At 39.9% G+C, this 144179-nt stretch overlaps 3 gene segments (V, D, J or C); all 3 read right to left on the bottom strand.

Annotated features, from left to right (window-relative positions):
* Window positions 1-3565: 3565 nt before the first annotated feature.
* LOC130871320 (Ig lambda-2 chain C region-like) lies at window positions 3566-6480 on the bottom strand. The segment is given in 3 exon segments: window positions 3566-4000; window positions 5197-5383; window positions 6469-6480. Coding segments are annotated over 3 exon segments (516 nt in total).
* A 476-nt stretch (window positions 6481-6956) lies between these two features.
* LOC130871086 (immunoglobulin lambda variable 5-37-like) lies at window positions 6957-72882 on the bottom strand. The segment is given in 4 exon segments: window positions 6957-7402; window positions 8766-8804; window positions 72371-72688; window positions 72805-72882. Coding segments are annotated over 4 exon segments (720 nt in total).
* A 3787-nt stretch (window positions 72883-76669) lies between these two features.
* On the bottom strand, window positions 76670-96926 carry LOC130871321 (immunoglobulin lambda variable 6-57-like). The segment is given in 3 exon segments: window positions 76670-77010; window positions 94822-94874; window positions 96868-96926. Coding segments are annotated over 3 exon segments (453 nt in total).
* Between the last annotated feature and the right edge of the window lie 47253 nt (window positions 96927-144179).

The raw sequence follows: 144179 nt of genomic DNA on the forward strand, positions 1-144179 counted from the left end.
GTTCCTGGAACTAACTCTTGTAGACCAGGCTGGCGTTAGATTCACAGAGATTTGCCTGCCTCTGCCTCCCAAATGCTGGGATTAAAGGTGTGCACTACCACCACCTGGTTACATATTTATTTCCTTTCAAAGAGTTTTTTGTTTGTAAAACAGATTGTGAGGCAGTTTGTGCAATGCATTGTCTAGTTTTGAACAAAGACAAAACCAGGTGAAAAGTGTCATCCAAATGAGTTGTTGGCCTAAAGGGACCCATGGAGATGCTCAAACAATTCAGGACTATGGATATTGGCCAGATCTATCTCTGAGACTTGAGGTATTCAGAATATGGTATCAATATATTGTTAGTACAGGGTTTATAAGGATAAAACAAACAAAAATGAAAACATACAAAGTCACAACTTTTGGGGGATTGAATTAGCTCACTAATTTTACAATAGATATCCTATAGATGCCTTACTATTTCCCACAAGCAAAGAGGTTTTGCAAAAGCAAAACTAGTGGTTAACTCCCAGAATCCATTGTCTTGCAAGAAGAATAGAGACAGTAAAATTTATGATGACAGGAAGTTTTCAAATCTAGAGGTAGCTCTCCACAAACTGACAACAAGTCCTTATTGCTGAAGACAGCATCCATACAAGTCACTGAACACAGAAATCTTGATTTGCTGCAGACATAGAACTTTTATCCCCATGTTCTAGTGTCTTTTACATGGAATAACTACCAAAAGAATAGCATAAGTGCCAACCTAATCATAAAAACTTTTGATTCAGTCTGTCCTGACTATAAAATATGCTAGGGCAATGACTGCACAAGCCTTATAGTAGTAACTAACCCATGTCTATTTTGGCTTAAGGTACTCCAATACTGAACCATACCTGACACTGCTTGACTGATCAAGAATCAGGGACTAGATATCCCGAAGACCTAGGGTGATACCAAATACTATTGGTCTAAAAATGCATCAATAAAATGACTCCTAATCACATTCAGCTATACCACTAGATGGTACTTTATTCAGCCTTCATCAGAGAAGTTTTCCCATGCAGTAGATGGGAACAAATACAAAGACTCATGGCCAGTCATGACACAGACAGAAAGAGTACAAAGCTTGGAAAACACAGCTCTACAGGGGATGTCTCCATCAAATCTAGCAAGCTGCTATCACCAACAACTTAGGAAGATATTGGGCTGTGAGAGTAACAACAGAATCCTAGGATCAGCAGCTCTTCCCCTATACCCACTGGCTGGATGGGAATCAGAGTAACCTGTGGATCTCAGGGTTTTCAACAGTCAAGAATACACTCATGTATCATGACTATTTGAAACTATCTTCTAATTTTCTAAAGATGTAGAAATGGAGCTGTAATTATGGAAAATGAGTAGGGAGATTTCCCAGTAAAACACAAAATAAAATAAGAACATAGGGGTAAAAAATATGAGGGCCAGCAAACACTTTTTTAATATTAACTATAAATATTCATGTTTTCAACGCTCCAAACAAAAGATACAGGTTAGTTGAATTGATTAAGAAACACATCCCATCTTTCTGATGTATATAGATAAAGAAACAAGAAGATATAATACAAGCATGCAAAACACTTTGAGTCTATGATGGTTATGGGTATGTGATGACAAAATTACTGTTTTCTGATGTGAAAGATTATCCATAATTTCTGCTTAGAGTTCATTAGAGTTCACTTTGTGAACATTTCAGTTATTATCGATGCATAACTGTGGTGAAATATATACACATAGAAAAAACCTGTCAAGATCTACTTCAGAATATTACATAAGAGGAGCGTTATGTTGCCAAAGGTCAATTGAAATAGTGTAATAAATTATTTAGTGACTAATTAATGGGTTCATTGACATGCTTCTCTTCCTGATGTTTAGTATTGTCTGTAATAAAGCATGCAACAAAAGGATGATGAGTCTTGTCTCTGGGTAGCAGATGAAACTCAATGAATGAGCTACTGCTATGGTGGCAGTGTTCTAATAGCCTAGAACACTGAGATATCATGATATTCAACTTCACTTCAGTATCTTTCCTACTTGAAGTAATCTGTGACTTTGGGTCACAGAAATTATTTCTGTAAACTAGAATCAGACAAATATTGTAATATATAAGTTTTGAATTTTTTTTGTCTCAGAGGCTGGAGTTTGGATTGTTGTAACCAGAATCAAACCTTACTTTCCCCTTCCCTGTCACGCTGTTCCATTATTGAATATGTCTTCTGATCTTCAAACTATGTCGCTGAGTTGATAGGTTGACCAAGGAGCTCTGGTGCAGACAGCTGCCATGTCCCTTGTGAGAACTAGACAATGTTGTACACTGGACCTGATCATGATGGTCTAACCAAGCTGAATAATACTAAACCAAGGAAGGCAGACTTGTGCTAAGAATTATTCATGACATCCGTCTGATGCCCACACTAGATGAAATTAAACATGAAAGACAGGGTTGTGGAGAAGCATGTTGCCCAGCTGAGACTTCCTGAACACCTGCTCTTGCTGACAATTCTCAAACCACACTCACCTCACTTTGTCTTTGCATGACTTGAGTATACTCACGAATTCAACTTTGAAACATCTTCTATTAGTCAGAGTTCCTGAGTGCTAATTTTGGGGTCATTCATAAATTGACTTTTTATAAAGTTTATACTCACAATGACCATGTCCAAGCTCCAATCCTTAACAACTTTACTCATGCTCTATTCCTAACCTGATTTGACTTTCTTTTTAATTATTTGAAAGCACATATAACATTCTGATCACAGTTTCTCATCCTTTACGCCCTCCCAGATCCTCCTTATCTCCACATCCATTCATCTCTAAGTACTCCCTCCCCTCTTCTCCTCACTTTCTTTACAAAACAATTGGGATTCTAGGATAGTCTTGTTCTCTGTATGGTACCCAGATATTTAGTCATACTTGGAACCTTCAGCCCTGATGAATGGTAAATGTCAAAACCTAGTTCTGAAGTGGAAACATGTCAAAATTTCTCATATCCAGCACTGAATGCCTCTGGCAGCATTTGGGCTGGATATCATGTCTTGTTTCTTTTAGTTCATATACCTATCAAGGCTGACTACAACCATACTGCAACCTTTATGAACACCTCACATGCTCTATCTTTAGCCTGATTTTACTTCTTTGTACAGATTGTAATAAACTTTCAATTTCCTAATACTATCTATTCATTTTGACTTGAGTAATAGAAACTGAGATAGCATATAATAGAACTGCCCCAGACTCCAAATTATAATTTTAAGGAAGATGGTTAGGCACTAGTAGATTTTTAGAAATGGAGGTGACATAGGATTAGGGCTATTAAAGAGTGAAATTAGGGAAATCTATTACACTCACACTGTAAAATTGCATGGTATGATCAAAGGTCCAGAAGAGAGGTGAGAAATTGTGTCTGCATGGAGCAGGTACTCCCTAGGGTGATTATGCAGGGTATCACCCCAGTTACAAACCAAGGGCTTCCAGCAAATTCCCACACTACTGTGAATACCAGTGAAATATACAACTAAAACAAACGAATACAGTAGAATTACAGGTTGAGAATGGATATTTTATTTTGCATTTCAGGAACTGGGAGAAGGGCTATGATAGGCAAGAGCAAGATTTGTGCATTATTCTAATCCCAGTTTCTATGGGTAAGATGAATATTGGAAGGCCTAGGAACACATTGCAGGGGACAAACTCTTCTCCACTTTTATCCCTTTATGAGTGACCTCACAGCTGACTTTGTTTTTCGATTTCCATGCATCTTCTGTCAAAGTCAAGAAGCTGGTAGCCAAGTACTTGTTGCCCTGTTTGGAAGGGTTACTTGTCTCCACACCCTGGGTGATAGTTGTACCATCTGCTTTCCAGGTCACTGCCAAATCACCAGGGTAAAAGTCATTGATCATACACACCAGTGTGGCCTTGCTGGTCTTGAGCTCCTCAGGAGAAGGTGGAAACAAGGTGACTGAAGGTTGAGACGTGGGCTGACCTGCAGGGTGAAGAAAGAGAAAGTCAGAAGAAATCTTGGTTTCCCAATAGAAATCCTAGAGGTACTGTTAGCATGTCCCAAGTTTAGTGACTATATTTGAATGGAATACAGAAAGTAGGGTATACATTTCTTTCATATACTTCCTGTGTACCTAAGAATTATGTACTTCACATTTGTGCCACACTTCACTGGATTATGACCTTCAACACAGACACCTAACCTTTATGTCCCTGCCTTTGTATCCTCTCTGATTTTTATAGATGTCTACCATCCATCTCTCCCACTCTGAGGACAGTTCTGATGGAAAACCTCTGCTCAGACTAAACTTTATAGTTAGGTATTTATTTTCATCCAAATCATGGCCCATGGGTCTATGATTTCTGCTCAGCAAAGTATGTATCTGCTTGAACTGTTTCTAATTCTGCAGAATGAGACAAGATTCCCCTTTCTGGATGTGGTGTTTTATTTGTATGCATCAGGACCAGATCTACATGAATACAGTTGCTCTGTTATCTAAGCAGTGTCTTAGAGAGACCCAGGAACACAACTTCTTAGTCACATCTTCAGTCTCTCTTCTCTTGACTTTCTGTGTCCTGAGATTCCTTCCCTTTCTTCATACTAAAATTCCTGAGTTCTAGATAGGTTACTGCTCTGTTCTTTCCTGGAAGATTTGGAATCCTTTCTATCTCCTGCCTGTCTTATAAACTGGATCTTGAGTTCTCATGGCTAGTTTAACTGAACTCTGACAAGTTATTTACCAGCCTCATTGTTGAGTGTTCTACAGTCTTCTAATTCATCTCTTTGTCTCTCTCTCTGTCTCTCTCTTTCTCTGCCTCTATTCTCTGTTCTTCCTTCTCAATAAGATAACAATTTACTTTACTCCTCACAAATTCTACCAGAAAGACACACACTCATAGATAGTGGTACGTTGAAGTACTTATCAGAGCAGTGGATACTGCAACAGAATGACAGACAGACCTTGAGAATTTATCCTTTTTGGCCCCCTGCCTATGAGATTAGACATGTAAGGTCACAGGGAACCATTTGAGGTGAGGCATAGAATCCGAGAAGCAAGAGATTATGTACCTAGAGAGAAGCTGAAGCATGAGGTAGAATAGAGAATGAGAAATAGTCCAATACAAATATCACCGCAAACCTTGAAGATTACAATAACAGAGGAAAAAAGGGTCACTTACCTAGGACAGTCAATTTGGTGCCTCCGCCGAACACCCAACACTGTGATATAGGCTCATGCAAAAACCCTCCATGTACCTTATCCTCCACTTTCAGCTGAGATGTATGTAGTCCTTGATGATTCTGGGCATGTGATGATCTTTCTGGAAGATCTTTCTTCCCAGGATCCCATTTGTCTTCTGAGATATCCTTGCCGGAAAGTCATCCATAAAATTTCCACACCCATTTTAAAAGAAGCTCTTTACAGGGTAAGAATTAATAGAGAGGATCCCTTGGTGACAGCTCAAGGAAGCAAGCATGAAGTCTATGCAAAGTCTTGGGACCATTAACTCAGTCTCTGCACCTTCTGCTTGGCAAAGAATGAAGAGAGGGGTCTGGGGCCCTGCAGAATACAATAATAATGCATTACTAAACACTGTAGGGTCATGTCATGTAGTCATTTAATGACGACTTAACATGAAGAAATAATCAATAACTTCTTTTGAAGCTTGATATGATATCTGTACTTTCTCTTTGTAAACCCAGAAATATTATCATAGCTGACAAGATACAACTTCTGGAATGTGCTTTCATAACATGATATATAGGAAGAGTCTTATCAAAATCCAGGTGCAAGGATTGTTACAGGCTACTTGGTGGGAATATAGGAACATTACTATTACTGAGTTTCCTAACTTTTGTGTTCAAATTTGTCAATGAAATCTTGAAACAAAAGGATGAGGAAGTGAGTCTCTGAACAATATCTGGGTCTGGATGAGTGTTGGCACTGTCTCCATCAAGGAATACTTCTCTGAGAGTACCCAGGATCCCTACTTCCAACTATTGGGCACAGACTTTATCATGCCATAGCAATGAAAAGCTGCCATGTGGCACAAATTCCATGAGTTCTTCCTAGTTCAGAAATGGGGATTTGGTGACCTGTGATTAAGCTTTATGTTGTCATCTGTCACTCTGCTTCATTGTTGAAGAATATTTTTAGCTATGAAGACTGTCATGTTGGATCCACCAGAGTTCTGGATATAGTCAGGGTTTATACAGATTATGAGCTATAGAGTCCCCATGTCCTGAACACACTAAATATTTACTGATATAGACAGAGGCTGGACCACTGAAAGCTGACAGCCAATTTCAAAGACTGTGGTAGATACTAAACTGAAGTACATACTGGTGTGCTTATGCACACGAGAGGATTTGGGCCAGTAAAGACCTAAGTCTACCCAAGGAACTGACATAAGTTTAAATCTTAGGTCTCACTCTATCTTCCTTGACCTCACCTGACATGACATTGAGTAGTTCTAGAATTTGACTCTGAAATCACTTCCTTTGAAACATTATTTGGCACACTTCTGGGATCATTTTGGATCCATTATTTCTCACTGGATGCTGTTATTTTGCTTGAGTGATTATCCCACCTCATGCCCAAATATAGAGGGCCATTAACATCAATGTTTTGAATTATATAATAAAATTTACTAAGTTGATTGTAAGATTTCATACATTTGAGGACTTGCTATATATTAATTGTTTAGCCTGAAACATGATAGTTTACCTGAGCTGTATTCTAAATGAGTGACCCTGCATGGCAGGGATCAGACAACAGTGTAGAGCAAGGGAAATGTCACTTTTAGGGTGATACCCTCTGAATGTTTCCAAGGAAAACTAATTTCTCACTGGGAACCTGATCCCACCTCCCCACATTGCAGGTTCAAAGGATTCAAAATTGAATATATAATGAGAACAAATGGACAAGGCAGTTCCTCTGATTAACTAATGATCTTTTATTGAATATTCAGTGGGTAAAAGAGAAGCCTGGATTCCCTAGTATAGAGAAAAGACCCCATTCTGGGTCCCCTAGCTCCACACTTCCCAGGCTCAGGAGAAGTCTGGGATCCTAGCTACATTGTGCAGGGGACAAACTCTTCTCCACAAGACTCCCTTCATGATTAACTTGGCAGGAAACGCTCTTGTAAGATCTCCACTGGTCCGCTGTCAAACTTAGATAGCTGCTTGCCATGTAGTTTTTACTTTCTTTGATGGATTTTGTAGTCTGCACACCCTGGGTAATAGGCACACCATCTGCCGCCCAAGCCACCGTTACAGTACGCGGGGAGAAGTCGTTGATCAGACACACCAGTGTGGCTTTGTTTGTCTGGAGTTCCTCAGGTGAAGGTGGAAACACTGTAATTTTGGGAGAAGATTTGGGCTGACCTGTGTGAATAAAAGAGGGGAATTGTTTCAAGAGACAAAATAAAAACTATCAAATCTCAGTGACTCTTCATATTTGTCATCTTATTCACCTGCAACTTTCTTATCTGCCCCTTTGAGCCTCGGTGAATAGTCTTCTTAGTAGTCAAATTTTTCCAGGGTACCCTCCTAAGTTACATGAACTAGAATTCTCCTCTCTGTCCCCATTACCCAACTATCAGTAGGTACGACTGTGTTCTCTCCACCCTGTTGTCTATAATCTAATTTGGAATTTGCCCCATATCTGATCACCTTCCCTAGCCCAGCTGTCTCCTCTTTATTCTTGTGGTGGTCAGAGCTCTGTGGTGAAAAAGCTACATTCTACCTTGCTCTGAAGATTGCATTTCAACTAAGTAAGGAGACGTATTCTTTGTCCCCAGCATCTAGAGGCACTGAGCCTCCTGTAATCTTAGACAGCAGGGTCTCCACATTAATCTCCTCAGCATTTTCACTGAGTAGTCTGATCCGTACAAAGAAGATCTGAGGCTACTCTAGGGTTTTAGCGACTCCTGCTTATTTTGACCTGACCACTATATCCATTACCCTGGCCATGTTCTGGAGGTTTTTTCTCCTAGGATGCAAGAGCATAACAGTCACTTGCTCACAGAAACAGTTTCCTTCCCTGATGGTCAGGAAGTATTCTGAAACCCCCAGTTTGTCCCTCATTCCTGACCTCCTAAGTTTTATATGCCATTTAAAAATCTGACAATGGAAACACAAGACATCATAATAGAGGGTTAAGGGACTTTATAGACAGAATCCCAGCTAATCTTGAGAGGACCAGGATTTGGTTACCCCACTAATAGATACTGTCTCTGTCTATAGGACTTCAGTAGCTCAGTAAATGGTCAGATAACTGAAGACAATTACAAACTTACTCCTTCACTATGCTTGTGTGTTTCCCACTTTGTTAATCTAAGACCCTGGAAGCTGCCCTTACATATCTAGAGACAACCCTTCACACCCTAAGAAGATATTATCGGCTCTGACAAAGTTCTAGTGCCCGTTCTTTGACCCAGTCCATAACTCCCAATGATTAATCTCTCTGAGAACAAGAATAGAGCCCTTAACTCTGATCAGACCCCAACTGAAGCCCATGAGATAACAACATATATTTTAGAATCTGAGGCCATCTGCTTCTGATCTGCTGGCCCTTCCTTCAGGTTTCTCCTAATTGCCCATCTCCCCTAGTCACCATGAAGAAGGCTAAGGATTCAGTCCTTAAGTTAGGGGAGTGAAGATGAGAAGTTCTCAGAGAGAAAAAAAACAGATCCTTCTAAGACAACACAGGCTGGGCTGAATAGGAAGGAGAATTAAAGCCACTTACCTACGACAGTGAGCTGGGTTCCACCGCCGAAAACATACCACAGTGACTGAGACTCAAACCAAAACCTGTGGGGCCAGCACCTGGGCCTATTCTCTGGCAGCTGGGCTGGGTCAAAACATTAGCTGGCTCTAATGGGTGGAGCTGTGACCTCACTTGAGGATAGGTGAATGGTAATGCTTCTGTTCTTCTCAGGCAGGCACTCCCATGGAGTTGCTTCCATACCATGTGTACCTGATATTATCAATCATGACAGCAATATAGAAGATCCCAAAGAAATCTTGAGTGGAACATTATTTCAGGTGACTTTGCTGAGTGACATAAAGTCCAGTGATTTTAGCCTTATTTTACAGACTGAGATGCTCTTCCTCACAAATTTGTATAGTCCCAATTAGTCACCTTCTTCTTTGGAACCAAGGACGTAGGACCACTCTTGCTTTATGAAACTTCCCCAGAGAGAATTTCCTTCGATTTTCTACTTACAGAGATATAGCTCATCTGCACTTCATCCTTATGTGGTTTCTCAGAATACAGGATCTGTTCACCATTCTATTTATCTTTACACACACATACACACCTAACTTTGTATATACATACACCCAAGAACCCAAGAATGACCACAAAGCACCCATCTATTTGTTTTTCATTTTGGTACATGAGAAGGCTACTCTGACTGTCACCTTCATAGTTTCCTAGAACTTCTTGCACAAAAGACAAAAATAACCTACTCTCAAACAATTCTATAGTCCAGCAGTGTCTCTTGTGTCTCAAAGTACCCTCTCTTTCCCATCATTTTCCTCTCCTTTGCGTTTGAAACTTCCAACATTCTGACTTTATCTTTCCTTTCCCTTTGATCAGCACACACTGTTTATTCTAAGACCATCATCAGCGTAGTGCCTGCCCTGTCCTCTTCATGTTATTCCTGAATATGACTGTATTGTGCACTATGCAAAGCCACACAGGAATCTGTGATTGTCCTATTCTTTCTTTTTGCTACTAATTCAGGAATATTATTTCTTCATGAATGTTCTATAGAAACCTTAAATTTAATATTCCCCAACCAAATATTTCCCTGAAAATGGATCCTTTGTAATGCCTTTTTTGGCAATTTCTTTCTAGTATAGAGCTGGAAGTCATCCCAGAATATTTTTATCTCATTGAATCAACATAATTTTTGTTAGTCTACACAGTAAAACATGCCACGAAAATACTCAAAACACAATTACTAACACCCAGCTCACATCAAAGACTCATGTTGACAAGAATCTTTAGGTTTTGTTGAAATTTTATCTCTCAGTTTTTAAATTAATAAAAAAACTTCATGAATATGTATGCTTATGGGCTTTCTCTGTGTAAATTTAGTGCCCTTAGAGACCAGAAGAAGGTGTCAGATATTCTGGAGCTAGGATTATTGGCCATTGTTATACACCCAATGTGGCTCCTAGAAACTAAACTTGGGTCTTCTGTCAGAGTAGTACACCCGCTTAATCACTGAGCCATCTCTTCAGCTCTCCAAGATTATTACTTTACAATAGAAGATTATTCAGTGGGTTGAGGCTACCATTTTTTTTTCTTCTTGACCTCTACTGTCGATTCCATCAACATGACAATTGCCACTGGTTAAAGACTGGTACATACATAAGGTATTTTTAAATATATTACTAGCATAAACCAAACCTTATTTTTTAGAAAGAAAAGGAAGCATTCTTCCTTTAATATTGGAAGGAAACTTCCCCAGTCAATAATTCTTTTAAAAATTACATATTTTTATCCATACTTAAGGCATAACATTTGAGTCGGAAACAAGGACAAACTTCAAGTTATTCTTTCATCATTTACAATAGTTCACAGATTCTGGATAGTCAGATCTACTGAAATAGGCTTGGGGATACAAATTCCTGGTAAAATTCTAGTCAATTAACAGAGAAACCTGAAGGAATGAGTTAAGGAGTCATTGAACTAACGTGAGAAGGAAGTGACTGAATGCAAAAACAACTTATAAAGTCTACACACTTCTCTGATATATAAGTGACCATAATTTAGACACCACAAAGGGATCCATTTATGACTCAGTAACATTATAGAAAATGCTCTAGAAATAAACAACATAGAATGTCATATAAACATGCTTTGCATTATGAATAAACTACTTGGCCTTTTAACTTAAAGGTGAGTTATCAGAGTATAATTTTGTTCCTTGATAAAAATGCTGAGCATTGTCAGATAATTTTCTTTTTAAGTTAATTATATACTGCATCAAAATTGCTGTCATCACAAAAAAGTGGACTTCTTGAGAAACAGGGAATTAATTATAAATCAAGCAGTAAGAGCAAGGGAGTATAGGAAAGGCTGGTTGGTACATGGTCCAACATGACAGTGTTGGTCCTGATTAAATGAAGAAGGGTATAGGAGAGAAATGTATGATATGGAGGGACATCTAACATTAAAGACCTTCTGAAACATCATGTGGAAACCTACTTCTAAAGAAGTTTCTTAAAATATACACATATATTAAAGGAATATAGTTATCAGGTATTGTGATGATGGGGATAAGACAGCATCCAAACTAGATATAGTATGCCTCAGTTAAATTCCCTGTACTAGTAATTTACTATATTTTGTTGAATCATTGGTGAAAGACCTCTTATCCCCTCTGCAACATTCCAGGTTTTTGCCAATGTTATTGGTTCCTCTTTACAACCCAATGGTAAACTTTTGTCATTGAAGTCAATGATATCTTATGTCACTGAACACAGGAAAGTTGAGTTGGTGCTTCACCTCTACTGATTAGCACACATTATATTGGAAGGTATGCTGCATGATACCAGGGGAAAAAGATAATCACCAACATAACTTAATTACAAACGTTATGGCATACAACAGCAACCTGCTTGTGAGATATACTGATGCTATAGAGGCCCAGATGCTTGGGTAATACCAACTATCCTGGTTCGACTTAGCACTTACTCAATGAGATGGAATCCATATTTGGAATTACAAAGTGGCCAAGATCCTGAGGTTACATAGGTCATGAGTCTAGGTAAAAATCTACTAGTATTATTTTGTTAAAGGAACAACATTAAAAGGAAGTTTTTACACTTGATAACTACTGGCAAAGAGAAAATGAGTTTTCTCTAAGGGAGTGACAGTGAGTATATTATTTACCCACAAGGCAAGCCCCATACCCAAGATTCACTGCTCAACACAAAATGAACTTCATGTTTTTTGTATGCTTTTTTTTTGTTTTAGTATTTTTGCCTTAATGGTTTATTAGTTTGCTTTTGTTTTTGTATTTTTTTCCTTAGGCAGAAAATAAAATAAAATTGGGTAGGTAAGGATGTGGGGAGGATCTGAGAATATTTGGCGTAGAGGAAAGAATATCATTAAAATATATTTAAATAATGAAAAGAATGAAATTAGAATCATTCAGTGCACTACAATTGTAATTTTGAACAGATTTTCTGATGTTTTTAGAATTTTTGGAAATGTAATTTTAATGAAATGTTATAATTATGTCTCAATAATAATAAAAGAACTTTACTAGGTGTTAACTTTATGCCACATTCTGCTTCTGGGTGACATGATTTTGAAGATTTCCATTAGAGTCCTTACAATGGACATACCACAATGTGATCTTCTGTGGCATTTGTATAATTTCTTGTTTACTGTCATTAATAATAATGTTAAGCTCACCCTTCCTGCTTATATGCATTTGGTTACGCATTATGGTCCCTGCTTAGGAATCATTTGTAGAGTGGAATTGTACCATGAAGATATCAACATGTATTTTAAGACTCACTGCTATTCCTGAAATTGCTGTGCATTTATATTCTCTAGACATTCGTTAAGATTGCAAATTTCTTCCATGAAGTTCTGGTAATTCTTACTTTAAATCTGATCACTTTAGTTCTCCCTCCTCAGGGATCTTGGACTTGGGATATTATAAGTGTTCCTTCCCATCTCCAGACTGTATTCTAGGCATAGTGTCTGTCCATTGACTTGGTCTCTACCTCTATCCTTGGTATGGAAGTTCCTTCTGTTTGTGTGTTGCTTTCATTGGTTAATGAATAAAGAAACTGCCTTGGCATAGCTGATAGGGTAGAACTTAGGTAGGCAGAGAAGACAGAACTGAATACTGGGAGGAAGAAAGCAGAGTCAAAGAGATGCCATGGATCCACAGCTGGAGGTAGATGTGTTGAAACTTTTCTGGTAGACCACCACCTCATGGTGATACACAGATTGATAGAAACGGGTTAAACTAATATGTAAGAGTTAGCCAATAAGAAGTTAGAGCTAATGGCCAAACAGTGTTTTAATTAATACAGTTTCTGTGTGGTTATTTCAGATGTAAGCTAGCCGGGCAGCCGAGACAAACAAGCCACCCCTCCTTGCAACACATCCTCAAATATGACCATACAGTTTGCTATTGGAACCACCTTTTCTAAGACACAATTCAGTTTTGGTGGTCTCCTGTTGTACTGGGTGGTTTTGTGTCAACTTGACACCAGATTGAGTCATCAGAAAGGAAGGAACCTCAGTTGAGAAAATGCCTGTATGTTGGAGGGCGTTTTCTAAATTAGTAATTAATGTGGGAGGACCCAGTCCATTGCGGGTGGAGCCTTCCTTGGAGTGGAGAGCCTAGGTTCTGAAAGAAAGCAGGCTGAGCAAATCATGGGAAACAAACCAGTAAACAGACCCCTCCATGGCCTCTGCATCAGCTCCTGCCTCCAGCATCCTGCACTTTTGAGTTCCTGTCTGACTTACTTCAGTTATGAATAGCAGTGTAGAATATGAAATGAATAAACTCTTTGTTCTCCAATTTTCTCTTTGGTCATGGTGTTTTGTTGCAGCAATAGAACCACAAGACACCTACATTAATCCTTCTGATGCCTTTCTCATACCTCAAAGCAAAGGTCCTAACTTTAGACCTCTTGATCCCCTATCTCTGCCCGATAGTTCAGTTCTCTACTGAGTGCCCCATTCTCCGTATTTCAATTATTGTTGAACTCAAAATATGTGATGCTAGCACTATTTTTTCCTTTATTGCTCCTAAAATGGACAGTGGGTCTTACTCTTCAACTGGAAAAGGTCCCTTTGGTTCAGATACTATATCATCTCTGTATTATATACTCTATATTATCAGGCCTTGACCTCAGTAACTGTTTACGAATACCCTAGTGACTGAAATTCTTAACCTTGGGGCAGGCCGATGCAAGTACTATTTTTTTGTCTGTAGGCTGCCTTTCCCAAAATATAAGACAGTAGTTGTAATGTAACTACATATTAGAGTACACGTCTATTGTGTGTGCTGTCTTATGCTCCATATCTGTTACCTTTCTTCAGAAAGAAAAGAAACATATTAATATAACATTTTTTGGCAATTCTCAGATGGTGAATTCCTGGGAGCAATGGCACTACCAAAAGATACAGTGACTGTTAAGAGCTCTGTGGACCTTGGCACCTGTAACATGCAGCCCAATGAAGATAAATTTCTTCTGTATCATTATTTGGAACCCACAGCTTGACAGAATCCATGGCTAGCAAATATAATGACAGTGCCTAGCTCACAGGAAATAGGTGAAAAAAGATGTACAAGAGGAAGATAGAAGAGAAAGCATGAGGTTGGGTGGTGAGGAGGGGAAAAAGGAGGGGAGAAGAAAAAAGCAAGCAAGAAAGAAGAGAGGAGATGAGAGATGAGGGGGATGAGCGGGAGACAAGGAGAACAGCAACGTCCTGTGCAGCAGCAGACACAACTCCTACTCCTTTGTTGTGAACCTGTCTTTCTGATATGTGGTTTCCCTTTGCTCAGAGGATTCAGATAAATGAAATACTATCACAGGTTGATGAGATTTGAAACCAAGATTACTAATATTACAACATGATAGTAAAAACCAAAGCTATTACAAACAAATCTATAATTAGCAAAAAGGCAACACTAAGCCAGAGTCTACCGATACATTACTCTCAGTCTGCTCCTCCTTCTCATCCTCTCCAAGATTACCACATTACTTCTCTACTGGCATTTCCCTAACAGAAGCTCACATACCTGTTCTCCAAGCTCTGAAGACTGAGTAACTGCTTCCTGCCCCTGCTCCTAGGCCCACATCCTGCTCCAATGTGCTGTCAACTGACTCAAGGCCTCATTTTTGGAAGCCACACTCCCCACTTTCCCATGCTGTGCTTCATCTGTGGCCTAACTGGTGAGCAAGATTTCTGAAGGGGATTCCACTGGCTTGTTGGTTATGGCTGTCCAAGTGCACAGAGGTCCACATGTCTCATGGCCCCACCCTCAGCCTGCCCCTCCAGGCATTGTGGTTAATATTCTCTAGAGGTCTGCTTTGGGGTGTGTGGGGGTGGGTAAAAAACTGTCTTATTGTGCTTTGGAACCAGAGTTGAACTTCTGTCCTGGGCAACAGCCAGACTGGTCTTGTCCCTAGAGACCCGGGTAGAACAAAGCTGATCAGCACAATTTTCTTGTTCTCCATGGGATACTCCAGAGGTCTGAGGCCTCTCTCAGGTGCTCAGAAGTTGCAATATGCTTACACATGAGTCTTGAGAAGACAAGAATCACTGAAAGCTTGAGCTCAGAGTCCTGGATTTCTCAGATCAGGCTCTAAGTGAGTACTCATCATTAAGGTGAAGTATTATCAAGCCTTCCTTGTATAGAATGACTCAATATGTTTAGATACTGTCTGGCCCTCTCATGAGTCAAACAAGAGTCCAGCAGACTGTGACTTTATAAAGCTCAGGGGAGCAATAATAGTGAGATTATGCTGAATCTATTAGCTCCAGACCATTGTGTGATATTTTGCTTGCTTGGAGATCAGAGGGAGAAGCTAGCTACTAGCTGACCATAGAAGCTGGGCAATGGTGGCATGAGCCTTTATTCCCAGCACTCGGTAGGTAGAACCTAGAAGTAATAAGGTGGGCTAGAGAGAAAATCTTGTTCCTTTTGGATAGAGAAAGTACACAGGTAGGAAGCAACTAGTGACTGTTCCCAGTTCTTTCATAGTTCAGGTTTTTAGCCCAATATCTGACTCCCATTTTTTATTAATTAAGATTAACTGGGTTAAGGGTTCACCAGACCTGTTTTCTTGTGTGAAATTGTATGGTGTTATACACAGGAGGATTGTGACTGCCAATGGCAGTTGGTATCTGCTGGTTCTATTCTGTTCTCTAGTGAACCAGGTTTCCTTGTTATCTCTCCTCTGACTTAAGGTTTCTGAGGAACTTTTCAGGAATTCTCTCATAAGTGTCCTTGTTCTGTAGGCTCCAATGGGATTCCAAGGAAAATAAAGGCAGAATGCACTATTGCTCTAGCGGTTGGAGTACAAAGTGAGCTAGAATCCAAGAGGGAGCATGCTCCATAAAATGTGAGCTCTTCCACCATCTAGAATTTTGTTACCAAATCCTCAGTGAGCCAAGATCTGGGATATGCTAGGCATTGCTGCTAGAGGATGGTGATGGGGATGTGTTTTTGTTTGAATTCACATTTGAATCCCTGGAATATGATATAAGATTCAATTGGAATGGTCACTTTTACACTTGCTGTGTGCCTTGGTCTATAAATCTGGGACACTACCTTCTCTTCCTAATATGCAAATTTTAAAATGATACTCTGGTAGATTCTCTAAATCTTGATGCCACAGAATTAAAAGGTGGCAAGATTAGGATTGTCCAATGATGGTACTTTTCCCTCATTCTAGGTGGTGTGGCAGTGCTTGGTACAGGGGAAAGCATAATGCCAAAAATCTGGTAGATAATGGATATTCAATTAAGCATAGCTGAATCTGAATTGATTGAATGGAACTTTCTTTTGCTTTATTTTTCTTTTGGTGACTTTTGGTTTATCCATATTTTTCTTCTCAAATGCCCCAAAATGCTGCCTATATCTGTAGTAATAAGGCTGTTTCTTTGTTTCCCAACTTCCCAGACTTAAAATAATCACATAGAAGCTATATTACTTAACTGACTGCTTGGACAATTACTTAAATGTGTTACTAGCTAGCTCTTACATCTATAATTAACACATTCTATTATTTTATATTTTGCCATGAAGCTAGTGACCTACCGGAAAGGTTCCAGCTGGCAGCTTGTGTCTTTCCCCTCTGGTAGCTTCATGACTTCTCTTGACTCCACCTTCTTTCTCCCAGCATTCAGTTTAGTTTTCCCCACTGAGCATTCCACTGCCCTATCACAAGCCAAGCCAGCTTCTTTATTCATTAACCACTAAAAGCAACACATATACAGAAGGACTTCTCACACCATACATCCAAAGAGAAAAAGTCCCTGTTTTTCTACTCCTAGAATGTCAGTGAGGATTTGCCCTCTTGCTTTTCAAGTGTTTTTTGTACCACTAACAACTTTTGTAGTACAGGAGATTTACCACAGTGCCTCAGGATTAAATGCTAAACTACTGAGCTATCTCATAAACATTTATAGCAATTTTTGACAGAATTAATTAAACCTATTAATAAAATGTATGTGATATATCAACACTCATCTACAAATTACAATTATCAGACCAAGGTTATTGGCAAATCCATCAACATTTACTAATTTTTTGGCTTGGGAAGACTCAAAATCCCCTGTATAGAGTCAGGAACATGGTAAGTACAGTAAACCATAGCCAACTGAGAGCCTGAAGTAAGAGCATCACCTGAGACAAGGATTTCAAAAACCACCATTGGTAGCATAGAAATATTTCACCTCTTAAAAGTTTAAAAAAAGTGCTGGACAACAATGTTCAGCAATTAAGAGTATATACTGCTCTTACAAAAGACCTGGGTTTATTACATGAGACTGCTCAAAGCACCTGTACCTCCAGTCCAGGACATCTGACATCCTATTCAGGTACTCACATGATTAACATACATACACTCAAGCTTACATACACATACCTTAAACACATCTACTCAAGTTTAGAGCTGCAATTCTCTGGGACACTTGCTATATTTTCAGTTTAAATATTTTGTTTTAACAGTTCTGACAAGGATGGCTCAGAAGATAGCAAGGTGAACTTCCTGACCTTTTAGGAGTTTTTCCTCCAATTTTCAGACACATGGAAACTCCTTGTACTCCATGTTGTATTTGCTGAATATCAGTATATTTGTCTTCATAAAATTTAAAGACCAAAAAATAGCCCAGAGTTTCACGCATAAGCATTATGACTTCCAGGAAAAAGCCAACCATGGTTCTCACATTTCCAAATGTCTTTAATAAAGACATGATTATCTTCGTTCTGTATTTTACCTTTCTGAGGTTATTTTGAGTATGACCAACCAAGGAAGTTAGTGACACAATATGAACAATGTGGAAAATATGGGGTGATCAAACTCAGCTGTGTAGATACCATCTTGTCCTTGTCTCATAGTCCATGTAATAGGTGTCAAAATGCTGATATTTGTATTGCTGGGACTGATAAGCTGTTTTTCATGTCTAACCTGTATGTACTGCCAGTTTCTCCAGAACTGAGGCAGTTTGCAAGAACAGAATGGTCCCAAATCTTTCATAGCTCCCAATAATCACAGTAATATTGGAAAAAAAAAGAAAATATAAACAGCTCTCCATAATGATGGTAACCAGGAATTAATGGGTTCATCTTTCTCCCAAATTAGTTTTCTAGGATCTCTAATCTATAAATTGCCACTGCACAAAATGCTTAGTCAGCTTCTGAGAGTCAGGCCTGGTGCTAAGGTCTAGATCACACCAATGAATAGTGTGCATGCGTGCGTGCACATGCGCATGCGCGTGCGCGCGCGCGCGCACACACACACACACACACACACACACACACACACTTGACTTTCTTGGTTCTGATCGGTTATGGGATGTAGGTGTCACCTCTGGTAGTAAAGTGCCCTGTAATGTCCCTATTCTGTTTCTCCCTGTTTTCCAGAGTCCCTCTCTTGCCTATGATATGAGACTCCTCTGATTCTGAGTATGGGATTCTGTGTTTGCTCTAGTGAAAAGGTGGGACTGAAGGTAGCCCATGCCAGTACTCTCATGTGGATGTGACTATCTCATGATGTAGAGTCCAGAATCTTGAGAGTCCCCTCAGAGGCAGTCCACGATCTTGGGAAAAGAAAGGCATGTCCCTAAATGAAGCAACACTAGCTGTTCTGCTCCAAGGTTTTGTGACTGTTATGGTCTTTGTGTTGCCATTTTACCACAGTACACAAGCTACTTTCTCATGGGTAGCCACAGATATATTCAGAAAGGATACTGGGACTTTCCACATCATATAGCTTAAGATTTGGCTGCCTAGACTGTGCTCTTCTAGACTTAAATGGGTTGAGAGCTGAATCCATTCAAACCTGCACAGAAGTATTCAGTCAAGTTGACCTAATTGTCAAGACATTTGTCACTTTTTCTTCTAGGTTAGCTAGGTGTCTCCTGCCTGGGAATATCTGTCCAACTCCAGTGCAACACAGGCATCTCTGGTGCCTGATGAAAAATCCCTAACAATTCTTCACCCACAACTCTGAGAGCCTTTCCAGATACACCACACTCCTCCTTGTAGGCCCACTTTTCCCTTTCCTACTCATATTGCCCAAGTTCAAATATGTGTGTTTGTGTGTGTGTGTGTGTGTGTGTGTGTGAGAGAGAGAGAGAGAGAGAGAGAGAGAGAGAGAGAGAGAGAGAGAGAGAGAGTAATTAGCAGAAGTAATTGGTTCTCTTCTACTGTGCAAGTTTCTGGGATGGAACTCAGGTCATCAGTCTGTCCAGAAAGCATCTTTACCCACTCAGTCATCTTGCTCATCCAAATCACCAAATTTTGTCATATCACCTTTATTTCACCTTTTACGGAAACTTGAGAAAAAATGACAAAGTATCAGGGATATGAGAAGGGTTTTGAATATCTCTGGATTATCTAAAAGTTGGTTGGCTCTGTATATCCTAAGTGTGATGGCTAAACTTGGTTGTCAAATTAACTGTATAAGAAAGGGACCAAAATACATACTTTTAGGTAATCCTGTGGGGAATTTTCTTGATCTGATTATTTGAAACAGCATCCCATTCCCCTAAATCTGTGCCACCCCTATTTATGCCAACCCAGAAAAAAAAATGGAAGAAGGAAACCTTGGGTTTTAACTGCTCGACCACACTCTTGCTGATAAATTTATTCCTCCAATTGTTCATTAATTATGCATTAAAGAAACATCAGTGGGGTGCCAAAATGTGAAAGTTACACAATGAAGTAACCTCAAAGTGGGCACCAAAATTCATCAATGTCACACTAAGGAACTAGAAAGAGAAATTTTTCCTTCTGTTTGTGTGCTGCTGAATAAAGAAATTGCCTTGTCCTAGTTGAAAGGGCAGAACTTAGGTAGGCAGAGAAAACAGAACTGAATGCTGGGATGAAGAAGGGCAGAGTCAGAGAAGCCATGGATCCTCCGCCAGAGATGGATGCCAGTTGGATTCTCCAGTAAGTCACTGCCACATGGTGATATACAGATAGAAATGGAATGAACTAATATGTAAAAGTTAGCCAATAAGAAGTTAGAGCTAATGTCCAAGAAGTATCTTAATTAAGACAGTTTCTGTGTGATTATTTCAGGTGTAAGCTAGCTGGGTGACTGGGCTAAACAAGGGGACCCCTACCCTACAACAATCAGTGCTCCAACATGGTCCCTAAATCCATATAAAACCTGAAAGGGCTTAAAAACAAATTCTAGCATATATATATATATATATATATATATATATATATATATGTATATGTATATGTATATGTATATGTATATGTATATGTATATATATGTATATATACATATATATACATGTGTGTATTGTTATTTTTTGTTGTATATTCATAAGACTGTGTTTAAATTGCAACATTTCTCTGTTCTCTATCTTCCCTCCATACCCTCCCATATAACCCTTTGTTTTTTCTTCAAATTCATGAAACTAATTTTGCAACAACTCTTATTGCATGCATATATGTGTTCTGAAATGCAACCTGTTGAGTTCATATAATGCAACTTATATGTATGTCTTTGGTAATGACCATCTGGCACTGAACAACAAATTGGTACAGTCTTCCCTGGAGAATGTTGTTTCTCCTATTTTTGTCTTTAGTTATCTATAGCTTTTTTATTAATTTTTATTGAGCTCTACATTTTTTCTCTGCTCCCCTCCCTACCTCACCTCTTCCCTTTAACCCTCTCCGAAAGTCCCCATATTCTCAATTTACTCAGGAGATCTTGTCTTTTTCTACTTTCCTTGTAGATTACATCTATGTATGCCTTTCTTAGGATTCTCATTGTTGTCTAGGTTCTCTGGAATTGTAATTTGTGGGCTGGTTTTCTTTGCTTTATGTTTAAAAACCACTTATGAGTGAGTACATGTGATAATTGTCTTTCTGTGTCTGGGTTATCTCACTCAAAATGATGTTTTTTAGCTCTATCCATTTGCCTGCAAAATTCAAGATGTCATTATTTTTTTCTGTTGTGTGGTGCTCCATTGTGGAAATGTACCACATTTTCCTTATCCATTCTTCAGTCGTGGGGTATTTAGGTTGTTTCCATGTTCTAGTTATGACAAACAGTGCTGCTATAAACATAGTTGAGCACATGTCCCCGTGGCATGATTAAGCATCCTTTGGATATATACCCAAAAGTGGTATTACTGGGTCTTTGTTTGATTGCTTTTTGTCTTGTTTTATTGTAAAGAGTTGAAAACTCGTGGACTTTTTTGGTGGGGTTCAACATATTCTTTGGTGTCTTTTTTTATTTTATTTTATTTTATTTTTTTTTTGGATTTTTCAAGACAGGGTTTCTCCGTAGCTTTTGGTTCCTGTCCTGGAACTAGCTCTTGTAGACCAGGCTGGCCTCGAACTCACAGAGATCCGCCTGTCTCTGCCTCCCGAGTGCTGGGATTAAAGGCGTGCGGCACCACTGTTTGGCCTCTTTGGTGTCTTTTTTATTCAGCTTTGGTGCTCCTCTTATTCAGTTTATGTAGTCACGCTGGTGAGATTTTATGGTTGTAATGTCCAGTGTTAGAAGATAGAATCTGACTGCACTGTCCCTGATCTTCTTACTCTTATGATCTTTCCGCCCTTTCTTCCGCAACGATTTCTGAGCCTTACATGTGGAAAATCTTGGAGATACATCAGTTAGGACTGTGCTCCCCAACTCTGCATTTTGATTTGTTTTGGTTTTCTGTAGTGGTCTTTCTGAGTTTCAAAATGAAGTTTCCTTAATGATGCATGAAGACTTTACTTATTTGTAAATATAAAGATAAATGTTTTTAGGTATTATGCTGGTTAGTAAATTAATAGTTGTAGAATCTTCTCCAATAACTAGGATTTTTCTAACACTGAGTATTTGGCTAGGTTTTCAGTACCAGGCATGGTCTCCCTCTGAAATCCAATACAGAGTTCTTGGTTACTGTCAAGATATGAGGGCCACTATAGTATTGTAAGTCTTAACTGTCATACTGGTCTTGATGTGTGTTATATTATAGCTTGGTGAGACTTGTGGTTACCTCTCTCTTTCAGAAGTTTACATGGTGCCTGTGGTACCATAAAACCTAATCCTAAGGGACAGGCCATTCAGATCAGTTCCAGTTCAATGGTCTCCAGGCCCTGTTTCTGAAGGGCATGTGTCTTCAGCAATAAGTTCTTACCTTTCACCTCAATGGGGTAACCAGCAGTAATAGGCTACATGTTTTGGGAATCTCTTGGATAGCTATGGTCAACAACTCAAAACAAAAATGGGGCTCCTTTTGTCTGATATTAAAGGTTTTATTAAGTATATTTTGTTTCTTGGAGGGAACATAGTAAGTCCAGTTAAGAAAAGTTCATTAAAACTAAATTTTTATACATTAAATTATATGCATTGCAGGATTTTTAAGGAAAATAATAATAAGATTATTTATGGCTTTTTCAGCCATCCATATTGTTATTTTAAATCTGTCCCTTTTTCTCCTGCATTTACTTCTCCCCCTTCCCTATGAATTCCCCCTTTCCCATTTCACCAGTCATTATCAGTTGTATACTGCCATTCACCTTTACCTATTACCTTTTTCCCCATTAATTAAAACTTTTCATTTATTTTGCATACTGACCACAGTTTTTCTTCCCTCCACTTCTCCCATTCCCTCTTGCCACCTCCCCTCTAGCCTCCCCCAATTCAATTTTTCCCCATCTCCTGTCTCCATTCAGAAAGAGGCAGGCCTCCCTTGGGTATCAACAAAGAGTGGCACACCAAGTTTAGGCAGAACCAAGCTCCTCTCACTGCTTCAAGGTTGGGCAAAGCAACCCAGCATAGAGAATATGTTCCCAAGAGATAAGTCAGTGCTCCAGGGACAGTTCCTGATCCTACTGCTGAGATTCCCCACAAACTGACTAACATGTACAACTGTCACACCCATGTAGAGGGCCTAGTTCAGAGTCTGTGAACTCCCACAATCTCAGGTTAGCTGTCTCTGTGAGTTCTCCCATTATGACCTTGATCCACTGGCTCATATAATGCTTCCTCTTTCAGTTAAACAGTACTTCTGGAGTTTGGCCCAGTGATTGGCTGTGAATCTTTTTTTTTGCACCTGCTACTACCAGTTACTAGATGAAGGTTCTTAAATGACAATTAGGATATTCACTTATCTAATTGCCGGAGGTCAGTTCAGGCATCCTTTCCACTATTGCTAGAATTCTTAGTTGAAGTCACACTCGTGGAATCCTGGGAATTTCCCTGGTACCAAGTTTCTCCCTTACCCCGGCATGCTCCCGTGCAATTAAGACATCTTTATTACTCTCCCTGTCCATTTTGCCCCCAACTTACACAACCAAATTGCTCATGTTCCCTTCCCCACAGTTCAGGCAGACTTCACTGACTCAAGTACAGTTCACCCCGGTCAGAAGAATAATACCTTTGCTAGGCTCTGTACCAACTCAAGTGAAAAATCCACTGATAGAGAGCAGATCACATCAGTCTGAAGAACAGACTTCAGGGACTCAGGTACAGATCACACCTATTGGAAGAACAAAGACCACAGCAGTCAGGAAAATAAGCCACAGCAGGGAAAAAAAGAGGTTACTTCAGTCAGAAGAATCATGACCTTCTGCTGTACCAAACACCAGCCTAATCATCAGAAGGCCAGCTCCCAACATATACAGAGATATAAACTATTGTCACCTTTACATGCTTAATGAACTGTGGTTGAGGTGGCCTCTTATAATATATTTTTCAGGTTATAATTGAATCATTTCAACTGCCTTTCCATTCACTTATATTCCTAGGTACATTATATTCTGCTCAGTCTGTATAATGTTGCTTATACATATTTCATATACATTTAATGATGAATTAGTATGTATATCACCCCTCATACAGGAAGATAGAACTATATTACTAAGTGACCAGGCAGAAGATAATAATATTGACACTCACTTAACTTGTATGGAATTCTTTAGAGCAAAACAAATGCTTGCAAGTGAACAGTATGAGCCATCAAAGTAGAGATTCAGTTGTTTTCTATTTCTTTCACAGATCAAGAGCCAAAAAAATATTCAAACTTATGAAGTTTGGACAAAAGTATATATTTGTGTCTTTTATTCCTTCTGCTTCAATAATTCTCCCTTTGGTCACAACATTGTGGAGACTTGGGCTCTGTGAAAAATTTGAGATATTGTTGGAGATTTGCCCTCTCATAGCAACTGAGATCAGCCATTCCCGGACATGGAAATAATCTGAAAACCCTGAGGAGACACATGAATTTCTGCACCAGGGGAGGACCATTAGCAGTTTCATTTATTATATTATATTTATAAATACATAAACAGTCTGCTCAAATTTAGTAATCTGAAAGCTCTCAGGTAATGTGTCTCCATCCTTCCAGCACCATCATCTTTTTTTTTTTTAATTTCACATGTATGTCCCATGGGTGGAAACAGGTTTCCTGAACCAAGATAGTCTAATTTACACACACACACACACACACACACACACACACACACACCATACTGTGCATGTGGACTTCAGAGGATATTCTTTGGGAGTAAGTTCTCCCATCAACCATGTGAATTCCAGAAATCATACTCATGTTGTAGACATGGTAGAAGGCACCTTTACCTGCTGAGCCCCTCTAGGATATTTGTTCATTGCTTTTATAAAATGATAGTATAATAGAGACATCACAGTTCCAGAAGGAATGTATTTCTCCAGGGGCCTGAACAATGACTGCACTGTCTTTTATGTATGGCACTTAGGTAACTTCATGCTAAGGAATCATCAAATAAAATACAGGCCATTGGCTACTGACTGACTTGGACTACCACAAATGAATGTGAAGGCCGCACCAAGACTGTGTTGAGGAATTTTATGTAATAAAGAATTCTCTCTTGATCAACAGTTAGTCTATCTATCTATCTATCTATCTATCTATCTATCTATCTATCTATCTATATACAGTCCCAATTACAGGGCCTATTGTAGCATCAGCAGTAAGAGTAAAGATTTGCTTAATTCCATCTCACATGGTCAGTTCAAGGATCATCATCAGCAAACATTTTTTTTCTGAATTTGAGAGAGTATAAAATCTGTAAGAAAGAAAATATAAGTTGTGAGCAAACCTATTTTTTCATATTTTGATAGAAATATCTTGGGATATATATTTTCCAATAATTTTTTTACTCCTTATATCCCAGCATCATCTATGATATCTTTAACAACAGTTAACTACTCATTTTAGAATTCAGAATATATGATATTGAAGAGGGAAAATAGACACAATGAAGAAAATCTGTACTATGGTCCTTGAGGGAAATTAATACCTGGACTCCACTCAAGTAAAACAGTGGCAACAGTTTCTACAGAGATGCTTGTTATAGTAGGTATAGCATGGTTAATCTTGTTGGTTTTATTTAGGGATTATATGGCACATGGGAATGTGTATGACCTTCATATTGACAGGTGTGGTTTGCAGTGGTATTTTTTGTGAAATTTCATCTTTATTTCTCAGATTGGAAACTTCAGTATTTCTGTCTTTTAGAAATGAAATTTTTTTCAAGATGTGGATAATGCATAAGACCGAACTCCCATTTTGTAGCTCACACCTAAGTGTTTCCTGTTGCATTGAATACTGTTCATTCCCAGAATGCTCTCAATTTCATAACCAAGAGTACTGAATGTGTGAGAATGCTTTTAAGCTTTACAATAGGACAATTAATAATTAGAACCAGATTTACAATAGGACAATTAGAACCAGAAGAGGCATTTATATATTTATACTATATTTACCATCACCTTCTGTATGTAGAGATGTCTTCAAGAACCTTGATATTCCATAGAATATCAATGAAGACCAAGGTAATTGGCCTTCATTATTTGGGTTCTTGAATAACTATTTTGAGAGAAAATTGAACTGCAAGGTGGCTTATAAACAGTGAGGACAAGGGAGTGGGAAGAAGGAAAAGTAACCCAAGGCTATCCCTTTTGAGGATATCCTAAATTGAGATACTTGGTACAAGAATATTGACTTCTTATCTTAATAAAATCATTAGACATTTCTGTGAAGGTCCTAAATACAGGGACACAAGTACAAACTGTACTTTCCACTGAGAGTACCTCTAGCAGTTGCCAGATAGTTAAGACTCAATAGATTGTTCTTATTTAACAGAGATCCCTTTGTATTCATTATTCTGAATTTCTCTGTTCAATGTACTGGAGTGTCATGGAGTACCAGGTTTCTAGGGGCAAAGACCAGTTGAGTTCTTGAAGGAAGTAATCCATAGCATTTGCCCAGAGGAGTCTCATACATCACAGCAAGGAAGTGTGGAGACCTGTAACATGTATGGATGTATCATTTATCTTTCTCTTCATTTGTATTCCCTTTTCCTAATGATTCTTCATCTAAACAAGCATCAGGACAGTGTATCTCTGACAGCTCTAAACCTACCCAATCCATTCACTAGAGAGCCTCCTAGAATACTAGAAGGGAAGTCTCATCAGATATAGATGAACTAGGCCTAAATATGTTCATGAGTTTGTCTCTGGTCTTGCTGTGGCTACAGGAAGATGATGCAAGCTGCAGAGAAAGGATTTGTGAGTCACTTCCCCATCTGTTTATATCACTGTGAATTTGCTATTACTATCATCACCATATGATGAAAGACAGTAATAGTCCGCCTCATCCTCAGGCTGAGCTCTACTGATGGTCAAAGTGGCTGTTGTCCCTGAACTGGACCCAGAGAATCGGTCAGGGATCCCTGACGAAAGCTTAGTATCATCGTATATAAGTCGCTTAATGGAGTGGCCTGGCTTTTGCTGAAGCCAATGAGCATATTTTTTTGGCAATTGATCCCCAGAGCAAGTGATTGCAATAGTCTCTCCTACAGCGACTGATAATGAAGGTGGTTGGATCAGCTCATAGGAGGCCACAGAACCTGTTTAAAAAGAGAGAGAGGGAGAGAGAAGGTAGAGATGTTAAAGTATAAAGACTCATTTTGAGAATTTCTACCTAAGTTCAGGGTCTCCTGTGAGTCTGGGGAGGGAGCTGAGAAGTTCACCTGCATAGAGAGAGAGAAGATGTAGAAGAAGAGCGGTGCATGCCATGATGAAGGATGCTTCAGAGCTCTGTGTTCTGAAATCACAGCACAACTGGGCCCCTGCAGTCTTCTCTTATTGCCTCTCTAGTCTGTGGGGCTGTGTGGTACATATGCAAATTTATTCCATCCCTGGGACTCCTCAAGTAGGCTTAATGGGGAGCTTACATTACTAGAATGGAGTCCCTTTTCATAAGGGCATTGCCTAATTCATTTCTTTTTTTAAAAAAAATGTTGCTTGGTAAGTTTGTAATTACCTGCTTTTGTGGGGTCATCACAATTCTTTGTTTTATTTCAGATATTGTGACAACTTCCTACTATGGTGTCCCTGTTTCCATAGTATAATAGTTACTGTCATGAGGGATTCATTCTTGTCCAATTTTGTGTCAGTGTTTAACATGATCTGGATTAAGGCCCACACTGAAACTCTAATTTATTAGACTTACCTGGCAAATACCCTTCAGCCCCTCTCTTTTCTATGAAGGTCCTAAGGGCCACAGTTGTTCAGAGCTCCTCCAGTTGGATTGAAGCTATGCTTGACTCAATGATAGTTCTGTTATTAAATCAATGACATGAAGTACATAAGAATCCACATTAGTCTCCAGCATCTAAAGAGCCTCATCCAAAAACAGACACGGAGTGTCCCCTTCCTGATCTAGAACTACATGTGAGCATAGGTATTATATGGTGACAACATATGTCTCTGTAATAAGCAAGGGAAAATGGAGGAGTGGGGAAGATTTCTAAAAATGCTCGGTGAAAATAAGACACTGCTGGACTGCCTGGAGAGTGGGTGCAAGACACAGACAGCCATCTTGGGTGATGGGCACAGGGCTAGAGAACACATCCTCTCATACTGTGGTCTTGCCAGAGACTACCAGTGCTCTGGGTGTTGCCCAGGGTAGTACCTGCAACCAGGATTCTTCAGTGAATTTCCTAGATGTTTCCCATAACCCTGCCTGTTTTGTTTCAGCTTATAATGTAAGTCTCACTCAATTTAAGTACTACAGCTCAGTACATATAGTGGACTCTTTTGACTTTGTCTTTTGACTTCTAGGATCTAGGTTCCAAAGTGACCTGGCTAGTCTTTCCTGCATCTCTGCCACCCTCTGCTGGTGCAGGTACCTCATAACAGAAACTTCTCCTTTAGTTGACAACACACTCTGTCTCTTTTTTTTTTTTTTTTTTTTTTTTTTTTTTTTTTTTTTTTTTTTTTTTTTTGTCACACAAACCATTTATTTGTAATTACGTGAATATGCCTGACTTTTTTTTTTTTTTTTTATTCTTTTTTAATTAAAATTTCCAACTGCTCCCCGTTTCCCATTTCCCTCCCCTCCTCCCACACATTGCCCCCTCCCCCCTCTCCCCTCCCCTATCCCCACTCCTCTTCTCCTCCCCCCAGTCCATTCCCCCTCCCTCTCGCTACTGAAGAGCAGTCCAAATTCCCTGCCCTACAGGAAGACCAAGGTCCTCCCACTTCCATCCAGGCCCAGGAAGGTGAGCATCAAAACAGGCTAAGCTCCCACAAAGCCAGTTCATGTATTAGGATCGAAACCTAGTGCCATTGTCCTTGGCTTCTCATCAGCCTTCATTGTCCGCCATGTTCAGAGAGTCCAGTTTCAACCCATGCTTATTCAGTCCCAGTCCAGCTGGCCTTGGAGAGCTCCCAATAGATCAGTTCCACTGTCACTGTGGGTGGGTGCACGCCTCGTGGTCCTGATTTCTTTGCTCATGTTCTCCCTCCTTCTGCTCTTCATTTGGACCTTAAGAGCTCAGACGGTTGATCCAAATTGGGTCTCTGTCTCTCTCTCGATCCATCGCCAGATGAAAGTTCCTGTGCCATTCTCCTTGGCCTCTCGTCAGCTCTCATTGTCCGCCACATTCCGAGAGTCCGGTTTTATGCCATGTTTTTTTCAGTAGCAGTCCAGCTGACCTTGGTGAGCTCCCAATAGATCGGCCCCACTGTCTCAGTGGTTGGGTGCACCCCTCATGGTCCTGACTTCCTTGTTCATGTTCTCTCTCCTTCTGCTCCTCATTATAACCTTGGGAGCTCAGTCCGGTGCTCCAGTGTGGGTCTCTGGCTCTATCTCCATCCATCGCTAGATGAAGGTTCTATGGCGATATGCAAGATATTCATCAGTAAGATTATAGGATAGGTTCATTTCAGGTTCCCTATCCTCAGGTGCCCCAATGAACTAACTGGGGACATTGCCCTGGGCATCTGGTAGCCATTCCAAGTTCAAGTCTCTTGTCACCCCTTAGGTGGCTCCCTTACCTAAGGTATGAGTTTCCCTGCTCCCCTATCCAACCTTTCTTTATCCCCATTCACCCCGATTCCCCCAGTTCCCCTCATCCTCTCCTTCACACTTTTCTCTCCCCATCACCCCTCATCCCCATCCCACCCCACCCCCAAGATTCCAATTTTTTGCCCATCAGTCATGACTATTTCCCATAGCTGGGAGGATATCTATATGTTTTCCCTTGGGTTTACCCTCTTGTTTAGCTTCTTTAGGATCACAAATTATAGACTCAGTGGCCCCTATCCATGGCTAGAAACCAATTATGAGTGAGTACATCCCATGTTCTTCTTTTTGGGTCTGGGTTACCTCACTAAGGATCGTATTTTCTATTTCCATCCATTTGCATGCAAAATTCGAGAAGTCATTGTTTTTTACCGCAGAGTAGTACTCTAATGTGTATATATTCCACACTTTCTTCATCCATTCTTCCATTGAAGGGCATCTAGGTTGCTTCCAGGTTCTGGCTATTACAAATAATGCTGCTATGAACATAGTTGGACAAATGCTTTTGTCATATGATAGGGCATCTCTTGGGTATATTCCCAAGAGTGGTATTGCTGGGTCCAGGGGTAGGTTGATCCCAATTTTTCTGAGAAACCGCCACACTGATTTCCAAAGTGGTTGCACAAGTTTGCAGTCCCACCAGCAATGGATGAGGGTACCCCTTTCTCCACAACCTCTCCAGCAAAGGCTATCCTTGGTGTTTTTGATTTTAGCCATTCTGACAGGTGTAAGATGATATCTCAAAGTTGTTTTGATTTGCATTTCTCTGATCGCTAAGGAGGTTGAGCATGACCTTAAGTATCTTTTGGCCATTTTAACTTCTTCTGTTGAGAATTCTCTGTTCAGTTCAGTGCCCCATTTTTTAATTGGGTTAATTATCCTTTTAAAGTCTAGTTTCTTGAGTTCTTTATATATTTTGGAGATCAGACCTTTGTCTGTTGCGGGGTTGGTGAAGATCTTCTCCCAGTCAGTAGGCTGCCTTTTTGTCTTAATGACAGTGTCCTTTGCTTTACAGAAGCTTCTCAGTTTCAGGAGGTCCCATTTATTCAATGTTGTCCTTAATGTCTGTGCTGCTGGGGTTATACATAGGAAGCGATCTCCAGTGCCCATATGTTGTAGGGTACTTCCCATTTTCTCTTCTATCAGGTTCAGTGTGTTCAGATTGATATTGAGGTCTTTGATCCATTTGGACTTGAGTTTTGTGCATGGTGATAGATATGGGTCTATTTTCATTCTTCTACAGGTTGACATCCAATTGTGCCAGCACCATTTGTTGAAGATGCTTTCTTTCTTCCATTGTATACTTTTAGCTCCTTTATCGAAAATCAGTTGTTCATAGGTTTGTGGGTTAAAATCCGGGTCTTCTATACGATTCCATTGGTCGACTTCTCTGTTTTTATGCCAGTACCACGCTGTTTTCATTACTGTAGCTCTGTAATAGAGTTTGAAGTCAGGGATGGTAATGCCTCCAGAAGTTCCTTTATTGTATAAGATTGTTTTGGCTATCCTGGGTTTTTTGTTTCTCCATATAAAGTTGATTATTGTCCTTTCAAGATCTGTGAAGAATTTTGATGGGATTTTAATGGGGATTGCATTGAATCTATAAATTGCCCTTGGTAGAATTGCCATTTTTACTATGTTGATTCTCCCAATCCAAGAGCAAGGGAGATCCTTCCATTTTCTGGTATCCTCTTCAATTTCTTTCTTCAATGCCTTAAAGTTTTTGTCAAATAGATCTTTCACTTCCTTGGTTAGAGTTACCCCAAGATATTTTATGCTGTTTGTGGCTATCGTGAAAGGTGATGATTCTCTTATTTCTCTCTCTGCTTCCAGATCCTTTGTGTATAAGAGGGCGACTGATTTTTTGGAGTTGATCTTGTATCCTGCCACATTACTAAAGGCGTTTATCAGCTGTAGGAGTTCTTTGGAGGAGTTTTTGGGGTCGCTCATGTACACTATCATATCATCTGCAAATAATGCAAGTTTAACTTCTTCCTTTCCAATTTGAATCCCCTTTATCCCCTTATGTTGTCTTATTGCTATTGCTAAAATTTCGAGAACTATATTGAAGAGGTATGGAGAGAGTGGACAGCCTTGGCGTGTTCCTGATTTTAGTGGGATGGCTTTAAGTTTCTCTCCATTTAATTTGATATTAGCTGTCGGCTTGCTGTATATAGCTTTAATTATATTTAGGTATGACCCTTGTATCCCTAATCTCTCCAAGACTTTTATCATAAAGGGATGTTGAATTTTGTCAAATGCTTTTTCAGCATCTAATGAAACGATCATATGGTTTTTTTCTTTCAGTTTATTTATATGATGGATTACATTGATAGATTTGCGTATGTTAAACCAGCCCTGCATCTCTGGTATGAAGCCTACTTGACCATCATGGATGAGGCTGAGTAAGGGGGCAAAGCCTTGGCAAGTGTTCTGTAAAGCAGGAAAACTAAGAGGTGACAGTGAGTGTCCAGGGCATGCTGGAGACACCCTGGTTTGTTTCCACACCTGGATGGTACTCCCTGTTCTCCCTTATCCACCCAAGAATGCAGGGCCTGACAAAAATGAACTATTCTTCAGTGGACAGAACTATATATGGTTTCACAGAAGCACAGGAGACACAACCCATGGAACAGTGGGGGAGGGGTTGTTCATTCCATACCTATTCCCAATCTCTCGTGCCCCTCAAAGAGAGGCCCCTGTCTTTTTCACTCCTCTCTCACAGTATCTTGTTAAATATCAGTTGTCTGTGTTGCCTGTCCTGAATATGCTGTTATTAGGACTCTAGGCCCATGATGACCTTCAATAGGCAGCACATAATAGGATCATAAATTAGTGTGACAATCAATTTTTCCATGAAGAACAATGAACAAATCGATTAAATAAGAACAATAAACAAATCAATTAGATTTAATTGTTCTGTTCAGTGTCTTCCTTAAAATTACTTACCTAGTTTTGTTAAATGTAGATCTTTTACCAAGATGTTATGCATAAGAATAAATGAATGAATGACTCAAACTGATCATCATTATGAAATTGGTATTTAAATATTCTTTGTGCACTTATCTACAAATATCTGTAACACAGAGGAAGTGTCAGTACCAACTACGTTGCAAATACTCTGTAGCCTTGTCAAAAATTTGGGCATGTGAAATCAGGTGTGGCAAGGAGGAGCTTCTTAAGTGACTTCTGGGTTTCTCATCTCAAGTTTGTTACTTCTGGGGCCTCCTGTGAGATTTGGTTGACTGTTTAAAATAAAGTTAGAGCATCCCCTGTGGGCTAATGTTTATAGCTCATTATCATAGTCCCCTTAGTTATTCCTGGCAGCTGATTTTAGTATTTTCTTCTAGCCCAACTCTAATCCTCTGTGACTTCATTGGCCCACAGGACTTTCATTAAGCAGGGCCACAGCTGCCATTCTAAGCTGCAACTCATGGAGGAAATATCTACGCTTCTTCCAATCTTCACTCTATTCTGTCCAAGTTTATCCTTAGTCCTACTTCAATGTTGAGACACTCACCTCAGGTCACAGTCACCACATTAGTACTCAGCCTCCTGGTGGGGCTCCACAATCATGCTAGTTCTATCCAACTGTCAGTCTCAGTTTATTCTTCTAGTCCTCCTTCATTCTTGTGACTTCCTGCTGATTTGAAGAACATATCACCAACAGGGAACTTTAAGACTGCAGAACATTGAGCTGCAGACCAGGAACCCCACAGTTGCCACACTTGGCTAGAATTCAGAGTGGGTAATTGCAAGCAAACCACTCCACACCCATGGAACAAAGATGAGATCAAATATCTATACCAAGAAACACTTCAACCATCATAATTACAGATGCATAGGTTCAAACATAAAAGCACAAACATGGATAATCAAGATAATATGCTTCCTAGAGAATCCAGGATTTCTATACTCTCAGGGCCTAAGAAAAACTTTTAGCTGAAACAAAAGACAAGGAATTCAAAATATCAATTATTACTATGTCCAAAGATCCTAAGAGAACATAAATAAGTTTCTTAATGAAAAATGTGCAAATACAAACAGTTGAATAAATTAATGATACAAACTTGAAACATAAAAGTAAACTTTAATAAAGAAACAAAATTACTAATGAAAATCCAAAATAAACTGGAACTGGAAACTAAAAACTTAACCTATCCAGGAAACCCCTCAGAGATAAGCCTCACAAATAAACCAAAAGACATGGAAGACAGAATTTCAGGTCTTGAAAAAAAGTCAAAGAAATAAATAGCTCAGTAAAGAAAATTATATATGTATGTGTGTGTGTGTTTGTATGGAAAGTATAAAACAAATAGCTATAAATATTGGAAAAGAAAGCTAGTTAAAAGAAAGAGAAAATATTTTTTTCTGACAATATGTTTTGATGTTTTCCCCTTCCCTTAACAGTTTCCATTTCTCCCCAAATTTACATACAAACAAACAAAAGTTCATGTAATCATCTATCTATCTATCTATCTGTCTGTCTGTCTGTCTGTCTGTCTATCTGTCTGTCTGTCGATTTATCTACCTGTCTCTCCAAAACACACACACATGCACACACAAGCCAAAACCAATAAGACAAACATTCAAACCAAAGCAAAAAAAAAAAAGCAAACAAAAAGAAAACAAAGCAAAACAACAAAAACCTGAAGAGAGCATTCTGTGCTAAGATAATGTTCCTGGCAAATAATATGCCCACAAGTGTGGCTGATGCCCCAGTTATACCTGTTAGTGAAAACTGTTTTCCACTAGTATCAAATACCTTCTTGGTTAGGAATGGGATTCCTTGTTCACTTTAATTCCCCAATGCTAGTACCTTGTATGCCTTGGACCATTGCAGACCTTGTGTGAGCTCTCATAGTATCTGTAACTTCATATTGTATCAGTTTCATAGTATTGGGAAGTCACAGTTTCTTTGGAGTCATCCCCCTATGACTGTGGCAATCTTTCTGCACCTTCTTCTACACAGATTCTTGATACTTGGGATGAGCAGTTTGAAGAAAGCATCCCATTTAATGTTGAGTACTTTAGAGGTGCTCACACTCAATGCACAATGCAGTTTTAGGTCTCCATGTTGATTTCTATCTATTAAGTTTCTCTGGTGGCATTTGAGCATGTCACTAATAATTGGGAATAATTGTGTGTCAGTAGGAGTCATTTTATTACCATATTCTTCTATCATAATAATAATATTAAAGTTTCTACTAGGCCTCTGACCTGATTAGGCTAGGACCTTTGGCATATTATCAGTGTCATGGATGGGTTCCAACTTGTACAGTGATCCTTAAGTCCAATCAGAACTGTTGGTTAATGCCATAACAGTATTGTACCAGTCTATTCTGCATACAGGTTACCTTTGTAAGTTGCAGTTTATATCTGGGAGGTATTAATAATTTCCTTTCTTCTCAGGGAGTATGAAGAGTAACTTTTAGCATCCTGACTGTAAGTGATTAGGAGTGAAGATTCTGGTTAGGCACCAGTTCAACTTGTACATGCTAGATGAGATTGGAAAGTGCTGTCACCAACAATATGGCATTACCATCAGTCTTTATAAAACATCTAATAGCTTTGGCATGATTTTCTGATGTTCAAGAATTCCTTTGCCCAAGGAGTCAGGAAAATATGACCCATTATTGACTCAGCAGACTTAATTTTGTGGCATAAAATGTCTAGTTGTGATGTCATTCCTGCATTATATATTGACTCCATTTAGACTCCTTTCATATGTGTATGTATTTTAGGACACTTTTACAATAATAAATTTTCATAGGCTTTTTAAAAAGCTTTTAGTGTTAGTTGTCTTTCTTTATACACCAATCTTATCCTTTTATCCCATGCCCACATCTTTCATCCTCCTACTGTAGGTTTCCATCTTACTCTCCAAAACACTATATTCTAGTTCCTTTTTGAGGTAGGAAATCCTTTCCTTCTCTCTGGTCCCTTACAAGATACCTGACTTCTGGGGATATCCAGTTTGTAGCACACAGATTGGAAGCTTAAATGTTGCCTTCCACATAAAAGATAAAATATAATATTTATCTCTTGGTGTCTGGGTCATACAACATAGGAATATTTTTCTCTATCTCAATCAATTTACCTAAGACTTCATATTTTCATTTTTACATACTAGCTAAACAATATTCTGTAATTGTTGGAAATATAGGTTGTTTCTGACAGATTTGTATTGTAAATACTGTAGCCATGAACCTGAATAAAGAGAATCACTCTACTAGAATATAGAGTCCTATGGGTGCATGCCTAAAAGTATTATATTTGTATCTTGAAGTAGATCATTTCCAGTTTTCTAAGAAGCCAAAATACTTCTACAATGTGTTTCTTTTCTTTTTTTGTATGTTTCTATTTTTAAATTTATTTTATGTTTCGTTTAAAAAAGAAACAAACTATCTTTTTTTCAATTTACATACCAATCCCAGTTCCTTCTCCCTTCCCACCACCCTTTTCCTTCACTCCTTCCTCAAACTCTCTCCCACTCATTCTCCAGAGAGGGTAAGGCAGATTGCTTCAGTAAAGGTCTAATGCCCACCATGCTATATCTCAGCTGAGCAAGGTATCCATCCAAAGAGAATAGGTTCACAAAAAGTCAGTACAAGCAGTAGGGGTAAGTCCCGGTGCCACTACCAGTGGCCACACAATCTGGCCCAATTATAAAACTGTCACCCACATTCAGAGGGACTAGTTTGGACTTATGGTGATTCCTTCCTTGTCCAGCTAGAGTTGATGAGGTCCCAATATCTCAGGTAAAATGTTTCAATGGGTATCCCCATCATGTTGTTGACCTCTTTGCTTATATCCTCAGTTCTTCCATTCTTTAACTGGACTTTGGGTGCTAAGGGCTCCATTGTGTGTCTCTGACTCTGTTTCCATCAGTTGCTGGATAAAGGTTCTATGGTGATATTTAAGAATTTCTTCAATCTGACTACAGAGCAAGGCCAGTGATGTGAGATTTTCCTCTGAATGCTGTGATTACCATTAATGAATAAAGATACTGATTTGGACCTACAGCAGGGCAAAACTTAGCTGGCTGGGGAAAACTAAACTGAATTCTGGAAAATGAGGTTGGAATAAGAGAGAAGCCATGTAGCCCACTGGAAATAGACATGGGGAACTTTACCTGGAAAGCCACAGCCACATGGAGATAGACAGATTAATAGAGATGGGTTAAATTAATATATAAGAGTTAGCCAATTAGAAGCTAGAGCTAAAGAGTCAAGCAGTGATTTAATTAATACAGTATCTATGTGGTTATTTTGGGGTTAAGTAGCAGGGAACTAACTAGCAGCCTCCATACTTCAAATAAGCACCCAACATGGGGCATGAACCCCAGACCCTGGGATTAAGAGTTTCATGCTTTATCAACTGAGCTAGTGGAGCTAAAGTGACATATATATCTTTAAAGTATCTTAATTTAAAAATATGGATCTAAGGGAAAAAGGTTCTTCTTTTGTTTTCACAGAGAATGAGAACCTGTGGATTTCTTCCAGAATAATATGGTTTGATAGACCATGACCCCCTTAGAGGTCACTCTGAACACCCTCAAAAAATTATTTTACCCAACTGCTGACTGAGATGAACCTAGCACACAGGATACACCATGAAAAACCTGATTAACATCACCCCTAATTAGCAAAAAGTGGTCTAGAATACTATACCCCAATTCCCAAATATTGTTTTAAAATGTTTGTTTATATTTAAAGGGGGACATGCCAAAGAGATTTGCATGGGTATGGATCTTTGTTTATTGATACAAGTTTAAGGTCAATTTTGTTATACTGTGTATATATATTTCTGCTCTTGATTAAGGTATTGTGTTTGCGTAGGTCATTTAAAAATGTAATGTAACAGAAAATCATCTACAATAGTCAAGTCTGTAGTCATGTTAGTAAGGTTTTCTACATGTATAGAGATTTATTCAGATGAATACGCATTCTTCAAATCTTTTAAAGACTACAAAATATAGCATTTAAAATGTTTAAAAACATAGGACTTTTCATCAGTGAGACACATCTGCTCCTGGTGGCACAAATTACTTCAAGAGAAAGATGGACATCAAAAAGGATCCTTATGGCATTGGTTAGCCATTTTGGCAACAAACTGCTCTTGCCTGGACTTCTTGATGAGCTGGACATACATGACCCACAGAAAAAAATGACTGCTGAACTTGCCTAAAGTTGAGGCCATCCTTCTGGGTTTCTGCTTCATGAAAGAGTCTGCTAGACATTCTGCAGGACACAGAAGAAAGTGACTGAAATTTCCTTCTCATTGGGAAAGTTTGCTGAATACTATAGGCCTGTAGGCTGAATATGGATGCCCAAATGGTAGAAAAGAAATTTGGGTGGCTGTCCAGGCAGCAAGATGTCTCTGTCATTTCTAGAGTTTTGGAAGTTGCTTACAGTGTTTACAGAAATGTTTACTTAGGTAATATTATATCCTTCTGGAGTCTTTGATGGAGTTAAAGAATTTATAGTTATAATTTTCCTTAGTCATGATAAAGGATAAAATAGATACAAATGCTGTAACTGTAATTCTTGCTTGATACCTGTTTTGTTATATGTAATTTTACTATGTTAAAGTTTAAAACTTTTTATTTAAACAGAAAAGGGGAGGTGATGTGGGATTTCCTTCTGTATGCTGTGATTACCACTAATGAATAAAGAAACTCTTTAGACCTGTAGCAGTGCAGAACTTAGCTAGGTGAAAAAAATTAGACTGAATGCTGGTAGAAAGAAGGGCAGAGTCAGAGAGAAGTCATGGAGTCCATGGTAGACAGAAGATTTTGAACTTTACCCAGTAAGCCACAGCCATGTGGCTATATACAGATTAATAGAGATGGGTTTGACTAATATATAAAAGTGAGCCAAGAAGAAGCTAGAGCTAATTGGCCAGTGGTTTAATTACTACATTATCTGGGTGGTTATTTCGTGGTTAAGTAGTTGGGAACTAACTAGCAGCCTCCATACTATGAGCCAGTTCTGGCATCCTCTCCTCTATTGCTCAGAGTCTTAGTAGGGAGTCATCCTTATGGAAACATGGGTATTTCCTAAGTGCCAAATTTATTACTAGTACCATAATGACTCCCTCAATCAAAATATCTCTTACCTTACTCTCATTTCTGCCCTTCCTCTATCTCAACTATCTCATTCCCTCATTTTTTTCCTCCTTCCTTTTCTTTCCCCTTCCTCTTCTTCTTTCACTCTCACTTCTCACCCCATCCTCATGCTCCCAATTATGTCAGGCACTCTTGTCTATTTCCCCCCTTTCCAGGTGGATTTATATATGTTTTTCTTAGGTTTCACTTTGTTGCTTAGCTTCTCTATGGTCATAGAGTATAAGCTTCTAATCCTTTGCTTTACAACTAGTATCCTCTTATGAGTGATCACACACCATTATCATCTTTCTTGGTCTGAGATAACTCACTCAGGATGTTTTTCTCTAGTCCTATACTTTTGCACACAAATTTCAAGATGTCATAGGTTTCTGTCTCTGAATAATACTCTGATGTGTCAATGCGCAAAATTTTCTTTATCATTCTTCAGTTGAGGGGGATCAAGGCTGTTTCTAGTTTATGGCTATTACAAATAATACTGCTAGGAACATAGTTGAACTAATGTCTTTAAAGAATGACTGAGCACCTTTTGGGTATTTGCCCAAGAGTAGAATTGTTGGATGCTGAGTTAGATTGATTGCCAATTTTTGAAAAACCTGATTTCCAGAGTGGTTGTCCAAGTTTGCATTCCCACCAGCAATGGAGGAAGTGTTCCTCTTACTCTATATCCTCTCTAGTATAAGCAATCATTGATTTTTTTTATTGTAGCCATTCTGAATGGTCTAAGATGGTATCTCAGAGTTGTTTTGATTTGAATTTCCCTGATGGCTAATGGTATTAAACATATTCTTAATTGCCTTTTAGCCACTTGAGATTTTTCAGCTGAGAATTCTCTGATAGTTCTATACACCATTTTTTAATTGTGTTATTTGGAATTTCTTGAATTCCTTATATATTTTAGAGATCAGTCCTCAGTCTCACATGGAATTGATGAAGATATTTTCCCATTAAGTAGGCTTACTTTTAATCTTATTGACTGTATTTTTCACTTTAGAGAAGCTTGGAAGTTTCAGGAGGTTCCATTTATTTATTTTTGTTTTCAGTGTCTGTGCTACTGGGGTTAAATTTAGGGAGTGGTTTTCTGTGCCCATGCATTGAAGGCTACTTCCCACTTTCTATTTGGTCAGACTCAGTGTGAACAGTGTGAAAGAATAGTGAGGTCTTTAATCCATTTGAACTTGAGTTTTATGCATGGGGAATAATATGGATCTATTTTCATTCTTCTATATGTTGACATCCAGTTATGCCAGCACCATTTGTTGAAAATGCATTCTTTCTTCCATTGTATAATTTTAGATTTTTTTTTCAAAAATCAGGTGTTCATAGGTGTGTGGATTAAAATAAGGGTCTTTGTTTCAATGTCATTGGTGAACCTATCTGTTTTTATGCCAATACCATGCAGTTTTTACTACTGTACCTCTGTAATAGAGCTTGACGTCAGGGATTGTGATGTCTGAGGAATTTCATTCATTGTACAGAATTGTTTTGGTTATCCTGGGCTTTTTGTTTTTCAATTTGAAGTTGATTAGTTTTCTTTCAAAGTTTTGAAATAATTGTGTTGGGATTTTGATGGGGTTTGCATTGAATCTATAGATTGCTTTTGGTTGGATTGCTTTATTTATTATGTTGATCCTACCTATCCAAGACTATGGGAGATCTTTCCATTTTCAGTTATCTTCTTCAAATTCTTCTTCAAAGAACTACTGTTTCTGTTGAACAGGTCTTTAACTTCTTTGGTTAGTGTAACCCCAAGATATTCTATGTTATTTGTTGCTATTGTAAAGGGTGATGTTTTTCTGATTTCTCTTCCAGCTGCTTATCATTTGTTTATAGGAAGGGTACTGATTTTTTTGAGTTGATCTTTTATCCTACCACATTACTGAAGGTATTTATCAGCTGTAGGAACTCCCTAGTATAGTTTTTGGGGTCACTTATGTATACTATCATATCATCTGAAAATAGCAAAATATTGACTACTTTCTTTCCAAATTGAATCTGTTTGGTCATCTCCTTTTGTTGTCTTATTGTTCTAGTCAGAAATTTAAAAACTGTGTTGAATAGATATGGAGAGAATGAACAACCTTGTTTGTGTTTTGATTTTAGTGGAATGGCTTTGAGCTTCTTTCCATTTAATTTGATATTGACTGTTCGCTTGCTGTATATTGTTTTTATCATGTTTAGATATGTTCTTTGCATTCCTGATCTCTCTAAGACTTTTATCATGAAGGGGTGTTGGATTTTGTTGAATGATTTTTCAGCACATAATGAGATGATCATATGTTTTTTTACTTTCCGTTTAATTATATAGTAGATTACATTAATATATTTTCATAAAGACAACTTGATCACAGAGGACAATTTTTGATGTGTTCTTGGATTCAGTTTGCCAGTATTTTGTTGACTATTTTTACATGCATGTTTATGAGTGAAATTGATCTGTAATTCTCTTTCTTGCTTGAGTCTTTGTGTGGTTTTGGTATCAGGATATCTGTAGTCTCATAAAAAAGAGTTTGACAATGTTCCTTCTGTTTCTATTCTGTGGAACACTTTGAAGAGTATAGATATTAGCTTTTCTTTGAAGTTCTGGTAGAACTATGCACTTAAGCCATCTTTTTCTGTGTTTTTACTAACTTGGGATGCTTTTGATGACTGCTTCCATTTCCTTGCATGTTATAGGTCTCTTTAAATTGTTCACCTGCTTTTGTTTTAATTTTTGGTATGTGGTACCTATCCAGAAAATTGTCCATTCATTTTATATTTTTTTAATTTTGTGAAATACAGGTTTCTGTAGTATGACCTAATGATTCTATGGTTTTTTTCAGTGTCTGTTGTCATGTCCCCCTTTTCATTACTTATTTTATTAATTTAAATGTTCTCTTTCTGTCTTTTAGTTTGGATAAGGGTTTGTCTATCTTGTTGATTTTCTCTAAGAACCAGCTCTTTGTTTCATTGATTCTTTGTATTTTTTGTTTCTATTTTGTTGATTTCAGCCTTCAATTTTATTATTCCCTGTCTTCTACTCCTCCTGAGTGAGTCTGCTTCTTTTTGTTCTAGAGTTTCAGGTTTGATGTTAAGTCACTAGTGTAAGTTTTCTTTACTTTATGTAGGCACTTAGAGCTATGAAGTTTCCTCTTAACAATGCTTTCCTAGTGTTCCATAGGTTTTGCTATATTGTGCCTTCATTTTCATTGAATACTAGGAAGTCTTTTATTTCTTTCTCTATTTCTTTTTTGACCCAGGAGTGGTTCAACAGAGCACTGTTCATTTTCCATGAGTTTGTAAGCTTTCTGTGATTAGTATTATTGTTAAATTCTAACTTTAAACCATGGTGATCCAATAAGATACAGGAGATTCCTTTTTTTATAATTTATTTATTTATTTATTTATTAAAGATTTCTGACTCCTCCCCACCACCATCTCCCATTTCCATCTCCCTCCCCCAATTAAGTCCCCCTCCCTCATCAGCCCGAAGAGCAATCAGGGTTCCCTGCCCTGTGGGAAGTCCAAGGACCACCCACCTCCATCCCGGTCTAGTAAGGTGAGCATCCAAACTGCCTAGGCTCCCACAAAGCCAGTACGTGCAGTAGGATCAAAAACCCATTGCCATTGTTCTTGAGTTCTCAGTAGTCCTCATTGTCCACTATGTTCAGCGAGTCCAGTTTTATCCCATGCTTTTTCAGACCCGGGCCAGCTGGCCTTGGTGAGTTCCCGATAGAACATCCCCAATGTCTTAGTGTGTGGGTGCACCCCTCGCGGACATTGAGCCTATAATTTGTGATTCTAGAGAAGCTAAATAAGAAGGTGAACCCAAAGAAAAACATACAGGCATCCTCCTGAATATTAAACTTCATCAGGCGGATGAAAGGAGACAGAGACCCACATTGGAGCACCAGACTGAAATCTCAATGTCCAAATCAGGAGCAGAAGGAGAGAGAGCACGAGCAAGATACAGGAGATTACCTTATTTTTTGTATCTGAAGTTTGCTTTGTTACCTAGCATGTGGTCAATTTTAGAGAAGGTTCTATGAAGTGCTGAGAAGAAGGTATACTCTTTTATGTTTTGGTGGAATGTTCTATAGATGTCTTTTTTTAAAAAGTCTCCATTAAGGGGATATTTTTATTTTTTTATTTTTATTTTATTTATTTATTTATTTGGATTTTTTGAGACAGAGTTTCTCTGTAGCTTTTGGTTCCTGTCCTGGAACTAGCTCTTGTAGACCAGTTTATTTTTATTTTTTTAATTAATTAATTTATTAAACATTTCCACCTCCTCCCTTCCTCTTTACTTACACCATATATGAAGTTTTACAAGACTTACATAATGTCCTTTCTATATCACTATTTTTGATTCTGGGGTTTAGTCTTGTCCTCAATATTTTTTCTTAAAATTATGGTTTGACAATAGGGCTAAAAATTAGGCATTTTTAGGAATGGTACAGTCTTTACAGACTGATTCCAGGCTTTTTAAGAAAAAGGTTGGGAATTTGAAGAAGAATACAAACACTTTAACTGACAAAACTCAATCAACTAAGGTACTTTTTAAAATGGTACAGACTGGTATCAAACTTCTCAAAAAAGAGATTGCACATCTGAAGGAGGATACAAATAATTTAAGTAACAAAACTCAGTAAATGAAGATACTTTTCTAAATGGTACAGACTGATAGTAATTTATTTAAAGGAAGATTAACCACTCTGGAAAAGGAAACAGCTGACTTGGCACATAAAACCCAAACAATGACAGTGGGTGCTGAAACATTATTTGAGAGAATTTGCACTATTGAATATATTAATTGGACTCTGTCAAAGGGGTATGACAGATTGACTGACAGAATGTCTCTCCAGGAAGGTAATATGTATGCTATAAAGATTATATCCAAAGATGAGACATTATCTCTACTGAACAACCTTCATACCTTGGAATCCTCAATAAGGGCATTAGAGCAGAACACTGGACAGGAGATCCAGATATTACAGAAGGCAATGGTAAACAGATTTGAATTATATGAGGAAATTATCTAATTTTGTGACCAGGAACAAAAGGGGCAAAGGCAAAATTTAACCTTGACGGTACATAAAAATTTATGGGATAGCTTCCCCAGAGTTCTGCCTGCCTTTCTTGTAATAACATCAGAAAAAATATCTTGTCCCAAGTACCTTAAGGTTGTCAAGGTATGTACATGGGAGCCCATACATATGACTGATCTAAAAGAAATTAAAAAAACAATTGTTGCTTATGGACTACATTTGTCCTTTGTTAGGGAAATGGTCAAAACATGGGTTTTCAGTAGCAAAGCCATACCTCAAGATTGGACTCAATTAATCTCAACAGTCCTAGAAGTGAACCACAATTATTTGGAGGTACTTTTTAAAAGAGGAAGTGAGAATTTTAGAGCAATAAGAAAAAGCAAATGGACTTGAGATTTCCTAGATCAATTTTTTAAAGAGGAAGTGAGAATTTTAGAGCAATAAGAAAAAGCAAATGGACTTGAGATTTCCTAGATCAAATTCTAGGTAAAGGACTTTACTCTGATCCTCAGGATCAAGCTCTTTATGATGACCACATCTTGTCTCTATGAAGCACAGCAGATTTAGGGGTTGGGGCAGGATTCAGGAACCAAGAAAGAGAGTTTAATTATATCTTAGGGTTAAACAGGATCAGAGAGAATCTATTAGTGACATTTTGCAAAGACTATCTAGGGTTATATAAATAGAGGTAACTGACCCAGAAGCTATACATATAATAATTGAATCTTTGGCTTATGAGAATGCCAACATTGAGTAAAAATGGATCCTTGGGCCTCTAAATATCAGATCAGCTCCCATTGATGAATGGGTCTTGCATACAATAAATGTTGAGACACTTGACTATGGTACTGAAGCATGGGTAGGAGAAACAATTTCCAATGGTAAGAGAAGACATTAAAATACCAAATGTTTTAATTGTGGTTGAATGGGACATCTGAGAAGGGACTATGGACAATGGATTTTTAGGGATAATGCCTCCTCTGAGAATGGCAGAAATTAGAAGACTCAGCCTTCAGGTGTAGGAGGTATGGCAAAGGCCGACATTGGGTCAATGAATGTAGTTCAATGAAAGATCGACAAGGCAACCTGATACCATTGGGAAATGACATGGGGACCCCTTTCACAGACCCCCATGATGAGTGTGGTCCAGTCCTTCCCAGTTACTGTGGAGAATGTGTCTCTCCAGGAAAATTAAAAAATCCACTGCCTGTTGTAAAAAGAAATACTGGTCTGAATGATGGATTAAATGTGGAGGGTGAATCAAAAATTCTAGTAGGTCAGAGGAAATGTGTATAGCAGACTTCTATAAATGTTCAAAGACCAAAGCTAAGAGTTTGTATATATGGCAATTTTATTGAAAGTTTATTAGGCATGGGTATGAATATAAGTATCATTACTCCAAAATCTTGCCGTCCAAATTGGCCTCTTCAGGAGGTAGATGATAAATTCCTGGGAATTCGAAACATATCCCAAGTAAAACAAAGCAAAAGGTGGGTTGAATGCATGGGACCAGAAGCCAAATAGGAAGACTAAGGTCATATATAGCCAATATGGCAGTGAATTTGTAGGACCATGACCTATTGCAGCAATAGAATACCCAGATTAATATTCCTGCATCCCCCAAAATTTATGTTTCTGCAGAAAATATTAGATGATATTATAGACAGTGGACACAAGCCATCCAGGCTGTAAAACAACACAAAGCAATTGATAAACTTTCAGAGGTACCAACAGCCCTACCTTTAAAATGGTTTACTGAGAAACCAATATGAGCTAAGTAGTGGCCTCTATCTGAAGAAAAGTTGCAGGTTTTAGAACAGCTGGTATAAGAGCAACTACATGCTCAACATATAGAAGAAGCTACCAGTCCTTGAAATTCTCCTGCATTTGTTGTTAAAAAGAAATCTGGAAAAGGGAGAATGGTGACAGATCTTAGAACAATCAGCAAGGTTATTCAACCTATGGGACTTCTTCAATCTGGAATTCCTTTGCCTTCTCTGTTACCAAATGAATGGCCTCTCATAAATATTGATTTAAAGGATTGTTTCTTCACTATACTTTTACAAGAAAAGGATAGAGAAAAGTTTGCCTTCACAGTGCCTACTTATAATAATTCTCAGCCTACTAGGAGATATCAATGGACCGTCTCCCACAGGGAATGATCAATGCCCTACCCTGTGATAATACTTTGTCAGCCAGCCATTGAAAATAGTACGTAAGCAATTTCTTAAGTCTATAATCTACCATTACATGGATGACATTTTGTTATCTGATTCAAATAAAGATACTTAAGAACGGATGTTTGAAGAAGTAAAGAAAGTCTTGCCTAAATGGGGATTACAAATTGCTACTGAAAAGGTTCAAAGAGGAGATTCTGTTAACAGAATAGGTTTACAGAAAATTATAACACAAAAGGCATAAATTAGGAGAGACTGGTTACTAACATTTAATGACATTCAAAGCTCGTTAGGAGACATTTCCAGTCTATGACACCTTATCTAATATTTCATTTAAACAAAACCTTAGATGGTGATAAAGACTTGAATAGTCCCAGAGAATTAGCTTCTCAAATGGAAAAGAAATTTACGATTGTTGAGGAGAAATTACAGGAGGCACATATGAATAGGGTGAATCCAAATCTTAGCTGTATTCTAGTCATATTGCCTTCCAGAATTTCTCCTATAGGAATTTTAATGCAGAGGGACTATATTATCTTAGAATGGATTTTTTGTCATATAAACCAAGTAAAAAATTAAAAACTTATGTGGAAAATACCTTTGAATTAATTATAAAAGGAAAATTGTGATTTCATCAATTAGCAGGTATAGACCCAGCAGAGATTATAGTGCCTTTTACTGCTGATGAAATAAAAAAAGTTATGGGAAGACAATGACTGCTGCTGTTCATTCTCAATTGTGTGGGTGTGATGATAAGCTAATGTCTATTTCTTAATACTTCATGGATATGTAGTGTCATGGTGTGAACAGATTACCATCTTCACTTTGGTGTTATCTGTCCCTCCTCTGTGTCCTGTATTCCCTTACTTCAGTTGTTGCTGATTACTTAGTAACTTATTGCATGACATCAGACACATCCAAAAATTTAATGATGAGCATTCTCTCTATACATCTATCCCTACCTCTCTTTTCTCTGTCTCACATGCTCTCTCTTCCTCACTTTACTTTCTTCTCCTTGTCCTTGTCAGTTTTTCTGTCCTTCTACCTCCCACTTCCCTCTTATATTTTCCTCTTCCTCTCTCCTTCTCTAATAGAATTCTCCCCTCCTAAAAGCATTTGAAACAGGGGACAATTTCATCAGATTTAAAAAAACAAACAAACAAAAAAAAAACAGTTCAGAGACTTGACTTGAGAGTAGGCAAACTGTAAATCTTTGCAGCTGCCCAGAGGAGGAAAAGGAAGATAGGAAAGACAAGATGGTGTGCTATTAGGAAAGACAAGATGGTGTGCTATTTGAGATAAGCCAGCATGGAGCTCATTTCCATCATGGACTTGGTGATTTAAATGAGAATGTCCCCCATATGTTCCTGCATTTGACCCCTTGGTGAAAGTTAGTTGTGCAGTTTTGGTAAGTTTAGGAAGTGCAGTATTGTGGACTACTATGTTACTTGGGTTGAGTTTTGACCATTCAAAGTCTTGTGCCATACCCATCTTCCTGCTTAACATGTGAGATGTGATTCCCGAGTGTCTGATCCTGTTCCCAGACTGTGACTTCCTCATCCCTCAGGAACCATGATCCCATGATGAATGCTTCCACTAAGAATTTCCTTTCCTATTGGGGTTTTATCCCAACAATAGAAAAGTAACTAATACAGTGAACAATAAAGCCACTTGATAGGGAGGTAAGTTAGGGGAATAGTGAAGAAGCCCTAAGTATAAGAAAAAAGGTAGGCTGTGGACCCTGTTTATCTCGTAATGAAAAAACCAAAAAGAGAGATAAAGAAAGAAGATATACCATTCTATATAAAGACTGAGAAAGGTGGATAAACAGATCAGAGCCTCATAACTATAAGCAGGATCTAATGTCTCAGGTTTGTGATCTAACAAATTCCCCTAACAGCTTTTAGGCCTTGATGTATGATTCTGTTCTGCAAGTTGGGTTTCGGGGGTTTCTCCAGGAAAACAACTCTAATAATTCTTGCTTTCTCACTGAAATACTATACAAAAAAAATGATGCACTTATACTCTCAGAATATGATTTCTTTATAGGAATTTTGTGGAGTTTTGGTTGTTTGTTCTTTTTGTCTTTCAAGTGCTATGTTTTGTGATTTCATTGATTATTTTAAGCATAAAGTGAGATTTTAAAGAAGGCCTCAGTGTGGACAAAGAAAGGGCTCAATTCCAACATAGAAATGTCTCATGTAAGAATTTTGGCAGAGACTTAATCATATGGTGCTTGCATTATCCCTCCTTCAAAATCTCTGGGAAGGCTTATTAAGTAAAGAAGGGGTGTCAGGAGCAATATGGAGTAATTCATAGACATTCAAGGAAAATGTTAAGCCATTGACTGTTTCTTAGGTCCATTTGCTTGAAAAACCTTTTCCCAACTCTTTCCTCTGAGTGGATGTCTGTCTTTGTGGTTGAGGTGTCTTTCTTGTAAACAGAAGAATGTTGGATCCTGTTTTTGTATCCAATCTCTTAGCCTGTGTCTTTTTATAGGTGAACTGAGTCCATTGATATTAAATGATATTAATGGTTGTTGACTCCGGTTGTTATTATTTTTTTGGTAATAGAGTTTGTGTGTTTCCCTTCTTTGAGCTGTGCTGGTGAAGGGTCCCTAGATGTCTGAGTTATTATAGGCAGTCTTGCCAATGTTGGATTCCTTGGGTTGTGATTTTCCTTCTATTACGTTCTGTAAGGCTGGATTTGTGACTATGTATTGTTTAAATTTGTTCTTATCCTGGAATATTTTGTTTTCTCCATTGATAGTGAATGATAGCTTGGCTAGGTGTAATAGTCTGGGCTTGTATCCATGTTCCCTTAGTTTCTGCAGTACCTCTATCCAGGACCTTCTGGTTTTCATGGTTTCCATAGAGAAGTCAAGTTTAAGTCTGATAGGTTTACCTTTATAAGTAACTTGACCTTTTTCCTTTGCAGCTCTTAATATCCTTTCTTTATTCTGTATGTTTTGTGTTTTGATTATTATATGGCGAGGGGATATTTTTTGATCCAGTCTGTTTGGTGTTCTGTATGCTTCTTGAATATTCATAGAAATATCTTTCTTTATGTTGGAAAAGTTTTCTTCCAGAATTTTGTTAAATATATATTCTGGGCCTTTGAGCTGTAATTCTCCTTCCCTTTTATTCTTAGGTTTGGTCTTTTTATTGTGTCCCATATTTCCTGAATGTTCTGTGATGAGAATTTGTTGGATTTGCTGTTTTCTTTGATCAGTGCATTTATTTTCTCTATGGTGTCTTCAGAGTCTGAGATTCTTTCTTCTATCTCTTTTATTCTATTAGTTATGCTTGTTTCTGTAGTTTCTGTTCATTGACCTAGATTTTCCATATCCAGTCGGCCCTCGGTTTGTGTTTTCTTCCTTGCCTCCATTTCAGTTTTCAATTCTTGAACTGTTTCCACTACCTATTTGATTGTTTTTCTTGGTTTTCCAGGGTATCATTTACGTATTTATTCATTTCTTCAAACTTTTTGTTATACATCTCATCCATTTCTATAAGGGCGTTTTTTACAGGCTGTTTAAGGGACTCTATCGCTTTCATAATGTCAATTTTTTCCAATTCTTCTGCATTAGGGTGTTCAAGACCTTCTGTTGTAAGATCACTGGGTTCTGGTGTTTTCATGTTGTTTTTCAGATTGGTGGAGGAATTCTTGCCTTGGCGCCTGCCCATCTCTTCCTTCAAATGCTATCCAATGGATCTTATGGAACAGGATCAGGTTCCCTTGCTGGCCATGGACCTCGCTGACAAAGGCCTACCTTGCTGCAGGCAGGCTATTGAAGCAAAGCAATTCCTGCCCACCCCGTTGCCCTCAGCACCCAGTCCCAGAGCCCAAACAGGCTGAGCTGGCAGATCCGGTGGCCCCACGGAAGGGAGGAAGAAGGGAGGAGGTTCCTGGGTGCAAACTGGGATGGGTTAGGGAGAGAGAGGCCCCAGCAGAGGGGAGCAGCCCCTGCCGAATGATCAGGGACTGAAGGGGGTGGGGGAATGTCCTTGCTCTGTTTCCGGGCTCCTGCCACGGGTTGAGAACACACTCACCACTCTGAAGTGTCCCCTGGAACAGGATCAGGTTCCCTTGCTGTCCAGGAACCTCGCTGACAAAAGGCCTATCTTGCTGCAAGCAGGCTATTGAAGCAAAGCAATTCCCGCCCACCCCGTTGCCCTCAGAACCCTGTCCCAGCACCCTCTACCTTTTTTATTTTAATTAGGACACAAATGAAGAGAATTTGCTTCCCTTAACCTTTCTGTAGTAGAGACATAACATTAGGAAGGCAACAGTGCCTGGTCATAGAATCCCATTATCACAGGACAGAGTGATACCCAGGCTCAGGAAAATGCACATTTTTTTCTTGCTTCTCCATTTGTGTCTCACTGTAATGAGCACCACTATAGTGCAGCATGCAGTAGTCTTCAGCATTGTCTTTAGTCTTGTAACCCTAAAGCCCCAGAACAAGATTGTATTTAAAATAAAAAGTGACAGAAGAGTGCTATTGCCTTTTACTTGTTAGGGTAATCAGAGTCTAGAGGCTTGGCTGGCTACTTCTGGAACCAGTGTGGATAGAGACAATTAATAACTGCTAGAGACCCTCATTCCTCAGCATCAGTATAGCTTGTGGAGAAGACCTTGAAAGAAATAGCTGTTAGATTTAGAAATGATGCAAAAAGAATGAGAAGAGTCATTCCAAAGGCAGACCTTTGTAATCTATATAAAACTTGACAGAGATGGAGGAAAGATGGAGGGATGAGACAGGCATCTAGGTCCTGCTTTAACTCTCCAGATATCCCAGAACACAGATGCTGCTGGTCTCTGGAGTTGTCTGGGTATTGGGGAAATAGTGATTTGCTGCAGTATGAGTCTTTATTGTCACTATCACCACTAAATTACATCTCTTTAGCCCAGGGCACAATTCTACTCTCAGGGAGGGTGGAGCAGCTCTGAGGAAACACCTGCTGTGTTGTAATTTTTAATACTGGGTATGAATTTGGCCCAGGAGATAATTTCAAATTAGTACCTAACTTCAGGACTTGTCATTTTCTGAGATGTATACAGTATCTCCTGATGGACTACAAATACTTTCTTCCAAATATTTTCAGTAATAAGTTTCCATTACCCAATTATAGATTCCTAAAAACAAATTTCAGACTTTTTTGGCTTTTTGATTTATTTTTATTATAAATTATGTGTGCATGTGTAAACTCACAGACAGATAGACAGACAGACAACATACACACACATACATACACACAAAGATAGACACACACAGAGACCAGTGTTGTTGGAATCACAGGAGCTGAAATTAAAGACAGTGATAAACCACTTTACGTAAATCCAAGGGATGCACTTGAATCTACTGTAAGATCTGTCTGTGCTCTTAACCACTGAACTTTCTCCTCCAACCACCCAAAATGCTTTAAAATTATGCAACTCCCCCAAAATAATTTTACTTAGAAGTAGTTTGAACACATAAACTGTGCTACATCAATGAATCTATTGTATTGTGTATATATACTGTAACAACATAGTGACAAATCTTCCCTTCATTCTGAAGCATATTTTTATAAAGCTTAGAACTATTTTAATTGGTAAGTCAATTATTTGGATATCTTTTATTTAGTCATATTCTTATTTTTTTTCTTAAATCGTTCATGTAGGAAAGTTACAAACCACCAACGTTTATTAAATAAATTAAGGGTACAATGAGTCCTCTAGTGTAGGCTCCTGTCTAGGAAAGACAAAGGAGGGTGAGGGATTTAAAGACAGAGGCTGCAGTCATGTCACACCTGCTGCAGGCTGGAAGGTCTTTACAATATTATCTTTAATCTTGCAAAACAACACACAGGGCATTCTTATGGTTACCAAACAGTTTCCACACATCAGGACCCTTTCTCAAAAAAATTGGGGCCCCCTTTGGTGTTGTATATGGATGTTACTTTGTAACATATACATTTTACTTGGTAGTATTTCTATGAAATCACCATTTGCAGAAAAGGAAACATTTTATATGTAGTTCTGGAAATCTGAAGACTATTTAGATGGAAAAAATCTGATTATGTCTTACCTGAATCCCTCTCCACTTTTAATATGCTATCTCTGGAAGCATAATTGTAAACATACCAATGCATTCTAATGCTGTGATACCTACATGAGAAACAGTTCATCTAAAAGTAAAACAGCACAGACTTCACATTTAAAATCATTGAGTATCTTTCCTAAGCCCTCAACTTTTCCTGGAAACTAGATATTTTCCTGGAAAATATCCCCTGCTGCCAGCAATCTTTGGAAAAGATTGAGAGGGCCAATGAACTTATCAAACAACAGCTCACCAAGCTCTATGTAGAACTCAGGATATGTTCGCCTTTTCCTCGTTGCCCTATTCAACTTCTCTTCAACCTCATGCTTTCCTATAGGCCTTAGCCATTTTTAATTTCTTTTACAGGAGGTCATGTCTCCTCAACCACAACTTACTGGTCCAGAAACTCCAGTAGTCAGGTATCTACCTTACCTCTCCTGCCTAAGGTCCCTTCTCTGTTCACATTTTGAGAGAAACTCCATGATCCCATGCCAATGAACCCAACTTTGCTTGAAACCACCACATTATCCCCAGGAAACCAGGTAATCCTAAGCAGTTACCTCCTAAGTCCCTAGAGTTCCCAGCATCCAGGTGTCAGTCAAAAATCTCCTGTAATTCTAGGTCCAGAGCTCTGGCACTCACAAACAAATGCCTACACTAAGAAACATGCAACACACACACACTATATATATGATATATATATATATCATATATATATGTACTATATAGTGTGTGCTTATATGTATATATATGTATGTATGTGTGTATATATAAAAATCAGAGAGTTTTCTATAAGATTGAATTTCCTATGAATGATAGTAATTACACTCAAAAGTCTAACCACATGACTGTCTAAATGAGAGGTGAATAAAGATGACAGGAATAGACCTGCCACAGTGAATGGGGAGAGTCTAGGACACCTCAACCCCCCAAAAAAAACATCAGACACCTAAGCAATACTGAAAGGAAAAGAAACAGTGCTTCACAAGGAAGAGTTCATCAATTGGTTATTTGATAACAAATGCTCAGCCATGAAAACAGTCATGTAATTAACTTTCTTAAGACTGATCATGAGTGTCTGCTGTCCTCTCCTGGACCTGCTCAGCCTGCCCCCTACTTCCCTGGGTCTCTGGCTCATTGGGGCTACCAGGAGTCCCTGTGTAGGTGCTGAGAAGTTCCATCTGGACGGGTGAGTGTGTGCTATCCTGGGGCGGACTGTCCAGGTAGAGAGCACAAACACCCCTCCCCCAGCTCCTGCTGCAGGGCTTTCTTTCCTACACATGTGCCCCACCACCCACCCCCAAGCCTGCCTTGCCTGCAAGGTCCTTTGCTGTGGAACAGCTTCCTGCCCTTTCACTAAGGCTACCAACCCAGAGCAGTGAGTGTCGGACTAGAGGGCAGGCCTCAAGGTCCCCGCCAGGGAACTCGGGCCCCTGCTGCTGGGGCTGCAGTGTCTGCTGTGCTCTCCTGGACCCGCTCTGCCTGCCCCCTACTTCCCTTGGTCCCTGGCTCATTGGGCTACCAGGAGTCCCTGTGTAGGTGCTGAGAAGTTCCATCTGGACGGGTGAGTGTGTGCTATCCTGGGGCGGACTGTCCCGGTAGAGAGCACAAACCCCCCTACACTAAGGCTACCCAACCAGAGCAGTGAGTGCCCGCCTAGCGGGCAGGCCTCAGCAACCCCTGAAAGGGAGCTCAGGCACCTCCAGCTTATACTGCAGTGTCACCTGTGTTCTACTCGACCCCGCCTTACCCCTTGCATTTGCCCTTCTTTCCGCGGGTCATTGGAATACCAGGTGTCCCTGTGTTGGTGTTGAGGAGTTCATCTGGAAGGGAACGGTTCCTGCCCCTACACTGAGGAGATACACCTAGAGAGTTAGTCACAGCAAAGACTGGTCCAAGACACCAGGCCTCTCCTGGCTCCATTTGAAGTAAGAGATGGGCAGGCACCAACGCAAGAATTCCCCCCAACAACTTGAAAGGCACCGTGACATCACCAGAATCCAGGAATCCTGAAATAAGAAGTGTACACCCTAATCCAGAAGAATTAGAAGAATTAGACTCAAAAGTGAAGTATATGAAAATAATAGAGGACCTTAAACAGGAGATGAAAAACTGCCATAATCAATTAGAGATTACAAAGAAAAAGGTAGAGGAAATGAATAAATCTCTCAAAGATACCCAAGAAAACCAAGAGAAACAAGAAAAAGTAATCAAACAGGTAAGTGAAAGGGTTCAAGACTTGAAGAATGAAGTGGAAGTAATAAAGAAAACACAAACCGAGGAAAGGATGGAGATGTAAAATTTGGATAAACGAACAGGAACTACAGAGACAAGTACCACCAACAGATTACAAGAGATAGAAGAAAGAATTTCAGACACTGAAGATACCATAGAGAAAACAAACACTCTGATCAAAGAAAACAGCATAACCAACAAATTCTCATCACAAAACATTCAGGAAATCTGGGACACAATAAAAAGACCAAACCTAAGAATAATAGGGATAGAAGAAGGAGAAGAAGTACAGCTCAATGGTCCAGAAAATATATTTAATAAAATTATAGAAGAAACCTTTCCCAACCTTAAGAAAGATATTCCTTTGAAGGTCCAAACACCAAATCGACTAGATCAAAAAAAAAATCTCCTCGTCATATAATAATCAAAACACAAAACATACAGAATAAAGAAAGAATATTAAGAGCTGCAAAGGAAAAAGGTCAAGTTACCTATAAAGGTAAACCTATCAGACTTACACCTGATTTCTCTACGGAAACCATGAAAGCCAGAAGGTCCTGGATAGATGTACTGCAGAAACTAAGAGACCATGGATGCAAGCCTAGACTACTATACCCAGCCAAGCTTTCGTTCACTATAAATGGAGAAAACAAAATTTTCCAGGATAAAAACAAATTTAAACAATACGTAGCCACAAATCCAGCCTTACAGAAAGTAATAGAAGGAAAATCACAAACCAAGGAGTCCAACAACGCCCACAATAACTCAGACATCTAATGACCCTTCAACAGCACAACTTGAAGAAGGGAAACACACAAACTCTACTACCAAAAGAAAGAAAGAAAGAAAGAAAGAAAGAAAGAAAGAAAGAAAGAAAGAAAGAAAGAAAGAAAGAAAGGAAAAATGACCGGAGTTAACAACCACTGGTCATTAATATCAATTAATATCAATGGACTCGGGAGATCTGATCTCGGCGCCAGGAGAGACAGCAGTGTGGTGAGTTTGTGAGCGGCGGCGGAAGCAGCCCTGGACAGGGAACTCTGAAGTTCCTCATCCCCCACCCTATACTCTCTGGGCTCCCTGCAGGGGCTCTACACCCCGCATACTGCCTCTCTCTTCTTGTCCCACCCCGCTTGCATCCAGAACCCTTCTCCCATCTGCCCCCTTTCCTCTTTGGGCACATAACACCATCCAGCTCAGTCTGTCTGGCGCTGGGGGCAAATCCTCAGGGCAAGTAAGCAGGCGAGACTTCCTTTGTTTCACTGGCCGGCCTGCAGCAAGCAAGGTAGGTGCTTTGTTTACGAACTACCCAACCTGCACGGAGACCTGATCTCGGCACCAAGAGAGACAGCAGTGTGCTTGCATCCAGAACCCTTCTCCCTTCTGTCCCCTTTCCTCTTTGGGCACAAAACACCATCCAGCCCAGTCTGTCTGGCGCTGGGGGCAAATCCTCAGGGCAAGTAGGCAGGCGAGACTTCCTTTGTTTCATTGGCCTGCCTGCAGCAAGCAAGGTAGGCGCTTTGTTTACGAACTACCCAACCTGCACGGAGATCTGATATTGGCACCAGGAGAGCCATCAGTGGGAGAGCTAATCTCGCCTTTGGGCACGGAGATCTGATATTGGTACCAGGGGAGACATCACTGGAGCACCAGGAGAGCTATCACTGCAGAGTGCCATCACTGGGAAGGTACAACAGTAGGCAAGAAGACCTGATCCGGTAAAAGAAGATCCATAGGGGAGCATTCGGAGAAAGAGATGGGCAGGCGCCAATGCAAGAATTCACCCAACAATCTGAAAAACTATATGAAACCACCAGAACCCAGCGACCTCACAACAGGAGGACATGAACACCTTAATCATGAACAAGTAGATAAAACTGACTTTATGAAAGTGATTGACGCCCTTAAACAGCATGTAAAAAATGCCCTTATAGAAATGGATGAGAAGTATAACAGAAAGTTTGAAGAATTGAGTAAATCAGTGAATGATACCCTAGGAAACCAAGGAAAAACAATCAAACAGATAATGAAACAGTTCAAGACTTAAAAACTGAAATGGAGGCAAAGAAGAAAACACAAACAGAAGGCCAGCTGGACAGGGAAATTCTAGGTAAACAATTAGAGACTACAGAAGCAAGCATAACAAACAGAATACAAGAGATAGAAGAAAGAATCTCAGATTCTGAAGATACCATAGAGAAAATAAACACGCTGATCAAAGAAAACAGCAAGGCCAACAAATTCTCATCACAAAACATTCAGGAAATATGGGACACAATAAAAAGACCAAGCCTGGATTTGTGGCTACGTATTGTTTAAATTTGTTTTTATCCTGGAAAACTTTGTTTTCTCCATTTATAGTGAACGAAAGCTTGGCTGGGTATAGTAGTCTGGGCTTGCATCCATGGTCTCGTAGTTTCTGCAGTATATCTATCCAGGACCTTCTGGCTTTCATGGTTTCCATAGAGAAATCAGGTGTAAGTCTGATAGGTTTACCTTTATAGGTAACTTGACCTTTTTCCTTTGCAGCTCTTAATATTCTTTCTTTATTCTGTATGTTTTGTGTTTTGATTATTATATGACGAGGAGTTGTTTTTTTTTGATCCAGTCGATTTGGTGTTCTGTATGCTTCTTGGACCTTCAAAGGAATATCTTTCTTAAGGTTGGGAAAGTTTTCTTCTATAATTTTATTAAATATATTTTCTGGACCATTGAGCTGTACTTCTTCTCCTTCTTCTATCCCTATTATTCTTAGGTTTGGTCTTTTTATTGTGTCCCAGATTTCCTGAATGTTTTGTGATGAGAATTTGTTGGTTATGCTGTTTTCTTTGATGAGAGTGTTTATTTTCTCTATGGTATCTTCAGTGTCTGAGATTCTTTCTTCTATCTCTTGTAATCTGTTGGTGGTACTTGTCTCTGTAGTTCCTGTTCGTTTATTCAAATTTTCCATCTCCATCCTTCCCTCGGTTTGTGTTTTCTTTATTACTTCCACTTCGTTCTTCAAGTCTTGAACCGTTTCCCTTACCTGTTTGATTACTTTTTCTTGTTTCTCTTGGTTTTCTTGGGTATCTTTGAGATATTTATTCATTTCCTCTACCTTTTTGTTTGTAATCTCTAATTGGTTGTGGCAGTTTTTCACCTCCTGTTTAAGGTCCTCTATTATTTTCATAAAATTCACTTTTGAGTCGAATTCTTCTAATTCTTCTGTATTAGGGTTTAGACTTCTCATTTTGGGATTCCTGGATCCTGGTGATGTCACGTTGCCTTTCAAGTTGTTGGGGGAATTCTTGCATTGGCGCCTGCCCATCTTTTCCTTCAAATGGAGCCAGGAGAGGCCTGATGTCTTGGACCAGTCTTTGCTGTGACTAACTCTCTAGGTGTATCTCCTCAGTGTAGGGGCAGGAACCATTCCCTTCCAGGTGAACTCCTCAACACCAAAACATGGATGCGTGGTATTCCAATGACCAGCGTAAAGAAGGCTGAATGCAAGGGGTCGGGCGGGGTCCAGTAGAACACAGGCGACACTGCAGTACAAGCTGGAGGTGCCTGCGCTCCCTTTCGGGGGTTGCTGAGGCCTGCCCGCTGCTCTGGTTGGGTAGCCTTAGTGTAGGGGCATTTGTGCTCTCTACCGGGACCGTCCGCCCCAGGATAGTACACACTCACCCGTCCCGATGAAACTTCTCGGCACCTACACAGGAACTCCTGGATGCCCCAATGAGCCAGGGACTAAGGGAAGTAGGGCGCAGGCAGAGCAGGTCCAGCAGATCACAGCAGAGACTGCAGCCCCAGCAGCAGGGGCCCGCTTTCCCTGGCGGGGACCTTGAGGCCTGCCCTCTAGTCAGGGACTCACTGCTCTGGGTTGGTAGCCTTAGTGAAATGGCAGGAAACTGTTCCACAGCTAAGGACCTTGCAGACAAGGCAGGTTTGGGGGTGGGGGTGGGGGCAGGTGTGTAGGAGAGCAAGCCCTGCAGCAGGAGCTGGGGGAGGGGTGTTTGTGCTCTCTACCTGGACAGTCCGCCCCAGGATAGCACACACTCACCCGTCCCGATGAAACTTCTCGGCACCTACACAGGAACTCCTGGATGCCCCAATGAGCCAGGGACTAAGGGAAGTAGGGCGCAGGCAGAGCAGGTCCAGCAGATCACAGCAGAGACTGCAGCCCCAGCAGCAGGGGCCCGCTTTCCCTGGCGGGGACCTTGAGGCCTGCCCTCTAGTCAGGGACTCACTGCTCTGGGTTGGTAGCCTTAGTGAAATGGCAGGAAACTGTTCCACAGCTAAGGACCTTGCAGACAAGGCAGGTTTGGGGGTGGGGGTGGGGGCAGGTGTGTAGGAGAGCAAGCCCTGCAGCAGGAGCTGGGGGAGGGGTGTTTGTGCTCTCTACCTGGACAGTCCGCCCCAGGATAGCACACACTCACCCGTCCCGATGAAACTTCTCGGCACCTACACAGGAACTCCTGGATGCCCCAATGAGCCAGGGACTAAGGGAAGTAGGGCGCAGGCAGAGCAGGTCCAGCAGATCACAGCAGAGACTGCAGCCCCAGCAGCAAGGGCCCGCTTTCCCTGGCGGGGACCTTGAGGCCTGCCCTCTGGTCAGGGACTCACTGCTCTGGGTTGGTAGCCTTAGTGAAATGGCAGGAAACTGTTCCACAGCTAAGGACCTTGCAGACAAGGCAGGTTTGGGGGTGGGGGTGGGGGCGGGTGTGTAGGAGAGCAAGCCCTGCAGCAGGAGCTGGGGGAGGGGTGTTTGTGCTCTCTACCTGGACAGTCCGCCCCAGGATAGCACACACTCACCTGTCCCGATGAAACTTCTCGGCACCTACACAGGAACTCCTGGATGCCCCAATGAGCCAGGGACTAATGGAAGTAGGGCGCAGGCAGAGCAGGTCCAGCAGATCACAGCAGAGACTGCAGCCCCAGCAGCAGGGGCCCGCTTTCCCTGGCGGGGACCTTGAGGCCTGCCCTCTGGTCAGGGACTCACTGCTCTGGGTTGGTAGCCTTAGTGAAATGGCAGGAAACTGTTCCACAGCTAAGGACCTTGCAGACAAGGCAGGTTTCGCATTTCTGTACTTTTAAAATGGAAACAGAGCACAATGTGGGATATTTCAAAGATAAGAACCCAGTGTGATCCTATCCAATTTGGGCTCCTCTTCCAGGTTCCCTGATTACATGAGGGAGTAGTATAAAAATGCCCCCTACACAAATTATTTGGATACATTGATGCCAAGTGGTGAAGTTGTGGCTAACTTCTCTGTTCAGTCACTAGTGCTAGATGAACAATAAATTTAAGGCTTAGGAACCTTAAATTTCATTCAACATTGTAAGAGACAAATGGTATGTAACTACTACTATGGTTGCTGGAGTTGCCTGACAAGAAACAACATGTTTTCAGAACACCTCCTTTCAAGTTCTAGCCTTGCTCCCTCCTAAGTCTGTTATGACCCCATCAAACCAAACACAAACTCGTGGTTTTGGAAGCAATGCTTGGGCCTCATCTTCAACACAAGCAAACAAAGGACTGTGTTAGTGGCTTTGACATAGTTGGACTTAGGAAAGAGCTGTCCTGCCTTACCATAGTTCCCCATACCTAATCCTCTTCCATTTTCCATTCTTTGTTATTTCTTACCTGGATGTTGTATCTTTTATCATTGGGTAGAGAGACAGAAATATAATTTCTCACTCCCTTCCACTCCCTTCCACTGTTCCTGCTGGAGGTCACGGGTGCCTCCTTGGGCTAGTTCTTGGTGGAGGTAGATGGTAACTCCTCAATGACTATGTCCTTGCCATTTTCGTATTTATTGTCACTATGTTAAGGAGGAGCCATAGAATATATAATATCATATAGTGTTTGTAGACAATTTCATTCAAGTCTACAGTTGTGTTGATGTTTCCTGTAATGTCAGCATCATATTGTGTTCCAGGTTTTATTTTTTAATTTGTGTCCTCCAAGAGCCAAAATACACTGAGAGTTCAATGACTGAAGGTGATGGTACTAGCAGTCTCCTCTATCTCAACCTCCACATATGTCATCTCAGATCTGTCACCAAATGAGACAGCATTCTCTACCACCTCAGACTTGTTTAATGCCTTCATACACTTACCCTGTGGGTAGGAGTGCACAGTTGAGCTGATACATGATGCATAACAGGTGATCTGGACCTAAAGAAACCTTTTCTAATTGTTTTCATATACTTCTTGTCCGTTGTTGCCTTTCTTGGTGCCATGAATGTGGACAGAGCCAGCTCACTCCATCTCCACTTCAAGGGAATAGGAGGGGGAGTTGGACAATGAGTAGATCACTTAATTGGTCTGCTCTTTCAAAGACCTTCTCTATCTATTTGACAAAAGAAATAACAGAGGATATTATTTTGGTCAGGGTGTTCTAAAACCACGTTATTCCTGTAGTTTCCAATTTTTCTTCTACCATTTGGAGCAGGTAATATGTAGTGTTCACTAGGGTGAATACGGACCACCTTGAATCTGTTAGTCTGATTGCCAGTGGTAAGTTTGCATCACTGAGATCCATGTATGAAAATTTCTCCTCCATGTCTTCTAATTTTTCAGGTGGAGAATGGTACCACTACAACACGTTAGAAGTAAAATAAACAAAAAAGCAGATATAGGAGACAAGATTATGGCTATCAATTTTTACATCATGAAAATCAAAGATCTCTCAAGCATCATAATGATGCATCTTGGGGTCAGATGCAAAGAAGCAACCTAACTCTAAATCACTTATAAGAAAACATAAGAAAGATCATAGCTGGAAATAACTGGACACATAAAAGTTGAACAGAGTTCAAAGAAACAAACAGCTGGTCTGTTTCATGGTTTTAATTTCTATGAAGCAATACCATGACCATGGTAACTCTTATAAAGTAAAACATTTAATTGTGATAGTGGCTTACAGTTCAAAGGCTGAGTTCATTATCATCATGACAGGGAGCACGGCAGTTTGCAGGTAGACAGGGTACTAGAAAAGCATATGAGAGTCCTATATCTTGCAGGCAATAGGAAATGGTCTCAATGTCACACTCACTGCAAGGATGTCACACCAAGTCCAACAAAGCCACATCTCCCGATAGTGCCATTCCCTGTGAGCTCATGGGGACCGGTTACTCTCACATCACAACAAAGGATGAACAAATCTGACAAGCCCTTGACATGAGTCACCCAAAGTAAAGGCACAAATTATTGAAATGTGACACATTAAAGAGATGAGTATGATCTCTGGGAACCCTAGGGCTTCAAGGCAACCTTGTACTCCAGAGTTCTGACATTCCTCAAACAGGTTGCTCAATTCACAAAATAGACACCAATATTGATATAAGAGGTTAGCAAACATAACTACCTGCTGCCTTCCTGCTTCTATATCCTATGCGTGATGATAAATTCAGGAATTTACAAAACATGTAAAGAGATTGATAAATGTACAATATTGAAAGAATAATACAGTCTCTCCCAACAAGGAAATCTTTTTTTTCTGAACATTTAATAATTTATAATGCTTATAAATTATAGGTATATCGTCATGTTTCCCTAGAGTTTACTCTCCAAGTATAGTTTATATAAACATAATCTTGCACAAAGTTTTGTACATAAAACAAATAAAAATATGGTGACTTTCTGATTTCTCCACAGACAGATCAATGAAAGTGTCGCCGCCTCGACGGGTTACTCTGTCTAGGGTTTGTAACCCGCCTGGCTGGCCAGTTATTCCAGGGTCACGGAGAGGCACCACCTAAAAGGCAAGGGCTGATGAGAGAAAGGAGGCTATGCTTATGTTGTCAAAGCCTCCGTTTATTAGGGTCATGGTTACAGCTTATATAGCCCCTGGATGGGGAGCTTGGGGGGCTGGGGCATGGGGTCTTGCCACGTGGTCCACAGGGTCTGAGAGGTTACGATGGGTCGGGTCACGATTCCTTGGTCGGGAAGTCACAAGGTGACACACCTAGTTGCCTAGATAGTTTGGAATGTAAGGCAGGTTCTGCTAAGAGATAACTCTCTATTAACAGTTAATTTGGGTGTGAGATAGGGTGTGAGATAGGCTTGCTCAATAAGACTATTCTCAATACAATTGGAAAGTGAAGCCCTCTGTAAAAACTCCTCACGGCGGTGCTTCCTGTAAATTTTGGGGGGACATGGCTCCTGACATATCCCCCTTCCTTTTATAAAAGCAGGCATCTATCAAGTGGAGGGCACCAGGTCAGAGTCTAACCCCGGTGTCAGGTCTAAATGAGAAGGGACTGGGACAAGGAGGGACCCTTCTCCCGGATTGGTCGAGCAATTTACCTCTCCTGGGAACAGAGGGGTGCCTTATGAGTCTTAGGTTGAGTGGGGACCAGGTCTTTTTCCCCCTTACCCGTCCTCGGGTTCCCAGGACCCTGTCTTAGGTTGGGGGATGTCCTGCCATAAGTTGCCCGTCCCTGGAGCTCCTCAAATAAAAGGTATCTAGCAAGACCTAAAGTAAGCAGATCTTTGACCACAGGGCACCCTGTCTTAGGCCATGTGGAGGGTAATCCTCGTGCCTGGCACCATGCCATGTTGAGCCGGTTTTTACAACCTCTGTATGGTGTGCTGTTCAGGCGAGGGTCCACACTAACTCCCGTCATTGGGCCCCTGTATCTATCATTAATGAAAAGACTGTGAGGAGCTCCTCAAATAAAAGATATAATGATATAACTTTTGGCACCAATAGCTCCATCCTCCAGACCAGAAGAAAGGGCGTTTTCCAAACCCAGTATTCACCATTTGTCTGGCCTAAGGTATATCCTCCTTCCTAAATGCCTACTCCACAATAAGATTACGAGTGCTGCCTGCCAAAAATTAGGGCAGTGTAAAGGGATCAAAATCTAAAATTTTTAACATATGCATTAAACTTGAACATTTTACAGCATGTGTCAAACTTTTCCCAACATCTATAAGCAGTTACAAATATCATTAGGTCAATTCCAGTAAGAATACATACATTGACAGACATTTTTGTTATCAAATACCACCAGTTCCAGTCTCTGAGCAACAGTCAAAACCCCAATCTTCCCCCTTCTTAAGTAAAGAGGGGTTAATATTTTAATTAAAATGAGTTTTTGTGTCCCAAAGTTTAAAACAGTCAGATGTTTAGTCTACACCTCAGCTGTAAAGCAAACAGAATGCAGACTGCAGAAGCAGCTCAACATTTGTGCTTCAGGGCAGGTGGGCTTCCTGGGTGAGGTGAGCTGTAGTCAGCTATCTGAAGCACATCCTGGCAATTATCTCAGCAGTCTCCCTGGACTCTCTAAAGGCAGCATGATGTCCTGCAGAGTGGCATAGCAGGTTTTGTTATCAGGCACTCCTCCTTGGGGGCAGAGAAGACTGGATCAAGGATTCCTCTCCAATGTCTCTGGAACTCCTCTGTGGGGTGTCTGCAGCCACGACATCGGGTTTAGCTTTTATATTTTTTTTCTGTGAAAAAAGCATAAACATCTCCTCGACCCCAAATATATATAGGTCGGGTTTTTTTATAATGCATTGCAAGGGCCTTTTTACCTTGCCTTAGTAAAGGTTAGCTTGGTGTCATCATGCTAGATCCGTTTTCATCAGGATCTGTGTGCAACTGTTATAAGTTGCTGTGTGCAACTGTTATAAGTTGCTTTCAAGGAGCCTTGGTACGTTCCATAATTTCTTTTTATTAATTATTAGCCATATGTGCAGTTCTTCCTTGGAAGAGCCATTTGTAAAATTTAGCATAAAATCCTTTAAGGAATTTTTAGCTATAACATTAGCAAAATACAGGTGTGTGAATTGTAGCAATGATCATCTGGGAAAAGATTTTTGTTTTGGCCTTTGAATTGAGCAAAGGCAATTGTCCAAGAATCAATCTTAAAATTATCAATGAATCTATTGTTTAGTATAAGAAACATTGATCATAGTCAATATTCTGTTAAACCATCTCCCAGATTTTATCCTGCCCTTTTGTACTAGACAGGCTACTGTTTTAAATTAAGAGTTTAATATCTTAACTGGCAAAACTGGGAAAGTTTAGGCACAAACAGCATTTTTTTATAAAACTGTTGTAGAACAAGTTTTATATTTAATATACACACTTGCCATAGCTGTATTATAATTAATATACTGTACCTGTTGATTTATATTTTACCTGCTTGATTATCTGTTTGGCAGCTTTCTAAGCTCTCTATTGGAAACTGTTTTTTGTAAGAATTTTACCTAGCAGCTCAAGGTCTCCTATAAGAATATTATAACTAGAGCTTTAACCATTGAATATCTAAAAGCTTATAAGCTATTCTCTTAAGTTTCAAGTCTGTCCCGCAGATAGGAAAATGAAAAAAGGAAGTATTTTAACTAATGAGGTTGGCCTCATTAGACACCACCATGTAGAAGAATAAAAATAAATCCATATCCATCTCCATGTACAAAACTTAAGTTTAAATGAGCCAAAGGCCTCAGCATATAAAAATTTTGTTGAACCTCACAGAGAAAAAATTTTTGAAGTATACTTTGCCACATCTTAAACACAGCCTCAGTGGCACAAACATTTGGAGAAACCATAAATTCTATCTCCTGAATTGAGAAACTTTTGTATAACAAGACTACAGAGTGGGAAAAGATCCTTACTTATCATAAACCCATTTTAAAAATATATGAAGAACTTAGAAAATTAGTTATTAAAAATTTAATCCAATAAAAATATTTGTTACAGACCTAAACTGAAAACTCTCAACAGACGAACTTAAAAATGACTGAGAGACAGTTTAAAAAAATGTTTAAACATAATATCCTTTAGCCATCAGAGAAGTGTAAATTAAAACTCTGAAATTTCATTTTATCCTTGTAAAAATGACCAAGATTAAAAATTATTGCTAACAATTTATGTTTAAGAAAATGTGGGTAAAGAAAAAACTTCATTGCTGGAAGTGCACACTGGCATTGGAAGTGTAAACTGACAGTCACTTTTGGATCATACACAGTATTGAAAGACCTGGATAAATCCAGACTTCCCCAGCAGGAAGAAAAGAATCAAAAATCCAGGGCCAGCCTGTTCAGCGACCCTGCCCTAGGAACCAGCTGAAAACAAAGACAGACTGCAATCCTGATAACAATCCCGAAACAGGGAGTTTTTCCCCTGTGATTATCATCACACTGCTCTAGGAACCTGGGAGTGGTCCCGAGAGGCAGGGAGCTGTCCCCCTGCGACCATCATTGGATTTTTGGAATTTTTATGACCCTCTGGACCATAGGGCTGTGGTCTCTTTTCCAAAAATTTCCTCTACAGGTCACTAGAGGCCAAACTCTTCCCCCACGTGGGTCATGAGCTTCATCCCCAGTGTATCGGGCCCCCATACCATCTCCTTAACCAAAGCCTCGTGCGATTGCAGCAAGGACGGTCTCCTGCAAGTCACTGGGGGGGCCGTGCCCTCCCGAGACCTGAGTGAGAGTCTCCCCAGCATTGGGAGTCCCTCATTATGGCCATTTTTTAAAATTAGGCAATTATCTACCTTAAAACTTATCAATACCCCTGTTGGGCCTAAATACAAAAGTTTTTTTTTGACCATAAAAACATGTGCTCAGCTATGTTTATAGCAGAACTACTTTATCATAGCCAGAATCTAAAAATAACCCAAGTGTATCTCTTTTACACCTAGGATAAATGAGACATCATCCTTTTAAATATCCATGAATACCACAAAATATCTTGGAGTAACTCCAAGCAAGCAGGACAGAAGTTTTGGGTCCTGTTACCTCTGCTTGTGAAGGCAAAAATGTTTTTTTTATTTTATTTTATTTTATTTTATTTTTAACCATTATCACTTGTTAGAGTATAACTCTGGCCCTCAATAAATTTAGTGAGAGGCCTGAGACCTGAGTCTCAGCAGTTTACCCTCAAGCAACACCTGGCAGCAGAAAAGGAACACAAGCTGAGACAATACAACTCCCACCCAAGAGTGGGCGTACAAATGAAAAAACTTGTATGATAAGAACTTTAACTCTTTTAAGAAAAAATTTAAGACATTAGAAAATAAAGATCTCCTACTTTCTTGGGAAAGTAGAAGAAACATAGCAAAAATGACAATTTCACTGAAAGCAGTCTACAGATTCAGTGTAAATGTTCATTAAAAATTATAGCAACATTCCTCACAAAACTCACATATAGATTTACTATAAATGCACATTAAAATTATAGCAACACTTTTCACAGAACTAGAAAGAACAATCCTCAACTTTATAAGAAAGAAATAAAAATTCAGGATATCCTAAACAATTTTTAAAAATCCTCTGAATGTATCACAGTCTTTGATTTTAAAACTTTTTTACAGAACCACAGTACTAAAATTCATCTACCTTAGATATAAATTTATATGCCTACAAACTAAAGATTTTTGACCAAGAATTAAGATTTTAGAATGGAAAAGAAGCACATTTATCTCCTTTTATTGTCCTGAAGCTGTAACTTTCTGAGTCCAGACCTCCTTACAACCAACCTGTCTGGCTGCCTCAGCTCCACATGGTAGGAGGCTAAGACACAGGCTCTCTAGCCCTAGGGGGTCTTCTGTGGAATCAGGGTGGAGCTCAGCAGCTTTCGCTTGTCTAGCTCCGTTTGCCCATTTGTCTAAAATCCTGCCTTTTTCCATAGTGAATTTTAAGTCCCGAATCTGAGAGGAGAGGTCTAGAACTTCATGCTGCAATGCAAAAACTTGTTTGAGACCTCCTATTTGGGCCTTAAGGGCGGCTTTGTGTCAAATAATTTCTGAATCAAAGGCATGCTATCGGGAGCAGTCAGAGCACAGGGCGGTGGCTGCGGAGTCCTTTTTGGAAACTAAGGAAGACGCGGAGAATAGGGTGTATTTCTGGGCCTGTTAAAACTAACCAGGGGCATATTTTATCTATAAAACAAAAAAATGCAACTAAATCTCTTTTTTTTACTCTTACTCCTCTCACCCTGAGTGATGGTTTAAATTCCTTTATGAATTTCTCTTCCTTTGAAAGCGAATGGCCCATGTCTTGTGGGACGACAGCGAACCTGCGCCTACCTTCTCCTGCAGATCTGTCCGAGTTCTACAGCTGCAGAATCTTCTTTTTCTTGTTGTCCCGGGACTGCGCGTCGTCGTCCGGGAAGTTAACCGTGCTCCGAGTCCCTGGTTCGGGCGCCACTGTCGCCGCCTCGACGGGTTACTCTGTCTAGGGTTTGTAACCCGCCTGGCTGGCCAGTTATTCCAGGGTCACGGAGAGGCACCACCTAAAAGGCAAGGGCTGATGAGAGAAAGGAGGCTATGCTTATGTTGTCAAAGCCTCCGTTTATTAGGGTCATGGTTACAGCTTATATAGCCCCTGGATGGGGAGCTTGGGGGGCTGGGGCATGGGGTCTTGCCACGTGGTCCACAGGGTCTGAGAGGTTACGATGGGTCGGGTCACGATTCCTTGGTCGGGAAGTCACAAGGTGACACACCTAGTTGCCTAGATAGTTTGGAATGTAAGGCAGGTTCTGCTAAGAGATAACTCTCTATTAACAGTTAATTTGGGTGTGAGATAGGGTGTGAGATAGGCTTGCTCAATAAGACTATTCTCAATACAATTGGAAAGTGAAGCCCTCTGTAAAAACTCCTCACGGCGGTGCTTCCTGTAAATTTTGGGGGGACACGGCTCCTGACATGAAAGGGCTCTATGACTAAGCAACTTCCTGGAAAAAAATAGAAAAACAGCAAGTTACAAATCTAAGAACAAAGAGTTTAAACATTTTGACAAGGCATACAACTGTTTAATTTGCCTCATTGGCCATACTAGAGAAATGGATGCAGATGGCAACATCTAACATATGTTCTTAGACCTGACTTTTGAGTCACCTCATATTTCTGAACTTCTTAGAAACTGGTAAATTTACAAAATAAATCTTAAACTCTGATAGCCAACCTTTGATGATCTAACTCTTCCAACCTTTCCAGTCTAATTCTGTCATAGATATGAACAGAACTAATAAATATCCCTAAAAACATGATTCCTCCAACAAGGAAATCTTAAGACCAACAGATTGTATATACTGGATCTTACCAACTGGCCATAAAACACAATGAATGTCACAGATTCTCAAGCTGCTTCACCAAATGGACAAAAAAAAAAAAAAAAAAAAAAAAAAAAAAAAAAAAAAAAAAGATTGTTCCAAAATAGTTTACAAATCAGTATTATCCAGATGTCAAAACGATAACAATGACAACATCAATAAACACACACACACACACGCACGCACACTCAAAATGTATGTGCTCATATCCTAAAAGAACATCCACACGTACATGTGAAATGTGATTTCTTGGATTGGTCAATGACATCTTATTCAAAAAGGAAGAATTGTAAAAGCACATGGCAAATGTTGCTGCAATGTAACAGAGCACATGAAAATGACTGAAGTCCACATCATATATATGCATGTATACCTGTGTCACGGGGAATTTCCTTACTTTACACTAAAGTTTCAAGTTCAAAAGAGAAATCAGAGCACAAATAGGAAAGCAAAATTATTGAAAAAGAACAAATTTAAAATATGAACAAAAACAAAAATCAAGGCCTCAAACACAATTAGGGAGTTCATGAATCAAAAGAAAACACAGAATATGAAAACAATAACAACAGAAAAGAAAACTCCCAATCCCAAGGTCCATCAGTCTAGGAAATCCCAAGTGTATCAGGACCAATGCTGGAGACCAACTGCTCTTCATCCAACACAAGTTTCTCTGCCACTTCAAGATGAACCCCGACACACTGCAATGTCTTCAATGAACAGATTTCTGTCACTTCACACAAAGGTCAAGTGATGTCACTGCCAAGGTTGGACAGTAACAGCAGGGAGTAACACAATGTAGTTTCTCTGTCTAATCCCAGGTACTGCATTACTAGTATCATGGCAGTGAACAAATTTTTAACAAGATGAAGCTTAAGGGACAAAGAGTATCCCTTCTGCCATGATTTCAAAGGGCAGAGAAGGCATGGCAGCTAGAGGAACTCATGAAGATGACTTAGGGAAGATAAGAGTGAAGCAGTTGAATACATGGATTTGGCGAGACCTTTCGGCACAAAGTTATCAAATTCTTCCTGTTGCTTTCCAAAGCACTAAGATTTTATGACATCTCCAAACAGTCTGCACTCTGTGCAACAGACACATGAGAAAGTACGCAGCCATTCACATCAAACCTTGAGGAGTACTTTTTTGTAAACAGAAACTGCTCATTCATTTCTCAGCTGCCCATATCAAAATAATCACACAGAAACTATATTAATTACAAAAATGCTTGGCCAATTGCTCAGGAGTTTTTCTAGCTAGCTTTTATACCTTGAATTAACCCATTTCTATTAATCTGCGCATTACCACAAGGCTATGGACTTACCAGTAAAATTCTGGTGTGTCGTTCTCCTTTGGTAGCTACATGGCCTTTCCTTGACTCCACCTATTCCCTCTATATCTCTGTTCAGTTTTCATGCATGGCTTTATTCTGCTAAGTCATTGGCTGAAACAGCTTTATTCATTAGCCAATAAAAGCAATACATATGCAGATGGATATCCCACATCATCTCTCTTTTTCTGTCTAATTAAAAAGAAAAATTTTAACTTTAACATAGTAAAATTACATATACAAACCAGTTATTAAGCAAGAATATTAGTTCATTTACATTTGACAAATTAAGGAAAATACTCTATCATCTATCCTATCTTAGTGAGTCCAACATTTTATAACTATTTGCTCTTTTATAATAACTAAGGAAAACTATAACTATCTATCTTCAACTCTTCAAAGATCACAGAAGGATATTATATTACTTAAGAAAACAGGAAGTGCATTATAAGCAACTTCAAAAACTCTAGAATTCACAGAGACATCTTGTTGCCTCAACAGTCACTTAAAGTTTGTCTATAACAGTGGAGCATCCATCATCAGCCTATAAACCATAATATATGGCAGACTTTTCTACAAAGCAGGAAATTTGAAGATCTGTTCCATATTATAATTGCTAAGTTCATCAGTTGCTTTCTTCAGTGTCCGGCAGAATGTCTGACTTTTTTTTTCTTTTGTTTTTTTCTGTGAAGTAGAAACCCTGAAGGACCATCTTATCTTTTAGAAGGTTTAGTAGTGACTTTTCTGTCAATCTTCCATGTCCACTTCATACAGCATACCTTTAAGCAGCCCAGGCAGGAGCAGTTTCTTGATAAAATGGCTTGCCTTGTCACATTGAAGGCAAATTCCATAACGAGTTTCTTCAATGCCTTCCAGCCTCTCTGAAGTAATTGGTGCTGCCAGAAGCAGACATGTCTCACTGTCAAAAGAAGTCTAAGTCCTTAAAAGTTGTTAAATTCTATATTCTGTAGGTCTTTGAAGTCTTGAAGACTATCTAACTGACTACCTAACTGACTACAAGTTTGACTGTTATAAATGACTATCTATTAATCTGTAATTTTGATTATATATTACATTTTTAATTAGATGTATAAACATAATACCTTAACAAGAAAAGAAATATATATACACAGTATAACAAAGTCAACCTTAAATTTGTATCAAAAGACCAAGATTTGAACCAATGCAAAGTATTCACCACTATATCATATCCCTTTTTTTCTTAAAAAAGACCTTGATTGTGGTCATTAATAATTTAGAATCAACATCCTTTAAATGAAAAAAAACATTTATAAACAATCCTTTTGGGAATTTAGACATAGTTTTATCAAAACTGTTTCCTGTTGTTTACTGAGCAAAGTATTTTTAGGGTTTTCAGAGACCTTTCAAGAGGTCTTATTCCATAAAACCACATTAGCCTGGAAGGAATCCACAGGTTCTCATCTTCTGTGGAAACAAAAACAGAACCTCTTTTCCAGAGCAACATATCCTTAGACTCAAATTTTGAAGTCAAAGCACTTATATGTTGGTTTAACTCATCAGCCCCCAGAATCAAATGTCTCTCTGCTCTCAAAATATTGAAAGAAAACACAATAATATACATAATCCAAACTCTCTGTGTATGTTCTATCTTTATGTGGTTTATTTTTCTTTGCTCCTTTAATCTATGACTGCCTGTATTCTTTTATATTACTTTTACTGTCTCTTTAAATACTTTACTTTTGATACCATTTATTTCTTTTTATAACTGTCTATATTTTATCCTCTCTATCCCAAGCCTACATACATTTTTAATTGTTTTTATTGAGCTATATATCTTTTCTGCCTCCCCTTCATTCTTCTCCCCTCCCCTTTTACCTTCTCCCATAATAACCAAACTCCCAATTTACACATGAGATCTTTTTCTTCCACTTCCCATTTACATACATTTTCTAAACACATTGTATCTGGTTTAGAGGTTTTTGATGTCTGAATCTGCCCTATCATGTATCTGAAATCCTTTTCTGACCAGGAGCACTTTTTTTTTAATTGCTAAGAGGGTAGACTAGGACCAACTCCATGGTCTTGCCTGCTTTCTTCACTCAGTCCAGCATGGCAGAGGCATGTTCACAACCTCTCTGAGCCATGTACACTGCTCCAGCTCCAGGGACACAGTAGGTCTATGTCTCCATTAAGCAATTTGTAACACAATGCTCATAAACCCCACTTAAGTACAAGACCTCCATAAAGAGCCAGAGTTTGCTCTCCCAGCATGAACCAGGAAACAATCTCTTAAAGAAGCCACACAGTTTTTGCTGCTAATGGTGAGTTAGGAAGCCTTCTCTTTAAGGAGTCACATGTCTGCTCACTGCCTCCAAAGAGAGCCTATCTGAAAACATGCGGCTACCAAGAAGCTGTGCTTGAGTCTGGTCTTTTGTGTCTAGAATTCCTTCCCAAACTTTCTTAGTTTTCATGCAGATATAGCTGCCCCACACTGGCACCATTTGTAACCAGTGAATGCTTGTTCATTTCCTTGCTGCCCATTCCCAAATAATAAAATTATGTATGACACTACTTGAATTAATAGTTCAGGCATTTGTCTTAAAAAATGGAATAAAATTTCTGAATAAACTTTTTCCTTATCTTTTAATTTAAAGGTGTACATATATTACAAGGTTCAAAAAAGCAGAAGTAATTTTTTTATCACAGGCTAAGATTTATGCCTACTTCCCCATTTGCTTGTATTACTGTGAGATTCATTACTTTGCCAAATGGCACAGTAATAGTCAGCCTCATCCTCTTCTTGTAGCTGAGAAATGTGCAACTCTGCAGCATTCTTGGAGGTATCTTTGGATCCAGAGACTCTGTTCGTGACTCCAGGCCCGAGGTTCTTGTTTGAGTCTGAGTAGTAGTACAGTAAAAACCGAGGAGGGCTCCCCTGCATCTGCTGGTACCAGTAAATTGTGTAACTGCCAACCTTGATGCCACTCTTCAAGGAGCAAGTAAGCCTGACTGTTGATCCAAGAGGCTCAGAGATGGAGGGTGGCTGTGTCAGTATAGATTCAGAAAAAGAACCTGCAAAAAAAGACACCACAGTGAACAGTGGAGTTGATGAGCAAATTCTTGTGGATCTGAAACAGAATGGATCGAGTGAAGGAGTTCTCCCAAGTACGAATAAGCCCTGCCCCTACCTGTACAGTAAGATAGAAGAATGAAGATCAGAGGTGTCCAAGCCATGATAGGCAAGCACAGATTCTTCTTAGACCAGGGTCTTCTGTCTGGGCTGTCTCATTATCTCATTGCCAGGGATCTCACAGAAGAAGAGCATCTAGTCATGCAAATGAGTTGTCATTAACTCCTCCTAGTGGGTAATTCACAGCAAGCCAGGTGAAGTGAATTACATTGCCCCATGGAATATAAAGCAGGTGGTAACCTGCATGTGTTACCACACTCAGGACTGTGTGCAAGGACATCTTTCAGATCCACAGCAGGACACTTGCTGATTCCTCACAAAAAGTAGAGGACTTAGTCATTGGGCCCCATGTCTGCTAGGGCACATGCCCTGCAGAAACTGCAGAGAGAGACTCAGTCCACACCTTTAGGTTCCAGAGCAACCACCAATTTCACAATTGTTCACTTTATCAGTTCTGCTGTTTTATTCACATTATGTTTCAGGCACATGAAAGGAAAACTACAGGGGGCACAACAATGGGTTCTAGTGAAGCCATTACTGATACATTTCTCTGATGAGTGTAGACAGGCAGGTACAGCACACAGGCAGTCAACACAGAAGAACTTGCCAACATACACACACCCAGGAGCTAAAGAGAGGAGAGGAATTCACTGGGTTGCATTTTTATTATTGTCATTATTTAAACAATGAAATGAAGTGACTTATATCTGGCTGGGCTAACACTTCTAAAACTTGACGACAAGTGGGCATTTAGAAAGGGACATCAATGGATCGAGAAATCAAATGTTCTGTAGTGCTGGGAGATGAAGGAAAGATAAGGTTTGTTTTACAAAATTTGATAAGAAATTTATAATTTTTTACAGGACTGGTTCTTAGATTACTCAGAGTGATGGGCAAGAAGATATGATGGATGGATATCTGACTTTTTTGTATCATTGTTTGGTATAGACACCAGAACTGATTTTCATGATGAAGGTTCAGGTAAGTCAGCAAAGTTAATAGAGATGTAGAGGCAAGATGATGGACTAGGAAAGGTTCCTTGCAATAATAGACTAACAGATGGTAGGTGAGGTGCTGTGGTAAAGTGTAGTAGTGACCTGTGCTTAAGACACAGATATGGCCAGGGTGACAGCAGAGCTCTTAGGCCTGTCACTGCCCTGCAGTGAAAAAGAAACAGTTCAAGAGAAAATATGTGGATATAGATTGATCTCCACAGACAGTTAGGTTTTCCCAGGTCTCCATTCCCACCTCTGTAGAGAAGTGGCTCTTCCTTCAGATGTGTTTCCACAAATGCTGCCAAGACTTTTCTTTGGGAGCCAGGTTTCTGGAGCTAAGCTCACATGACAAACTGAGGCAAAGATAGGTAGGCTTTCAGTAGTCAGAGAGCCCTGGGAGGAATTGCTACCTAAGACTGAGCCCCTTTCCTCCTGAGCTCTGCCAGGACAGAAGTACTACACTGTTGAGTCTTCTCAGTGAGCACAGGGTGAGTGCTAATGCTAGCTTCATTGAGGGAGTGGAAGTGGCGTCATACCAGAGTCCCACAGCGCCCCCTATTAATCAAAGGATCCAAAGTTACCAAAGTCCAGAGATTTCAGAATCTAGATGGATTTCTACTACTCAGCAGATCACTTTCTGAACACACATACCCAGAATCAGATCTCTAAATCTGAAATGGAAATCATTTGATCTGGTATAAAGGTTGTCCTATCTGGAAAAAAAATCTTTGACAGTGATACAAAGATATGCAGAAATAATTAAATATTATCTCACCCACAGAATAATGGCAAATACCAGATTACTTCATTGGTATGAGATTTAACGTGAGGATAAATATTTTTATTCCATACATCACTGATTATTAAGGAAATATATTCCAATTTATGCCATGTGAATTTATTGCACTATAATCTCCACCTTTGGAGATTACAAAATTGCAGCAGCCCTTCCAACAGTGAGTCTCAGTTTATACCTCTGAACTTCCAATGTTCTGTATGTGCCAGAATAAAGTGCAGTCAGTCCCATACATGATCAGACACTCATTTTTAATTTCCTGCACACTTCTAGTATCTACATATTTATTAAGTGGATGTAGAAATTCCAAAAACCATCAGTCATTCTTCTCCTACAATCTCATTCTCCCCATATCCTATCACTGTGTCTTATATATCAATACCAGAGATGCTCTCTACGTGGACACATACTTGCCAGGCTGAGCAGGGAAGCAGGTGAGTGAACTTCATCTCCCTCCCATTATCCAATTCTAATCCCTCAGTCTTATCCTCCTCTTCTTTTTCCTGTCCCAATTATTTTTAAAAATAATTCAGTCTTCTCTTGCAGCCTACTTCTAATCCCATCCCTTTGTTTCAACCACCTACACTAGAGACAGTGTAGTCACTACAAGCCTATTGGCCATGCTGGCCAGGGAAACAAGTAAGCAATCTTTAGTTTCCTTCCTCTCCCTCATTTCCAAATACCTAGTCTAATGTCCAGCGAATTTATCAGGCTACCTGCTGGGGAGGGAGGTGCCTTTACCTTCTTCCTCCATTTCCTGGGTACTCCACAGATCCAGCTGGCAGACCCAGCTTTCCTCTCTCCCTATGTGCTCTTCAGCCCCTTACTAACCCAGTCCATCAAATTCTTTCCTTCAAGCTCCCAATACACAAATAATTTCTATCTAGGAACCAGCGACCTCACCTGGCAGAGATTCAGAACAGTGCCTATAAGAAACCACAAACCCTCCAAATATCCTATGAGGGCAACAGAAACTAAGAAATAAAAAGCCTATGCAACAGAGACAAGATAATATATCAGCATCTAGATGTACAATCATTTTAAACCCAGATGCATTGATACCAGTATAAGGACAATCAAAATAGCCCCTACAGTATGTCTCTACAGGAGCTCAGTAACATGGTGACAGTGTTTCCTGAGAAATTCAATATAACTGAAACACCAAACAAGGATTTCAAAATAGCTACTATGAATTGAGTTAAAGACATTAAGAATACATGAAAAAATCCATTAATGAAACCTAATGTAACACAACAGATTTGAATAAAAATAACAGTTCAAGACATACATGTAAAAATGGCCATAAAACACAAGAGATGTCACAGATTCTCAAGGTGTTTCACCAAATGGACAAGAAATTATCATTCCAAACTTAGTCTATTAATCCAGTATTACCATGATGTCAAAACCATAACAATGACTTCAATAAACACACACACACACATGCTCAAAATGTATGAGCTCATATCCTAAAAGAACATCCACACGTACATCTAAAATGTGATTCCTTCGATGCATCGGTGAAATCTTAATCAAAAAGGAAGAATTGTAAGCACGTGACAAATGTTGCTGCAATGTAACAGAGCACATAATAATGACCCAAGTTCACATTGTGTATATGCATATATACATGTGTCCCGGGGAATTTCCTTACTTTACAACTAAAGTTTCAAGTTCAAAAAAAAAAATACATCAGAGTACAACATAGGAAAGCAAAATAGCTTAAAAAAAGAGAACAAATTAAAAATGAACACAAATAGAAATCAAGGCCTCAAACACGCACACGGGGTGGGGTGGGGGAGAGAGAGAGAGAAATGGTAGACAGACAGACAGATGATAGACAGATACAAAGAAAGAAAGGTAGGTAGGTAAGCAGGAAGATAGATAGATAGATAGATAGATAGATAGATAGATAGATAGATAGATAGATAGATAATAGGGACTATGTTGTATTTTAGAAAATAAAGGGCCTATTTCACGGGAATTTCCAAATCAAGACAGAAAAGATCAGTTTTCCAAGGTTGAAGATAACCCATGATGGTGATTTGGTGATGCTCTAGAGAGTTTCTGTCTCAGTTCCCCATAAGTCTGAGGCTCTGTGTGAAATAGTTGTCATAGCCAGACAGACAGTAGTAGTCAGCTTCATCCTCAGCCTGCAACCCAGAGATAGTTAGGGTGGCAGAGTTGGAGGAGCTGTCCTTAGAGCCAGAGAACCGATCAGGAGCCCCAGAGGGTCTTAGGTCGTATCTGTAGATGAGCAGACGGGGTGTGTTTTCTGAACGCTGAAGATACCAAGATACAGAATTGCTATCAATGCTGCCACTGCTGCGAGTACAGGAGATGGTGACCTTCTGCCCTAAAGATCCCGACAGTGATTGGGGCTGGGTGTACACAACAACCTCAGCCCAAGATACTGTGAGGATAGAGTGAAATAGAGAATCAGTGAGGACAAGAGAAAGCCCGTTTTTAAGGGACAGGACATTTCTCCTGTTCACACCCCCAGAATCCCATGTAAACAGCCACCTGTGTAGTGAGCCAGGAAAGTGAGGAGAACTGGAGCCCAGGTCATGGTGGAGACACAAGGAATTTCTACTGGAGTCACACAACCTAGTGAGAGGCTGTCACTTCTTATCTGTACCTCTCTTCTGACAGGATCGTCGCTATGCAAATATATCAAATCCCGGAAGCTGTGGAAGCCCCTCCTTCAACATAAGAATGGGCTCCAGCTGAGAAAGAAATGAGCTAGAGAGAATTTGTGTTTTCTTTTTTTTTTTTTTTTTTTTTTTTTTTTTTTTTTTTTGTTTGTTTTTTTTTTTTACTTATTTATTTATTTTTATTCTTTTTTAATTAAAATTTCCACCTGCTCCCCATTTCCCATTTCCCTCCCCTCCTCCCAAATATTGCCCTCCCCCCACTTCCCTCCCCCTATCCCCACTCCTCTTCTCCTCCCCCCACTCCATTCCCCCTCCCTCTCGATACTGAAGAGCAGTCCAAATTCCCTGCCCTGCGGGAAGACCAAGGTCCTTCTATCTACGTCCAGAAAGGTGAGCGTCCAAACAGGCTAAGCTCCCACAAAGCCAGTTCATGTATTAGGATCGAAACCTAGTGCCATTGTCCTTGGCTTCTCATCAGTCTTCATTGACCGCCATGCTCGGAGAGTCCGGAATCAACCCATGCTTATTCAGTCCCAGACCAGCTGGCCTTGGTGGGCTCCCAATAAATCAGTTCCACTGTCACAGTGGGTGGGTGCATCCCTCGTGGTCCTGATTTTTTGCTCATGTTCTCCCTCCTTCTGCTCCTCATTTGGACCTTAAGAGCTCAGATACCATCTTACACCTGTCAGAATGGCTAAAATCAAGAACACCAATGATAGCCTTTGCTGGAGAGGTTGTGGAGAAAGAGGCACACTCATTCATTGCTGGTGGGAATGCAAACTTGTGCAACCACTTTGGAATTCAGTGTGGCGATTTCTCAGGAAATTTGGGATCAACCTACCCCAAGATCCAGTAATACCACTATTGGGAATATACCCAAGAGTTGCCACATCAAATGACAAAAGTATCTGTTCAACTATGTTCATAGCAGCATTGTTTGTAATAGCCAAAACCTGGAAACAACCTAGATGCCCTTCAATGGAGGAATGGATGAAGAAAGTGTGGAATATATACATATTAGAGTACTACTCAGCAGTAAAAAACAATGACTTCTCGAATTTTGCATGCAAATGGATGGAAATAGAAAACACTATCCTGAGTGAGGTATCCCAGACTCAAAAAGAGGAACATGGGATGTACTCACTCATAATCGGTTTCTAGCCATAAAATAAAAGACATTAAGCATATAATGTGTGATCCTATAGAAGCTAAATAAGAAAGTGAACCCAAAGAAAATCATATAGTCATCCGCATGGAGAGGGGAAGTAGACAAGATTGCAGGGCAAAAACTGGGAACTTGCGGGTGAGGTGGCATGGGGCAAAGGGGAAATGGGATGAGAAACATGAGAAGGGGAGGATGGGAGGAGCTCGGAGGATTGGGATGGTTGGGATATAGGAAGGATGGATACGGGAGCAGCGAAGTATATATCCTATCTAAGGGAGCCATCTTAGGGTTGGCAAGAGACTTGACTCTTGAGGGGTTCGCAGGTGTCCAGGAATATGTCCCCAGCTGGTACCTTGGGCAACTAAGGAGAGGGAACCTGAAATGACCCTATCCTATACTGATGAATATCTTGCATATCACCTTAGAACCTTCATCTGGAGATGGATCGAGGTAGAGACAGAGTCTCAATTTGGAGCAACGGTCTGAGAATTTGTGTTTTCATGCACAGGAAATACTGCTGGACAGAGATCAGCTGAGAGTCTGGCCAAACTAAGCAAGTGTGTGGCTGACAGTGCCCTCTGGTGGCTGGAGAAGACATGACCCTGGGCAGGTGCCATTGTTCAAGATTTCCATCCTCTTCCCCCACCCCCAAAAAATATCTCTGACTGTTGCAATCCTGTGCCTCCCCTGATTTGAGGGTAGGAGACTCTGCACAACAACCTGTGCTTTCTGTGTATCTCGACCTTCCTACCTATCCAGGTGCACCAAGAGCTACTACTCTTTACAGCGTTCTGGTTCTTTTTTTGGTTACTGTGTGTGTGGAACATACCAGAAAGAACACGAACTCTGTTCTCACCAGTTGCAGTAGATGATAAGATATTCAAAGATGATAAAATTGAATCTACAACCTCCAAATAGATGCACCAAACAAGCATCTATAGATGAAGCAATTATCTCCAAGAGAAATCTAGAATACAGTTTATGGACTTTGCACACACTAAATTATAAAAAAAAAAAAAAAAAAAAAACCTGGATCCAAATGGGTGGAAAAATTGAGGTAATTTCAGTTATGATGTCCACTATGCCTTATATTTTGAAAGGAATCCTCAAGTCTCTTCCCCTGAAGAGAGATTTACACCACACATGTAATTCCCTGACTTGAAGATTCCCCTAGTCAGATTGGATTTTCATCTATATTTGAATGTTAATCAAAATGACTGTCATCCAAAAGTTCCCTACAGCACAACAAACAGATAATTTTAATCAGCTACCTCATCGCTGCAGATTTTCTTCTGGGTGACAAGTTACAGCTTTTTAATATAGCTTTGAGGGCTGACAACTATGAGTAGAAATATTTTCACATATATTGTTTCCTCTACCTCTCTCAGACTAAGAAACACCCATGACTTTTATCTTCAGCGATTATGCCTCATGAAATGCATTTATACAGAGTTCAATATAGAAATGTGTATCAGAACTACTTTGAGATTTCATCTTATACCACATAGAACGGTCAATATCAATGAAACAAGTAACAGCTCATGGTGGCCAGGATGGAGAATAATGGGAACATTAATCCACTGCTGGTGGTAATGAAAAATTGTATAGTCATTCTGGAAATCACCATGGCAGTTTTTAGGAAGCTTGGAATAGATCTAACTCAGGATCCAAGTATACCACCCTTGTTCATATGCCCAAAGGGCTTTTTATATTATTATACAGAAACTTGCTCAGCCGTGTTTATTGCTGCTCTATACATAATAGCTGGAAATGGGAAACAGTCTCAGTGTCTTTCAACAGATAAATGGAAGCAATCCCTAATAGTACTCGAGAGTTCACGAACTAGAGATCAGATAGGCCAGGGACCTAAGAGAAAATGAAATACTACTGTTCTGCTAAAGAAACAGCATTTATATGACATCTAATGATATTCTGGTATTTCATCAATCAGCATGTAACTCAGTCATTATAGCAGAACCTTCCTCCTGCACTAAATGAGAACAAATACAGAGACCCACAACTAAACTATATTCAGAGAGTGAGATAACCTGGAACACACTCTAACTGGAGGTTTCTCTCCTGTCCATCTGTTCCCGAATAACCACTCTGAAGCTTAATATTAATTACAAACTGTTTGACCAATGGCTGAGGCTTGTTACTAACTTGTTTTTGCATCCTAAATTAACTTATTTCTATTAATCTATGGATTGCCATATGGTTGTAGCATTACCTCACATTTGCTTCTCTAGCAGCCGCTGACATCTCCCAGATTCAGCCTTATTTTTCCCATTATCTTTGCTTTGGATTTCCTGCCTGGCTTTATTCTGCCTGGCTATTGGCCAAATCAGCTTCTTTATTAACCAAAGGTAATAAGACATATTCACAGCATACAGAATTGTATCCCACATCAACACACAGTTATAAATGGTGTATCTCTATCAAAAGCTTTCTCTGTGGACTCAGGGAAGCCTGCACCATAAAAGGCAGTAAGAATATAAGAGGTAGAATGGACAGAAACAAAGACTTCTAAACACAACACAACCAACACACATAAGAACTCTGTGGCACAGACCATGGCAGTATGTACAGGGCCTGCTAGGGATTAAGCCAGATGGGGTCTTAATGCTCAGAGGATAAGGAACACAAACCCCATCCCTAACCCCAAAACTATCCCCAAATAATTACCACTCACATATGAAAAATTGATTTTTTTCACTGGGAGTCTCACTGGGGATTCAAAACACTTAAGGCCAATCATCATACCCAGCAGTATATGGCAAGCACAAAATAAACTCAATGGCATCTTTGGATGTTCTTTTTGCCATAATGTCATGTAAGATCATATTTTTAACTTTATGTATATACTCTGGGTTCTAGTTTTGTGCTTTAATGAGACTCTGATATATATATATATATATATATATATATATATATATATATATATATATGTCTAAGGCTGTATGTTGTTACTTTTTATTAATTTTTTAAAATTTATTTTACATATAAACCACAGTTTCCTCTCCCTCCTCTCCTCCCATACCCTGCCCTCACCTATTTTCTACTCCCATCCACTCCTCAAAAAGGGTAAGGCCTCCCAAGGGAGTCAACAAAGCATGGCATGTCAAGTTGAGGCAGGACTAAGTTCCTCCCCCTACATCAAGACTGAGCAAGGCATTCCCACCATAGGCAATAGATATCAAAAAGGCAGCTCAAACACCAGGGATAGGTCCTGGTTCTACTGCTAGAGGTCCCACAAACTTTCCAAGCTACACAACTGTCACCCACATGTAGAGGGCCTAGGTCAGTCCCAAAGGTCTAGGTCTAGGTTACTTCACTGAGGATTTTTTTTTTTTAGTTCCATCCACTTGCCTGCAAATTTCAAGAGGTCATTGCTTTTTACTGCTGAATAATACTCTGTTGAATATATATATATGACATTTTCTTTATCCATTCTTTGGTTGAGGGGCATCTAGTTTGTTTCCATGTTCTGACTGTTATGAATATTAATGCTATGAACATGGTTGAGCAAGTGTCCTTGTGGTATGATTGAGCATCCTTTGGGTATATGCCCAAGAGTGGTATAGTTGAGTCTTGAGGTAGGTTGATTTTCCTGATAAATGACTATATTGATTTTCAAGACAGTGGTACAATTTCCCCTCCCACCAGCAATGAAGGAACGTTTTCTTTGCTCTACATCTTCTCCAACATAAAATGTCATAAGTAATGCTCATGAGGACCTATTTAGTAATTGTCTACCTCAGTGTCTGTGTTACTGGTGTTATATTCAGGAAGTAATCTCCAGTGCCAATGCATTCAAGGCTACTTCCCACTTTATTTTCTATCAGGTTCAGTGTAACTGGATTTGTGTTAAGGTCTTGATCCACTTGGTCTTGAGTTTTGTGCATGGTGATAGGTATGAATCTATTTGTATTTTTCTACAGGTCAATATCCAGTTACACCAGCACCATTTGCTGAACATCTTTGTTTTTAATTCATTGTACAATTTCAGCCTCTTTGTCAAAAATCAGTGTTCATTGGCGTGTTGATTTATGTCAGGGTCTTCAATTCGATGCCATTGATCCATGCATCTGTTTTTATGCTAATATCAAGCTGTTTTTATTACTAGAGTTCTGTAGCAGGGATTGAAGTCACAGATGGCGATATCTCTGGAAGTTCCTTGAGTATACAGGATTGTTTGACCTACACTGTGTTTCTTGTTTTTCCATATTAAGCTGAGTATTGTTCTTTTGAAATCTGTGAAGAACTGTGTTAGTGTTTCGATGGGGATTCTACTGAATCTGCAGATTGCTTTTGAAAAATTACCATTTTACCAAAATATGCCAATCCTACCTATTCACGCGCATGGGAGATCTTTCCATTTTCTGGTATCTTCTTCGGTTTCTTTCTTCCAAGACTTAAAATTATTGTCGTCTTGATATTTCACATGTTTGGCTAGAGTTACCGCAAGATATTATATATTATTTGTGGCTATTGTTAAGGGTGTTGTTTCTCTGATTTCTTTCTCAGTCCATTTATCAATTGTAGGTGGTCTGCTGATTTTTTTAGTTAATCTTGTATCCTACTACATCACTGAAGGTGTTCATTAGCTATAGGAGTTCACTGGTGGAATTCTGGAGGTCTCTGTATACTCTCATAACATCTGCTGTTAAGTCTCTGGTATGAGAATTCTCTATTCTCTTCATGTAGACACTTCCTCCTATGAACACAGTTTCCATTGTAGTTTATCAAGTGGTTTTTACTTTTCTTTCTTTTTGTTTTTTTTTTATTTTGTTTTCTACTTTTTAGAGCATTTGGTTGTTGTATTGGGTTTTTGTTCGTTTCTTTGAAAATGAATACAAAATTGGCTGGCTAGGGATGGGGTGAGGATCTGGAAGGACTTGGAGAAGTGGAAGAAAATGACCAAAATATATTAAATTTAGAAATTATTTTAAATAATAAAAAATGAAAAAATATTAATTAATCAGGGTCTATAGGGATGGCTCAGTGGTGGGAAAACTGGCTGCTCTTTCAGAGGATCTGGGTTCAATTCCAAGAACCCATGTGGAAGATCCCAACCTTTCATAACTCCAGTTGCAGAGGACCTAATTTCCTCTGTGGGCACTGAACATATGATATGTGCTGCAGAAACATTGATGCTGGCAAAAAAATAAACATAGACACATAAATATAAAAATAAATCTATTTTTTGGAAATCGGTGTGGACACTTCCCCAATTGCCTAAATCAGATATATTATACAATTGCGCTATTTCAGCTTTTGCAAATGCTAAAAGGAATTTATATCTCACTGCAGATATACTTGTTCAGCCACAGTCGTCACCATTCTATTCATAATAACAAAGAAATGGAAGTATCTTAGTTTTCCTTCAACTACTTAGTGGATGATGAAAATGTGGTACAATTATACAATTTTATTCAGCTATAAAAAATAAAATCTACAAATAAATAGATAAAACTGGAAAATACTATGCTTAGTGAGGTCAACCGGGTCCAGAAAGATAAATGTCTTATGTTTCCCTTTATTTGTGCATCCTAAATCCAAATCTCCTTGCTTTGAATTAACACCCTTGAATAACCATAAAACTAGGAAAGCAGAAAGGGAGCATTGTAGAAAGAGAAGATGTCGCTTTAGAGAGAGAAATAACAGGACATTGGTGCTACAAAGGGAAGAATGCAAGTGGCAGGGCTTGGCTACAAAAGGTGAAGGGAGTAATTTGTAGAAAGAGGGAGTGCGAGGGAGGAATACATACTGAGAGAAAAGGAACAGGGAGAGGAATGCACAGGGAGAGGGCGAGGTCATAAGTTACATTATGGATGTTTGGAAAAGTACAACAAAACCTATCCGTTTATATTCTTACTTTAAAATGCGTATCATTGATCTGGAAGCTGCCTCCCTGTGGGATAGTCCTCATAAATTCAAGATATAATGTACAAGGGTAACATATTATCAATTGTCCTACTCAAATAAAAAGGTTTAAAACTACACAAAAGGCATCGCAAGTCATCCTTAACAGTGCCATAGAGGCACATGCATCTTGGGGACAGCCAACACCTATCAGATTGGACCTAAAATCTGCTCAACTGTAGGAAACTCATGCATTGTACTTCAAACTGATCCAAGAACCCATGGCCAGACACTACATAGGTCCTAGAAGCAAAAATGCCACTATCTGCCATGACACTAAAGTTTTTGTTTTGGTTTTTAGTTGAGTATTTACATGGCCTTCTTAGTACAGTAAATCTGGATTCATTGAGGGTAGTTGAAAGTGTGCTTATACTTCAATTTTTATTGATAACTTGAGAAATATTGACTGTAGTTCTTCCTTTAAAATCTGTTAAAATTCCGGGGTGGACCCAACTGGATCCAAGGTTTTGATAGTTGTAAAAACTCTGGTGATGTTTCAATTTCCTTATTTTGAAAGACCTGATTCACTTGTAGAACCATTCTTGGTTTAATTTCTGTGATTCAGATATATCTAGAACTTTATCCATTTCAGGTAGCCACTACAGAAATTTTATATTGATTTTTTGGACTTCATCTCTGCTGCCTACTCAATTTTTGGCTAAGTGGAAATTTTCAAATTTATTGTGAATAGACAGAACACTGTCTATAGAAAGAGAGTTTAATATTCACCTGTTTTATCCTGGTTAGTGATACCATTGTTTCAATAAATACAGTCTTACAGTAAAGAACACTTTAAAATTTAAATCATAAAGCTAAATTTTCAAAACCAGAATTTATTTGCTCAGTATTTATTCAAGACTTGGAATGTCCTGGGCACAATACAAGGCATCAGCAAGCTTCACTGTGTATCTGTGCCAGGTGTATTGAGAGGGAATTTCCCTCCTACTCTTTCTCCCCACAAACTTCTCAGCTCCAAGGGGGTCCTGTTTACTATGTCTCTTTGCTGAAGAGAGGCAGCACAAGCCTTTGCTCTGGTTCTCAACCTTGAGAAATAACCTTCCACCCACTCAATCAGAGCCCAAGCCTCTACTATCCCTACTCCCAGTGGAATTGGGGGCTGGCTGAATTTCCTACCAGGTTAACTGTGGAAGAGTGTCACTTATTGAGGAAGGCCTTGGAGTGCCACATGGCCAATGACCAGTTCCAAGTCCTGTTTCGTAATTTTCAGTTATGCATATAATCTTGAGAAGAAGTCTTCTCCAACTGTAGGTGAGAGACACCAAGATATATAACTGGAGTGCTGGTAGTTGTTTAGGAAGTTGGCAAGGTCATTCTCTGGCATGGACAAAGAGTTGAATGACTGAAATATAAACCAAGTTGTCGAGAAGAGGTAAGTAATAACTTTATTCATTCAGAATGGTAAAAGACCCAAGTCCCTATGCATTGCAATACTCCCAGTGGAGGTGAGGGCCTATTGAGTTTCTCACCAGGTAATCGTGGAGGAGTGTCACTTTTTCTGGAAGGACACCATGGAGTGCCACATGAGTAATGGCCATTTTCAGGTCATTTTCTTGAGGTTTTGGTCAGGTATACTACCTTGAGGAGAGGTCATCTCTAATTCTAGAGGAGAGACCCCAAGGCATGACCTATACCTGAGGGTGCTGGTAGTTTGTTAGGGATTTACCAAAGTCATTCTCCATCATGGACAAAGAATCAAGTGACTGAGAAAAAACAGTCCAAGTTGTGGGGAAGAGGAAAGTAATCCAGATTAGAAAAGACCAAAATTCTATTAAGCAAATGCTGGCTTGGGTACTTTACAGGGCCTCTGAACATCCCCCTTCCCCTATTGATTCTGTGTTGACACCCACCCCTGTGACTTCTAGCTCTTTCCCCGTGCAGAGTTTCCTAGGAAGAAAAAGTGATAGTCTCAGGAAGCTGCTTTTCCTTTCCTTGTCTACCCATGTTCCTTTAAGCCTGCTTCTATTCCTTCCCTGTAGAATCAGTTTTATCTCCAAATACTTCTCAAGGACATGTTTAGGCCCACTAGGGAAAATGATGGGATAATTTTGAGAGGACAGTGCTGTTGGGAAGACCAGGTCATTTAGAAATCACTACTTCTTTGCCTGTATTTCCACATGTAGTGATGCCATGAGGAGCATTCCCCAGAGCTACACTGTGGTCTACTTGCTACTTCTCAGTCCCATGAGCCACATGAGTAGAGAACTCACAACACTTGTTTCTACTTCCTCCTTTATCCCAATGGATTAATTATTTAAGAGAAATATTTCCAGCATTAAAATAATTTAATAATTTCATAGACAATGGAATTTCCTACTTAGTGGAAAAACTCAGAAATTAAATCCTTTCACTTTCACAATCTAATCTCATAATGCTATTTCTCATATGGCTGTTTCTCATTGTTTACTAAATTTTGTACACAATTAGAAAAGTTTTTATATTCACAGAGCTCAATTGTATGTATTGTTAGCCTTAACACTCATTTCCAAATTTTGTATGTACAAAATATTTAATCTGAAACTAAAGTGGATTTTATATAATATGTATAATAGAATTTAATAAAAAGCATATCTTAGTACTTGAAAACAAAAGTGAAAGAAAAATTTTAAAATGCAAAAGTATTAAACTTGCAATCTATTCACAGTTTAGCAGTGTAAAAGTATTTATGTTATTTCCTCTGTACAGTGCAGGAGACCAATCTTTTAGTTTAATTTTGCAGTTACACGAAGGATTATCTTTTTCTCCCAAATCTTTATTGACTCCCACAGATACATTTTCCATCTTTTTGGCAATTATATTGAAGCTATTCTTTATACTTGATTCTTTTTAAGACTTATCTTTAAAAGTGTGTGTGTGTGTGTGTACATGTGTCTGTATCTGTGTGTGTGTGCGTGAAAGCTGTGCTTGTAGCTGTGCATGGGTATCTGAAGAGGCTAGAAGATGGCATCTGATCCCCTAGAATTACAGGAGATTCTGGGTTCTCTGGCATTGAGTCTGGGGACCCAGATTCACACCTTCTATAGGAGCAGCAAGCACGCTTAACTGCTGAGACCCACTCTTAACTCTAATCCACTAACAAATTTTTCACTAGAAATGACATTCACTAAAACCACCAGTCTTCTAGAGTGTGCGTCTCTAACTGGTATTGATCCTCTATGTCAAAGTAAACTTAATTGCCCAGTGCTTTTACTAACATTTAGAGAATTACTTTAAGGGAAAATTCACATTCCAATTAGACTCCAGAAATCATTATGTGGCTGCCCAAATGGTCTCATTGTTGACAGGAGGGAGATCTAGTAGTCACATACCAAGTAACAGGACAAGGCTACATTGCAGAATGATATAGTCAAACACCGGCTTAGTGCTCCCCAGCCTTCTGATGTTTTCCCTTCACTTTCAGGTATCTCTGTCCTGCTACTACTTGGTGTAGCTCACATCATCCCAAGGTGTAGCCTTTCCACTTCTTTGTCAGATCCAGTGTGAATTAGAAGGAAGGACTTGTGCAACCCCAGGAAGAGGGGCATTTGCACTCAGAATCCCACAGATAAGAAGGGGTACACAGCTATAGTCCGTCCACTGGACTCAGGAAGCAGAATCTGGGTGTCTTCACCATGATTTGAGCTCCACTATTCCTCATCTCCCTTCATCACTTAACATGTGAGTGAATATAAGGAATTCTGGGAGAATAGCTGTTGGTTGCTTGGAATACTGTATGTTGCTTGGCATCTATTATTCACAGAGAGTGAGGTCTGCTTTTCCTTACTGACTTTTATTATCTTCTTTTTATAGGGTCATGTGCCCAGTTTGTGCTGACTAAGCCAAATTCTATATTAGGGTACCTAGTGAGAAGAGCCACCGTCTCCTGCAAACACAGCAGTGATGTAATTGCAAATGCCACACTTGTTTAGTACTATTGGTTGTTCCCCTCCTTTGGAAATTTTTAAGGCACCTTCTAGTAGCAACCTCAATATTAGTCTGAACACACTGAATCTGATAGAAGAAAAAGTTGGAAGTACTCTACAACATATGGGTACAGGAGATCACTTCCTACGTTTATCCCCAGCAGCACAGACATTAAGGGCAACATTGAATAAATGGGACCTCCTGAAACTGAGTAGCTTCTGTAAAGCAAAGGACACTGTCACTAAGACAAAAAGGCAACCCACTGACTGGGAGAAGATCTTCACCAACCCTGCAACAGACAAAGGTCTGATCACCAAAATATATAAAGAACTCAAGAAACTAAACTTTAAAATGCTAATGAACCCAATAAAAAAATGGGGCACTGATCTGAACAGAGAATTCTCAACAGAAGAAATTCAAATGGCCAAAAGACACCTAAGGTCATGCTCAACCTCCTTAGCGATAAGGGAAATGCAAATTAAAACAACTTTGAGATACCATCTTACACCTGTCAGAATGGCTAAAATCAAGAACACCAATGATAGCCTTTGCTGGAGAGGTTGTGGAGAAAGAGGCACACTCATTCATTGCTGGTGGGAATGCAAACTTGTGCAACCACTTTGGAAATCAGTGTGGCGATTTCTCAGGAAATTTGGGATCAACCTACCCCAAGATCCAGTAATACCACTATTGGGAATATACCCAAGAGATGCCACATCAAATGACAAAAGTATCTGTTCAACTATGTTCATAGCAGCATTGTTTGTAATAGCCAAAACCTGGAAACAACCTAGATGCCCTTCAATGGAGGAATGGATGAAGAAAGTGTGGAATATATACATATTAGAGTACTACTCAGCAGTAAAAAACAATGACTTCTCGAATTTTGCGTGCAAATGGATGGAAATAGAAAACACTATCCTGAGTGAGGTATCCCAGACTCAAAAAGAGGAACATGGGATGTACTCACTCATAATCGGTTTCTAGCCATAAAATAAAAGACATTAAGCATATAATGTGTGATCCTATAGAAGCTAAATAAGAAAGTGAACCCAAAGAAAATCATATAGTCATCCGCATGGAGAGGGGGAAGTAGACAAGATTGCAGGGCAAAAACTGGGAACTTGCGGGTGAGGTGGCATGGGGCAAAGGGGAAATGGGATGAGAAATATGAGAAGGGGAGGATGGGAGGAGCTCGGAGGATTGGGATGGTTGGGATATAGGAAGGATGGATACGGGAGCAGCGAAGTATATATCCTATCTAAGGGAGCCATCTTAGGGTTGGCAAGAGACTTGACTCTTGAGGGGTTCGCAGGTGTCCAGGAATATGTCCCCAGCTGGTACCTTGGGCAACTAAGGAGAGGGAACCTGAAATGACCCTATCCTATACTGATGAATATCTTGCATATCACCTTAGAACCTTCATCTGGCGATGGATCGAGGTAGAGACAGAGTCTCAATTTGGAGCAACGGTCTGAGCTCTTAAGGTCCAAATGAGGAGCAGAAGGAGGGAGAACATGAGCAAAAAATCAGGACCACGAGGGATGCACCCACCCACTGTGACAGTGGAACTGATTTATTGGGAGCCCACCAAGGCCAGCTGGTCTGGGACTGAATAAGCATGGGTTGATTCCGGACTCTCTGAGCATGGCGGTCAATGAAGACTGATGAGAAGCCAAGGACAATGGCACTAGGTTTCGATCCTAATACATGAACTGGCTTTGTGGGAGCTTAGCCTGTTTGGACGCTCACCTTTCTGGACGTAGATAGAAGGACCTTGGTCTTCCCGCAGGGCAGGGAATTTGGACTGCTCTTCAGTATCGAGAGGGAGGGGGAATGGAGTGGGGGGAGGAGAAGAGGAGTGGGAATAGGGGGAGGGAAGTGGGGGGAGGGCAATATTTGGGAGGAGGGGAGGGAAATGGGAAATGGGGAGCAGGTGGAAATTTTAATTAAAAAAGAATAAAAATAAATAAATAAGAAAAAAAAACTAATCATCAAGTAAGAGGCTATCAGGTCAGTTCTTCCTTAGGGACCCCTGGACCCTGTCTCTGAGTTCATACTTTCTTTAGCAATAAAAACTTACTTTCCATCTCTGTGGGGCAACCAAGGGCAATAGCAATAGCCTCTAATAAAATTAAAAACACAAAATACACGAACTTCTGGGAAACAGTGAAGGTGGTTCAAAGAGGCAAGTTCGTAATACTTATGGTCAAGACGGAGGAAGGACAGAGATGAGAGTGAGAAGAAAGATATCTTAATTGAGGGAGCCATTATAGGATTAGCAGAAACCTGGCTCTAGAGAAATTCCCAGGAATCCGAAAGAATGTCCCCACCTAGGACCCTTGGTAATAGAGGAGAGGGGGCCTGAACTTGACTTGCCCTATAGTCAAACTGATGATTATCTTAAATATCACCATAGAACCTTCATCCAGCAACTGATGGAAACAGAGGCAGAGACACACATCAGAGCACTAGACTGAGTTCCCAAAGTCCAGATAAAGAATGGAAGGAATGTGAATAGGAGCAAAGAGATCAAGACCATGATGGGTTCACCCACTGAAACAGTTTGCCTGAGCTAGTGGGAGCTCATAAACTCCAGCCAGACTGGGAAGGAACAAGCATAGGACCAAATTAGTTTTTCTGAATGTGGTTGACAGTTGCATGGTTGGGGCAGACTGAGGGGCCACTGAAAGTGGCACCAGGATTTATCCCTACTGCATGTACTGGCTTTTGGGGATCCTATTCTCTTTGGATGTATACCTTGCTCAGCCTAGACATAGTAGGGAGGGCCTTGGACCTTCCACAGGGCAATGTTCCTTACACTCTCTGAGGATTAGATGCAGGTGGAATGGTAGGATTGTAGAGTGAATGGGAGGAAGGGAAGGAATGGGAACTTGGATTCATAGTTTTTTTAAAAAAAAATCTAATAAATTAAAAAAAGAATTTAAAAATCTTAACTAGAGCAATAAGAGAACTAAAAGAGATCAAGGATATACAAAATGGAAAGGAAAAGGTCAAACTAACTTTATTTACAGATAATACAATAATATAAATGACCCTATAAGTTCCACCAGGGAATTCCTACAACTGATAAACCCTTTCATAAAAGAAGTTGGATAAAAATTAACTCACAAAAATCAGGAACCTTTCTATATACAAATACAAATGGCCTGAGAAAGATATTAGGGAAACAACACCTTTTACAATAGCCTAAATATTTAAAACTATCTTGGGGTGACTCTAGCCAAGCAAGGGAAAGATTTGTATAATAAAAACCTTAAGACATTGAATAGATATCAGAAAATGGAAAGATATCTCATGCTCAAGGACTGGTAAGATTAATACAGTAAAAATCGCCCTACTACCAAAAGCAATCTGTAGATTCAATGCAACCCCCAACAAAATTCAAACAAAATATTTTAGAGATCTTGAAATGACAATTTTAAGCTACATATGGGAATGCAGAATGGCTAAAACATTATGAATAATAAAAGAAATGCTGGAGGTATGACCATATGCAATTCCCAGTCATAATACAGAGCTATTAATAAAGAAGCATAGTTTTGGCACAAAAACAGAAACGTAGATCAATAAAATGGGTTTGAAGGCCCAGTCAATAATATTTCCCAATATCAATGAACACAATAAGATACAAGATACCAGAATTGATATGAAAACAATATGCTGCATATAACATCAAAGATAGACATTACTTCAGAATAAAGATGAAAAGCTAATGAAAGTAAGAAGCAAGCTGTAAATATCTAATAAAATAGAATTTCAATCAAAATTAGTAAAGAGATGGAGAAGAACATTTGATACTCATCAAAGAAAAAATACAGAAAGATGATGTCTAAATTCTAAACTTTTGTGCCCCAAATGCAAAGGCACCCACATTTGTAAATGAAACATTACAAAAGCTTAAAGCACATGCTGGACCCCACAGAGTAACAGTGGGAGATGAAAACCCTATACTCTCAGCAATCAACAGGTGGTCCAGACAGAAACTAAACAGAGAAACAATGGAACTAACATTCTTTATGACTCAAATGGACCTAACAGAACATTTCACCCAAACACAAAAGAATATACCTTCTTCTTGGCACCAGATAGAATATTTTCCAAAACTGATCATATATTCAGTCCCAAACAAGACTCAACAGATGCAAAAAATTGAAATAACATCCTGTATCTTATCATATAATCATGGTTTAAAGCTGGATTTTTTTTTTGATTTTTCAAGACAGCTTATCAAGGGGTGAGAACTAGAAACACATAAAAGCAGGAACACTGAACAGACTAAGCAGGTTGTACCTATGTGTTTATTCACTTATATGTGTTTGTAATAACTATGATTAAAATACAGGAGGTTGTGAATTTTGGAGGTGAAAGACATAGGAGGTTGGGAGGAAAGGGTAAATGAGGCAATTCTATTCTAATTAAAGAAAAAGCTCCCTCTTGCATGGTAGAGGAATAATTTGAAGCAGAGCATGATTTAGCAGAGTAATAGTAATAGATTCTCTCCGAGGGCCTATGAGCTGTCTACACACAGGTTCTTAGCCTGATAATGTCACCCAATCTGGGTTTTATTCCTGGAATGGCTCAGTCACACAGTGGTTGTTTTCTCCCATGATTTTCATGCCACTGTTGGGTTAGTGGATGTGTCTGGTTAGGCCAGTCTCTCATTTAGCTCGCGGAGTTCACAGATGGTAGAGACTGAGGCCCATTTCTCTCCTCTGGTAGCATGCACAACACCTCCAAGCACTATGTATGCTACCCAGTAGGGATGAAGCTTCCAAGTGAGTGCCAGCTGGATCTCTCCATATTTCATTACTCAATCATGTTATGTCATCACTAGGAGGGTCTTACCTTTATGTTAAGGGAGGAAACAATAAGCAGAAGCAATATCTTCCAATGTTTGGGGTCTCCAAAGGATGTAGCCCATTCTTGGAACTTGTATACTTACTTGTTAATCTGTGCTATCTAGTGCGAGCATTGTCAGCCTGTAATAAGGTCACTCCATCATAACTCTTTTTAAAGCATTTGTATATGCAAATATTTTAGGAAGACTCTGTAGTAGTAGGTTTCCATATGCCCTTTACAAAATGTCTTGATTGATAATTATCTGTCTCTGTATTTCCTATTCTACACTGCCTTCTTATGCCCAACCCTATTTTAGCCATCCATTTTCCCTAACTCCCCTTTAGCCCTCTCTACCACTGACTTCCATCTCCTCCCCTTTGAAATTCCCCACATACCTCGTTGCTAATTTCTTGATGTCTACTTATTTTCAAATGAAACATATGCATCTGAAGATTCAAAGCCAATATCCAGAGATGAGAAAAACATACTATATCCATCTATCTGGCTGTGGGTTATCTCACTCAATATGATTATTATCAGAGCTCTCAAAACAACCATGTAATAAAGCAAAGTAATTAAAAATCTAAGAAATGAAGTGGAAAATATACAATTTGTGGGGTTCAATGCCTTGCCATACATTATACAGGGAAAACCTGAAGACTTGGATTTGTTCCTGGCAGGGGCTAAAGGAGAATAAGGGCTCACTCCTCTCAGTGCTCCCAGGTCTATTATCCATTAGTCCAGTTCATTCCTCTATGCTGGCTTTTTAGAAACCTGATTCTCAGACTGAAAAATTGAGTTTAACAGCTATTGTGCAAGCAACCTTTTTCTAGGGAGAGGCTAGGAGCTGTAAAATTTAACCTCTTCTCTGCAGTAGATCTGTGAAATATCAGTCTGGAATGTGCTTTAACACATTCTCAAACCATCCCTTTGTCCTGTGATCTGGGAGGACTCATGATGCCAACTTTTCTTGCTAGAAGATTTTTCATGAATTCCTTAACATTAACTCTGTAAAATTTGAGGTTTTTTTGATGTATGTACAAACTCCTTACCCAGAGAACATGAGGACCTGACTTCACCATTGAAGCCATACAGAGGATGAGAGTTGCGGTTATTCCCCCAGACCTTTCTGATCCCAGGTGTGAAGATGCCCTAAGCCCAGAGTTTCCATTTTCATGCCATTTGGAATTCTGGCCCTCGCTCAATAACTTGAAAAATATCATGCTGATTTTATGAGAACATCTGAGCTGGTCATATTAGCCCATCCTCTACTGTATTAGAGATCTGGGCACTGGCAGTGGTAAGTAGCTGATTAAAAGTATTTGTTTGTTTTGTGATGTAGGGGACTTAGGGATGTCAAGTAACTTTGATTCCAGAAAAATGTAGATGAAAAACAAAACTGTCCTGAGGAATCTTCAAGCTAGGGTAGTATGTGTGTGATCTAAATCACTCTTCAGGGACAGGGACTTGAGGATTCCTTTTGAAATATAAGGCATAGTGGTGTTCATGTTCTGAATGAGCCTCACGTTTCCTATTCAGTTAAATGCAGGTCATATTTTCTGGCACAGTGTGTGCAAGTCTGTAAACTGTATTCTGCCTTTCTCTTGGAGGCAACTGCTCCATGTACAGAAGCTTGTTTTGTGGATCTATTGCAGGAGGTAGTCTCCTTCAATTTCACCATCTTCAGATATCCTACCTTCTACTGCAACCAATGAGAGTAGTGTATATGTTCTTTGTGACATATACCACCTACAATAAGAAAAAATTTTGACCAGAATATAGGAAAGAGTAGTAACTCTTGGTGCATCTGGATAGATAGAAAGGTTTACTTGCACAGAGAGCACGGGTTGCTGTATAGCACACCCCCACCCAGCGTTCCTGATTTTAACAGTCAGAGGTTTTAGGAAAGCACTGGTACCTGCCGAGGATCGATGTCTACTCCAGCCACCAGTTGGCACTGCCAGCCACAAATTTGCTAGTGTTTCTCCAGGCTCTCAGCTGATTTTTACTGACCTAGCCCCATTTCATGTGCATGAAAACTAATTTATTTTTAAACCTTTATTTTTTCAGATGGAGCCTAGGCTGATATTGACAGGAAAGGTCTCACAACCTCCAGGACCGGAGATATTTGCATACCGATGACCTCTGATGACAGGGACAGGGAAGTGACTGCCTCTCACTAGGTTGTGTGGCCCCAGGAGAACTGTCCCGTGTCTCTACCATGACAGGGGTTTCAGTTATCCTCATTTTCAAAATTCACTGCACAGGTGGCTGGGAGTGTGAAGAGGGGAAATGATAGTCTCTTCCTACCCTGCCAAAGCCAGCTTCTCTTTACCTCCTTTCTATACTATTCATACTAGCATGGTCAAGAAGCCAAATCCAGGTGTCTATGACATTTGACAACATGGGTGTCGATCTGAGCGGGTGGTTCTGTTATAAAAGTCAATACCCTATGATTTCTGTCTCAGAATCTTAGGAGCATTCTCAGGTCAGTGACACGTGCACTTGGTACTGGAGAGGCTGCAGGCTGGAGGAAAGGGAGGGCCGGCCTTGTTCTGTTCTTAGCAGAGAAAGGAGGGTCACAGAGGCCAGAAAGACACAGTTGAGCAAAAAACAGTGGGTTGGTGAACGTGTGTGGGTCCCAGACCTGACAGTCCCACTTCACTGGGCCAAGTGACATTTCATCATATTTCTATGGCTACCAGGTTTTTCCTGTGCTTTCAGGAATGAATTCAGCATTGTATCTCCATCCACTTGTCCGGGAAGACAAGGTGTATTTCAGAGTGTTCAGAGAACAGATGCACCAAATAGGATGTGTAGGTGCAAGGACCTGAGATCCCTCTGTTACACTCTGGCTACCACCACCTGCTAATTCACCAACCCAGACATGACCTCATGAGCAGGGGAGCCCTTCACACCTGAGCAATGGGCGCATCTTTCTGTCAGACTTCTACTCTGTGTCCCAAGGCAGTCAGATGGCTCCAGTCCTGCAACCCAAATAATCCCCAGATGGGAGGCTTGCAGACCTGGCCTGAGATGAAGTGGGGCTAGACATGGGTGTGGGAAGGATAGATAAGGAATTGTCTGCCCTGTTGCCCGAGTGCTTCCCTGAGGCTGTGATTTTCAGGTAGATGAAGACCAAAGCCACACTTATTCCAGTACCTGCGAAATGGAGGCATGATGAAGAGGTGGGAAAGAGTTAGACAGAAGGACCCTAACCTGCTTGGACCAGTCTGTGATCCAGCAGTGTGATCCTAAAGGTGGAGCCAACTAAAGTCCCTGGAAGTTGAATTGGTCTGCAGACCCTGGGAGGAAACCCATAGACAGGCTGATCCATTCAGAGCCAAGCCAGCCTGTGGTTCTTCACCCCTCCCCCATCCCTGCCACCCTCCACCGGAAGCACTCGACACACCTCTAACGTCCAATTCCTGATGCAGACAGGAATATGGTCATGGAGTCTTCGCCAGTGGCTGCTCAGCACATATGGCCTTAGTTGTGGAGCGGAGCCACATCAGATTCAGCAAGACCACCATGATCCTGGGGAAACAAAGGCCATGCTTAGTGAAACCTGAGAGCCTCGGGGGCAGACCAGCTCCTTGAATTGGGCCAGCTGGGCCACCGAGCTGAAATCCCATACAGAGACTCGGGAGTTTTCAGAACAGCAGATTGGGTCCAGAGGGGTCCTGAAGCAGGCTTATCTGCAAAAAGTATGAGCTCAAAACCCTGACCCTCGCCTTCTCACTTGAACACATCGGGATCGATGGCAGAGCCAACAACCCATGCAGCCTCGCAAAGCTCCATCTCCTAGGTTCCCAGCATCTTCTTCCACCAAAGAGCCAATTTCCGTACTGTGGAATCCTTCAGCCATGTGGATGTGCCCAGTCCAGCACCAGTTGCCACCATTTGTGCAGCCTGAAAAAAAGTGATCTTTGAGCCCAGGCAGCCAGAGATTTCACAGCGCATCCTACTGGCCACCTGATTCCTTGCAAGGTCACCACAGCCCAGACGGGCAGCTCCAGCACCGAGGGTAAGGGTGGGAAAAAAACTTTAATAATTGATCACTGACTTGTACTTGAGTGCCTTATGTACACAGGGCAGTGTGTTAGGCATGGGGATAGTATTATCTATCGAAAGCTGTCTGCTGTCTGAAGATCAGACCCCTTATAAACCACTCTTTTAGGTTAGCAACACCCAGAACCGTGCCTGGCATATCCTGGGTTCTTGGTAAATGCCTGCTGGATGACAGACAGGTAATCATGATTGCATGTAATTATTTCTCTCTTGAGAGTCCCTAAAGAGAGATGCATTCCTTCACCCTGCATAAATTTAGCCCTAACGGGGGGAGGGGGCTGACCCCATTACTGTGCATGTGCCATGCGCCCAACGGCTTCTGTCCCTATGACTGGGGTGCTGTATTGCGCATGCGCCATGAGCTCAACGGCTCCAGTCCCTGTGATGGGGGTGGTGTATTGAGCATGCGCTTTTCCCATGTGGTATATGGGTATATAGGTATATAGGACTAGAGGGGGCATTTAAGATTTGTGCTGTGGCACTCTGGGAGATGTTTTGCCTCATAATGTTTTGTTTGGTCATTTTTTTTCTACCTTACTGGTTTTTGTGTATGTATCATGGTTTCAAATTATGTATTTTAATTGGTTTTGTATCTGCTTGTGTATGTTTCTTGTGGCTTTATCTTTTTCTTTTGTTTTATTCCCCTGATTTGTTTCATTGTGATTTGATCCTTTCTTTCTTTCTCTTTGTTTGTTTTTGGTTTTGATACATGTTTTCGCTATGTAACATTCCTGGTTGTTCTGAAATTCAATTTATAGGCCCTCAGGTAACCTCCCTCAGCCTATACAATCTAATTCTGTGGACTTCCCTGGAGTCAGGGCCGTGTGATTAGGGCAGAATTGTATTCAGAAGGCTGAATGCAGTGACTCAGTTCAGAGTTCTGGTACCTTGAACTCATTGAGACTGACCTGCCCCTGCTTACCAAGTGCTGGGATTAAAGTCTTGCACCATTTTTTTCAATGTGCCTCTTTGTTAGAGAGAGAAAAAGAAGGTGATTTGTCAATTAGGTGGGGAAGGGGAAAGGATCAGGAAAGCGATGACGGAGAGGAAACCAGGATCAGATTACAGGGGATGAAAAGTAACTTTTTGAATTAAAAGAGCAATAAATGAGAAGAATAGGCTCCATTCTTAGAAAACATCGTCCATTGCTGGGAAGGGGAGAGTTTAGAGCATCTATTCAGTACTCAGTCTGTCTCCTTTCTTCCCTGCACTGGGCACAGAAACCCTGGATCTGCTGGTCCTCATTGCTTCTCACCACCTACACTTTGTGGACCTTTGGCCAGCACCAGGGTCCAGACCTCAGGACTAAACCCTGGGGTGGATTTTCAGTCCTGGCCCCCCAGGCTGCAGACATGGCTTTCCATGTTGAATGTGGCATCTGTCACAAATGAGGATCATTGGTGACAGGAAGCTGCTGGTGACTGTGAAGAGCCAGTGCTGGCTGTGGGGAATGAGTTTGGCTCCAGGAACAGACATTACAGGATGCATGTGCATCTAGTCTGTCACCTGCTTCCCAGGGCAGAACATCCAGATGCTTGTTTGCAGGATTTCAGAACATCTCCTCAGGATTTTTGCAGAGCTGTGCCCATGATGTACCTGTAGGTCCTGTCTCTTCAGTTTCTCATGGGGCTGATGGCTTTAGTGGGTAAAGCCACTAAATTGATGGTTCCAGGATCCACTTCCTATTACTCACAACCCCCAAGAGCACAAACAGGAGGCAAATCTAGGTGTTGTACTGCTCTATCCTTGCAAAACAGCTGTCGTCTTTATGAGATCAGCTGTGACTCTAAGTGTATCACCTCAGCCCACAGATGGCTTTAATCCTTCCTAGGAAGAAGGCCAAGGCTGGTACTGAACTCTCACCTGAGTCACTACATTCAGCCTTCTGAATACAATTCTGCCCTAATCACACACGGCCCTGACTCCAGAGGACTAGACTGTAAAAGGTTAATTGAGGACTTCTGTACTAATACACACTCAGACTCTCAAACATTTACACACTTCCTAACACAAATTAACATACTTACACATAATCACACACATATACCCTTATACGCATACTTGAAGATTGTGTTGGTTAGTGTTTAGTTAACGTGACATCAGGTAGAGTCATTTAGCAAGAAGAAACTTCAATTGAGAAAATACCTCCCTCAGATTGGTTCGGGGACAAGCTGGTGATGCATTTTATGATTGATGATTGATACCCCATGCCCAGCTGACTACGGGTGGTGCCAAACCTGGACAGTGGGTCCTGGATGGAATAATAGAGCAGGCTGAGCAAGCCATGGGAAATAGCCAGTAAGAAGCTCTTCTCCATGACCTATGAATCAGTTCCTGTCTCTGTGCTCTTGCCTTGAGTCCATCCCCTGACTTCCCCAAATGATGGAACATAACCTACAAGATCAATTAAACTCTTTTGTCCCCAAGTTGATTTTGGTCATGGTGTTTTTTCACAAGAATATAAACCTTAACTAAGGCACATTTTTTTCAAATTCAACTTTTTATTGATTATTTGTGGATTTTATATGATGCATTTTGATCCCACTCATCTTCCTGTGTCATCCCATCTGCCCTTTACCCTGGCAACCCCTCCCAGGATAAAGCAAGATAAAATTTAGAAAAAAAGGGGAAAGTAAAAGAAAAATCTTGTTCTGGAATCTGCAGTGTGACACAGTGAGTCACTCAGTCCTTCAGTTACTTGCAAGTGTTCGTTGCAAAAAGAGTCATTGGTCTGGTTTGAAGCTTCAGGTTTTTTTTTCTACATCATCAATACTAGGCCCTCACTGAGGCTCTTCTCTGATATCATGTGGATGTTCTGTGTCATCTTGTAACTTTGGGTCTGCAAGATTAGCTCCTTAATGTGCTCCAGCAGATGGTGTGGATGGTGGAATGGCCCAGCTCATACCCATTCCATCTGGGTCTGGGTGGTTGCTTGGTTGATCAGCCTGCCAGTTCTCCTTCATCCTCACTACCAGGGCAAGCTCTCCGGTACCGTGCCAGCTAGCTCACCCTATGTAGTAAGCAGCAAGGGGCAGTAACAATTCTTCTGCTCTCATGGTCTTGGTTCAGTTTGCTCACACCAATACCAGGGCCAGCTCTACTGTGTTGCCTAAGCAAGGTGTAGGGGCCATTCTGTCCAGTGTTGCAGTTGATGAGAGGAAGGGCCAGCTCTCTTATTCTAGTGACCTCAGGAAGGGCCCTCTCACCTGCCACAGGCCTGGAGGAGCATGGACAGAGCTTCTCTCTCTTGTGCATATCACCATATGGTATATGAGGGAAAGATCTGGTCTCTCACACTCAGTTTCTCAGGGCAAGTTTACTCATGCCTCCATAAACAACGGGGTTAGCTCTACCATGTTGCCCAGGCAAGCTGCAGGGCTCACTTTCCCTAGTTCTAAGGCACACACTCATACCTTTACACATTCTTCATACATCCTTATATACTATGTACTGGTTAGTATTAGTTTATTGTTGTCATATAAACTCTACATTTATGTTTCCAGGCTAATGCTACTTTCCATCATGCTTTCTTGTTTATAATATTTCTCCTTGCAGAACTATAACTTTTATTTTTTTCTTATTTTTATTTTATTTAAATAACACTTTTTCATTTATTTTACATACTGACCACAGTTTCCTCTCCCTCTTCTCCTCTCCCCTCGGTTTCCCATCTAACCCCCTCCTTTCCACTCCTCAGTCTCCTTTCAGAAAGGGTCAGGCTTCCCATGGGCTTGAACAAACATGGCACAGCAAGTTGAATCAGGACAAAGCTCCTCCCTTATATCAAGGCTGGTCAAGGTAACATAGCATGTGGAACAGCTAAGGGCCAGAATCAGGGTCTGATCTCACTGCTAGGAACCTTACAAAGAGAAGAAGTTACACAAGTGTCATACACATGCAGAGGGCCTAGTTCGGTCCCATGGAGGCTTTCTAACTGTTAGTCCAGATTCCATGAGCTCCCACGAGTTTAGGTAAGCTGTCTTTGTGAGTTCCCCCATAATGACACCCTTGGCTTGTATAAGCCCTCCCTTTCTTAAGCAAGACTTCTGAAGCTCAGCACAGTGATTGGTTATGTATCTCTGCACCTGCTTCCATTAGTTACTAAATATCTCTGATGACAATTGCTTTACTCACAAATCTGATTACACTACATGACCAGTTCTGGAACCTTATCCACTACTGCTAGGAATCTTAGCTAGGGTTATCCTTGTGGATTCTGTGGGGTTTCCTTGGCACCAGGTTTCTCCTTATTACCAAAATGTGCCCCCATCAAGACATATCTTTCCTTACTCTCCCACTAAATCCCAATGTCTTTCACTTTATAGAAGCTTTTCAGTGTCAGGAGGTCCCATTTATTAATTGTCAATCTCAGAATCTGTACTGCTGGTGTTATATTCAGGAAGTGGTCTCCTTGTCAATGTGTTCAAGGCTACTTTTCACTTTCTCTTCTATCAGCTTCAGTGTAACTAGATTTACTTTGAGGTCTTTTATCCACTTGGACTTTGGTTTTGTGCACTACAACGAATATGGATCTATTTGCATTCTTCTATGTGTCAACATCCAGTTATGCCAGCATCATTTGTTTAAGATGTCTTTCTTTTTTCCATTGTACAGTTTTGGCTTCGTTGTCAAAAATGAGGTGTTCATAGGTGTGTGCATTTTTGGCAAGGTCTTTGATTCAATTCCATTGATCTACGTATCTCTTTTTATGCTATTACCAAGCTGCTTTTATTACTATAGCTCTAAAGTAGAGCTTAAAGTCAGGGATGGTGATGCCTCCTGAAGTTCCTTCATTGTATAAGATTGTCTTACTTATCCTGAGGGGTATTTTTTATTACATATGAAGTTGAGTATTGTTTTTTGAGGTCTGTGAAAAATTGTGTTGGGATGTTGATGGGGATTGCATTGAATCTGCAGATTGCTTTTGGTAACATTGCCATTTTATTATGTTAATCCTACCTATCCATGAACATAGAAAATCTTTCCATCTTCTGACATCTTCTTCAATTTCTTTCTTCAAAGTCTTAAAGTTCTTGTCATACATCATACAGGTCTTTCACTTGTTTGGTTAAAGTCATCCCAAGATATGTTATTTGTGTTATTTGTGGCTGTTTTAAAGGTGGTGTTTCTCTGATTTTTTTCTCAACACATTTACCATTTGTATATAGGAGGGCTACTGATTATTTAGTTAATCTTGTATCCTACCACAATACAGAATGTGTTTATCAACTGTAGGAGTTCCCTGGGAGAAGTTTTGGGTCACTTATGTGTACTATCATATCATCTGAAAGTAGTTAAAGTTTGACTTTTTTCATTCCAATTTGTATCTCCTTTATCTCCTTTTGTTGTCTTATTGATAGCTAGAATGTTGAGTACCAGATTGAATAGAAATGGAGAGAGTTGACAGCCTTGTCTTATTCCTGATAGTGGAATGACTTTGAGTTTTTCCCCATTTAATTTGATTTTGGCTGTTGACTTGCTGTATATTGTCTTTAGTATGTTTATGTATGCTCCTTGTATCCCTGATCTCTACAACACCTTTATCATGAAGGAGTAATGGATTTTGTCAGAGCCTACTTGAGCTTCTAATGAGAAAATTTGTTTTCGTTCTTTCAGTTTGTTTATATGATGGACTACATTGAAAGTCTTCATATCTTGAACTATTGTAACAGCTTTGAGATGAAGCCTACTTTATCACAGTGGATGATTCTTTTGGTGTGTTCTTTGATTTGGTTTGCCAGTATTTTATTGAGTGTATTTCCATAAATGTTCATGAGGGGATTGGTCTTTAATTCTGTTTTTTGTAGCATCTTTGTGTTTTAGGTATCAGAGTAATTGTAGTTTCATAAAAAGAATTTGGAAATGTTCCATCTCTTTATTTTGTGTGTAACGTTTTGAGGAGTACTGGTATTAATTCTTCTTTGAAAATCTTGTAAAATTCTGTGCCAAAACCATCTGTTCCTGGTTTTATTCCCCATTGGGAGACGTTTAATGACTACTTCTATTTCCTTAGGGGTTATAGGTCAATTTAAATTATATACATGGTCTTAATTTTGTATGTGGTACCTCTCAAGAAAATTGTCTATTTCTTTTAGATTTCCAGTTTTTTGGAGTACACGTGTTTGAAGTATAACCTAATGGTTCTCTGGATTTCCTCAGTGTCTGTTGTTGTGTCCCCCTTTTCATTCCTGATTTTGTTAATTTGTATATTCTCTCTGTTTCTTTTCATTAGTCAGGATAAGAGTTTATCTTGTTGATTTTCTCAGAGAAACTACTCTTTGTTTCATTGATTCTTTGTATTGTTCTCTTTGTTTCTATATTATTGATTTCTGTCCCCAGTTTATTTCCTATCATCTACTCCACCTAGGTGAGTTTGCTTCTTCTTTTTTCTTTTTTTTTAATTTATTTATTTCTTAAAGATTTCTGCCTCTTCCCCGCCACCGCCTCCCATTTCCCTTCCCCTTCCCCAATCAAGTCCCCCTCCCTCATCAGCCCAAAGAGCAATCAGGGTTCCCTGCCCTGTGGGAAGTCCAAGGACCACCCACATCCATCCAGGTCTAGTAAGGTGAGCATCCAAACTACCTAGGCTCCCACAAAGCCAGTACATGCAGTAGGATCAAAAACCCATTGCCATTGTCCTCTATGTTCAGCGAGTCTGGTTTTATCCCATGCTTTTTCAGACCCGGGCCAGCTGGCCTTGGTAAGTTCCCAATAGAACATCCCCATTGTCTCAGTGTGTGGGAAGTTTGCTTCTTTTTGTTCTAGAGCCTTCAGGTGTGTTATTATTAGCTAATATGAGATTTCTCCAAATTCTTTTTGTAGGCATTTAGAGCTATAAACTTTCCTTTTAGCACGTCTTTCATAGTGTTTGGGTATGTTGTGCATTCATTTTTATTGAATTCTATGAAGTCTCTAATTTCTTTTCTTCTTTCTTCCTTGACCCAGTGATGATCCAGTGGAAAGCTGTTCAGTTTCCACGAAGCTGTAGGCTTTCCGGGCTTTGTGTTGTTGTTAAATTCTGACTTCAGAGTGTGGTGATCCAATTAGATGCAGGGGGTTGTTCCAATGTTTTTTGTATCTGTTGAGATTTGTTTTGTGACCCAGTAGGTGGTCAGTTTTAGAGACTGTTCCATGTGGTGCTGAGAAAAATGCATATTTTTACATATTTGAGTGAAATGTACTGTAGGTGTCTGTTAAGTCTATTTGAGTCATGGCATCTGTTAGTTGCCCTATTTCTCGGTTAAGTTTCTGTCTGACAGACCTCTTCATTGGTAAAGAATGGGGCAGTCAAGTCTCCCACTATTAATGTGTGGGGTTTAATGTGTGATTTAAGTTTCAATAATGCTTCTTTCACAAATGTAGCTTCCCTTGTATTTGAGGTATGTGTTCAGATTTGAATCTTCATCTTGATGGATGAATATGAAATGTCCTTCTCCATCTCTTTTGATTAATATTAAGCCAGAGATTCTCACTTCCCTCTCTTGTATTCTGTTGGTAGTACTTGCATCTGTAGCTCCTGTTGACTTACCCAGATTTTCCATTTCCAGAATTCCCTCAGTTTGTGTTTTCAATTTCTATTGCTTCCACTTAAATTCTCAAGCCTTAAACTGTTTCCTTCACTTGTTTCTTTTTCTTCGCTTTCTTTAAGGAATTTATCAATTCAATTAGTCAATGCAGGATTCATGCTATAGAGTTACACAGATATTATGAAGTTTAAATTCATATTTAAAAGAATTTGGGGACTTTAAAACATGACTACACTATTATTGATTATGGAGATTAGTTTAGCACATTTTTATTGTATACCAAAAACTCCTCCAAATTAGTATTAATATTTAGGGAAAATGGTTAGAAGAAAAATCAGTAAAATATAAAATGATATGAATTTGTGCCAACTGTAACTTTTGACTGCCTCACAGAAGTTGTATATATGTTAGGATGAAACCGTGCAACTGGCAAAGTTCTTCAGAACCTACAAAAGTTAGGATCTAAATCCCTGTGCAATATGACTTAGTCAATACACCCTAGAATTCCTCATGGAAAGATTCTATGCAAGCTATAGCTGTCTGCCCTATTCTTCCCACAAGCATGTCAATACCAAGCACTGGTGTTGAACAAGGACTGTAAGGCCATAGTAACTACAAAAATGTTTATGTTTATTTATAGATTCTCTCCCTTTAAAACTAACTTTAAAACCCCTTTTATTATGAAAAGTCTATCATAATTCAAAATTTACATAGCAGTAATTACCACCACTTTATACACATGGCACAAAAAATTAAAGATTAAGCGGTATTCAGTGAATATCTGATGATGTACCGTGGCGCCTGAGGTATACCTGTTCTTCTGTGTGGAAAAGAGATGTGCTACTAACTGTGTTAAGTCTTAATATCCACCAAAGAATCTTCTATGAACATGTATAGATTAGAAAGCTGTTTTAGAAATCATAATGATGTTTCCTTTCCTAAAACTAAGTTAAGGCTCCTACTTATGTGAACCCAAATAAAACTATTTTAGTGGTCAATATTTAAATCTTATGTCTCTAAATTTAATATATAAACAAGACTAGGGAATTTTTATTTGATGTGGAATTACCCTCTGTGTGCTGTGAATATGTTTTATTACTATTAGTTAATAAAGACGCTGCTTTGGCCTATGGCAGGACAGAATAGAGCTAGGAAAGAAAACTAAACTGAATGCAGGGAGAAAGAATGCAGAGTCAGGCAGATGCCATGCAGCCACCCGAGAAGTAAGATGAGAGGTAAAAAAAAGAAAACACAAGTCTCATGGTAAAATATAAAATAATAGAAATGGGTTAGGATGTAAGAGCTAGATAGGAAAATTCCCAAGTCATCGGCCAAAATAATTAATTTGATGTAACTAATAAGTTTTGTGTAATTATTCAGGTCTGGGTGGCCAGGAAATGAAAGTGCAGTCTTCATTTACATCTATTCCGTTAGTAAAATAAAGTAATCTGTATGAAGTAGCTCAATTAAAGAGTCACTTTGGAATCATTGTAAAATAATCCTCGCTAAACTGATAAAAAAATAACTGTCTTTGTAAAACTAAAATTATATATTTCATTATTTTTAGGTCATGTGCCATACACCCTACTAAGGTATTCCAGATCACTCTACTACCACTGTCAACAACTGTGTCCCTTCCTTGGGGATACCACATCCCCAGTGCCTTGTTTAGTACCTGGTATATGGCAGGTACTGAACAAATACTGAGCAAATAAATTCTGGTTTTGAAAAGTTAGCTTTATGATTGAAACTTTAAAGTGTTCTTTACTGTAAGACTATTTACTAAAACAATGGAATCCATCACTTACAAGAATGAGGATTAATCTCTCCTTCCACAAACAATGTTATGCCTGTTCACACTAAATTTGAAAATTCCCACTTAGCCACCTGTGGACTAAGGAGCAGAGATTAAATCCAAAAGATCGTTATCAAGGCCGGGCGGTGGTGGCGCACGCCTTTAATCCCAGCACTCGGGAGGCAGAGGCAGGCGGATCTCTGTGAGTTCGAGGCCAGCCTGGTCTACAAAGGGAGTTCCAGGACAGGCTCCAAAGCTACAGAGAAACCCTGTCTCGAAAAACCAAAATAAATAAATAAATAAATAAATATTAAAAAAAAAGATCGTTATCAAATTTCTATAGTGGCCACCAGAAAACCAACTTTGTGTCAAATCCCATGGTGACATCTGTTGGATTTTTTTTTTTTTTTTTTTTTTTTTGGTTTTTCGAGACAGGGTTTCTCTGTGGCTTTGGAGTCTGTCCTGGAACTAGCTCTTGTAGACCAGGCTGGTCTCGAACTCACAGAGATCCACATGCCTCTGCCTCCCAAGTGCTGGGATTAAAGGCGTGCGCCACCACCGCCCGGCCTGTTGGATTATTTTAAACCCTGGGGTACTAGGACCAAAGACACATCTTCAGAGTCTTTCACCTTTTTAATTTGTTCTCTATAATGGTGAATATTTTCAAATGATTTAGGATTATTTATGGAAATATGCACAGAAAGCCCTTCATTCTTCATATGTTGGTTCCTCTTTGCACTGTACTCCTCTTGACCTGATGAGTCAAAAACATAGATATAAGGAAAAATGACATTATGAAATTTGCTGGCAAATGGATGGGTCTAGAAATGATCCTATTGAGTGTGATAACCCAGACCTAGAAACACAAATATCACGTTTATCTCTTATTGGAGGCTCCTAGATCAAAATCTTCACATGTGAGTACATGTTCTAAAAAATAAAATTGTCAAGATTAGGGGAGGTGGTTGGAGAACAGTAGAAAGGGTAATGGCAGAGTAAAAATGACCAGATGGGAGAAATGGGAAAGGACAGCTCCTTTGGGAGGGAGAAAGAGATAAATACAGAGCAAGTAGGGCAAAGGGTAATAGCAGAACAAGTGATCTGACAGGAGAAACAGGAACCATAGTGTTCTTAGGATGGAAGCAAGGTAGGATAGGACAAGGATGGAGGTTGGTAAAACAAAAAATATGGATGTTTTGAAAACTCACAAAGGATCATACTATTAACTATTTATGAGCTGACGAGAGGCCAAGGACAATGGCACGGGGTTTTGATCCTACTTCAGGTTCTGGCTTTGTGGGAGCCTAGATAGTTTGGATGTTCACCTTCCTAGATCTGGATGGAGGGGGGAGGACCTTGGACTTTCCACAGGGCAGGGAACTCTGACTGCTCCTGGGACTGGAGAGGGAGGAGAAGAGGAGTAGGGGGAGGGGGAGAGGGGCGGGAGGATGGGGAGGGAAATGGGAGGCGGGGAGGAGGCGGAAAATTTTTTTTTCAATTAAAATAAATAAATAAATAAATAAAAAGTATAACACATGTAAGTCAGTGTAAAAATACACATGGAGTTTTAATGAATTTTTTTCATCTCTGCAGACAGTTCCCTACCAAGAATCAAAGGCCACCTAACAAAAATTCCAACACCAGACATGTGAAGCACTCTTTTCAGTCGTTGGCCAGAGTTGTCAAGAGACCCCTAAAACATACAACCTACTGATGGTGCCCTTATAACACCCTAGAGAGGTAAGTTTCCATTGTAAAAGACACCAAGAACTTCAGAAGCAGATCACTGAGACCATTTTGTTACCAGACAGACCTGAATATTTCCTTCCTGAGGTCTATCCTACATGGTACAAGTTTCATGCAAGCTTCAAAGAAAGGAGACAATCAACAGTCTTAACCCAACTTGATACCAACAATAACAAGCATGGTATGATAACCCTAAGGATGCAGTATTGACCAACATACCTTAGTGTTAACCAGCTGCTCTCTAATTGGACTTACACCCACATAGTAAGAGGGATACCATACCTTGTAGGAGAAACCTAACTTCTCAGTGCTGATAAAATCATGGGTATTAGAGGAGAATCTACAACTATTAACTTATTAAATCAGCATAATGTGTAACAGTCTATAAACATGTCCTTATACTCACAGATAAGTGTACCCTTCACCCCCCATCAGTGAACCTTCTCTTTGCAACAGATGGACACGACTACAGAAAACAAAAGTCAACCAAATCTCAGAGTTGTGTAGCCTAGTAACAATAAGTACATCTAAAAATACTCCCACAGCTCAGGGATGAGTAAGAGGAGGTAGACAGATTATAAGGGCCAGAAAATCAGGGAGTTTGCTATGAGATTGAGTGTCCTAATAATATCAGAAACAATTGAAGCAATTCCCATAATGCCCACCAACATTTATGGACTAGGGAAAGCCCAAGGCCTCAAACCTATATAAAGAACTACCTCAACCAAAGAATGTTGTTAGTGGGAGAAATTGTCTTTCCCATGGAAGAGTAAACTAACTGGCTGTCCAGTATTAAACAGTGAACCCTGAAAACAGGCATACAAGCAAAATTATATAAATAGAGCTGGCTGTATCTATGGAAACATGAATATGTACATAGATACATGTATGTATGCAGCAAGGAAAAAAAGAGGTCATGGTTTGAAAGAGAAAAAAAAGGGGATATATATGTGAGGGTTTTGGAAGAGGAAAGACAACTGGTAAATGATGTAATTAAAATCACAAAAAAAAAATTAAAAAACATAAGGTGAAAGAAAAAAGATTGGAAGTCTATTAAAGTGGAAATCCTTACATGAAATTGATAAAATTCTACATATTACTGAATCACAGAAATTAAAGCAAGAAAGGATACGCAAATTAAAACAACCTTTGAAATAGGGAAATGGAAACAGCACCAAAAATAAGCAGCTACAAAATCTTTGGATCCAGGTGGATCCACAGCAGCCTTCAGAGTTTAAAAGAAGTACAAACAATACTTCATAAATTAACAGAATAGAGATAAAATGGGTACTTTCAAACTCCCTGTACGAAGGAAGATTCATTCTACTAAAGAGGCTTTGTGAAGACTCAAAAAACAAAACAACAAAAAGAAAATCCTTTAGTAATATAGTAGGTGGTAGCAGTTTTTCTTTTTTTATTTTATTTTTTTATTACTTAATTTACTTATTTATTAAAGATTTCTGCCTCCTCCCCACCACCACCTCCCATTTCCCTCCCCCTCCCCCAATCAAGTCCCCCTCCCTTGTCAGCCCTAAGAGCAATCAGGGTTCCCTGCCCTGTGGGAAGTCCAAGGACCACCCACCTCCATCCCGGTCTAGTAAGGTGAGCATCCAAACTACCTAGGCTCCCACAAAGCCAGACGTGCAATAGGATCAAAACCCATTGCCATTGTTCTTCAGTTCTCAGTAGTCCTCATTGTCCGCTATGTTCACCGAGTCCGGTTTTATCCCATGCTTTTTCAGACCCAGGCCAGCTGGCCTTGGTGAGTTCCCGATAGAACATCCCCATTGTCTCAGTGTGTGGGTGCCCCCCTCACGGTCCTGAGTTCCTTGCTCGTGCTCTCTCTCCTTCTGTTCCTGATTTGGACCTTGAGACTTCAGTCCGGTGCTCCAATGTGGGTCTCTGTCTCTGTCTCCTTTCATCGCCTGATGAAGGTTAATATTCAGGAGGATGCCTATATGTTTTCCTTTGGGTTCACCTTCTTATTTAGCTTCTCTAGGATCACGAATTATAGGCTCAATGTCCTTTATTTATGGCTAGAAACCAAATATGATTGAGTACATCCCTTGTTCGTCTTTTTGGGTCTGGCTTACCTCACTAAGGATAGTGTTTTCTATTTCCGTCCATTTTCATGCAAAATTCAAGAAGTCATTGTTTTTTACTGCTGAGTAGTACTCTAATATGTATATATTCCATACTTTCTTCATCCATTCTTCCATTGAAGGGCATCTAGGTTGTTTCCAGGTTCTGGCTATTACAAACAATGCTGCTATGAACACAGTTGAGCATATACTTTTGTTGTATGATAGGGCATCTCTTGGGTATATTCCCAAGAGTGGTATTGCTGGGTCCAGAGGTAGGTTGATCCCGAATTTCCTGAGAAACCGCCACACTGCTTTCCAAAGTGGTTGTTTGCATTCCCACCAGCAATGGATGAGTGTACCCCTTTCTCCACAACCTCTCCAGCAAAGGCTATCATTGGTGTTTTTTATTTTAGCCATTCTGACAGGTGTAAGATGGTATCTTAAAGTTGTCTTGATTTGCATTTCCCTGATTGCTAAGGAAGTTGAGCTTGACCTTAATTGTCTTTTGGCCATTTGAACTACTTCTGTTGAGAATTCTCTGTTCAGTTCAGTGCCCCATTTTATAATTGGGTTGATTAGCATTTTACGGTCTAATTTCTTGAGTTCTTTATATATTTTGGAGATCAGACCTTTGTCAGTTGTGGGTCCGAACACACTGAACCTGATAGAAGAGAAAGTGGGAAGTACTCTACAACACATGGGCACAGGAGATCGCTTCCTACGTATAACCCCAGCAGCACAGACATTAAGGGCATCATTGAATAAATGGGACCTCCTGAGACTGAGAAGCTTCTGTAAAGCAAAGGACACTGTCACTAAGACAAAAAGGCAACCACTGACTGGGAGAAGATCTTCACCAACCCAGCAGTTTTTCTTTTAGGGGCTATAACATTTGTCCAGTCATGGGTTCTTGGCTAGGTTTATGATACAATGCATGCGTTCTCTGAAGTTGAGTTGACATTAGGTTCAATTAAGTAGGTGTTGGCTGTCCCAAAGTTGCATGTGCTTTTATAGCACTGTTAGGCATGGCTTGTTATGCCTTTTGTTTAGTTTTCAACCTTTTTATCTGGGTAGGTCAATTGATTACATGTTCCCCTTGCATAGTACCTCACAAATACCTGAGGGTTATCCTTCAGGGAGGTAGCTTCCAGATCAATGACACTTTGGTGGCCCTAGGGTGTAATATCTTCAGCAATAGGATCTCACCCTGGATGTTCTAGCAGGTAACCAAAGCAATGGCATTAGCCTCTATTTCTTTTAGAGGTCTCTTGGTACATACTAACAACTCAAGTGGATGTTTCTCATAGCTGCCCCTGGATGGTTTTATCTAATGTAAACAGGTTGAGGGAGTGCATTATCCCACTATGTGGAGCAACTGCTCTAACACAATGTGGTTTTATGTGTTTTTAAGTATGCATATAAAACAATAGGCTTGCTCTTGTTTCTCAAACATCCTCAGTGTTACTTGTGCCCCTTTCCTCTCCCCTCTTCCTTCCCTCTCACTATGTATTCTTCCTTCTTTCCATGTAGTACTCACTTCCTTTGCCTAATCCAGCCCCCTACTTTTATTTTTCCTTTCATAGCACCTGTGTTCTATTTCCCTCTTTAAAGCTATGTCCCAACCTCCCGCAATGCTCCCTTTCTACTTTCCCAGCATCTATGGTTACTCAAGGTTAAGCATTCAAGTCAAGAAGATTTGGTTCTAGGATCTACAAATAAGAGGAAACAGAGGGCATTTGATTTTCTGGACCTGGGTGACCTAAGTATAATCTTTTGCAGTTTCATCAATTTTGTTTGCAGATTTTATTTTTCTTTATAGTTGAAAAGAGTTGTGTACTTAACCAACCATTCATTAACCTGTCGAAGGACAGCCAGACTGCTTTCATTTCTTAGCTATTGTGAATAGAATGGTGAGAGACATGGTTGAACAAGTACTTCTGTAGATGGATATCAAGTCTGCATAGCTCAGTCATATAAAATGCCTAATGTAAGTTCTTTTGATACATTTCCACACTGATTTCCCAAAGAGCACATGCATTGCAAGCCCACCAACACTGGGCTTCCCCTTCATTTTCACCAGCACTTTTTGTCAACTATAGTTTGAGTTTCAGGCTTTTCTTTTTTTTTTTTTTTTTTTTTTTTACTTTGCGGGTGAGGTGGCATGGGGCAAAGGGGAAATGGGAGTTTCAGGCTTTTCTTTGTTTCATTCTTTGTGTCTGTTATTTGGTGAAAACATGGGATCAAATTTCTGAATGAATTTTTTCATTGTCTTTTATTTTAATAGTGTACAAGTATACAAAGTAACAAAAAAATCAGAACTGATTTGTTTTTCCAGTAGAAAGAATTTATATTCAGCAGGTAACACAAGCCTTCCTTTTAAATTCCATTTTTTTACATTAAATAATGCATATTTCTCTCCTTGTCAAGCAAGATAGAGTTGTCTTAATCTACAACTCTTATTTATTTTAGTTATGAACATTAAAGTGTCTCCCTTTATAATCGGACTAGTGGCACGAACGTTATCTGTGGTAGTGGAGGCAGTTGATCATTCCTGAAGTCGTAATTTGGTTAAGTCCTAAAATACTTGGTTGCAAAATCCCTCACCCAGTAAAACTAAATACTGCAACATGAAGGGCATGAAAACCTGTAGGTGGAGACCACTCATTCATTTCCCAGTTTCCCAGACCTGAAATAATCACACAGAAACTGTATTAATTAAAACACTGCTTGGCCAATAGCTTAGGCATATTTTAGCTAACTCTTACATCTTGAATTAACCCATTTCTATTAATCTATGTATCACCATGTGGCTCATGGTTTACCATTAAGTTTCTCCGATGTCTGTCTTTTTTAGCAGCAACATGTTGTCTCCCTGCTTTCTTTCCTCCTCCATATGTTTGGAATTCCTGCCTTACTCTATTCTGCCCTTCTGTAGGCCAAAGCATCTCCTTTGTTAACAAATTGTAATAAAATATATTCACAGTATACAGAGGGGAATCCCACATCAAAAACCTAATGCACCCTATATAGTACATGCACAGCAGCAGCATGGGGTTCATGGGACAGAAGGACTGAAGTTTGAATGACTGAATGGGACCTCCAAGGATCTTGGACACGAAAGCACATGTTCTGTCCCTAAGACACTCACCTTGACTGCAGAATGACTTTGTGTCCAAACAGAAATCAAACACACAGGAAACCAATCTCATCTGCAGGATTCAGGATCCTGCCTGACTCTCAGCAATGGCCACCACTCCTCATGGCTGATTTAGACAGGGATACTGGTCACCGATGCCAGACTGCCTTTTCCACTGCAGCTCTCCACCAGAGACAAAATGGCAACAGGATGCCACAGCAAGACCTGTTCTTAATTGTGTGAGATGTGAAGGAACATGGTTGGCCAGCAGGAGCTGGTCCTTGCTGTGGGTCTTGGACTCAGAGCCCTCAACCACCATACATAAATATGGGCAGACTCTGTATTCTGGAGGTGGCACCTCCAGCTATGGATCAGGTGTCTGTTGGGTAAAGGGGCTCACACCCAGCCTGGCACTGGATCCGTTCCAGTGGTGCTGACCATAGGCATCTTCTTGATGCAGCTTGTGTGCAGTTTGATGAGGCTGCTGTCATCCTGGCTCTCTTCTACTTTCTTCTGCTCTGAGGAGCCCATGAGTCTGCTAAGCAGGTTCTCAGGGGAGCCTCCACTGGAGGATGTTTGCTTTGGCAGCTCACCAAAGAAGAACTGCCCAATCCTGTGGAGGTACACTGTGTAAACGGAGCCCCTCTGCAGGGAAGGCTGGAACTGCTCACAAAGAATTATGAACACAACCAGCAGCAGAAAGCAGTGCAGCCTGGGCCACACACATATCCAGCACACTTCAGAAGTCTCAGGTGGTGAAGTACTTGTCCAGCATGTTGGTACAGTCCTTGCCCTCAATGGCATTCAGGACAACAGTTTCCAAAGAATGAAGGCCAAGAGCTGGGGAAGCCCAGTTTCCCAGAACCAAAACTGGACTACTTTAGAACTCTGGACAGAAAAGCTACTTGCTCTTGAGAATTTGGTTCCACCAAACTAAACACTTTAGCCATATTTTCCAAGAGCACATAAGCTATGTATACTTCTACCTTCTCCCAGGATTTGAGGACCAGCATACAGGTCAACCTGCACTGTTCTGCTGGCCATGACTGAAAAAGAGCAAGGCTCCTGGTTACATAAGCACCATGGCCTCCCAATTCTTGCTTCTGGAGATGTATCTGAAGAAGTGTCCAGTACATCTGGTGCACTCATGGAAGTCACCCTGAGGGTGCTCGCACACAGCTTGCCCTCCATGTGGTAGCACCATCTTTCTTGGTGACCTACTGCTCTGCCACCGCCAACACCAATACCATGGGCCTCTGCTCTGTTCCGAACTGGTGTTGTGGCTGGCGATATTGGCAGAGCCTCTCACTTCCTTCCCTGTGGCCCCTACAAGGACTCTATGAGAAGTGATTATTTTTTAGCAGAAGCTACTATTGATGGCTACTTTCCTATCTGCCTGTATCACTGTGAGAAACACTTTTTTCCCAGGTAACACAGTAGTATTGAGCTGTATTCTCCATCTATAGTTCAGAGACGTACAAATTTGCAACACTTTTTGAGGATTCTTTGGAACCAGAGAATATATTGGAGAATCTAGGCCCCAATGGCTTGTTTGAGTCTGAGAAGTGGTACAGGAAAATCCTAGAGAGCTCCCCTGGAGAGCTGGTACCAGTAAATGTTTTAGCCAATGCCAATGCCACTCCTCAGGGTTACACATGAATCTGGCTGTTGATCCAAGAGGCACAAATAAGGAAGGTGTTTCTGTCAATATAGTCTGAGTAAAGGAACCCACCAAAGCAGAAACCACAGTGAACAGCAGAGTTAAGGTCCAGCTACTTTGGAAATTGGAACCAGAAGGAACTGACTGAGTTTAGGAGTTCTTCCCAGGACTCTTGGGCCTTTCCCTACCTGTACATTGACATGGAAAAATGAAGATGAGGAGGATCCAAGCAATGGCAGGGTCTTCTGTCTGGGCTGTCTCATCTCATCATCTGGACCCCATAGAAGAAGAGGTGCTAGTCAAGCAAATGAGTTCTCATTAGCTCCTCCTAGTGGTTGTTTCAGTGTGGGCTCCTGAAAGACAAGCCAGGTGAAGTGAATTACTTTCTCCATGGAATATAAAGTAGACGGTAAAACACCCAGGCCTGTGTGCAAAGACCTCTTTGAGATCCACAGGAGAGCGAGCAGCTGCTGATTCCTCACAATGGAGGACTCAGTCAGCCATGGGCCCCATGTCTGTTAGGGTCACCACACGTGGGCACCTGTCCCGCAGAAACTCCAGAGAGAGACTCAGCACACTCCTGTAAGTCCCAGAGCAGCCTCACTTCCACAGTCGTTCACTGTATCAGTGCTGCTGTGGGTTTCAGACTTACATTTCAGACGCATGGAAGGAAAACTACAGGGGGCGTGGCGATGTGTCCCAGTGGAGCCATCGCTGATGCATTTCCTGATGAATGTGGACAGGGACAGCACATGGCAGTCAGCACAGGAGAGCTTGGGACCCACCCAGGAGCTGAGGATGAAAAATCGTAAGCAGAGGCAAATGTATCTGTCAGTATAAGCTATTCAGAGTAGGGAACACAGTCCCCTTTAATGGATCAAGGATAAATAGATCTGTCTTTATTTTAGAGGAGAAGGCACTTGTTCAGGATGCTGTGTGTGAAAGGGGGTTCATATAATGAAGCAGGCCTTGATAAACGTCACAGGAGATGACACAGCATGGCCTAGAATGGAGATCAAATACCAACACAGGGTCTGCAGCTGACAAGCAGAGTGCAGAACCAGGCACTAATGCCAAGATGGTATATGTGGCTTTCATGCAAATGTGTTAATGTGTTCAGGAGATATTTAACCAAAATGCTGCCTATTCTTTCTTCTGACATTAGACGCTCTACTCTGATAGATGTTATTGGGCTGAACTTGTGCAGTAGAGACTAGAAGAATGTATTTCCATGTGGTTGATACAACAGCTGAGTACTAGGGAATGACTGAAATGGGACAGATCTTGGAGATGCAGCAATTCATTAAACATGATTTGTGAAAGGAGGTGATGGTGCAGGGTACAAGATAGGATGTAGGCAGTGACATAGAAAATGCAACAGGTCTGATTACCTGATTAGAGGTTAGTTATATATTGACCACATGAGACATGATAATGTGGAAACAGGAGTCAACTTGGGCATAAAACTTCCAGGAATCATTTTCTGTAAGTAAAATGCACCAAGAATAGACTAATATTCCTATATTTGTAGAAGGGAGAGCGTCTTGTTGGTTCTCTGCCACCTGGCTAGCTCAGTCCCAAAATAATCACACAGAAACTGTATTATTTAAATTGATGTTTGGCCCATTACCTCTAGTTTCTTAATGGCTAATTCTTACATATTAATTTAATCTCCATTAATCTGTGTATCGCCATGTAGAAGTGGCTTACCAGCAAAATTTTGGCATGTCTGACTCTTGTGGTGGCTCCAGCACTTCTCCCTGACTCTGCCCTTCTTTCTCTCAGCATTCAGACTAGCTTTTCCTGCCTACCTATGTTCTGCCTTGCTGTAAGTCCAAGGCAGTTTCTTTATTCATTAATAGTAATCACAGCACAAAGAGGGACTCCCATATCACCTCCTTCTGTTTAAATAAAAAGGAAGGTTTTTACTTTAACATAGTAAAATTACATATAACAAAACAGGTATCAAACTATTTATAATTATATATGTATAATTATAAAGTATTATAATAGTTATAACATTTATATCTACACTATCTTTTATCATAACTAAGGAAAACTATAACTATAAATTCTTCAACTCATCAAAGACTCCAGAAGGATATAATACTACCTAAGGAAACAGGGAGTACCATTGTAAGCAATTTCCAAAGCTCTAGAATGGACAGAGACATCTCACTGCCTGGACAGTCACCCAAAGTTTTTCTGTGCCATTGGGGCATCCATCTTCAGCCTACTGGCCCATATTATCTGGCAGACTTTTCTACGAAGCAGAAAATTTCAAAGGCAGTTCCACCTGTATTGACTGTCAGTCACTTTTTTCTGTGTCCTGAAAAATGTCTGATATTCTCTTTCATAAATCAGAAACTCCAAAGGACCACCTCACCTTTAGACAAATTCAGCAGTCCTTTCTCTGTGGGTCCTGCATGTTCAGTTAAGCAGTCCAGGCAAGGGCAGTTTCTTGGCCAAATAGCTAGCAAACTCCATAAGGAACCTCTTTGATGCCCATCTTCCTCTTGAAGTAACTTGTGCTGCCAGGAGAAGATGTGTCTGTCATGAAAAGTCCTAACTTTTTAAAACATTTTAAATGCTATATTCTGTAGTCTTTGAAAGGTTTGAAGAATACCTATCTATCTGAAATACATCTCTGTACATCTAGAAAATCTAACTAACATGACTATAAGCTTGGCTATTATAGATAAAGAGTTAATTATTACATTTTTAAATAAGCTGCACAAACACAATATCTTAATCAAGAGCAGAAATATACAACAAAATTGACCTTAAGTTTGTGTCAATAAACCAAGATCCATACCAATGCAAATCTCTATAGACTACCCCCTTTAAATGTAAAGAAACATTTACAAACAATATTTGGGAATATGGACATAGCTCTGTCCAAACTTCTTCCTGCTGTTTATTGGGCAAAGTAATTTTTGAGGGGTGTTCAATGTGACCTTTCAGAAGGTCTTGTTCCGTCAAACCATATTAGTCTAGAAGCAATCCACTGGTTCTCATCCTCTGTGGAAACAAGAGAAGAACCTGTTTTCCAAAGCAACATAACCTTAGATCCAAATTTGGAACTCATGATACCATTATAATATACATGCTGGTTTAGCTTAGCAGCCCATAAGATAAAATATCTATCTGTATTTAGCTCATTCACAGTCAAAAACTTTAAAGATAACACAATAATTTACATAATCCAGACTCTGTATGAATTTTGCATTTATATGTGGCTTGTTTTTTACTCCTTTTAATCTATGAAAATCTGTATTCTGTCTTTTTAAAGACTTCACTTTTTTAACCATTCCCTTTAAACAATGGGTTCAATGTAAAACATTTGGAGGTAGTAAAGACTAATTGTAGCCATTGATGTTTTATTTGCATTTTATGATCATTTAGAATCATTGAATGTGAACAAATAAAAGATACTGTAAGCAGAAGCTGTGTACAAAGGCAGCAGTGTAGACAAAAACTGTGGAGAGGATCAAGGCCCAAGAGGCTGAGTATCCTGCACTGCTTCTCTTGTCTCTGTCACCTTGAGAAACTCACCTGTGCTAGACTCGCATGTAATATCCAGGCAGCTCATTTAACAAGGCTGCACACTATACAACTGGCCATCAACTGCAGCTCCTTGGCAATCAGGTTTCCTTCTAAACCAAAGCCTGATGATGGCACTGGGCCCAATTTTGTTGACTTGAAATTCCAAGTTTGTTGACTTTGTCTAGGCAGTGATGTTCCCCAGTCCTGTCAAGCCCTGTTTACCTATTTCCAGTACAAAGACCTATCTTGCTGTTTACTCAAAGTCAAGGAATCCCCTATTGGGACATCAAATTTATCTGTTTGAATAATCATTGGATGGGACAACAGCACCTTTGGGCATGAAAGATGAAGGCTGTGAAGATAAAGAAGCAGATATCACCAGATTAATCCAAGTCTCGGTCAAGCAGAAAGAGGAAGAGTCTCCTGGAAAACGTGTGCCTTCTCTTCTCTCAGCCACACCCTGCCTGAGCACCCCAGGACAAAAGCAGATTTCTGAGGCAGCACTCATCTGCTGCAGCTTGGAGCAATATGGAACCCATGAGGAAGGTAGGGTCTCCTTCTCAAGGTACCCATGCACAACTATCCCCTAATCTCCTCTTCAGGGGAATTTTGTTCCTCTCCTGATTGACTGTGGCCCCTGTCACCACCACACACATTCATCCCTTACTTTCCTGCTCTCAGACTGGAATTTCCTCTGGATAAATCTCCTCCTCCTGATTCAGATGTATGCCCTTTCTTCTGCCCTCTCTCACTGCTTTTATCCCTTGACATGTCCCACTTGCCCCACTCCTCCTTCCCCCTCCTCTTCCTGTGCCTCCTTACCACCTAAGAGGAAAGCGTGCAAGCACTTCTTTATATGTGCTCATTGATTCTGTTGATGGAAGTAAGGGGAGAAGGAGATGGGGACCCAGAGTCATCTGGGACATTTAACTTTTCTCATGTGGACTAGGAGCGGGATGGATGCCTCGTGATGATGTGACTGGTTTTTCTGTTCAACCATTTCTGGGGACCAATGAAGTTCACCCTCAAACTTTGTAGGAGAGGAGGGTACAGAGCTTGTGCCCTGGTGGCTGGAGCTGTCTATCAGGTAGAGGTTTGGGGCACACCTCCTTTCACATTCTGGCCTGGCTTGCTCCAGGAAGCCAAGACGCCTGGTTGTTTTGCCCCAACCAGGCTGAACACAGACCTGGGGATTATGAACCACGGGTCTGGGCCTCATCTTCAGCCCTTGAAAAGACAGAAACAAAGGACTGTGTTAGTGACTTTGACATAGAAGGACTTAGCAAAGAGCTTCTCTGTGGTACCACAGCTCTCCACAGGCTTCTTCCATTCCTAAAATGTCCCTTTCACAAAGCTCTCCTCCCTCCTGTCTCCCTGCATCCACAGCCCCTATCAATACCCTCTGCTGTTTGCTTCTGACTCAATTTACCCAGACTCCTCATGAGCAGGATTCAGTGGGAAAACTCCTTTTAGGGTGCCAGACACTTTAAGATTTGTGTCCTATAAATGGCTGCCACCAGTCAGTGGCAAAGCTTTTTTGAAAAAGACATATCAAATACATATGTGTATTTTCTGACCTTACCCATTTCATTTCCTTGGAACTCCATTTTCCATTCCTTGTTATCCTATACCTGAATGTTGTATCTTTTGCCCTCGGCATGAAGAGGCAGCAGCAAAACCTTTGAAAAAAATCCTGATCTGCCTCTTCACTCCTGTGCATCCCCTTTTATTGTGCTTGTTATAGGCTATGGGTGCTTCCTAGGCCAACTCATTTGTAGATTTTAATGGTAACTCCCTATTTATCATGTTTTGGACTAAATCATATTGGTTGTTTCCATGCTGGGGAGGGGACACATCATATATGTGACCCTGTGTCATGTGGGTGATAATGTTCTGCACTGGTGGTGATGTTCTTTCTAATGTCAGTAACATCCTCTTGGCCAAGGTCCTTTTGGTAGTTGGTGTCTTCCAAAAACTCTAACACAGCCATAGCTGTGTTATCAAATGTGATTTTACTGCTGCCAGCCTTCTCCATCTCAGCTTCTGCATGAGTCCCCTTAGATTTTTCACAAAAAGAGGCTGCATTTTGTCTCCTCAGATATCTTTACTGCTTTCAAATCAACACTCTGTGGGGCAGAACTCACAGGTGAGTTAAGATCTAATATATAAATCAGGTGAGCTGGCCTTAGAGAAGCCCTTGCTAGTTTTATTTATTTACCTCCCAGTCTTTCTTTCCTTTGGTTGATATCAGAAATGTTGGTAGCGCCAACTCACTCCACCTCCTCTTTAAAGGAAATGGAGGGTGAGTGAGACAATGTGAGCACCTCTTGGTGTAGTGGCTCTTTTGATGATGTTCTACTCATTCAATGATGTAAATATTTTTCTCTCATATAGTATATCATTTTTCACCAAGTTCTCAAAAAATACTCTCTTTATTCCAGTTGTTTCAAAGTTGTCCTCTGCCACTGTGTGGCTTAAGGAACACAGTGATTACCATGATGGAAAAGGAACACCTTGACCCTATTTATCTGGATGTTTGTTGTAAATTGGCATCATTGGGATTCCTCCAAGATAGGTCCCCTGTCATGTCCTCCATTTTCTCAGGTGGGGAATGGCACCACCATAAGATAATAGAAATAAAAAAATGAGCTCTAGTAGACAAAGTTATGGCTATCACTTTATATGTCATAAAAATCAAAAGTCTCACAAGCAACCTAATGATGCATCTTGGGGTCAAAGATTAAAAAAACATACAAACAAAACTCCCCAACCCCAAAACAATTACAAGAAAGCATAAGACACCAGAATTGAAAATAATTGGATACTAGGCAGATGAAACAAAGATCAGAGAAATAAAAAGCTGGTCTTTGAAAGAATGAACAAATATGACAACCCTTGGCATGAATCACCCAAAGGAGGACAAATTATTAAAATGTGAGACAGGAAAGAGATGAGTAAGAGCCAAGAGAACTTTAGGGGCTGCAAGGAAACCTTGTACCCCAGAGTGTTGACAATCCTCAAAGAAAGATTGCTCAATTCACAAAACAGACACCAACATTGATATAAGAGGTTATCAAACATGAACCACCTGCTGCTTCATCCTTGGTATGATAATAAATTCAGGAGCTTAAGAAATGTGCAAAGATCAATATGAGTACAAGGCTGGAAGATTAATAAGTTTATCCCAATAAGGACAGCCCAGGACCAAATGATTGCATAATGAAACATATCTGCTGTCTTTAAATACAATAGAGATCAATGATCCTCAAACTGCTTCACTAAAGAGACAATGAAAGATCATTCTAAACTTTCTAAAATGGCAGTAATACCCTGATGCAAAATCCATAAACACACCCACACCACAGTGTATAATATAATGTATTTGATGTATATCATCTGAAATGAAATTCCTTGTTCACATTATTCAAGAACACAAAACAGATACGTCATGTTCACAGTGGATTCAGCATAGAGCATTAGGTTAAGTCTACACAAAAACTGATCAGCAGTTAACAGGCACGGTCAAGGGAAGTGGCTATACTCAGCCACAAAGAATGAAACGTTATAATTTTCTAAAATACACAGGGACATAGTGTCAATTGAAATATGCAAGTTCCAGTTACATACTGAACCTAACTAGAGCTATGGATGTGTCGGTGGAATTTTAAAAGGGAAGGATTTTAAGTACATGACAGGAAATGTCGCAATATAACACAGCAGATGAAAATGATCCATGCAAACTATATATATGGATACATGTCTCACAGGGATAGTCCCTACTTTACACAGTTAAGGTTTCAAATAAAAAGAAAAAACAAAACAAAAACCATAGTACAATATGACCAAACAAAATTATTTAGAAAGGACCAATTTAAAAAGACAAATGATCACAGGCAGAAATCAATGTCTCAAACACCAGCAATGAAACTGTGAATCCAAAGATTGCACAGAACATGAAACTCATGGGAACAGAGAGAAAAACTCCCAGTGTCAAGGTCCATGAGACTGGGAAATCCCAAGTGTATCAGGACCAATGCTGGATACAACTGCTCTCCATTCAACATGACTTTCTTCGCAGCTTCGGGATAAACCTCAGCACACTGCAATGTCCTCTAAAAGCATATTCCTATCATTTCTCACAAAGGTTAAGTGTTATCACTGCCAAGGTTGGACCAATAATAGCAGGGAGTAACACAAAGTAATTTATCTCTCTAATAACATTGACTGCATTAATTTTTTGGCAGTGAAAAAATCCTTAACATGATGCAAATTAAGAGACAAAGGTATTCCTTCTCCATGATCTCAGAGGACAGGGAAGGCATGGCAGTTGGAGGAGATGGGGAAGTTGGCCTGGGGAAGATAAGGCTGAAGCATCTGGTTCCATGGATTTGGCAGGCCCTTGCTGAATCCAGTCACCTAATTCCTCCTGCTGCTCTCCAATGCTTTACGGTTTTATGACTTCCAAGATCAATCAGCACTCCATACATTCAGGCACATGAGGAAGTGTGAGGCCTTTCACATCAAACCTTGGGAAGGACTTTTTGTTTTTTGTCTTAGGTAAGCCCCATAGTCAGAAGGCGGACAGACTCAGGAACTCTGAGCTGACCTGGAGTAGGAATTTGACTCTGGACTCATTGGAGTGGGAACCTACAGGCTGCTTCAGTGGTTTTTTCACTCTAACTGAAAGTTGTCTAGAATTCAATGAGATAGAATCATCTCCTCTACACTCCTGATATTCAATTCCTTCTTCTTAAACTCATGGATGGACTCTAAAAGAAGGTAGCCTGTATTTAACATTGTAATAGGTAGAATGTCCCTAATTGAGATGGAATGTTTTTGTTTTGTTAGGGATGAAATATGGTAATTCTGGAAGATAATTAAGAGAATAGGTAACATTTATGCTCATTAAACCTTGGGGAATACAGTCGTACATAGGGTGTATTCACAGTGCACACCCTAGTGAAACTTTTTTCTACAATAATTTCATACTAGCAAAGCATTTAAAATAAGAAAACTATTTTAGAAATATCAAAGTATCAAGCTCATTTAAGAGTATAACCAATGGTGGTACAATTCAAGAAACTAAATTAAAAGCACAAATTAATCCAAAACCATTCAAGAGATACAGAACAAAACCAACAAACCAGGAAAAAAATAAAAATTCTTTTGGTCAAATCAGATCAACCATGTTCTGATGTGGGATTCTCCTTTGTACGCTGTAAATATGTTTTATTACCATTGGTTAATTGAGAACCTGCTTTGGGCCTATGGTAGTGCAGAATACAACAAGGTGGGAATTCCAAGCAGAGACAAAAGAGATAAGAAGGTGTCAGAGAGACACCATATAGCTGCCAAAATAGAAAGACACCTTCTTTAAAACCTTTCCAGCAAACCACAATCCACATGAGAAAATACAAAATAATAGGAATGGGTTAATTTAAGATGTAAGAGTTACTTAATAAGAAGCCAAAGCTATTGACTGAGCAATGTTGTAATTAGTATACTCTCTGTGTAATTATTTTGAGTCTGAGCAGCTAGGAAACGAACAAGCAGCCCCGCCTAGAATGTCAATTTCCAAGTGAACAATAATAACAAAGTCTACATGACCCAATTTCTGAGACCAATCTCCCTGAAGCCAACAAAGCAACACCTTCTCTGCAGTGCGAGTACAAGACTCAAACAAGTCAGTCCTTCAATGGGCAGGGTCTACAATACCCCCACAATGGCTCGTGTGAGGTTACTCCAATAAATCAATTATGCTATTCACAACCAAATGTATTTTTTTCTCCTTGTATCTTACAGCACTGCATTTCTTCTATCCTGGCTGTGACTAAATCCTTGAGAAGAAGCAACATCAGTTACATAAGTCTTATAATACTTATGTAATAAGACTCTGGATCACAATGCACAGGAAAGGCATGGATGGAGACTTAAGAAGGTGGATCTCAAGCATGCTTGCATGACTTTTCCGGGTTCCATTATCTGTAATGGCCCAATTTCTCCTTCTGGCTTCTACCACCCTGGTGTTTCATAACCTCCCCAGACAGCACCCCTTATAGAGGCCAGGAATTCAAAGACATGAGATGGTGTGAAACCTCTGTCACTAAAACTTTTAGGAGAGCATTTTGATTATAACGAGAGCAGCAGTAGCACCAAGAATGGATTCAGTGAAATTTCTGCTGACCCGAGAAAGAGATTTGGCTATTCACTGGAGAGTGAGAACATGAGCTTCTGCAATAATGCTTTCACCTAGACTCTCAAATTTTCTAATGAACTGAGAGATGCAGACCTCCTTGTTTCTATATTCATGATGCTCAATCCCCTTTACTTAAACCCCCAATTATGGGAATCATAGCAATGGTACCCTGTTCTTGAAACTGAGATATCATTAGGAAATGGGATGTCCCTCAAGATTCCCAAAGTCATCTTGTGTCTCACGGGTGGAATGGTGAAAGAGAAGACTACTTACAATGACAAGGGAATTGATAAGGCCAGGGATATGCTGTGGGAGGAAACAAAGCTGGTGAGTAGGATACAAGTGCATAGAAAAAAAAAACTATTTTTTACAGCTAATATATACTGATAATAGGTTTAAGGTATAAAAATAAACCGAAGTAGGAAAGGTCAAAAATAAATGAGCAGAGAATAGAATAGAAATGATTGGTAATAAAAAGAGAAAAACTGAAGCAAATGCATGAAGAAATAAATAAATAAATAAATAAATAAATAAATAAATAAATAAATGGAAAAGAAACCAAAGGAGCGGTTCTGTGGTAGCACAGCTCTCCACAGGTTTCTTCTCTTCCTAAAGTTTATCCCTTTCACAAGGCCCGCCTCGCTCCTGTCTCCCTGCATTCCCAGCCCCTGCCAATACCCTCTGCTGCCTGCTTTTGTCTCAACTCTCCCAGATTTCTCATGAGTAGGATTCAGTGGGAAAGCTCCTTCTAGGGTCCCAGACACATTGGGTTTTTGTCCTATAAAGGGCTGCAGCCTGGCAGTGGCAAAGTGCTTTGGGAAAAGACAGGAAAAACATACGTATAAATTTTCTGGCCCCATCCACTCCATTTCTTGGAACTCCATTTTCCATTCCCTGTTATCTCTTACATGGATGTTGTATCTCTTCTGCTTCAGAGTGGGAGACAACAACAAAACTTTTGAAACAGTTTTCTGATCTTCTCCCTCAAGCCCTTCCAGCCTCTTCTACTGTGCTTGTTGGAGGGTATGGGAGCCTCCTAGGCTGCTCATTTGTAGATGTAGATGGTAACTCCCTACTTATCAAGTCTTGGACTATTATTTAGTAGTGGGTACTTTCATGCTGATAAGAGTCTGGACGGGACACAGTATTTATGAGATCAGGTATTATCTGGCTGATAATGTCTACATTGGTGGTGTTGTTCTCTCTAATGTCAGTAATGTCCTCAAGTCAAGGTCCTGTTTTTTAAAGCCTTATCTTGTTACTGGTGTCCTCCAAGAACTCTAACACAGCCATAGTTGTGTCACCAAACGTGATGTTACTGCTGCCAGCCTTCTCCATCTCAGCCTCTTCATGAGTCCCCTTAGATTTTTAACAAAAAAAAAGGCTGCATTTTCTATTCCCTCAGATGTCTTTACTGCTTTCAAATCAACACTTTGTGGGGTAGAATTCACAGGTGAGTTAAGATCTGATGTATAAATCAGGTGAGCTGGACTTAAAGAAGCCCTTGCTAGTTTTTTTTCATTTACCTACCGGCCTTTCTTTACGAATGTTGCTCTCATAAATGTTAGCAGGACAGCTCACTCAATCTCCTCTTCACAGGAGATGAAGTGAGAGTGTGATAATGTCCACGCTTCTTCGTGTAGTGATTCTTTTGATGATCTTCTACTCACTGATGATAAAAGTAATTTTTTGATAAAGTACGTCGTTTTGTGCCAAGGTTTTAAACAATTTCTTTGTTTCACTTGTTTCAAAGTTGTTCTCTGCCACTATGTAGCTCAGAAAACACATTGTGCTTACAAAGGTAGAAATGGACCACTTTGACCATATTTCTCTAGATGCTTGTTGTAACTTGGCATCACTGAGATCCCTCCAAAATAGTTCCTCTCCATGTCCTCACCTTCTTAGGTCAGGAATGGCACCACCACAAGATGATAAAATTTAAAAAACAAAAAATGAGCTCTAGTGGACAAGGTTATGGCTATTGGTTGGTATGTCATGAAAGTCAAAAGTCTCACAGGCATCCTAATGATGCATATTGGGGTTAAAGGTTTAAAAAACAAAGACAAAATCTCAATCCCAAAAACAGTAATGAGAAAGTGTATGGAGTAACAGAGCAGGATATAACTGAACACTTAGTAGTTCAAACAAGGGTCAGAAAAACAAAGAGCTGGTCCTTCAAAAAAAAATGAACAAGTCTTTCAACCCTTGACATAAAGAAAGAAACTAATTATAGGTGAGACAGGAAAGATACAAGTAGGAGCCAAGGGAACTGTAGGGCCCACAGGGAAACCTTGTACCCCAGAATGTTGATGACCCTAAAAGAAAGAGATTGCTCGATTCTCTATATAGACAGCAACATTGATATAAGAGGTTACCAATAATGCACCACCTAGGGATGTTACCATGTCCTTGACTCTATGATGCTATTAGGAAATGGGTTGTCCTTCAAGATTCGCAAAGTCATATTGTCTCTTACGAGTGGCATGGTAGCACAGGAAGAGTCTTTCAATGATAAGGGATAAATAAGGCCAGGGAAATAGGCTTTCTGATCTTCTGCCTCAAGCCCTTCCAGCCACTTCTACTGTGCTTATTGAGGGTAAGGGAGCCTCCTGGGCTGCTCATTTGTAGATGTAGATGGTAACTCCCTACTTATCAAGTCTTGGACTATTATTTAGTAGTGGGTACTTTCATGCTGATAAGGGTCCGGAAGGGACACAGCATTTATGAGATCCGGTGTCATCTGGCTGATAATGTCTACACTGGTGGTGTAGTTCTCTCTAATGTCAGTAATGTCTTCTAGTCAAGGTCCTTTGGTAGCAGTGTCCTCCAAGAACTCTAACACAGCCATAGTTGTGTCACCAAACGTGATGTTACTGCTGCCAGCCTTCTCCATCTCAGCCTCCTCATGAGTCCCCTTAGATTTTTAACAAAAAGAGGCTGTACTTTCTGTCTCCTTGGATGTCTTTACTGCTTTCAAATCAGCATTCTGTGGGGCAGACTTCACAGATGTGTTAAGATCTGACATATAAATCAGGGGAGCTGGACTTAGAGAAGCCCTTGCTAGTTTTTTTCATTTACCTACCGGCCTTTCTTTACGAATGTTGCTCTCATAAATGTTAGCAGGGCAGCTCACTCAATCTCCTCTTCACAGGAGATGAAGTGAGAGTGTGATAATGTCCACGCTTCTTCGTGTAGTGATTCTCTTGATGATCTTCTACTCACTGATGATAAAAGTAATTTTTTGATAAAGTACGTCGTTTTGTGCCAAGGTTTTAAACAATTTCTTTGTTTCACTTGTTTCAAAGTTGTTCTCTGCCACTATGTAGCTCAGAAAACACATTGTGCTTACAAAGGTAGAAATGGACCACTTTGACCATATTTCTCTAGATGCTTGTTGTAACTTGGCATCACTGAGATCCCTCCAAAATAGTTCCTCTCCATGTCCTCACCTTCTTAGGTCAGGAATGGCACCACCACAAGATGATAAAATTTAAAAAACAAAAAATGAGCTCTAGTGGACAAGGTTATGGCTATTGGTTGGTATGTCATGAAAGTCAAAAGTCTCACAGGCATCCTAATGATGCATATTGGGGTTAAAGGTTTAAAAAACAAAGACAAAATCTCAATCCCAAAAACAGTAATGAGAAAGTGTATGGAGTAACAGAGCAGGATATAACTGAACACTTAGTAGTTCAAACAAGGGTCAGAAAAACAAAGAGCTGGTCCTTCAAAAAAAAATGAACAAGTCTTTCAACCCTTGACATAAAGAAAGAAACTAATTATAGGTGAGACAGGAAAGATACAAGTAGGAGCCAAGGGAACTGTAGGGCCCACAGGGAAACCTTGTACCCCAGAATGTTGATGACCCTAAAAGAAAGAGATTGCTCGATTCTCTATATAGACAGCAACATTGATATAAGAGGTTACCAATAATGCACCACCTAGGGATGTTACCATGTCCTTGACTCTATGATGCTATTAGGAAATGGGTTGTCCTTCAAGATTCGCAAAGTCATATTGTCTCTTACGAGTGGCATGGTAGCACAGGAAGAGTCTTTCAATGATAAGGGATAAATAAGGCCAGGGAAATAGGCTTTCTGATCTTCTGCCTCAAGCCCTTCCAGCCACTTCTACTGTGCTTATTGAGGGTAAGGGAGCCTCCTGGGCTGCTCATTTGTAGATGTAGATGGTAACTCCCTACTTATCAAGTCTTGGACTATTATTTAGTAGTGGGTACTTTCATGCTGATAAGGGTCCGGAAGGGACACAGCATTTATGAGATCCGGTGTCATCTGGCTGATAATGTCTACACTGGTGGTGTAGTTCTCTCTAATGTCAGTAATGTCCTCTAGTCAAGGTCCTTTGGTAGCAGTGTCCTCCAAGAACTCTAACACAGCCATAGTTGTGTCACCAAACGTGATGTTACTGCTGCCAGCCTTCTCCATCTCAGCCTCCTCATGAGTCCCCTTAGATTTTTAACAAAAAGAGGCTGTACTTTCTGTCTCCTTGGATGTCTTTACTGCTTTCAAATCAGCATTCTGTGGGGCAGACTTCACAGATGTGTTAAGATCTGACATATAAATCAGGGGAGCTGGACTTAGAGAAGCCCTTGCTAGTTTTTTTCATTTACCTACCGGCCTTTCTTTACGAATGTTGCTCTCATAAATGTTAGCAGGGCAGCTCACTCAATCTCCTCTTCACAGGAGATGAAGTGAGAGTGTGATAATGTCCACGCTTCTTCGTGTAGTGATTCTCTTGATGATCTTCTACTCACTGATGATAAAAGTAATTTTTTGATAAAGTACGTCGTTTTGTGCCAAGGTTTTAAACAATTTCTTTGTTTCACTTGTTTCAAAGTTGTTCTCTGCCACTATGTAGCTCAGAAAACACATTGTGCTTACAAAGGTAGAAATGGACCACTTTGACCATATTTCTCTAGATGCTTGTTGTAACTTGGCATCACTGAGATCCCTCCAAAATAGTTCCTCTCCATGTCCTCACCTTCTTAGGTCAGGAATGGCACCACCACAAGATGATAAAATTTAAAAAACAAAAAATGAGCTCTAGTGGACAAGGTTATGGCTATTGGTTGGTATGTCATGAAAGTCAAAAGTCTCACAGGCATCCTAATGATGCATATTGGGGTTAAAGGTTTAAAAAACAAAGACAAAATCTCAATCCCAAAAACAGTAATGAGAAAGTGTATGGAGTAACAGAGCAGGATATAACTGAACACTTAGTAGTTCAAACAAGGGTCAGAAAAACAAAGAGCTGGTCCTTCAAAAAAAAATGAACAAGTCTTTCAACCCTTGACATAAAGAAAGAAACTAATTATAGGTGAGACAGGAAAGATACAAGTAGGAGCCAAGGGAACTGTAGGGCCCACAGGGAAACCTTGTACCCCAGAATGTTGATGACCCTAAAAGAAAGAGATTGCTCGATTCTCTATATAGACAGCAACATTGATATAAGAGGTTACCAATAATGCACCACCTAGGGATGTTACCATGTCCTTGACTCTATGATGCTATTAGGAAATGGGTTGTCCTTCAAGATTCGCAAAGTCATATTGTCTCTTACGAGTGGCATGGTAGCACAGGAAGAGTCTTTCAATGATAAGGGATAAATAAGGCCAGGGAAATAGGCTTTCTGATCTTCTGCCTCAAGCCCTTCCAGCCACTTCTACTGTGCTTATTGAGGGTAAGGGAGCCTCCTGGGCTGCTCATTTGTAGATGTAGATGGTAACTCCCTACTTATCAAGTCTTGGACTATTATTTAGTAGTGGGTACTTTCATGCTGATAAGGGTCCGGAAGGGACACAGCATTTATGAGATCCGGTGTCATCTGGCTGATAATGTCTACACTGGTGGTGTAGTTCTCTCTAATGTCAGTAATGTCCTCTAGTCAAGGTCCTTTGGTAGCAGTGTCCTCCAAGAACTCTAACACAGCCATAGTTGTGTCACCAAACGTGATGTTACTGCTGCCAGCCTTCTCCATCTCAGCCTCCTCATGAGTCCCCTTAGATTTTTAACAAAAAGAGGCTGTACTTTCTGTCTCCTTGGATGTCTTTACTGCTTTCAAATCAGCATTCTGTGGGGCAGACTTCACAGATGTGTTAAGATCTGACATATAAATCAGGGGAGCTGGACTTAGAGAAGCCCTTGCTAGTTTTTTTCATTTACCTACCGGCCTTTCTTTACGAATGTTGCTCTCATAAATGTTAGCAGGGCAGCTCACTCAATCTCCTCTTCACAGGAGATGAAGTGAGAGTGTGATAATGTCCACGCTTCTTCGTGTAGTGATTCTCTTGATGATCTTCTACTCACTGATGATAAAAGTAATTTTTTGATAAAGTACGTCGTTTTGTGCCAAGGTTTTAAACAATTTCTTTGTTTCACTTGTTTCAAAGTTGTTCTCTGCCACTATGTAGCTCAGAAAACACATTGTGCTTACAAAGGTAGAAATGGACCACTTTGACCATATTTCTCTAGATGCTTGTTGTAACTTGGCATCACTGAGATCCCTCCAAAATAGTTCCTCTCCATGTCCTCACCTTCTTAGGTCAGGAATGGCACCACCACAAGATGATAAAATTTAAAAAACAAAAAATGAGCTCTAGTGGACAAGGTTATGGCTATTGGTTGGTATGTCATGAAAGTCAAAAGTCTCACAGGCATCCTAATGATGCATATTGGGGTTAAAGGTTTAAAAAACAAAGACAAAATCTCAATCCCAAAAACAGTAATGAGAAAGTGTATGGAGTAACAGAGCAGGATATAACTGAACACTTAGTAGTTCAAACAAGGGTCAGAAAAACAAAGAGCTGGTCCTTCAAAAAAAAATGAACAAGTCTTTCAACCCTTGACATAAAGAAAGAAACTAATTATAGGTGAGACAGGAAAGATACAAGTAGGAGCCAAGGGAACTGTAGGGCCCACAGGGAAACCTTGTACCCCAGAATGTTGATGACCCTAAAAGAAAGAGATTGCTCGATTCTCTATATAGACAGCAACATTGATATAAGAGGTTACCAATAATGCACCACCTAGGGATGTTACCATGTCCTTGACTCTATGATGCTATTAGGAAATGGGTTGTCCTTCAAGATTCGCAAAGTCATATTGTCTCTTACGAGTGGCATGGTAGCACAGGAAGAGTCTTTCAATGATAAGGGATAAATAAGGCCAGGGAAATAGGCTTTCTGATCTTCTGCCTCAAGCCCTTCCAGCCACTTCTACTGTGCTTATTGAGGGTAAGGGAGCCTCCTGGGCTGCTCATTTGTAGATGTAGATGGTAACTCCCTACTTATCAAGTCTTGGACTATTATTTAGTAGTGGGTACTTTCATGCTGATAAGGGTCCGGAAGGGACACAGCATTTATGAGATCCGGTGTCATCTGGCTGATAATGTCTACACTGGTGGTGTAGTTCTCTCTAATGTCAGTAATGTCCTCTAGTCAAGGTCCTTTGGTAGCAGTGTCCTCCAAGAACTCTAACACAGCCATAGTTGTGTCACCAAACGTGATGTTACTGCTGCCAGCCTTCTCCATCTCAGCCTCCTCATGAGTCCCCTTAGATTTTTAACAAAAAGAGGCTGTACTTTCTGTCTCCTTGGATGTCTTTACTGCTTTCAAATCAGCATTCTGTGGGGCAGACTTCACAGATGTGTTAAGATCTGACATATAAATCAGGGGAGCTGGACTTAGAGAAGCCCTTGCTAGTTTTTTTCATTTACCTACCGGCCTTTCTTTACGAATGTTGCTCTCATAAATGTTAGCAGGGCAGCTCACTCAATCTCCTCTTCACAGGAGATGAAGTGAGAGTGTGATAATGTCCACGCTTCTTCGTGTAGTGATTCTCTTGATGATCTTCTACTCACTGATGATAAAAGTAATTTTTTGATAAAGTACGTCGTTTTGTGCCAAGGTTTTAAACAATTTCTTTGTTTCACTTGTTTCAAAGTTGTTCTCTGCCACTATGTAGCTCAGAAAACACATTGTGCTTACAAAGGTAGAAATGGACCACTTTGACCATATTTCTCTAGATGCTTGTTGTAACTTGGCATCACTGAGATCCCTCCAAAATAGTTCCTCTCCATGTCCTCACCTTCTTAGGTCAGGAATGGCACCACCACAAGATGATAAAATTTAAAAAACAAAAAATGAGCTCTAGTGGACAAGGTTATGGCTATTGGTTGGTATGTCATGAAAGTCAAAAGTCTCACAGGCATCCTAATGATGCATATTGGGGTTAAAGGTTTAAAAAACAAAGACAAAATCTCAATCCCAAAAACAGTAATGAGAAAGTGTATGGAGTAACAGAGCAGGATATAACTGAACACTTAGTAGTTCAAACAAGGGTCAGAAAAACAAAGAGCTGGTCCTTCAAAAAAAAATGAACAAGTCTTTCAACCCTTGACATAAAGAAAGAAACTAATTATAGGTGAGACAGGAAAGATACAAGTAGGAGCCAAGGGAACTGTAGGGCCCACAGGGAAACCTTGTACCCCAGAATGTTGATGACCCTAAAAGAAAGAGATTGCTCGATTCTCTATATAGACAGCAACATTGATATAAGAGGTTACCAATAATGCACCACCTAGGGATGTTACCATGTCCTTGACTCTATGATGCTATTAGGAAATGGGTTGTCCTTCAAGATTCGCAAAGTCATATTGTCTCTTACGAGTGGCATGGTAGCACAGGAAGAGTCTTTCAATGATAAGGGATAAATAAGGCCAGGGAAATAGGCTTTCTGATCTTCTGCCTCAAGCCCTTCCAGCCACTTCTACTGTGCTTATTGAGGGTAAGGGAGCCTCCTGGGCTGCTCATTTGTAGATGTAGATGGTAACTCCCTACTTATCAAGTCTTGGACTATTATTTAGTAGTGGGTACTTTCATGCTGATAAGGGTCCGGAAGGGACACAGCATTTATGAGATCCGGTGTCATCTGGCTGATAATGTCTACACTGGTGGTGTAGTTCTCTCTAATGTCAGTAATGTCCTCTAGTCAAGGTCCTTTGGTAGCAGTGTCCTCCAAGAACTCTAACACAGCCATAGTTGTGTCACCAAACGTGATGTTACTGCTGCCAGCCTTCTCCATCTCAGCCTCCTCATGAGTCCCCTTAGATTTTTAACAAAAAGAGGCTGTACTTTCTGTCTCCTTGGATGTCTTTACTGCTTTCAAATCAGCATTCTGTGGGGCAGACTTCACAGATGAGTTAAGATCTGACATATAAATCAGGGGAGCTGGACTTAGAGAAGATCTTGCAAGTTTTCGTTTACCTCCTGATCTTTCTTTCCTTTGGTTGATCTAAGAATTGTTGGCATAGCCAGCTCACTCCATCTCCTTCTTAAATGGAAACGAGGGATATTGAAACGATGTTCACGCCTATTAACATCACTCTTTTGAGGATGTTCTTTTTCATTTCCATAAATATATTTTCTCTGATAAAGGCCTTTTGTGACAAGGTCTCAAAACATTTTTTGTTTCACTTGTTTCAAAGTTGTCCTGTGCCACTGTGTGTTTCAGGAAACACATTGTGCTTACAAGGGTGGAAATGGACCACTTTGACCATAATTTTCTGGATGCTTGTAAATTGGCATTAGTGGGATCCACTTAATATTGTGCCTCTACATATTCTCTACCTTCGCAGGTCAGGAATGGCACCCCCACAGGATGCTAGAATTTGAAAAATAAAGGAGCTCTAGTGGACAAGGTTATGGCTATCAATTGTTATGTCATGAAAGTCAAAAGTCTCACAAGCATCCTAATGAAGCATATTGGGATTAAAGATTTAAAAACAAGCAAACCATAACACACAAACCCCAAAATGTTATGACGAAGTGTACAGAGGAACAGAGCTGGAAATAACGGCACACTTGGTAGTTGATACTAAGGTCAGAGAAAATAAGAGCTGGTCCTTGACAAGAATGAATAATTCTGACAACACTTGACATGAAAACCCCGATGGAAGACACAAACTATTGAAATGTGAGACAGGAAAGAGATGAGTAGGAGCCAAGGGAAGTGTAGGGACTGCAAGGAAACCTTGTACCCCAGAGTGTTGACAACCCTAAAAGAAAGATTGCTCAATTCACAAAACAGACACCAACATTGATTTGAAAGGTTACCAAACATGCACCACATAGGGATTTTACCCTGTCCTTGAAACTGAGATGCCATTAGGAAATGGGATGTACCTCAAGATTCACAAAGTCATATTTTGTCTCACGGGTGGAATGGTGGGAGAGATTACTTACAATGATAAGGGAATTGATGAGGCCAGGGAAATGCTGTGGGGGGTAACAAAGCTGGTGAGTAGGATCCAAGTGCATGGATAAAACAAACTCTTGTTTTTAACAGCTAATATGTACTGACAGAAAGTTTAAGGAATAGAAATAAACTGATGTAGAAAATATCACAGATACATGAGCAGATAATAAAAAATGGTTAGTAATAAAAAGAGAAAAAACTGAACCAAATGTATAAAGTAAAATAAAAAAAAAGTAGAAGAGCTGCTCTGTGGTACCAGAGCTCTCCACAGGCAGCTTCTCGTTCTAACCTGCTGTCCCTTTCACGAAGCCCTCCATCTTCCTCTCTCCCTGGATTCCCAGGCTCTGCATACACCCTCGGCTGTCTGCTTCTGACTCAACTTTCCAAGATTTCTCATGAGCAGGATTCAGTGGGAAAGCTTCTTCTAGGGTCCCAGACACATCAAGGCTTTTGTCCTATAAAGGGCTGCAGCCTGGCAGTGGCAAAGTGCTTTGGGAAAAGACATGTCAAATACATATGTGAATTTTCTGTTACTGCCAACTCCATTTCTTGGAACTCCATTTTCCATTCCTTGTTATCTCTTACCTGGATGTTGTATCTTTTCTGCTTCAGAGTGGGAGACAACAAAACCTTTGAAACAGCTTTCTGATCTTCTCCCTCAAGCCCTTCCAGCCTCTTCTACTGTGCTTGTTGAGGGTAAGGGAGCCTCCTGGGCTTCTCATTTGTAGATGTAGATGGTAACTCCCTACTTATCAAGTCTTGGACTATTATTTAGTAGTGGGTACTTTCATGCTGATAAGGGTCCGGAAGGGACACAGCATTTATGAGATCCGGTGTCATCTGGCTGATAATGTCTACACTGGTGGTGTAGTTCTCTCTAATGTCAGTAATGTCCTCTAGTCAAGGTCCTTTGATAGCAGTGTCCTCCAAGAACTCTAACACAGCCATAGTTGTATCACCAAACGTGATGTTACTGCTGCCAGCCTTCTCCATCTCAGCCTCCTCATGAGTCCCCTTAGATTTTTAACAAAAAGAGGCTGCACTTTCTGTCTCCTCAGATGTCTTTAGTGCTTTCAAATCAACACTCTGTCGGGTAGAATTCACAGGTGAGTTAAGATCTGATGTATAAATCAGGTGAGCTGGACTTAGAGAAGCCCTTGCTAGTTTTTTTCATTTACCTACCGGCCTTTCTTTACGAATGTTGCTCTCATAAATGTTAGCAGGGCAGCTCACTCAATCTCCTCTTCACAGGAGATAAATGAAGGGTGGGATAATGTACTCTTTGCGTAGTGGTTCTTTTGATGATGTTTTTTTTTCTTCCTGTAATTGTATTTTTTCTGATAAAGGCCCTTTGTGCCAAGGAAGGTCTCAAAACATCCTTTGTTTCACTTATTTCAAAGTTATCCACTGCCACTATGTGTCTCAGAGAACACATTGTGTTTACAAGAGTGGAAATGGATCACTTTGACCATATTTCTTTGGATGCTTGTTGTAACTTGGCATCACTGAGATCCCTCCAAGGTAGTTTTTCTACATCATCTCTACCTTCTCAGGTCAGGAATGGCACCCCCACAAGATGCTAGAATTTAAAAAATATATGAGCTCTAGTGGACAAGGTTATGGCTATCGGTTGTTATGTCATGAAAGTCAGAAGTCCCACAAGCATCCTAATGATGCATACTTGGTTAATATAAAAAACAAAGAAATACCTCATACCCCAAAACTCTTATGAGAATGTGTACGGAGGAACAGAGCTGGAAATAACTGGAGTTTGGTAGTTGAAACAAAGATCAGAGAGCAAAGGTCTGGTCCTTGTCAAAAGAAAACAAATCTGACAACCCTCAACATGAATCGCCCAAAGAAAGAAAGTAATTACACATAAGTGAGACAGGATAGAGACAAAATTGAGCCAAGGGAACTGTAAGGACTGCAAGGAAACCTTCTACCCCAGAGTGTTGACAACCCTAAAAGAAAGAGATTTCTCAATTCATAAAACGAAACCAACATTGATGTAAAAGTTTACCAAGCATATACCACGCAGGGATATTACCCTGTCCTTGAATCTATGATGTCATTAGGAAATGTGCTGTCCCTCAAGATTCTCAAAGTCATATTTGTCTCACGAGTGAAATAGTATCAGCGATGATTACTTACAATGATAAGGAATTTGATCAGGCCAGGGATATGCTGTGGGAAGTAAGAAAGCTGGTGAGTAGTATCCAAGTGCATGGATAAGAAAAACTCAATTTTTTTACAGCTAATATGTTCTCACAAAAGATTTCAGGTATAGAAATAAACCACTGAAGAAAATGTCAATGATAAATGAGCAAATAATAGAAAAATTTTGTAATAAAAAGAGAAAAACTGAAGTAAAGTCACAAAATAAATCCCAAACTACAAAGAGTAAACCAAAATTCAGGCCCCCAAACAAAACCCCTAGGAAGAAAACTTACTGTGTTCAGATCAGTGCTGATTACAAATGTCCAATTCCAAAGAAGTATACTAACAAACTAATGCTCTCAGAACAAAATTCTGAGTCCCACTGCTTTGTAGCCTACTACAGCTTCACTGCAATATAAAGATAAGGTCCAGGCCAAGCTGGTCCCTTACATGGGTTGGGCACCATCTTTCCTCACAGTGGCTCCCTGTGAGGTCATACGAACTGTGGACCAATCACAACTAGTCAAAATCCTTCACCATTTTCTAGTTCTTTTCACAGCTCCTCCCAAATCTATGCCATAATACAACTTTGAGAGGCAGAGGTTGTCTTGTGTTATGCTTTCTGCCTACCAGGCTCTGCTTCGTGTTGGCCCTGACAGCAGAGTGTGAGCCAACTGTTATCACTGCATTGAATGTCGCCCAGGGGACCAACCACCTCCAGCCGGGCCACACTTTCATGAGTTCCCTAATTACTCAAACAGGACTTCCTAAGGGGCACAAGGGATCAAGCATATGAGACAGTAGACGATATATCAAATTCAAACCGTGACAAAGTCCTTTCACCCTTAATGGTAATGATAAGTAAGGGCAAAGAAAATGATAGATTCAAAAATATTTGTGGTTCTCTGTGTTATGGAGACTGGTTTTGACTAGTCAGGAAGTTATGTAGGGTTCTTTAATGGCCTTGAGAATTATATCCTAAAATTCTATATCAACATTATTATCCTCATGATCTCTACACTCAGACTGTTCAATCCTTTTTGCTTTAAACTTACTTTTGTGGGTTTAAAAACATGTGGTCCCTCACTGTCACTGAGATATTATAACAAAATGCTCTATTTCCAACCCAACCAAGGCTTTGTAAGGTACCTCTATGGGCCTCAGAGGAAGAAGCTTCATCACAACTGTACCATAAGACACTAATCTGATTTCTTATCAGAATCTCTAGATCTTGTAAGATGGTGATTGTTGGTTGAAATATTAATGGAAAAGTCTTGTCATTCCAGAGTACTATACGCCAAAATGTTTTATTTCTAGTGCCAGGCATGGTGGAGCCATGACATCCTTGCCCTCTGATTAAATTCTTTTGTTCACATCATTACTAAATTGTATGCATATTTTTCTTGTTTTATTGACAATAATGAAATCAGAACCAAACTCCCAAGAGATGAAGGATGGAGGAGGGCTACTTTTTCTCTCTGTAATTCCGTTTTTGTTCCCCACTGACTCATCAGAACGAATCAACTCAGTTCTTTATTTATTTGGCCCACAATCTGCTTATTCTCCTATTTAGTTGTTTCTTTAGTGTTTCTACTGCTGTAAAGAGACACCATGACCACAGCAACTCTTATAAAGAAAAAATCTTTTTGAAGTGGCAGGTTGCAGTTCATTACCACCATGGTGATGAGCTTGGCAGCATGCAGGCAGACTTGGTGCTAGCTGCTTCTTGATCTGAAGGACCTAGCAACTGGGCTCACACCCACAGTGAAAGACTTTCTCCAAAAAAGTCATACCTACACCTCGGGATAGTGCCACTCTTATGAGCTTATTTATATCAATTACATTCATACCACCACAACCTGCTCCCTGGCCCCCAAAAGCTTGTAACAATATCATAATACAAAATGGATTTAGTTCATCTTCAAAAGTCCCCTTAGTCTATCACAGTCTCAATAATGTTTAAAAGTCCAAAGTCTCTTTTGAGATTCACGTACTTCCTTAACTGAAATCCCTGGTAAAATCAAAACCAAAAACAGATTACATACTTCCAATATATAATGGCACAGAATAGGCACTACAATTCCAAAATGTAGGGAAGGAATCATAGTGAGGAAATACTGGACCAAAGCTAGACCAAAACTCAGCTGGGCAAACTCCAAACTCTGCATCTCCATGTCTTATGTTAAAACCCTCACCAAATCTCCACTTTTCAGCTTTCTTGACTACACCATACTTCTTTCTTTTGGGCTGTTTCCACTCCCTGTTAGTAGCTCTCCTCAGCATGTATCCCATGGCTCTGGCATCTCTAACATCTTGGAGTCTTCGAGGCAGGTCAGCTTCATCTTCAGTGACTCACCCAATGGAGTTCTAGACCTCCTTTCTGGGAAACCCTTGACCCATGCCTGGCTCAGTAGCCGTAATCTATAACTCACTTCTTCTATCTTTAACTCTAAATCCAGAAACAGGTGACTAAAGATGTCAGGTTCTGCTGCTTGCTATGACTGGAACACATCACCACTCTTGTTCAGTTATGTGTTCGCCAGCTTTTTGTTTCCAATGGATACTGTCATTACCTATTCTTTGCTGTCCTGGAACTTTTTCTGTAGACCAGGTTGACCTCAAACTAAGAGATCCATCATACTCTGCCTTCTAAGTGCTGGGATTAAAAGCATGCACCACTACACTCATCTCCAAACTTTTATTAAATTCTCTTTCACAAGTTGGAAACTTAGCTGGGTAGAATCTCACCTTGAAGTCATCACACCTTTTATTCCATTTCTTAATCAGTTTACATCCTTGAACACAGGACTTATGGTCCATTAACCCTTTTTGGTGCTCCTTTTCTTCCCAAATTTTACATTTTATAATTTTTCCTTTTCAACCTGCTCCTTTTCATTATAAATCTTCATTAGAGTTAGCACTAATAACCACAGGACAGAGTCTATAAAAGGAGGTTTTGAGATTTCCTCTGCCAGTGGAATTAATCTAAACTCTTTAGTCTCAGTCAGATGCTTCAGACAATGGTAAAATTCATCTGCATTCTTTACCAAAATATCAAAAGAACAATCTCTAGGCATCATACTAAACTTCTTCTCCTCTGAAACCTCTGGGGCCAGTTCTTGACAGTTAAAATAACTCTTAGCACCGCTGTCTTCCATGTTCTTACTACTATGGCCCATTAAGCAGTGCTTAAAACATTCTGTTTCTTCCTTAAACCAAAGCACCAAAGCCTACATTACTCCAAACAGAAACATGATCAGCCCTATCAGAACAATACCCCAGTTCATGGTACCAACTTCTGTCTTAGATAGGGTTTCTATTGCTGTGAAGAGACAACATAACCATGGCAACTCTTATAAAAAAAAAAAAAAAACTTTAACTGAGGTAGCTGCTTATAGTTCAGATGTTCAGTCAATTACCAACATGGCAGGGAGCTTGGTGGAGTACAGGCAGACATGTTGAGGCCTATGTCTTGGTCAGAAGGCAACAGGAAGTAAAGTGAGGCACTGGGTATGGTTTGGGCATATATGAAACCTCAAAGCCCATAAAACAATGATATCCTTCGTACAAAAAGACCATGTCTTCTCTAACAAAGCTACACCTTCTAGTAGTACCACCTCCTGTTAACTTGTTGAGGCCAATTACATTCAAATTACCACACATGTCAGACAGACATTTGATCCTAGGGACTGCCAAGCTAAACCAACTCATAGACTTTAAAGGTATTTTGACTTAAAATTTTGAGTCTAAGGATATGTTGTTTTGGAAAAGAGGTTCTTCTTTTGTTTCCACAGAGAATGAGAACCTGTGGATTCCTTCCAGACTAATGTGATTTTTTCAAACAAGATCCCCTAAAACAATGACACAGATGGTCCAACATCAATTCATGCCTTCAGGAGTGCTGGCTGAGATAGACCTACCACACAGGATATCCCATGACAGACCTGATTCACAGTGCCCCTAATCAGCAGGAAGTAGTCTTGACAACAACACCCAAATTCCCAAATATTGTTTAAAAATGTTTGTTTATATTTAAAGAGGGATATGCTGTGGAGATGGATACTTTGCATTGGTATTTATTATATATATGGATCTGGGTTTATTATATATATATATATATATATATATATATATTGATTAAGGTATTTTGCTTGTGCAGCTCATTTAAAAATGTAATGTATAATTAAGAAATACAGGTTAATAGATGGTCATCTATAATAGTCAAGCTTGTAGTCATGTTAATTAAATTTTCTAGATATATAGAGATATATTTCAGTTAAATAGATATTCTTCAACTCTTTCAAAGACTAACAGAATGTGGCATTTAAAATGTTTTTTAAGAACTTAAACTTTTCATGACACTGAGACACATCTGCTCCTGGCAGCCAATCTACTTCAAGAGGAAGATGGGTATCAAATAGGCTCCGTATGGAGTTGGTTAGCCATTTGGGCAAGAAACTTCTCTTGCCTGGACTGCTTGATATTATACTATGTGAACTGTATAAACTAATGAACATCAAGCCCAGAGAAAAATGACTGCTAAACTTGCCTAAAGAAGATGAAACAGTTCTTCAGGTTTCCTGCTTTGTAGAGAAGTCTGCTAGACTTTCTGCAGGACACAGAAGAAAGTGACTGACAAACTGCCAATAAAGGTGAAGCTGTCTTTGAAATTTCCTGCTTCATGAAACTGTCTTCCATATACTATGGGCCTGTAGGTTGACAATTGGATGTCCCAATTCTACAGAAAAACTTTGGGTGACTGTCCAAGACAGCAAGATGTCTCTGTCAATTCTAGAGTTTTGGAAGTTGGTTATAATGCACTTCCTGTTTACTTAGGTATTATTATATCCTTCTTGAGTCTTTGATGGAGTTGAAGAATATAAAGTTATAACTATAGTTATAGTTTTAATTAGTTATGATAAAAGATAAGTAGATATAAATATTGTAACTATAATTCTTGCTTAATGACTGTTTTGTCCTATACAATTTTACTGTGTTAAAGTTTAAACCTTCCTTTTCATTTACACAGAAAAGGGTGGTTATATAGGATTACCCTCTATATGCTGTGAATACCATTGGTTAATAATGAACCTGCTTTGGCCTTATAGACAGAATAGAGCTAGGCAGGAAAACTAAACTGAATGCTTGCAGAAAGAAGTCAAAGTCAGAGAGAAGCCATGTAGCCACCTGCAGGAGACAGATGTACCAGAACCTTGCTGGTAAGCCAGTTATGTGGCGATACACAGATTAATAGAAATGGGTTAATTTAAGATGTAAGAGCTGCCCAATTTAATTAATACAGTTTCTGTATGATTATTTTGGAAGTTTGGGTGGCCGGGAAACAAATAAGTGGTCTCTCCCAACAGGAAGATACTATTTGGCAAGTTATATCTAATCAAATGAAAAGCATTTGTGAGTTTTATAGTTTAGTTTGGATTAGTCATTCTGTTTGATGAACTATCATCTCTTCTAATTAAGAGGTGTCTCTTGTTCAAATAAAATGTTTACCAATTTTGATGGTATCTATAGTTTTTCTTCTTCTGTGGAAACAAAAGCAAAACATTGGGCACCAGATGTAGCACAAATAATAAAAATCCAGAAACAGATATTAGGGTTCAAGTTGAAGATCAGAAAAGTAAAACAGCCAAACCACTAAAAAACCTCTTACTTCTACAAAATCTTCAGACTGAAAGAGAATGAGTTCCTCTCTCATCCCACCTTACATTCCTCTCTAGGGATGATATTAAAGGCTTGCACCACCACCTCCTGGCCTCTAGTGTGGCTGCTTGGATTAAAGGTATGTGCTACCACTGCCTGGCCTGTATGACTGACTAGTGTGACTAGCTTTGTACTCTGATCTTCTGGGAAGCTTTATTTATCAAAATAAAATATAATATCACTATAGTACTGTAACTGTGCCAACTGATGAACTGCTAGCAGAAAATGAAAACCTGAAATGAACATTGCTTAGAAATTTGTGAATGAGTTTTTTTTGGTCAGGAATAGCCATTAGTGCCCTTATCTGCACATACGTGATGCTGGAGTCAAACCTGTGAGAGAAACTCGTGCAAAGATAGGTTTGTAGAAAGAAGCTGAGATGAATTTCCCCTAAGATGAGCTTTATAAGACAGAGAGCCAGAGGAACATTGGCAGCTAGGCTCATGTTCAGGCCTTGAAGAAGGGAAAGAGAAGAAATGGGAAGCTATGCCAGAGGCAGCATGATGGGGTCTGGGCAGGAAGGGAGAGGGCAAGAGTGAGACAGAGGAGGAATGGGAGGCTTCCCTCTAAAACCTGGACAGGAGGTGCACTAGGAAAATGAGCATTTTAACAGACAGAATGTGGGATAATGAAGGAAGCCCCCGAAAAAGCTGAACCAGAATAGACAGTTACCACATACAATATTGCAGAAGTTGATGGACCAGACTGACTCCGTCTTGAGGATGGAAACCATTTACTTGTATGGTTAGAACAAAGTAATTGCTGTTTCAAAATTCAAGTCAACCATGTTTTAATAAGTTTCTGAATTTCACATGTTCCCCACATAGTGTATTTTGACTCATATGTTAAATATATTCTGATAAGATGTTCTGAAAAATAATTTTAAAATGTTCATCTGAGTTCCTACATAACCAAAATTTCTCTGGAAGTGCCCCCAAATCTTGAAAATCCCCTAGCCTTGCAGTTCTTCTGTCCTATATAAATCCCATCTTCTCCTGTGTTTGATGTTATTTTTTCAAATCTTGCTTGAGGGAATTGGCCCTGTCTTGAGAGAAAATAAAACCTGATTGCTTTAACTAAAGAATTTGAGTCTTTTACTCATATTTGGTGGAATTATAAAAGGTCATTTGGTGGGATTAACA

The sequence above is a fragment of the Chionomys nivalis genome, chromosome 3, assembly GCF_950005125.1.
Source record: "Chionomys nivalis chromosome 3, mChiNiv1.1, whole genome shotgun sequence".
NCBI classification, from domain to species: domain Eukaryota; kingdom Metazoa; phylum Chordata; class Mammalia; order Rodentia; family Cricetidae; genus Chionomys; species Chionomys nivalis.